This window comes from Perognathus longimembris, chromosome 14 (assembly GCF_023159225.1).
Source record: "Perognathus longimembris pacificus isolate PPM17 chromosome 14, ASM2315922v1, whole genome shotgun sequence".
Lineage (NCBI taxonomy): Eukaryota > Metazoa > Chordata > Mammalia > Rodentia > Heteromyidae > Perognathus > Perognathus longimembris.
Genome location: NC_063174.1, coordinates 33826418 through 33944046, shown reverse-complemented (window position 1 = coordinate 33944046; position 117629 = coordinate 33826418). Strand labels below are relative to the sequence as shown.

General features: G+C 42.7%; 2 protein-coding genes and 1 pseudogene across 6 annotated transcripts; 1 reads left to right on the top strand and 2 right to left on the bottom strand.

Moving 5' to 3' along the window:
* Positions 1-20006: 20006 nt before the first annotated feature.
* Positions 20007-49035, top strand: Max (MYC associated factor X). 4 transcript variants are annotated; one of them, XM_048362041.1, is made up of 5 exons: positions 20007-20280; positions 21016-21042; positions 29499-29606; positions 46079-46202; positions 47427-49035. In XM_048362041.1, the coding sequence occupies exons 1-5, from the start codon at positions 20245-20247 to the stop codon at positions 47612-47614; spliced, it is 483 nt and encodes a 160-aa protein (XP_048217998.1). In that variant the 5' UTR covers positions 20007-20244; the 3' UTR covers positions 47615-49035. The 4 variants fall into 4 exon arrangements, with proteins under 4 accessions (XP_048217998.1, XP_048217997.1, XP_048217999.1 ...); XM_048362040.1 differs by having other exon boundaries at positions 20016-20280; positions 46073-46202; XM_048362042.1 differs by lacking the exon at positions 21016-21042 and having other exon boundaries at positions 20018-20280; positions 46073-46202.
* Positions 49036-63088: 14053 nt separating this feature from the next.
* On the bottom strand, positions 63089-116641 carry Fntb (farnesyltransferase, CAAX box, beta). 2 transcript variants are annotated; one of them, XM_048362849.1, is made up of 12 exons: positions 116435-116641; positions 107575-107639; positions 94374-94446; positions 91568-91659; positions 82317-82463; positions 82135-82218; positions 78050-78136; positions 76385-76514; positions 73132-73264; positions 68716-68827; positions 68002-68116; positions 63089-64503 (listed from the first exon to the last, which is right to left on the bottom strand). In XM_048362849.1, exons 1-12 carry the CDS (start codon positions 116576-116578, stop codon positions 64372-64374), a joined length of 1314 nt encoding a protein of 437 aa, XP_048218806.1. In that variant the 5' UTR covers positions 116579-116641; the 3' UTR covers positions 63089-64371. The 2 variants fall into 2 exon arrangements, with proteins under 2 accessions (XP_048218806.1, XP_048218807.1); XM_048362850.1 differs by lacking the exons at positions 82135-82218; positions 82317-82463 and having other exon boundaries at positions 116435-116639.
* Positions 99142-101833, bottom strand: LOC125363574 (annotated as a pseudogene).
* Positions 116642-117629: the final 988 nt, after the last annotated feature.

Here is a 117629-nt window from a genome sequence, read left to right as displayed (position 1 = left end):
TCATCTTACATGTCTCCCATAAGAAGGAAAAAGCATTTTTTGGTAGTGTTAGAACATAACAGACCCCATAGACTTTCCTAAGGCTCTCTCCCATGACAGAAATCCCCAAATGTATGTCAGCTGTACAAAACAACCTAGAAGCCAGACCCTACCTGACTTGGGCCCTTACCTGAGAAAAATCTATCCAAAACTCACCCTTAAATAGGCCCATTCGAATTTGAATCACCTCCTGAAACTAGCATAAATACTAATTGTTTTAACCATATGACTTTAAATTACTTTACATTTTGAGGTGGGTTTTACAGGGAATGAAGTCAGATGCTACTATTTATTAATTAATTTCTTTATTTTTGCCAGTCCTGGGCTTTGGACTCAGGGCCTGAGCACTGTCCCTGCCTTCTCTTTGCTCAAGGTTAGCATTCTGCCACTTGAGCCACAGTGCCACTTCTGGCCATTTTCTATATATGTGGTGCTGGGGAATCAAACCCAGGGCTTTGTGTATTGGAGGCAAGCACTCTTGCCACTAGGCCATGTTCCCAGCCCCATCAGATGCAATTTAAAACTGTAATTTGTAGCCAAACATGGTGGCTCATGCCTTATCTACCTGGGAGTTAGACACTGAGAAGACTGCAGATCAAGGCCAGACCAAGCAAAAAGTTTTCAAGACCCCACCTCAACCAATAAAAACTGGGTGTGGTCAGGTACTGCTGGTGGCTCACAGCTATAATCCTAGCTAGTCTGTAGATCACAGTTCAAAGCCAGCCCAGGCAGACAAGTCCAAAATCTCTTATCTGCAATGCCCAGAGAGTCTTAGCCAGCAAAAAAAACTGGAAGTAGAGGTATGGCTCACAACAGCAACGATCAAAAAAGCTGACTGAGGGACTGAGAATGTGGCTTAGTGGTAGAGTGCTCACCTAGCATGCATAAAGCCCTAGGTTCAATTCCTTAGTACCACATAAACAGAAAAAGCCCGAAGTGGTGCTGTGGCTCGAGAGGTAGGGTGCTAGCCTTGAGCAAAAAGAAGCCAGGGACAGTGCTTAGGTCCTGAGTTCAAGCACCAGGACTGGCAAAAAAAATGCTGACTGACAGTTAGGGGCCCTGAGTTCAAGCCTCAATACCAGCACTGCCCTGCCCACCCTCCAGAAAGCTGGGTATGTTAGCATGTGCCTGTCATCCAGCTACACAAGAAGGAGACTTATGGTTCAAGCTGGTTCAAACATATACTAGAGACTATCTCAAGAATAATCAAAACTAAAAGTTCTAAGGGTGTGGTGGTTCAAGTGGTAGAGCCTCAGGAGCTGGGAATATGGCCTAGTGGTAAAGTGCTCGCCTCATATACCTGAAACCCTGGATTCAATTCCTCAGTACCACATATATAGAAAAAGCCAGAAGTGGCACTGTGACTCAAGTGGTAGAGTGCTAGCCTTGAGCAAAAAAGAAGCCAGGGAAAGTGCTCAGGCCCTGAGTTCAAGCCCCAGGACTGGCAAAAAAAAAAAAACAAGTGGTAGAGCCTCTATCCAGCAAGTACAAAGCCCTGAATTCAAGCCTTTGTACCACCAAAACAAACAACACAAATAAAATATTAAGGCAAAATGTACATCATTATTTTTAAACCACCTTGTCGAGAGAATAGCTTGAAAGAATTACCTCAAGCTTTTACTTACATATAAAGTTACTCCTGAGTCTACTTCACATATGCCCTCCAGGCAAGACTTTACTACCTCACTTGGTAAATAAGTATGACCTTCCTCATACCAAAAATGTACCAACTCATACTATCTGAATGATGTGTTTATTGTGTGGTTATTATGTGGTGAAATGGCAATGGGCAGATTTTTACAAGACCTGTGTATAGAGGGACCTGGTTTGGGTGAATCATCATCACAGGTTTCTGAAGGGAGTGGAAATGAAAGCCTAAGTGGGAAGGGCTTAAAGATATCTGGGATGTCTGTGTTGTCCAACAGCACACTCTGGATGAGGTGGGTCCTTATTCTAACTACTAGGAAATAGGTTCCAGAGGTTGAGTTTAATAGACTGGAGTTTGTCCTTATGTAGAACAAGATGTATTTGTTGAAAACAGCTTCCTTGAACTAGAAAATCACATGCCTAAGAGACATACTTGAGAACTTTGAAGATAAGAAATCAGACTAGTCAGGTGCCAGCGGCTCATGCCTATATGCTAGCTACTCAGGAGGCTGAAATTTGAAGGTCCAGGTTCAAAGACAGCCAGCACAGGCAGACAAATCTGAGAGACTTTTATTTCCAATTAGTCAACAAAAAGCTAGAAGTAGGGGTATAGCTCCAGTAGCAGAGATGCAGCCCTAAATATAAAAGCTAAGCAAGAAAGCAAGGCCCTGAATTCAAACCTCAGAACTGGAACACATACACAAACACAAACAGGAGCTCAGTAGTAGAATTTATGTCTGCCATGCACAAGGACCTGGGTTCAATCCACAAAGAAAAAATAATTAACCTAAAAGTTCAAGCAATCCCAAAATCCCAGCAGGCTTTTTTTTTTTAACTTGGCAAGCTGAGGACTGGGAACATGGCTTAAGGGCCAGAACCCTTAAGTGCTTAGCAAGTGTAAGACCCTGAGTTCAAATCTAATACCACCAAAAAAAAGAGACAAGGTAGACTGATGATGCAGTTGAGTGACTGTACACAGCCCTACGTTTGATCCCTAGCACCACAAGAAAACAAAATCTTCTCTAATTCAAAGCTAATACTTTGTATGATTACCAAGAAATCAATAATCATACCAATTTCTAGAAGATGATTTTACAATCCAAATGGAAATGGACGAGACCTACAAGAGTTATAAGCTATTTTGAAAAGGAACAAAGTTGGAGAATTCACATTACCACATTTCAAGTCTCATGAATTTATTAGCAAGACAGTGTGGTTTTGATATGTAGATGAACATATAGATCAGTAGACCAGAACACAGAGTTCAGAAGTAAACCCACACATAAATGTCAATTGATTATAGACAAAGATGTCAGTCTGAATAGTTCAATGAGGGAATAGTCTTTTCAACAAATGGTGGTTCTGGGACAACTGGACATACACATACCAAAAAATGAACTTTAACCCTTATCTTGTACTATTAACAGGCAAATCCATACAGACTGAAAATAGTATTTACTAGAGATGATAAGGTAGAATAAATTGCTAATAGATAGGACATTTATTTTTACTAGTTCATTTAGTTTTTGTGATACTGGAAGTTGAACTCAGGGCCACACACTTGCTAGACAAGTGGTTTAACATTTAAATTATAAATAGGGTCCTATGCTAACTTTGCCAGGACTGACAGTAAACCTCAGTCCATTGTCTCAGCTTCTCAAGTACCTGGGATTATTCACTTGTACCACTATGCTAAGCCCTGGGTATGAGCTTTCTTTCTGGGTTAACAAAAAAAATTGTTTTATGCTGGTTCTGGGCTTTAACTCAGGGTCTGGATGCTGTTCCTAAGCTTTTGTGATCCAGGCTAGCATCCTACCACTTGAGCCACAGCTCTACTTCTGGCTTTTGGATGGTTAACTGGAGATAATCATCTCATGGACTTTCCTGTCCAGGCTGGCTTTGAATGGCAATCCTCAGATCTCAACCTCCTGGGTAGATAGTATTATAGACATGGGCCACCCACACCCAGCAACAGATTTTTTTTTTGCCAGTCCTGGGGCTTGAACTCAGGGCCTGAGCATTGTCCCTGGCTTCTTTTTGCTCAAGGCTAGTATTCTATCACTCTAGCCACAGCACCACCTCTGGCTTTTTCTACATATGTGGTGCTGAGGAATCGAACCCAGGCCTTCATGCATATGGCCCCTGGGCCATATTCCCAGCCCAACAAAGACCTTTTAAAGTTAGATCATGATGATGACCACGTAACTGTAGAAATATTAAAAGTCATTGTACTATATACTTTAAATGAATTCAACTGTGGTGTGTCAATATATTTCAGATTGTTAAAAATTAATTCAAGATGAATCATAATCCTAAATGTAAGTATTAAAACTCGAGTTCTAAAAGAGAATAAAATCATTGTCACCTTCTCTCTCTCTCTTCTCCCATCTTGTCCCTCCCTCCCTCCCTCTCTCTCTCTTCCCTCCCTCCCTCCCTCTCTTCCCTCTCTCCCTCCCTCCCTCCCTTCTTATATATGTTTTTGTTGTAATTTTGAGAAAGGATCTTGCTATGTACCCAAGATTGTCTTGAATTCTGATCTTCTGGTACTCCTGAGTAATATGCATCACCAACCCTGGCAAGATTTCTTAAATAGGACAAAAATGACAGGCCAAGCTGGGTGCTGATGGCTCATGCTTGTAATCCTAGCTACTTAAGAAGATGAGATCTGAGAATCAATGTTCAGAACCAGCCTGGGCAGGAAAGTCAATGAGACTCTTATCTCCAATTAACTACCAGAAAAGCTGGAAGTGGAGCTGTGGCTCCAGTAGTAGAGTGCTAGCCTTGAGAACAAAAGTTCAAGGACAAAGCCCAGGCCCTGTGTTCAAGCCTCAGGACTGGCACACACACGTGCACATGTGAGCACACACACACACACACACACACACACACACACACAAATACAAGCCACTAAAAAAAGTTATACATCATCAAAATTTTAAACTCTTCACTGAGCACTGGTGGCTCACACCTATAATCATAGCTATTCAAGAAGCTGAGATCTGAGAATCACAGTTCAAAGCCAGCCCAGGCAGGAAAATCCTTGAGACTCTTATCTTCAATTAACCACCAGAAAACAATAAATAGTGCTATGGCTCAAAGTGGTAAGAGTGCTAACCTTGAGCAAAAAGAAACTCAGGCTCAGAGTTCAAGCCACACAACTGACAAGTTCATGTTCATAAGACTTTGTTGAGAAAATTAAGACACATTATAAACAAGGAAAAATATATTTGCAAAAACAAAGAAATAAAAACAACATATTAAAATCTTAGCATTTGATATTAAAAGATAACCTGTTTCTTTTTCTTTTAGCCAGTTCTCAGGGTCCTTTTCTAACTTTGCTTGGACTGGCCTTGGACAAGATCTTCCTACCTCTCGGTCTATCACATAGTTGAGATTATAGGGGTATGCCACCATGCCACATCCAAACATTTTAATGCACAAGATATTTGAAGATATGCCATGAAAAATGATATACAAATGGCCAATAAATGCATAAAAAGATGCTCAACACCATTGATCACTAGAGAAAAAAATGAGGAGATAGAAATGCTAACTGTTCTGATTTGATCATTATATATTATATATACATACTGAATTGTCATATTGCACCTCATAAATTTGTGCAATTATGACAAAATGATATTTAATAATTACTGAAAAGACTAGTTTTTAAAATTTTAAATAATATAGAAATGGCACAATAAAAATCTGCTCTGCCTTCTTCAATTCTAGTTCTCTCTCTCTCTCTCTCTCTCTCTCTCTCTCTCTCTCTCTCTCTGGTTACTGGGTATTGAACATGGTGTCTTGTGCTTGATAGGCAAACACTGTCACTTGAACCATGTCCTTAGTCTTCAATGCAATTATATTAATAGTTTGTAAATATTCTTCTGGATGTTTTATGTGTGTAGAAGTACACAAATATGATACCTTGGTAGATATTGTTTTGTATCTTGATTGGCTTGTATCACTGTTCATTCTAACATCATTCCTTCTTTCATCAGTGAATTCAAAGTCTCTCTTATCAGACGTCTCAAAAGAATGGCAAATAAACACATGAGGAAATGCTCAACATCCCTGGCTATAACGGAAATGCAAATCAAAACAACATTGAGATTCCATCTCACCCCAGTAAAATTGGCCAACACTGAGAATTCAAACAATAACAAATGCTGGTAGGTATGTGGGGAAGAGGAAACCCTATTGCACTGTTGGTGGAAACGTAAACTAGTACAAACACTCTGGATGGTGGTTTGTGGGCTCCTCAAAAAACTAAATATAGAAATGCAGCAGTGGTATTCACTAGACACTATGTTGAAAATTAACTGTATAACTTGTGGGTAGGGCTGGGAAGGAAAAACTGGGAGAGAATGAGGAAAGGGGTGACACTGTCTAAAATGTACTCTTTACCTGATTTATGTAACTGTAACCCCTCTATACATCACACTTATAATAACAATTCATTAAAAAAATAAACATAGAACTGTCCTATGACACAGCAATATCATACTTGATAATACCACTCAAAACACTGTAAGCCAGTGTAAAGACACTTACCCATCCATGTTCAGTGTCCCAGTATTCACAATATCCAAGTTATGGAAATAGCCCAAATACCCTATGATAGATGGGTGGATCAAAAAAAGGTGGTATATATACACAATGAAATTTAACTCATCTATTAGAAAGGATAAGATTATATATCATTTGCAAGGAGCAATATCATACTTGATAATACCACTCAAAACACTGTAAGCCAGTGTAAAGACACTTACCCATCCATGTTCAGTGTCCCACTATTCACAATATCCAAGTTATGGAAATAGCCCAAATACCCTATGATAGATGGGTAGATCAAAAAAAGGTGGTATATATACACAATGAAATTTAACTCATCTATTAGAAAGGATAAGATTATATATCATTTGCAAGGAAATAGATTGATGTAGAACAAAATCACATTAAGTTAGGTAAACCAAGCCCAGAGAGACAAATGGTACATGTTTTCTAAAATATGTGGAAGCTAGATCTAGACTACAACTGGACATGAGAACTTTTACAGGTCTCTATGCATTTGCATACAAATAAATAGACTAAAGGAGGATACAAGTTGGAAAGGAACCCAAAGGCATAACTCCTCAGAACATCTAAAGTACATTTATCAAAATGAATTTCAGGAAGTGGAAACATGGGTTTTTGATGTTGTTGTCATCTTTTGGGAGGGCAAAAGAGGACACAGGAATAGAAAGAGGAAGAGTGAACAAATGCAGTCACTGTATTCAATATATACTATGTAAAAATGAGTGTGCAACTTGTGGGCAGGGGCAGGAGGGGGAAACTGGGGGAAAGCGAAGGAAGGGGTTACATCATTCAAGCAGCATTGTACTAATTACCTAATTTATGGAATTGTAACCGCTTTATACAACTCCTTAATAATATCTTTTATTTCATCTCTCTCATCCTCCACCTCAGCTCACCTCACTGTGGAGGACAGAGAGGACTGTCCATAAATGTGGTCACCAGCTCTGCTAGCCCTGTGTCAATGGCCACCAACAGAAACAGACATTCCAACAGCTGAGTCCAAGGGACACTGTGTTCTTTGGACCTGTTACCAAACCAGCCAGGTCAGTTTCTCCTCCTATTTCAAAGCAAATTTCCTCTCCTTCTCTTGAGTTGCTGCAGCATTTGGCCTGTAATTTTGCCAAAGGGAGTGGGAATGGGGTTGACTAGAAGGGAATCTGTAACATATAGAGGCATTGTTCATGCATTATCGTTCCTATTTGCTTACTTATTTGCTTATCTGGACCAAGATGCTTAAAGAGTTCTACTAATAGCTCCTTGAGAGACTCTTTCAAGATCACATTCGCCAGTGGCAGTGATCAAAAAGGAAGAGGGTGAGATGGTTTTGTTGTCTTCAGCCAGCAGACAGGCTGTGCCAGGCATGGTGGGTCGTCCCTACCAAACACAGACTGGAATGTCACAAGCACTGGCAGATGGAAGTGACAGCTGTATTTTGGAAAGTTACATGACAGCTTCAGTGGCATTCGCCCAACTTGCCCCTTGAAAGAGAGCACCTGAGTGTTCTAAACGCCCAAGTGCCTGCTTCACAGATGCCACCCTTCATTACCCCAACACTGTTTGAACTTGTCATGGTGAAGTGCTCAGCTATTTCAGACTGCTGACCACATAAGGGTCTCAATCCACAAAAGGAATTCACAAGGCCATGTCCTTCAAATCACTACTCTGTAAACTGAAGAGGGCAAGTTTATGGAACTTGACAGAACTAACAGCAAGTATGCTATGTTTGATCAAAAGGAGTGGGGTGGGACCACGTGACTAGGTCATGTCTAAAGAGTTCTTCATATTCTAAAGTCCTCTATTATGTATCTGATCCAAGGCAGCAGTGCTGGGTTGAAGAGCATGCATTTCATGTGTCAGCATCAGAGAGACTGCAGGCTCTGCTACCATTTACTAGTTAAGTGATGTTAGGCAAGATACTTAGCCTTGCCCAACCTCAGTTTCTTCACATCTGTTGAGCTGTTGAGAGATTTTGTGGCATGATCCAGGGCCTACTGAAACACCTGGACCTAGTAAACACATAGTGCTATTATTATTAAGAAATTTATAGGAGAGAAGGTGCTAAGCAAGAAAGTGAGGCCATGAATATAAGCCCCAATACCACCACACAAAAAAAGAAAAAGAAAAAGAAGCTGGGTGCCAGTGACTCACACCTGTAATCCTAATACTCAGGAGGCTGAAATCTGAGGATCATTGTCCGAAACCAGCCCAGGCAGGAAAGTCCATAAGACTCTTATCTCCAGTAAACTACTCAGAAAGAGCCAGAAGTGGCTCTATGGCTCAAGTGATAGTGCTAACCTTGAGTATAAAGAGGCTCAAGGACAGTGCCCAAGCCCTAAGTTCAAGTCCCAGAACTAGTAAAAAAAAAAAAAAACAGAAGAAGAAGGAGGAGGAGGGGGAGGAAGAAGAAGGGAGGAAGGAAGGGAGGGTGAGAGGGGAGGGACTGAAAAGGAGAGAACTTTGTTGGCTACAGGGTGTATCTTCAGGGGTAAAGTGCTTTTCTAGCAAGTGTAAAGCCCTGGGTTCAACCCTCAGTACTATATACACTAAAAGAAATTCATCATTCTGGAGCCAGTAAATCTATACAGAGAGGATAGTTCAGTGGCTGCTTTCAGGGTCAAGGGTTTAGTCAGGAGGAATTAACTAGCAAGGGATACAGAAGAATTTTAGGAAGTGAAAGAAGTGTTCTGGATATTGATTGATTACAGTGCTCAGTTGTATACTTACACAGTTTTCAAGATTGGCAGAAATGTACCCTTGATTTTATTCCATGTGAATTAGACCTCAATTATCAGAAAACCAAAACAAAGTATCACTGCATGTGTGATCACATTACATTGGTCATCTCCATCGTCTATGGCAAGTTATCTTTCTGCCATACAGCGGTAAGGCATGTGGAGGGAAAGGCAACTTCAGTGGGGTAGGACCCAACCTGTGGTCCCTTACAGGAACTACAGTCATGTGTCCCTTAAGGGTGAAGACACCTCCTGAGAAAAACACTCTTGAGCAATTCTGTCATTGTGTGGACATCATAGAGTGCACTTGCACAAACCTAGATGGCAGAGGCCACTCTAAGTGGTCTTGGACACAATCAAGAGAACACAATTGTCAACAGTATACTTTTTAAAAAATCTAAGTAGAATTATACTCTAAATTGATGCTTAAAAGTATAGTAGAGCTGGGTGCTGGTGGTTCACATGTGTACTCCTAGCTACACAGGAGGCTGAGATTTAAGGATTGTGGCTCAAAGCCAGCCCAGGCAAGAAAGTTCATGAGACTCTCATCTCCAATTAAGTACCACAAAATTGGACGTGGGGCTGTGGCCCAAAGTAGTAGAATGCTAGCCTTGAGCATAAGTGCTCTGGGACAGAGCCCAGTCCATGAGTTCAAGCCCCATGACCACCATCAACAACAACAACAAAAATGTGTAATAGAGTAGGGCTGACTTCAGTGGTACATGCCTGTAATCTTAGCTACTTGGGAGACTCCATTTCAACCAATAGCTGGACAGAATGAGGCATGCTTGTTATCAAAGCTATGTGGGAAGCACAATGGCTGGGCAAAGTGCCACATGCCTGTCATCCCCAGCAAGATGAACAAGCACAAGTAGGAGGACTGCAGCCCAGGCTGGTCCAAGCATAAAGCCAGATCACCCCTTCTTGAAAATAACCAATGTAACATTGTCCAAAAACAACACAACAACAAAAGAAATGTACTCTTTACCTGACTTACATAGCTGGAATCCCCATGTACATCAACTTTATAATAACAATTATAAAATAAAAATTGAAAAAAGTGGACCAGATATTGATCAAGTGATAGAGTGCCCGCTTAACAAGACAGAGGCCCTGAGTTCAATCCTCAGTACTACCAAGAAAATACATACATATGTACATACGTATGTACATACATACACATATATACATATATATGTAATAAATATACATCAGTGAAATGGCCACTGTTTGCTGGAAGTGGCACTGTGGCTTAAGTGGTAGAGTGCTTTATTAAAGACAAATGTCATGTACTGTACTTAACTGCATGTGATGTATGTGTATGCGTGCATGCACACAGGTGCCAATGGAACTGGGGCTTGATTCACTCAAGGCTGGCACTTTACCATGTGAACCCCTGCGCCACACCTCCACTTGCAGCTTTTTTCTGATTAGAGATAAAGTCTCTCAGATTGTCTGCCCATGCTGGTTTCAAAGTATGATCTCCAGATTTGAGCTTTGTTTTGTTTGTTTTTTCTTTTCTTTTCTGGCCAGTCTTGGGGCTTGAATTTAAGGTCTGGGTACTGTCCCTGAGCTCCTATTGGCTCAAGGCTAGCACTCTACCACTTGAGCCACAGCATCATTTCCAGCTTTTTTGTGTATATGGTGGTACTGAGGAATCGAACCTGGGGCTTGATTCATGCTAGGCAAGCACTCTACCACTGAGTCACATTCCCAGCCCCAGATTTTAGCTTCTTGAGTACCTAGGATTATAGGCATGAGCTCTAAGTGCTGGGCTTCAGCTGCATTCTAATCTTATGGGCCAATATCCTATATGTAGTCCATTGTTAAATGTAAGGTTGTTATGGTACATGACTTTTCCACTCTAATTAAGACACTCAAAGGTCTTAGCCCTGAAGCCACTCTTTTCTCTCATCTTTTCTTTCGCATTTATGGCTAGTGTTTCAAGTCACTGATTTAAATAACATCAAGAATTGATAAATTAAGTTGCTAACTAAGGTTCAGTGGTAAGTGTCTGAGTTCCTCAGAGCTTTAGAGAACCATTTTTCTTCAAGCTTCCTTCATTTTGTCACAGAAAAGGGACAAAGAATATTTCCTTGGAACAAACAAGTGCCTCAGAGCATTTTCTTTCAAAATGAAAGGGAGCTTAGGAAGCTGGGGTGTAGCTCAGTAGCAGAGGGCATGCTTAGCATGTGGGGCCCTGGGTTCAACCCTTAGCACTAAGAAAGCAAAAAAAGAAAAAAAGGACTGAGAGAGTTCAAGGCCAGCCTAGCTACATTGTAAGACCTGTTTCAAAACAAAACCAACAACAGCAAAAAAGGAACTTGGGGTTTATAGGTAAAAACATCCTTTCCATGATAAGCAAAAACACCAGGGCAATGTTACAATTCTAAGAAGAGACTTTGAAATTTTCTCTTGAAATACATTTGACATTTTGAAGAGTACCAGTATGGAGACCCTATAGATTTATTATTTTAAATAAAAGTTGTTAACCATTTAGCCTGAACTATATCTGTTTAAGACCTATGGTACTTCTTGTTTGTTCTTTGGAAGTTGGGCTTTGACCATATGATGTAATGTTGTAATATATGCAATATTATGCTTTAAAAGGTCTCCTTTGTCTGATAAAATCTATTGTACATCACTAACAGTAGCCAAAGTGATCAATCTAACAACTTCTAAAAGCAGACTTCTAATGTATATTAGGAAACTAACACTGGTGCTAATAAACATTCTCTGTGGGCTGTTGCTTACCAAAGCTATTAACAAATGCCTTTGGTTTTCTGACAATGGAGTCAAATTAATTCAAGGACTTCAAGTAAGGCAGAAGCTAACTGCGGATTGGTTCTTGACATTAATCTCTTCCTCTTCACCATGACCCCTGAGTCCTCAGGATTATAGGAACACATGTCCAGAACCATTCAGAGCCTGCATTAGCAGAGGGTGCCCTGCCAAATACTATGTGAAGAGAGACCTAAACAAATAACCAGTTCATTGTCTTCTATCCCCAGGTATTTAAAGGGAGCGGGGCTCTTTGAAGCCTCCCTGCCAAAAGTGGAATGATCTTCATGATTTATTTCCAGATATTTCAAGAATGAATTAGCATTTGTACAGGCAGTCTACAAAAAAATTTGATAGAATAGAAATGACAAGTTGTAAGGTTCAATCTCACAGTATTTATTATGTCTCAGTATGTTCAGGCTGTTGTAACAAAACACCATAAACTGTAGTTTGCATCAATAAACATTTGTTTCTGAAAACCCTGGGAGCAGAGGAATCCAAGGTCAAAGCACTGGGAGATTCAACTGTAACTATCTCCTGGAAGGTGTCATCTTATCATGCCCCTTCCACCAAAGGGGAAAATTAGTATCTTGGGCTGCTTTCTAAAGGCACTAATTCTACTCCAAAACCTAATCACCTCCCCTTCTAATATGATTGACTGGGAATTCAGATTTTGATGGAACACAAACATTAAGATGGAAGCATGTGTCTACAAATTAGCCAGCTACCATGCTAAATGCCAGGCATATGACTAGGAACAAAATGACCAAGGTCCCTGGCCTCATAAAGTTGAAGGTCTAATGGGATGAGACAATAAATAAGCAAACGAACACCAATAAAAGTAAGTGACAAAAGCTAGGTGTGGTGGAACATGCCTGTAACACCAGTACTAGGAAAGTGGAAGCAAGATCTCAATTCAGAGGCCATTCTGGGCTGCAGAACAAGAGCCTGTCTCAAAACAACCACAGTGAAAAATAGAGGGTGATAATGGCTGTCTAGCTTAGATGATGAGCTCAGAATGGCTCTTAGAGAAGCTCAAAGCCAGGGGAAGAACACTCTAGCCAGGGGGAATTGCATACACAGCGTTGCTGGGGAGATGGGGAGATGAGAAGCCCTAGACGATGAGAAGACACTGGGAAGTCTGTCCTTCAGGAGCTTACAGTCAGTGTAGAGGTGGGTAAGAAGGGAGGCACATACGAACAGGAAACCAGCAAACAGAACAGTAAGTGTTAGGATAGGGATTCATTTTGTGCTCTGGAAATAATTGATTGGACATCTAATCCAGTCTTGGAGAACCAGGAGATCTTCCTAAAAGAAGTGACAGGGAAATCTTAAAGGAACAGCATCAAATGGAGCTGAGTGGGAGTTGTTTGAGAGGGCAAACTCAGGGCAAACTGTGGGGTCTAGTTTTGTCCTGGGACCATAGAGAGGACTGAGATGTTTGATCAAGGCAGTGAAAAGCCAGACCCTAGTAGTTCACACCTATAATCATAGCTACTCAGGAGGCTGAGAGCTGAGGATCATAGTTTGAAGCCAGTCTAGGCAGATAAGTCTGCGAGACCCTTATCTCCAATTAACCACCAAAAAAGCCAGAAGTAGAGCTATAGCTCAAGTGGTAGAGCTAGCCTTGAGCAAAAAAGCTAAGGGACAATGCTCAGGCCATGAATTCAAGCCCCAGGATAGGAACCAGAGAAGACACTTCATCCCTTTTTTTTTTTTTTTGGTTGATTGTAGGACTTGAACTTGGGGCCTGGGCACTGTGCCTGAGCGCTTTGCTCTCAAGGCTAGCACTCTATCACTTTGAGCCACAGTCCCACTTTGGTTTTCTGGTGGCTAATTGGAGATAAAAGTCACAGACTTTTCTGATCTTCAGATCTCAGCCTCCTGCGTAGCTAGGATAGCCACCAGCATCTGGCTTAATGCTTCATTCCTAATAGATTACCTAGCTGTGGAGTGGAAAAAGGAAGGTGGGCTGGAAGGCAAGGAGACTCACTAGGAGGCTATTGCCCAGGTCAGAGAAGATGCAGGCCAGAACTGACAGATGTATCAGGAGCTAAGAACATGAAAGGCCTGGAAAATACCATACTTGGATTGGAGGCATGGTTCAAGGGGTAGAGCACCTGGCCAGCAAGTTCAAGGCTCTGAGTTCAAATCCCAGTGCTGTCAAAATATATATAAACATATACATATAGGATTGCTGATGCGCTATATGAGAGCACTTGGTGGGGATGAAGGAAGGGTGGTGGTTCAAGTGGGCTGATAAATGCCATTCAGGCCTCCCACCATGAATCTGGATTCAATCTATTTATAGAGACGAATTGATGGAAACAAAATAGCATTATTGCCAGGCACTGGTGGCTCATGCCTATAATCCTAGCTACTCAGGAGGCAGAGATCTAAAGATCGAAGTTCAAAGCCCAGGCAGGAAAGTCCATGAGTCAGTTATCTCCAATAAAAATCCAGAAGCTCTGGCCCAGGCAAAAGAAAAAAAAAAGCTTTATTATTGATTGAAGAAGAATAAACTGAAGATGAAGCTTGACCTCTATGGCTTCCTGACATCCTTGATACAGCTACCAGGCAATTTGTCATATCAAAGCTAGGTGGCCACAGGCTCCTCTATGGGAGCAGACCCTGTACAGAAAGGGAGAAGAAAAGGCAGAGTTCAAAGCTCAGTCCTGGTACCAGTGCCTCTATTCTGGAAGCTGAGATCTGAGGAACACAGTTCAAAGCGAGCCCAGGCAAGAAAGTCCAAGAAACTCTTATCTCTAAATAACTATCAAGAATAAAGCTAGAAGTGGAGCTATGGCTCAAGAGGCAGAGCGCTAGCCTTGAGCAAAAAGAAGCTCAGAGACAGAGACCAGGCTTTTTAAAGCCAGGACTGGCACCAAACAAACAAACAGTACTCACAGCTCAGAAATGGCTGGGCCACAAGTGACCAGTTTCTCCTTTGAACTCTCCCAGGTGACAAAGGGGTTCAGTAAACACTATCCCACAATATACCACAAGGTTCTTTTGGTGATTGCAAACTGAGGGGCACTTGGAGAATGGCAAGTGTAGGGAGGAGCTCTCTCTGTACTCCCTTATCTAAGTAGACACAGATCCTCCAAAAGAAGTTCAAGAGTCAGCAATCTTTCCCAGAATGTCATCAGCCAGGGAGGATTAAATTCAATCCTAGAGTTACCACCACATGCAGAAAGGCTTTGCCTCAAGTTCTGCCTATTATCCTCAGGGCCCATCCATCTTTTCCAGTAGTCATTTACTCTCCTAAACTTCCTCGGAGCTCCTTTTTCCAGCACACAGCCTCAGAGTCATTCTGCCCCCTCTCCTCTATGGAAGTTTGAAAAAGAGTCCCAAGAGAAATGAGCAATCTCTTATAGTTCCTTTGTGCTTTGTCAACACACTATTAAACAACCTCTTTCATTTTAAGTCGTACTTCATTAGTTACTTTTTTGTAAGTCTGGTGATTGAATCCAGGCTGGATTCAATCCTCTACCAAATTCTCTACCACGAGGCTGGGAATATGGCCTAGTGGCAAGAGTGCTTGCCCCATAAATATGAAGCCCTGAGTTCAATTCCTCAGCACCACATATATAGAAAATGGCCAGAAGTGGCACTGTGGCTCAAGTGGTAGAGTGCTAGCCTTGAGCAAAAAGAAGCCAGAGACAGTGCTCAGGCCCTGACAAGTTCAAGGCCCAGGACTGGCCAAAAAAAAAAAAAGAACCAAATTCTCTACCACTGAGCTACATCCCCTGCAATCAACCTCTTTTTGAAAACCTCTTTGAATGGTCCTTAGTTGAGTGTGCCAGCTGGTTCCTGAGGGAACTTAGTGGTTACATTTCCCCAAATAAGGAGAGAGGAACAAATAAGGAGAGAGGAGTAGGGAAAGGAGGAAACTGTTGTCCTAGGAGTTCCTTGGGAAATTTGCTGCATAGGAAAGATAACCAAGTTGTTGAGATAATGGCTAGTCTTTAACAGACTTTGTTTTTTAAAGAATGATGCACACTTAAAAGAAAGGTGGTTGGGCTGGGGATATGGCCTAGTGGCAAGACTGCTTGCCTCGTATACATGAGGCCCTGGGTTCAATTCCCCAGCACCACATATACAGAAAATGGCCAGAAGTGGCGCTGTGGCTCAAGTGGCAGAGTGCTAGCCTTGAGCAAAAAGAAGCCAGGGACAGTGCTCAGGCCCTGAGTCCAAGCCCCAGGACTGGCCAAAAAAAAAATAGAAAAGTGGTTTATTGGTAGGCTGTTTGCCTACCAAAGTCGAGGCTCTCAGTTCAACCCTAACATTGCTGAGAAAGAGACAGACAGTGAGAGAGCGAGAGACAGAGAGACAGAGACAGAGACAGGCAGAAAGAGAGAAAATCATTTAAAGTATTTAGCAACATTTAGTTAAATGCCTTTCTACATATATACATATTATATATACTCATAAATATGCTCAATTTTATGTGAATAGCTCATAGTCCAAATGAATCAAAATCTGCTTTTCCTCATTCATCCATAAGCATTGAAGTTTTTTTTAACAATCTTAATATGAAAAGCCTTAAGACTTGTTTTCCTGGTTTTTGGTGTGGTTGTTTTTTTTTTTTTTTTTTTTGGCAGCACTGAGGTTTGAAATCAGAGCCTCGTGCCTCAATCTACCTATTTTAGACTTCTCATTATAGCTGAAATAACAAGTGTGTGTCACACCAGCTTCTTTCTATGGAAACTGGAGTCCCTAGGGTATTTCTGCATAGTCTGGCCTAGATCTTCTAAATCTCAGCTTCCCATGTAGCTACTGTACTTAGCTACTGGCTAATAAGGGGTACTACTGAGTATATGCCTGGGCTGGCCTCAAATCTCAATTCTCTGGGTCTCAGCATCTAAGTAGCTATGATTATAGGTATGATCCACTGGTGTCCTTGAGTTGTTTATTCAAAACAGATGTGTCCAGCCTGACACCAAACTTACCAACACACTAATATCAAGTACCAGTGGAATGCTCCTTTAATATTTCCTAGCTACTGAAAAGGCTGAGATCCAGAAGATCATGGTTTAAAGCCACCCTGAGCAGAAAAGTCTGTAAGACTCTAACTTCAATTAGCCAACAAAAAGCTATGCTAGAGGTGTGGCTCAAGCAGGAGAGGGCCAGCCTAGATTGCATGACCCTAAGTTCAAATCCCAGTACAGCCCAAACACACACACAGTGATTTTAGCCTGATGCAGTGGCTGCTCCAGAGGCTGAGGTTGAGGTTTGAAGTCAACCTGAGGCTCTTATTGCCAATTAGCCAGCAAAAAAAAAAAAAATCAAAACAAAACAAAAAACCCAGAATTGGAAGTATGGAAAGCAAGAAAATCTGCTTTCCTACCCCTCCTCCCACATCAGAGCATTTGAAGCTCTATTGTGTATACAAACAACTAGGTTATAATGCAGATCTGATTTAGAAGGTCTAGGTGCCAACTGAGACTTCCCACACCAAACAAATTTCCAGGTGATTTGTTTACCACTGACCCTGCTTGTAGTAGCAAGGGGCTAACAAGATTCCTGCTCACAAGCCTGATAAAGCTTTCTCAAGCTCTACCAAAGACAATTATGTAAAGGGATGAGAATATATTCTTAGATTGTTATTCATGTCAGCAAAGCACCAGGAAGGAAAATTAAAGGGAATTGCTTCCATTTGGGTCACTTAAAAGTATTTCTTAAATTTGCTAGTTAGCTTTTGTGTTATTAATTTTTCTTTAATTGCCTTTGGTCTAAGAACATTCTCACTAAAGACCACAGTCCTTTGAACTTACTGAGATCTGCATTATTGTTCAAAACATGGTCAGTTCTTGTATATGCCCTATGAAAATAACACATTCTATAGTTATTGGGTACAGTGTTTGTCAGATTTATTGACTAGGCTGGCTGGTGTTCTGAGTCTAACAATAACTAGCAAAAGATGTGTTAACATCTCTAGTCTCTCTACCTGGAAGGCCTTTTCTCTCACTCCGGCCTACTTGGCCAGACCTTCTTTCAACTAAGGATTCAAAGGGAACAAAATGTGGTCTGGGGTCTTCACAGATCCAGGCCTTGTTGGGGTCGAGCTGACAGTTCCAGATATTCCTGATTGAGCCCACCCCCACATGGACCTTGGCATTTTTTCCCACTCTTCTGACCTCTTAACAGCCCTTACAATGCATTTGTCACACTGTCTTCAGTACATTGCTTTCATAATTACTCTCCTGTCATTCCATATTTAGCAAAGATTATTTTTCTTTTGTAACAGCTTTATTGAGATATAACTATTGGCATATCATAACTCTATCAAAGAATACAATTCAGTGAAAGACTATCTTATTTATCTTGGCATTCTCTATAGCAGTTCAATCTTGAATCCACACTGGAATCACTTGGACAGCTTTGAAAACTATTGCTGTTTGGTCCTCACCGGGATTCTGATTTAATTGGTTTGGGGTGTTAACCAGTTATAGGAATTTTTTTTAAGCCTCCATTGAGTACACATAGCAGGTACCTAATGATTGTTGTAATCATCAATTAACCCAGAGCTATTATCTAGTTAACTCACTGAAGAGCTACCAGCCTGGTCTCCTTTACAGCTTATTATCTCTTATCACATAATGGTCTTCCCAACACTAAGAGGAATTTAGAAACAATAGATTAGCTAGCACCAATGGCTCATACCTGTCATCTTAGCTACTCAAGAGGCTGAGATCCAGGATTATGGTTCAAGGGCAGTTTGGACAGAAGAGTCTGTGAGAGTCCATCATCAACTCCACCAGGATAAGCAAGGCTGGAGAGATGGCTCAGGTGGTAGAGTGCAGCCAAGCAGAGACTGCCGGAGGCCCTGAGTTCAAACACTAGTACTGGAGGAGGAAAAATAAATTTATTTGCATCAAATACAGATTTTACTAGGACTGTACCACCGAGCAACAAAGACAACATATATGAAGGGGAAAATTTTTAAAAGTATATTACATTTACATTTGTAACTTTAGCAATACAAAGATGTGTCCATAAAAAGACATATGGCACAATGATTGTATGTGTTATAGCCCCAAATTCCCACATTCAAGAGTCTGGGGGGTAATAGAACAGTTTTCATGTAGGAACAGGCAACTCATGGAAAAACTCAAGATAACATTCACTTTGGAGGACAGATGTGAGAGAGTTGGTTAATTTGTCCGACAACAGAGGTGTCTTTTTGTTTTTCTTTCCTGTGGGACTTGGAACTCTTAAAAAATATTGGCAGGCACACTTCCACGGCTGGCTGTGAGCTCTGTGAAGGCAGGTCCAGTCTCATCTAGCACGGCATTTCCTTGCTGCCTGCCACATGTTGGGTGCTCAATAAATACCGGTGGGATGGAGGTAACTATGCCTCATGCCCGTTTCTAAATATGATTTTAACTGGATTGGAAGCCTGCACACGTTTCCCGTTTTAATCCTTTTCGTTTAAAAAAAAAATCTTAATTACAGCTCTCTGAACTGGGACACTCCCTAAAGTTCGGGAGAGCAGCAAACAAACAGGGGAGGGGCCTCCTCTTCCAGGAGCAACACGAGTGCTGCGAACGTGCGAGCCTTCAGAGCGGGAGGGCGATCACTCAGAGACAGACAGACACAAGACCCTAGCAGCTCGGAGCGCTCCCACGAGAGGTCGGCGCTCTACCGGTCCAGCAATGCTACCCAAGCCCAGCCATTGACAGCCACAAGGGCCCAAGGGCCCACGTCGCGCCGCGGCCCCCCGGTCCTCCTCAGGAGTTTCCCCCTCCGGCTCGGTGCGCCCCAAGACACAGCGAGGAGCGACTCAGGCTTTAAAGAAGGCAAAGTAAAGACAGTCGCACCAGGAGAGGCAGCGTTATTTAGGCAGTCGGCTTCTCCCCAAGAGCCTCCACCCAGATCCTTAGGCCCGGCGCCCGGAGCTCGGAGCCCAGACAGTGGCAGAATCCAGGGGCTCAGCTCCCTCCACGTGTCCTGTCTTCCCGGCAGCCTCTCCGCTGCCTCAGGAAGAAAACCTCCTGACAACTCGCGGTCTTTGGACTACATCTCCCGGCAGGCATCGCGCCGCTTCTCTCCGCCCCCCATTGGTGCGCAGGCGCTCTATGCTCCGTCAACAAGCTGAGCTAGGGGCCTCGGGGTGAGGTGCCTTATGGGATTTATAGTTTTCCTGGAGCACGTCGGGTCGCCCAGTATAGAATCGAGGACTACAAGTCTCGGCTGTCCCAGCGCGGCGAAGCCCGGTCACGTGGCAGGGTCCGATCGGGCGTGCGTGCCGCCGTTGATCCGGTGCTGCAGTGAGGAGGTGGTTCTCGCCCGTGTTGTGTGTGTGTGTGTGAGTGAGTGTGTGTGTGGTGTGAGTGAGGGAGCGTGTGCGTGAGTGAGTGAGTGTGTGTGGGGGCACTCGGCTTCTCGTTGTCGGTGACTTCCCCTCCCCTCGCCCTCCCCCTCCCCGCCGCCGCTGCAGTGGCCGCTCCCTGGGCCGTAGGAAATGAGCGATAACGATGACATCGAGGTGGAGAGCGACGTGAGTCCCGGGGCTTCTTCCTTCCCTTGAGGGTTGTCAGGCAGGGACAGCAGCCGGGGCTCTCTGGGGGGCGGCTGCGGGAGGGGGCCGAAGCCGCCGCCGCCTCCTTTCCCTTCCTCCCGGGACCGGGACCCGCTGCGTCGCGCTCTCGGCTCGCTCCCCTCCGGGCTCTCCGGGCCGGGGCGGCCTCCTGGGTCTGGAGGTGGGAGCGGACACGCGGCCTCTGGGACCCCCGCCCCCTCCTGTGGAGGAGGGTGTTGCGGCCTCTTGTACATCCCACCCGGCTCAGGTTCCGGGGATACGGGTGGGTTGCGCCAGGGATCCCATTGTCCGGGTGCTGAGGAAGGGGACGGCGCTCCGGACTGGCCCCTTGGGTCCGCGATCCCCACCCCCACACACTCCTCCCGTGACCCACGCGGATCCTGGGGGTGAGGGAGGGCAGAGAGGGGTTGGGAGTGCCCAGATGCCCGAGCAGAGCCAGAGGGGAGGGCACAGTGCTTCCGACTCCCTCTGGCCCGGATCGGATCCCGGAAAGAGGGACGGCGCCCGGGACCCCCCTAACCCGCTACCGGATCCCGCTGGGGGTGTGGGGTGGAGGGGGAGAGGGAGGAGGGGTGTCGGGCTGACTCCCCACCCACCGCTTCCTTCGCCGCCGGCATTTTCTTTCTTATTATTGAATGTGAAGTGTAAAAATAACTCCTATATTTTCTATTTTTTTTCTCTCTCTTATTCCAGGAAGAGCAACCGAGGTTTCAATCTGCGGTACGTCTCCTACTCTCCATTTCATTTTCATTTCCGTTCAGTTTTAATCCTTTTTGGGGTCAGAGAGAAAACTGTATCGTTCTATTACTTTTAATAATGTAGTAAACTCTCTTCTTGACTGCTAAAGTAAGGTGAGGGTCTTCTGGGGTTGGGGTGGGTTGTAAATTCCGTGGTTTTAGTTCCTCAGGTGGTAGATTGTAGTGAGTAGCCAGTAAGAAGAGCTGTATGTGAAGAAGTGAATCGTTCTGTAGTTCGTAAGTGAGGGATCCAGCTGCTGTTGTATGTGAAGTGAGAAAGAAGGTGTTCTGAAGTGATGGTGGTATTATTTCAGGGCAAAATGGCCAGAGGTTTATTTAGGAACAAGTAGGTTTTAAGCCATATCTGCATAGTTGTGGTGAAGCTGAAGCCACATGCAATAATCACCTCTAACCAAGTCATGGACTGCTTTAGAACCATAGACTCCAGCAGAGCAAAAGTTGGAAATATAGAAGAGCCAAAGGTTGAATCCTGAGAGTGTCACATACAGCTTCTTATGATCTATTTCTACAGAGATAGAAAGAGAACAAAAACAAAAAACTTGAATTGGAATTGTAGTCTCTGCTGAAAGGTGATGGATGTGTTCATATAGTGTCATAATAATTTCTTTTTTGTATGTGCTGGTATCAGAATTTAGAATTATTACTCAAGGCTGGAACTCTATCATAGCTCAAGTTAATTGGATATAAGAGTCTCATAGACTCTTCTGCCTGGGCTGGCTTTTGAACAGGGATCCTCAGATCTCAACCTCCTGAGTATCTGGGATTACAAGCCTGAGCCACTGGCACCTGTCTTTATAACTTCTTAAGGTTTGGACATTGTTTTCAGAGGATGATCTTGTGCATTTATTTAGAAACATGTGTATTTATTTAGAAACACACTGTAATCTCATGTTTTTGGAGTATGAGACAGTAAAAGTATGGATTAAAAGAAACAAACCCAGAGTAAGAGTGAGGGAGAGGAATGTATCTGATACTTGACAGTGAGGAACAGTAAGGTGTATATAGAGTGAGACTTAAAGGTTCATTTGTCTTTGAGATAGTGAACAATAAGGTAGAGGGAAGAGGTGAGGACTTGAACATATGCCACTTCTATAAAGGTGCTACTCTTCAATTCCAGTGGGCTATGTCGTGGGTGAGCTCAGTGTTAACAGATCGTTCTATTCCTGCTGTTTATTTATCTATTTATTTATTTTTGTGGTGGTGGGGAATCAAGGTCAGGGCCATAATTGTGCATGCTGGGCAAACCCTCTATCACTGAGCCACATCTCTTAGATCTTCCTATTTTAAAAGAAATAATACCTTTCTGGATTTTTCTGGGGGTGGGGGAGAAGCAGGGGAGAAGGAAAGTTGTCATATTGAACTTAGGGCATCACACTTGCTAAGCAGGCACTGTACTATTCCAACCATGCCCCTAGCCTAAATATTTTTTATTGTTATTTTTTTTTTGTGTGGTACTGGGGTCATCCAGGGCCATATGGCACCTAGGCAAATGCCGTACTACTGAGCTGCACCCTTAGTCCATTTTTCTGATTTTTTTTTTTAAATGGTGTGTGGAACACCTGTTTAAAAGCAGCATATGGGGACTTAAAAGAGTGCCTCTTTGATTCCTCTAGTGTAAGATTTTAGTAAGCACAATGCCAGGGCAAGCTCTCATAGTTGTACCTGCTCTTTACCGTGATCAGAGATTGTGCAGGTATCTAAGAAGACAGACAGTAAAATTTATATTTACTTGAGATCTGATGTTTCCATAAAACCCAGGGATGCAATTGTTCCCATAGTTTAAGATTGTCACTGGGTAATGGTTACTAAAAGTAATTTGCTTTAATTCTTTTGAAGTATTGTTCCAAAACTTATATTTGTAATGTATATTTGACAGTGTGTTAGTTTTGACTTTTTTTTAATGGTACTGGAGTTTAATTCAAAGCCTTAGCACTCTACCACTTGACTACACCCTGAGACCATTTTTTAAAAAATATATATTATCTGTTTACTTGATACAGTGTACTTGTTTGGAGTTTTTTGTTTGTGGCCCACCCTACTTAAAACACCATGTTTCCTCCCAAGTCTACGGTAACAAAATCTGCCACAGGTCAGGTCAAGGTTGGATGGTAAGATTGGTAAGGCTTCCTTTGCAGAATTATCCTTTGAGTTGGGATTATATTGCTTTCTGGTAAGAGAAGTTTTCCTTTGTGTTAAATTTTGACTCAGTCAATTCTTGAATGCTTTTTGCTTTTCAAAATATTCATCCACATTGGTGTTTATGTATATTGTTTACTAAATTTTTTAAATGTCTCCACTCTCCTAGGATGCTAATCTCCATGTTTTGTTTAGATGTTTACAGTTTGCTGTTAAGGTACTAGGATTTTTTTTCTTTTTGATTTGTGGGAAACAGACAGTGAAAGTAGGTTTGACCCTTTGTTTTTGTTTCTTGGTGCAGATTGAACTCTGGTCCTCCAAAGCCTTTGTTTTTAATTTGACACACCTACTTGTTGAAACTTAAATTTTTATCCGGTATAAGTGAACACACAACAGCAGAGAGAAAAAGCAGATGTGTATAGACAGATGTTACTGTATACAAAACAACTAATGTGGGTAGTGAGGGTAAAAATATTTCAGATTTTTCCCCCTTTATAAATACATCTCTTTACTTCCTGAAATTTAGTATAAAATAAATATACTTTAAAAATTTTTACAAGGAAATTTTTTTACGTTTTTGCTTTGGAAAAAACACTTAGAAAAAGATGTGGATTTTAAACCATAAAGTATTTAGGACTACAGAAGAACTTACAAAGTTATTGCAAAGTGTTCTGTGAGTTCTAATATTAATGTGTATGTTTTATAATGCCACTATACTATGTCAGCCTTACTATATGAAAAATGAAGATACTCAGCAAGAACAGAATTAAATTAGGAAGTAAGGCTGACTGTAACAGAAAGTGAAACTGATTTGACGATTGTGTTTCTGTGCCTCAATACAAATGGGAAAAAAAACTTTTCCAGTGGCTACTAAGTTGTTTTTTTAAAGAAGTAGCCCAAAATCTTATAAATCATAGAATCCCACTGATATTGTCTTAGTTTCATTACCTTTTTAAAGTGAAAAGTTGCATTTTAAAGATAACTTTTTGTAACAGATCTATTTTGTGCAATTAGTTCCTTTTGCTTTGCTTTAGTTTTTAAGTTTCTTAGGAAAAGAGTGAAAGTATGCCAGAAATATAGAATGTGAGCTGGTTAGGAAGCCAGAGACCTTTTCCAGTGTATTGTCCCGTGTCAGCTAAATGTGTGTTCCAGTTGTGTAGCTTACCTATTAGGAGTTTTAAATAGATTTGTACAAGTCTGCTTCTAGTGCTATTGTGGCATATTTTTAACTTTTCAGCTCTTTGTTTCTTAAGGATTTGCCGTGTATTCAGAAGGGTTGTCTCTCTTACCTGCAACAGAACTAGTTGCACAGCAGAAATGCTGCACATTGCTTCGTGCTGACAGTGATATGAGTTCTGAATGTGCCTGTGTTTAGAATAAAGGTGTGGGGCTTTTTCTGTTTGTTTTGTTTTGGTTGGTCATGGGGCTTGACTTCAGGGCCTAGGAACTGTCTCTTTTTGCTCAAGGCTAGCACTCTACCACTTTGAGCTTCAAGAGTCAAGATGCCAGAAATGGTGAAAGATTTATAAATCCAATTTGACTTTCAGTTGAGATATTCTGACCAAGGCATCCTTCCTCTTAAATGGCTGTAGCATGATGCTGTGTGTAGGTAATAATCTTCCCATTTTGCTTTAGACACCAAAAGGTGGGACGAGCCTAGAAAATAAGTACATTTATTATTAGATCACAGGAATGTATACCAGACAATGGGCTTCATGGAGAATAAATTTTGGGAAACAAATGATTGTTTTCCTGTTAGGAACTTAGATGAGTTTATCTCATTTCAAATAGCCATTATTTCAGGTCAGTTAAAATGAGAATTTTACATTGCTAAGAAATTCAGTTTTATTTGTTTCATCAATCAGAATATAGATATTTTTGAGTAAGAATTTGGAGGTTTTATATTTTTAGTGTTTTTAGTCTAATATTTTTTAATTTAATTTTATTGTCAAGGTGATGTACAGAAGGGTTACACTTACATTGTAAGATAGTGAATACATTTCTTGTCAAACTTGTTCCCCCTTCCCTTATTTTTCTCCCACCTCCTCCCCTAGCTTTAACTTTTTCTAACTTTTTTTTTCTTTTGGCCAATCCTGGGGCTTGAACTCTTGGCCTAGGTGCTGTCCCTGGGGAACTTTTGCTCAAGGCTAGCACTCTACCACTTGAGCTATAGCACCACTTCTGGCTTTTGCTGTGATTAATTGGAGATAAGAGACTTTCTTGCCTGGGCTGGCAAAACATGATGCTCAGATCTCATCCTTCTGAGTAGCTACTATTACAAGCGTAAGCCACTAGTGCCTGGCTTTTAAAATTTATGTATGTATGTGCCAGCATATTGGGGGTGAGGGGTTGATCTCAGGGCCTGTGTGCTGTCCTTTTGTGTGTGTGTAAGTGTGTGTAAGTGTGTGTGTGTTTCTCAAGACAGGCACACTACCATGGTCTCCCCACAGTTCTGCTTCTGGTTTTTGGTGTTTAATTGGGAATAAGCCTCTCATGGACTTACCTGCTGGGCTGGCTTTGAACCTGGATCCTCAGATTTCAGTCTCCTGAGTAGCTAGGATTGTAAGAATGAGCCACCAGCGTTTGTCTCAATCTTTTTTTTTTTTTTTTTACATTTGTTAAAGGCAATAAATATTTAGTAGATTACAAAGATTCTCTATATGCTAAGGGTTTTCTATGTTGGCATTATAAAGATTCCCTTTATTAGAGGAGTTAGATGTCAGTGACTTGAAACAAATTACATTATACTGGAAAATGTTCTGTAACCTTGAATAACAAAGCATTTTTTACTCCATATTATTTTCCTGAACATTGTAGGAAGTAAGAGTGCCGACTGGTATAATTTCTTGAACCAACATGCATTCTCTGCATTAAGTTGAAATCATTTAAAGAGATTTCCCTTAATTCAGAACAGGTTAACTTCAGTGACCTGCCAATGTAATAACTTATTGGCCAACGAAATGTTTTCTTACAACATTTAACAACACTTAAGGTGCATGTGCTTTGTTAATGTCAGAGGGGGACAAATTGTAGGTGAAGATTTTTATTCTGGCTGCCAGTATGGAAAGTTCAGTGGAAAAAAGACTGAAAGGCCAAGTAAAAAACCTTGGCATTCATAATCCACCAAAAGCTGGAAGCGATTTGGTGCTGTAGTTCTTCTGTTGAGCATCTGTGGGCCACTCTCTGGTAGCCCCTTATTTAGTATTTCTTTTGGGTCTAGGCTGTGCTAAAGGAAAGGCTTTGTGGCAGAAACTAAATCCAGTGTTGAAGAACTAGCAGAGTTAGCCACTACTCCTAGATCAGGTATTTGGGTGTCTACTGCACAGCAGCAGGTTATCACCTAGAACTGTGTCTGATCAGTTCTGTAAGGGTGAGTTTTCATTGTCAGAATACCTCAGTACATGGGAGAGAAATCTCCAACATCTGAGTTGAATTTCGTTTGTTCAATGCAATTGTTTGGCCCTTTATATTTAAAAAAAAAAAATCAGTTGTGAGTTTGTGGGAGGAACTCCAATACCTCACACTGAGTCTTCACCCAGTTTTTCTTCCTTAACTCTGAAATCTTTCCTTTTGGAACGGGGTTGCCAGCCAGAGAAGACAGCAAAGCACTGAGAATAAGTCTGCCAACTGGGGGGTATGTGGGGGTATGTGGGGGTAATAGGGTATCAGGCTGCATGGATTGCTGGTTTAGAAATATCAGAATTCCCAGTTTGTTATGTGTTCTTTCCAGTCATTAGTAATATTTAATTCAGTATAATTGGGCATATTCTATAATATGTTTTTAACTTGGCTCTTGCAAGTGGGCTTGAGAAAGAGGGAAAAAGTACTTCTTTGCCATTGTTGGAAAGCTTTAACATTGATTCTAGTTAGACATTACAGCTCACAGATAGACAAGGCTGGAGGGACTGTTCTAAGATTCCTCTCTTCTGCTGGTTAAACTGAGCCTGGAATCATCACAGGAATTCCATACATTAGTTAGAGAACAATAGTTCAGAGCTCAGGCTGTCTACCAAGCAGTGGGCTGCTACTTTTCCTTGTTGAGCCAACTCCTTAAACTTGGCTGCCTCCCCAAATGAGAAGCCAAGATTTTGGCTATAGTTCCCAGCCAAGTTCACTTACAATCCTTTAACCAAAAGACTTATGAGTCCTTTCAGTACTCAGTGAACAGGAGAGGGGTGGGTAGTTCATTGTGGGGATGATTTTGTTATTAGATTATACATAGCTCCATACCTCTGGCCCATGTGAAACCAAGTCCAACTTTATTGTAGCTGTTTGAGAGCTGCAAAGCTCTCCCAGAAAGAAAACAGAATTTGTATTTGTACCTACAGGATGGATTGTGGATAACTGGTATCTCTGCTTCTGTTCATAGCTCTTAAGTTGGGAGGAAGGCCAGGAAGCAGGGTGATTTAGTAGACTAGTGTGCCTTGGACTGTTTTGGGAGACCAAAGCTTGGCGGTTAATTTGCATGTAAATAGACCATCTTGGAAAGTATATAGCAAACACAGCAGAGGCAGATGTCAAATGTCAGCTTTCCTCCACCTTCTAAGCTCTTCAGGTGTAGTCTTAGCCTAGTTTACCTTTGTATTACATGGGTAGGGGGAACAATAAATTAGAAAAGCTCTAGACCTTAAATGTGTTTCATTCCTCCAAACTATTTTATACTCGTTTTAGAAGGCATCTACAGTTTTGGTTTTTTGCTCTAGTGTTGTATGATGTAGAGGACCTACCTCTAGCTTCAAGTTCTCTGATGCTCCAAATTTGATTGTCCCATTAGATTCCCTGTATGATTTGATCTCATGTATCACTGTAGTTGGTAAAATACTCATTTTACAGTGAACTCAGACTTCAGATGGGACAGCTTTAGACTGCTCTTACCTTCTCCATGATGGGAACCACATGTCCATTCAGCAAAGCTGTGGGCAAGATGACCACAGCTGTTTCTGACTCTCCTTTCCTCTGGAGTGACTCAGACATGTTTTTTTTCTTTGAGATAGGGTCTGACCATGTAGCTCAGGCTGTCCTCCTGCTTCAGCCTACAGGCATGCACTACATTCTAGGCTTAAATTTTTTAGATTAAATAGTATGAGAATTTCCTATCCTTTGGTTCTTAAAACTTTTCATAGGTTTTCTAGTACATGCATTTATTGGAGGTGGCATTATTCCTGTACTTAGCCAAATTATTTATTCTTGTTGCTTCATTTTTAAAATTCATGGCACTATGTGGGTAGTCTAAAGCTACCTTTCTTTCCAGAAATGGCTCAGTGCAATTTGATATAGTCAAGGTAAATTCCTAAAGAAGATTTTCTGTAATTCCTAGATTGTGGGTATGGTAAAGCTCTTGCTTTGAATAAAGTGCTTGGATTCCTTTAAGAGGCACTGATGTTATTATTAGGGGACTTGCTGAAGCTACCTATCAGTGCTTTCCATCACTGTCCCTGGCTACCTTTACCCTCTTGACCTATGGACAGTCTTTGTCTAGATCATTGTTCTTTGCCATTCCTGGCAGAACTAGTTACAGATTGGCTGGGTATTTTTTAAACTGCCAAATTAGCCTGACCTGGTGCAGGTGTTTACTCAATGTGTGTATAGAAAACTTACTGCCCTTCTGTCTCAGCTCTTGTGATGGAAGCCTTTAGCAGATAGCACCTTGGATTTGCTGTCAAAAAAAGTCAGAATGCAATTGACATCTCTGTCAGCTCTGTGAGAATTTCAGATTCTAGAGGGTTTTGTATTTTGGAGCTTTCTATTGTTTTTGTGTTTTCATCGATGAGATTATACTAGTGTCTTTAAGCAAGTGAGAAGCCATAGCGGAACCTCTGTGTTTCACTTGGAGAGAAGCACTGTACCAGTACCTCAGCTCTTCCCTGAGTATCTCCCCCAGACTTAGAGTGTGATGAGCACATCAGAAGGACCCACTGATACTTTCTGTAATCACTTCCCAAACATGGACCTGGTGGGTGTCTGTCATATAAATTGGGGGACACTGTTGGAGAAGAGTTGTACTTTGTCCCCATGAATAACAATGATTTTACTTATGCATGAGCTGGATGCATCGAGCTACTTTGGATGTTCCTGTCTGTCGCAAGCCTTGCTCACCCCTTTCTCCCCCTTTAGCAGCCTAATTCTGGAGACTCCTAACTGCCCACCTCGCTTGACAAATCTTCCTAGTCCACTCACCAGGGACAGCGCTGACACCATATACTTCCAGGCTGTACCCGCATCCATCTTATACCAAGTATAAAGAGTGACATTTCTAATGTGCTCTTTTTCCCATTCTTGTAGGCTGACAAACGAGCTCATCATAATGCACTGGAACGAAAACGTAGGGACCATATCAAAGACAGCTTTCACAGTTTGCGGGACTCCGTCCCATCACTCCAAGGAGAGAAGGTGAGTTTATTGAGAAAGCTGATTGGCCAACACTAGCTTGAAACTTGTAATAATAGCAAGACATTCCCTTTTTGGAAATAATTATAGTTAGGGATATTCAAGTGGCATGACTCCCTCATTTTTTGATTCTTTGAAAAATCATTATTTGCTCTTGTTTGTTCTTAGTGACAAATATATAAGTTATAATGGATATATAAGATATCAGTGAGTGGTCTTTCAGAATTGGAGATAATATATAATAAATTACTCATCCAAAAACTGTCATTATTATAAGTATAGTCTGTAATACAGAGCTTACCTCATAATTAGTTTAGAATCACACTAAAGATTCCCAAAGTCTGCCTGTTGCAATGGCTCATACCTATAATTCAAGCTACTCAGAAGGCTAAGAACCTGGAGGACTGTAGTGCAGATCCATCCAGAGCAGAAAAGTCTGTGAGATTCCATGTCCAGTTAACCAACAGAAGCCAAGCTGAAGGTGTGCCTCAAGTGGTAGAGCATCTGCTGAAATTAAGCCAAAGAGCCTTGAGGCCCTGAGTTCAAGCTCCAATACAAAAAATAGAAAAGAGAAAAAGGGCTGGGAATGTGGCTTAGCAGTAGAGTGCTTGCCTAACATGCACGAAGCCCTGGGTTCGATTCCTTAGCACCACATAAACAGAAAAAGCCAGAAGTGGAGCTGTGGCTCAAGAGGTGGAGTGCCAGCTTTGAGCAAAAAAAAAGAAGCCAGAGACAGTGCTCAGACCCTGAGTTCAAGCCACAGGACTGGCAAAAAAAGAAAAAAAAGGGGGGCGGGGAAGAGGGGCTTGGGAGCCTGGTAGAATACCTTCCTAATAAGCATGAGGACCTTAGTTCAAACCTTAGTATCACAAAGGAAAGAAAAGATTCACAGTATCAGTGTCTCCCTAGACCTCCATGGAAATTTCTTTCATGGGTTCAAGGGTAGTCACATAACTGCAAGTGTGCTTCCAGGCATGTCCACAAACCTGCGTGGGCACCAGTGATTTTTTTTTTTTCTAGCTGCTCTTTCCAAGATATGTAAAGAGCGCTAAGTTTTGGAACAAAAGACTTGAGTTTTTATAGAAGGAAAAATAGTTACTCCCTCACTCCAATCCCACACTGGGGGCCTTCAGAAGCTATTAATTTTCCCTGGAGGGGTAGCTACCAGCTGTTTCTACACTTGAAAAACAGAAGCTTTGAGCAAAAGCCTATGGGTTAGGGTCACTCCTTGAAATTTGGAAAAAAACATCTGTTTGCACAGTTAGTTTCATCTTGACACAATGTGTAGCTGGCTGCAGACCTTCTGTAGACTAAGTAGCAAACTGGAAAAAAAAAAAAAAGACCTCACTTTTTTTCTGGGTCAGTGATCCAGTGTTTAAGGAAATGGCTATTTGGGGCTATAGGTATATAAATCTCAGAAGTAAAATGGTTGCTTAGCATGTGCATGGCCCCGTGGGTGATCCCTAGCATCACAGAAAGGAAAAGAAGCATCTACTTGATTAAAAACAATCTTTGTTCTTAAGTGTACTTTTGACTGACTCTCCTGATTTAGGTCTGTGGTGGAGGTCCAGAGTTTGCTTATGTTATCAAAGATCAGATTTGGAACCGTTATGATTCTTTTTGTTTTGTATTATGACAAGTTGTGTGCTTTATACTTCATTGAAGATGGGGTAGATCTGACCTTTATGAAACACACAAAACAGGCCATGTAAATACCTAGTATTGCAAAACCAGAATCTGCCATAGGTTAAGCCTACTTAGTATAGACCTCTGTTAATGGTCTTAAACCAAGGTATTTACCTGGAATAACACTCCTGGGTACCACAGGAAATCTTCATGACAGAGAGACTCACCCTTTTGCCAACTGACATGTGCAAAGGATTATTTCCTGCATTTCTGCACTGTTGACAAGACGGTGCTTACCCCTACTATGATTTTAGTGAGGGTTATATCTAACCCTAGAGGCCCTAAGACAGTACTTCTCTCTTATGGGACAGGGTGGTGGGGCAGGCTGTGGACCACTCACATAAGAATCATTACCAAACTACTTTCTGGAGTCAGACTTGAGACTATATAACAAGCAGTCATGTGACTCAGACATTAAATTGTCGAGCACTGTGAAGGAGTCATATACCATAGATACTGTTTTACATTACCATAACCTTCTTAAGTCCCCATAATCTCCTTATTCTACATCCTGTTTCTTAAAGGAAATTGAAGTTTTGAATATGGAAGCCTTCCAAATGGAATAGTAGATCATTTGACTGTCTACTTACTCCATTCAACAATACTACTGGGGGTCTACAGATACTGTCTATGCCAGATACTGTCCTAGACACTAGGAACACAGCAGTAAACAAATCAAGCCATCCTGCTAATGATGAAATGGTAGAAAGTGAAGTAATCATTCAAATATAAATACTATGTCAGGTAAGTGCTATGGAGGAAGATTAAACTGGGAATACAAAGGTTTGTAATTAGGGAAGACAAATCTCACTGGCACAATGGCCTTTGAGCAGATCTGAAGTAAGTGACCAAAAGAACCATTGGTCCTGAGCATTCTAGGCAGAAGGAAGGCCTAGAATAGAAGCGCTAAGGCAGGACCTGAAACACTCCTGGGCCAGTAGAGAACAAAGTAGCCAACAAGTGAGATGATGGTAGCAGATGATACTGCTTTATAGGGGAACTAGACTTGATAAAGCCAATTAGAAGAACCCCCATTTGAGACTTTACTGGATGCCATTCAAGTTGCAGAGTTGTGTTTTGTGTGAATTAGTTTAGGTTGAACCTAGCCCCTTCCTGTAGAAAGACCATGACCTTTATTATTTTTTTTATCTGCCAGCCAATCCACAGGTGCACAGAGTCTTAACAGAACAGGACCCTTTGGTCTCAGACAAGATTTTCTCACTAAATGTCGCAATGTTTTAAAAACTGATATTTGAACCAAAGGAAATTGACTCATTCTTGATTTGGATTGCAGTACTTAAGGTTGAGAAATTATGTAAATGAAATGATTATTATTATTATGTGAGTTTTGGAAAGATTAGCTCAGATTCTTGAAAATCTTTGATCAGTCTTCTCATGATCCAGACTCCTGTGATTGGAGTATTTTTATTTTACCAGTGACTTTTCACTTTTGAATTATCTTTCATATATGTCCAAGCCTTTTATTATTTTAAAGAGAAAATACTATTGGTTGAATACATTCCTAACCAAGAATAGGGGTTACTTGTGTTGAGAAAGAGAGGGAGAGAGAGAGAATGAGAGAAAAAGGGTTTTTTTTGTTTGTTTGGCAAGACTGGGTCTCACTATGTAGCAGGTTAGCCTTGAACTCAGGATCCTCTTGTCTCAACTTCCCAAGTGCTGAGGTTAGAAATGTGCACTACTAAGCTGTACCTTGTTTCTTTTGTCTTTGTTTTTAGTCCATCTCACCAGTAGCTCAAGCTGGATTAGAACTCAGTCCTCCTTCCTCAGCCTCCTAGATTCTGGGATTATACTACTAGGTACCAGTAAGCCTGACAAGAAAAAAAAGTTTGAAATAAAAACTGTACTTTGTTTCCTGCATTTCCGCTATCAACAAATAGAAAAAAAAAAAGTGTGTGTGTCTGCGTAATGTAAACATTTAAAATTTTTTAAATTTATTCATTGTCAAAGTGATGTACAGAGGGGTTACAGTCTCATGTGTTGGGCAGTGAGCATTTTTTTTTTATCAAACTTGTTAACATTTTTTTTAAAGTAACTAACATCTGTAATGATATGTAAATTAAATCCATCTGAGGTTCTCTGAGATAATAGGCTATTGGTGGACATTGATACTGTTGCTGCTCCTGTCATCATCTTGAGATGAAGAAAGAGCTCAAGTTTTTTTGGTTTGGGGGTTTTGGTTTTTTTGCTTGGTTGTTTGTTTGGTTTTTGTTTTTTTTTTTGCCAGTCCTGGGCCTTGAACTCAGGGCTTGGGCACTGTCCCTGAGCTGCAAAAATTTTTGCCACTTGAGCCACAGCACCACTTCTGGCTTTTCTATTTATGTGGCACTGAGGAATCGAACCCAAGGCTTCATGCATGCTAAGTAAGCACTAAACACTAAGCCACATTCCCAGCCCTGAACTCAAGGTTTTAACCTTAATGTATAGAAGAACAGGGGCTAGAATGCAAGGTGCGTCAAATTCCAACCATAATGTAAGGTAAGCAATTTAAGGATGATTAAACCTTACTTGAATACCTGTTGTCATTATCTTGACACCTTCCCTCAGAGCCAATAATCTTGGCAGTGTGTCATGCCACAACTACTAGAACAATACTCTCTGAAGTGGCATACTCACTGAAGTGTTCAGTTGGGGGTTATGTTAAATCTGGATTCTTTGTGAGTCCACATAACTGCACTCAGCACCAGGAAATATATCACTACAATCAATTGATGGTCCATTTACATTTTCCTTTTGAGCTCTCTTTCTAGTCATTTGCCTCTTAGGGAAAGATGGGATAGAATTCGAAGCTATCAGCCAGCCAAATAGAGTAACAGAGTTAAGTAAGATGAACTATGGTCCCTATCTCTTTTTTTTTTTTTTTTTGTTTTTCTTGTTCCAGTATTATTTGGGCTTGAACTTATGCCTGTTACTCAATTCCCCCCCACCCCAACAACTGCTCCACCACTTGAATGATACCTCCAGTTCTGGTTTTCTTTTTTTTTTTTTTTTTGGCCAGTCCTGGGCCTTGGACTCAGGGCGTGAGCACTGTCCCTGGCTTCTTCCCGCTCAAGGCTAGCACTCTGCCACTTGAGCCACAGCGCCGCTTCTGGCCGTTTTCTGTATATGTGGTGCTGGGGAATCGAACCTAGGGCCTCGTGTATCCGAGGCAGGCACTCTTGCCACTAGGCTATATCCCCAGCCCACCAGTTCTGGTTTTCTTGCCTCAGAAGTTTGTCTTGGCTGGTTTCGAACTACAGCCCTTAGATCTCAGCCTTCTGAGGATTATTATATCACTCATGAGCCACTAATGTCTGGTTTGGTGGTTTTTTTGGTTTGTTTTTTAAATCAGAAGCTCACTATGTAGCTCAGGTTGGCTTCTAACTTACAGCCAGCCTCAGCCTCCTGAGTGCTGAGATCACAGGAATGGGCAACCATGCCTGTTTTGGTCTCATCTTTGAAAAATAGGGAAATGGTATTTTTCTTGAATGGAAGTTATTCTTTGTCTTAAGGGGTTGGCTCCTTTGGGTACTATGAAGCTCAGTAGTGGTACCATGTTTACAGAGGCGTTAATACCTCGTGGCCAGCCTGTCTTCTTTTACATAGAAGTGGAATACTGACTTCCATCCTATAAACTATTCCCAGTACAGAAGCCAGAATGATTCTACCCAATCTTGTTCCTTAATCATAGTTGACATTAGTAATTGAAAGTTATTCATGCCCTGTTCACCCCAACTGCTTTATTAACCCCCTTCAGCTTGTCATAATTGGCTTATCATTGAGGTCTCAGCTCAGATGGCACCTCTTTCCTTCCGTTACCAAACAAGTCCATGAACCGACTCTCCCATTTCGTCCAAGCTCTCTTTCCTTCAAAATATTAAGCACATTTAGGAATTACTTATGCATTATAAGTTTGTTGTATTTATTTATTTTGTATGTGCTAACACTAGGACTTGAACTCGAGTCCTTAGCTTTTTTGCTCAGGATTAGTGCTCCACCACTTTAGGGACAGCTCTACTTCTGGCTTGTGAATGTGTGTGTGTGTTTAATTGAAGATAAGACTTTCTAGCCTTCTGATATTTATGAATTTTTTATATTGTTGGGAGGCAGTCTAACAGTTAAAAGTGGACATAGACTTAAGTCCACTTATTTGTTCTTTATGTCCTTTCAGTGACTTTGCTCGGTTACTTAACAACTGTCCTGTGTTCCTAAACTTTAAAATAAGTTGGGCAGATGAAAGGAATAAAACAATTTTTAAAAAGTTATTTTCACTGTTGCCTTTAGCAGATATATGCCACAGTTTATAGTAATTTCTCATCTTTAAAGTCTCTTCCTAAATGCTTGTTTATTATTCTCTCCAGTTGAGCTCTGGATTTCCTTCTGGATAGAGCTATGTGGAAAAGAATATAACCTCAGGTGGAAATTGTAAAATGCAATTTTTAAATTTAAAATTTATGCAAATTTTATCTATGCATTTATTTTTGTTATAAATATTTAGTGTGTTAAGTTTAATTTAAAAATTCCATGCTGCATTTTCCTAGTCACTATTTGGTTCACAATTTCTTGATTTTGGTGTGCAAATATGAGGGCTTTGCCCCTATCAGCTTCCATTACAGACCTCCCAGCATGTGGCAGGTTCTCTGTGGTTGTGGAGGGAGAGAACTAAGGAAAAATGGCTCACTCGGCCCTTTAAAATAAACAATAGCAATCAACTTTCTATGCTCATGTATGTAATTGAGAGCCCTGTGAGTGATGTAGAGGTTTAAAGGCTTCATGAGTAGGTGTCTACTCTTGAAAGTCTTGCTCAGAAAGAGGATTAGGCCAACAATGGACAATAATATGCATCAACTAGGAGGTCTAAAATACTGAGCTAATCTCAGTCTTGTTTTCTTTGAAGTCTGATTCCCTTAACTGGTCAGGTAGATACTGAAACAAAATAGTTTCCTTGTGCCAGGCAATGTGATGATGCTTAAGGTCAAATATTCTCATAGTGCTTAACCTAGGGTAGTCCTATCCATGATTGTATAATTCTTTCTTGATGATACCCACATAGTACACAAGTAACATGAAGGCAAAGAGTCTGTCACCTATGGTCATTTTCTTCCTTCATTGCCTGACGCATAATAAGGGGGAAAATGGAGATTTATTAGATTGAAGGGAGAAGTGCCCTGGCTACAACATAGGTTCTGTGGATGTTCCTGTGGATGCTTTTAAGGCGGGCAGTTTATTTTGTTTTGTTTTTTGTTTGTTTGTTTGGTTTTTTTTTTGTTTTTGTTGCCAGTCCTGGGGCATGGACTCAGGGCCTGAGCACTGTCCCTGGCTTCTTTTTGCTCAAGGCTAGCATTCTACCTCTTGAGCCACAGCACCACTTCCGGCTTTTTTCTCTATATGTGGCGCTGAGGAATCGAACTGAGGGCTTCATGTATACGAAACGAGTACTTTACCACTAGGCCATATTCCCAGCCCCAAGGCAGGCAGTTTATTCTACCACATGTGCTGCCTACAACCTGACTAGCTTCTGCAAGGAAGTATACATATACACCATAACCCTATCCATTTTACCTAATTATTCATTAAACCAAACTCTAATTTGGGTGACTGTCTTCTTAAATTTCCTACATCTTAAATTGTTGCCCTATTCCTCCTTAAGTCCAGGATCAGCAACTGTAAATTTATTCTTGTTTGTTTTGGTTTTGTTTTTTGCTGGTATTAGGGCTTGAATTTAGGGCCTTGAGCTTGCTCAGCTTTCTTGTTCATAGCTGGCACTATGCCACTTAAGCCACACCACACCTCCAGTCCTATTAAATTCTTTATGAACTATGTTTTCAACCTCCAAGGGCATTTTATTGACCATCCAATAAAGGACTGACATTTGGTGTTCTCTAAGGTACCTAATTTGCTCACTTGGGCAGCCATCTCATGAATGTCATTTTTTACTTATTTGATATAGTTCTTCAAGGTCCAACTCCACGCCCTGATGATACTGAAAAGACTGCTGGGTGATTACCTGCTCTGGCCCTTATTTCCTGTTCCTCTGACCCTTCCCAAGGCCCACTTCAAATACTTCCTCTTCCTTAGAACTTTGAACAGAATCCATGATCTTTTGTGGGCCCTCTAGTGCCTTCCTCATTTTTGTGATTGACTGTTGAAAGTGATGGGCCTGGAGTGCAGAGAGCTGGTTAATCCTTCACTGGAGCTAAGGTGCATTTCTTATTCCCTGAGAAGGACTGTAGAGACAAGACACTGGTTTTGCTTCTCCAGATTTGAAACAGATGACTAGACCTTCCTTTCAGCATTATTCCCTTCCTTTCTTTTTCCTTTCCTTCTCTTCCTGCTTCCTTCCTGCCTCCCTTTTTCCTTTCCTTCTCTTCCTGCTTCCTTACCTGCCTTCCTTTAGCAAAATTGCAAAACTTGGGGGGGAAAAAAGTCTTACTATTTCTCTTATACAATGACAACTACAACTACTCTTTGTCCTAAGATCCTATGAAAAGCAGTGCCCAGTAGACATTTAATGTGATCCCCGGGTATGTTAAATAGTTAATTTAAATACACTAAACTTTCTAGACGATGCTATTAATAAAATTTAAAAGTAGCAGGTGAAGTTAATTTAAATTGTATTTTTAATTTAGTTGTGTTTTAATTGTATTTAAGCTAGTACTTGAAAATAAGTATGACTTGAGCATTTTAATTGCTAAACAGTTATTAATGAGATAGACAATTTTTGTTGCACTGTCTTAGTAATCCAGTTTGTATTGTATCACTGTGGTCCACCTCAGTTCAGAGTAGTCACATTTCAAGTGTTTATTAGCCACATAGCTTTTATGGAACATATTAGATATTACAGTTTCTAGGTACTCTCCCTCTCTCACCCTCTACTTTAACTGAAATTGGGCATCACATTAAACTGTCAGAAGAAGCTTGCCTCTCATTTTTCTTCAAAAAGCTTCATTTGTGGAATTAAGTGATGGCATAGTGATTCTGGCCATTTTCAGAGCTAGAATCCTTTCTCTGAAGTTAGATTTTCATTGCCAACGGTTTCTGTTGTGTCTTGTCAATATTTTTTTCCTAAGCATTTTTTAGAATTCGTATTATCTTTAAGTAGTTGTACACAGGAGTTGCCAATCAACAAAGCTGTTTATGCATCTTGATCAAGATCACCCTTTTCAGCATTCCCATCAATCTCTCCTCATCTACCTTTCCCCTCACATTTCTTAATTTTATAAGGTAAGCATTGAATTCTGATTACATTCTCCCGACCCTCTTCTCCCCTCTAACCTCTTTCCTCCAAATGCCCACTTCCTGGTGTTCATTTTGAACCATGATTTTGCCTTTCTAAGATTGTCAATATGCTTTTTAGGAGGATTGTTTCCATAGCGTCTTACTTTATTTTTGTTTATTTTTTAGTAGTACTAGAGATTGAACCTACGGACTTGAGCTGATGGATGCTCACAAAGCCCTTCAGCACTGTCAGCCCTTGCTGGGTTGGCTGTTTGCTGGCCTGGCCTGCCCTCCTTCTGTTTGTACATCCTTGCTGTTTCTGGGTTAACACTGTGCCCAACAATTGGTCAAGAAGGGATTCTCACAAAATTTTGTGCCCTGGTGGCCTCCAATCTCGATCCCGTTTACCTCCCAAGAGGAGGAGTACAGGCTTGAGCCACTGTGCCCATCTTCATTTCTTTTCCAGCAAATTCCAAAAAGTCTTTTGGTAATGTTTTGAGTTTGGTGGTACTAGCTTTTGAACTCAGAGCTGTACACTTGCTTAAATGGTATTCTCTTCCACTTGAGCCATGGCTTGTACATTTTAACAAGGTGGCTAATTTAGCAGGTGAAAGATAAGTATTTTTTGTTATTTGATTAGTTGTGAGAGCACATACTTGGTTATGTGTTTACTTATTAGTGCTTTTTCCTCTCTGGGAACTCTGTGCTCTCTGGCCCTTCATGAAGTTGTTTGGGGAAGTGCCACACCTTCCTCTCAGGCTTCCAACAGCAGGAGGGAAAAAAAAAATACAAGGTTTGAAAACGATTTGACCCTTAAATGTTAGCTCCTGCCTTTCAGCTCCTTGCAGAGCCTTTTCCTAGCCAAGCGAGCTAAGGGCCTAGAAGCAGAAGCAAAGGCCTTTAGAAACCTTACAGCCTTCCTGCAAACTCCCTTCCTAGTATTGGTGGAATTCCATTTTTGATTGAAGTATTTTAATATTGTTATGTATATGTCATTTTTTTGCTTTTAGAAGGTGGCTTTATTGAAATTTAAATGAATTCAGCTTTGCCCAGCTCTCCTTTTACCTTGATATATGTAAGTGCTTGTGTAGAAAATAATTTTCTGAGTTTCTAATTTAAAAAAACAAGTTTAAAATAGGTACCAGGTATGGGGGAACTCACCTGCAATCCTAGCACTTGTAGAGTGGACGCAAGAGGGCTAAAGATGTAGACTAGTACGAGAGTGCTTGCCCAGTACAGCACTCTGAACTGGACCCTCAGTTCTGCCCCGCCTCCTCCCCTCCCCCAGAAAAGCAAATAAAACACCATCGCAGTTAGTTTTCTTTTCATTAGAGGAACAAAACAATTGAAATAGCCCAGTATGATCTGGTTTTTGTTGTTGTTGTTGGTGGTGGTGGTGGTTTATTTTATTTTGTTATCATATAGGATCTTGTTTATGGTCCAGGCTAGCTTTAAGCTCATGAGCCTCCTGCCTGAACTCTGGAGTGCTGGCATTATAGTATAAGCCACCATGCCCAGCTAGGATCTGTTTTTGATAATGGAGGGGAAAAGTAATAAAAACAGCCAAGATCATTATTTTTCAGGTTATTAGGAAATCCTCAAAGGAGGGAGCTGTTCTCAGTGTCACCTCTCCTCACCCACTTTCTAAAAACAAATTTGCTTTTTATACAATTCTGAGTTATTTTAATAAAATCTATGAATCCAGATATGTGTAGAGCCTCTTGTATTATATGTTAAAACTTTTAAGAGCTACTGCTTTAGATAGGACTTGACTAAGACATGGTTGTAAACATCTGTGTTAAGGAACTTCAGGAATCCTTTTAGGTCCTAAAAGGTTCTGGTTAGTGCCTGGCACCAGTAGCTCACTCAGGAGACTGAGTTCTGAGGATCACAGTTTCAAGCCAGCTGGGCAGAAAAGTCTGAGAAGTTCATGAGACTGTTAAGTATCCACCAAAAAGCTGGAAGTGGAACTATGGCTCAAATTGTAGAGCACTAGCCTAGAACAAAAAAGCTACGTGAGAGCACCCAGGCCCTGAGTTTGAGCCCAAGACTAGCACCAAAAAACAAAGCAAAATGGTTCTGATTAGAATCACAGTCTTTGGGGACTGAGGCTTTTTTTTTTTTTTTAGTATGTAGATTTCTGCTGTGGTACTGGGGTGGCAAGTTGGACTCTTCTAGAAGCTGAGTTCTGAGAAAGCAGTTCCTCTGGAAGGTGAACCTGACCTGACCTTGCCTTCCTTCCTGGCCAGCAGTTGTAGTACAAACAGGAGAAGCAGGAACCCACTGCCACACCCCCAAATCTTCTCTGTTTTCTGTTGTATTTTTCCCCTTCTGGGCTGCCAAGAGACAGTAGAGCCAGCAGCACTATGGGAGTTGTCATTCCCTCCCCTCAGCTTGGTCAGCCAATCTTCTCAGGTGATCTTACATCTTTAGGCTTTCCCTCTCCATTCCTTTTTTCTCTGGAGCCTGTTTGCTTCTCACTGTTTTTATTTATTTTTTTTAAAATTGAGTTTGAACTCAAGGCCTGTTTGCTGTCCCTCAGATTCTTTTCTTTTTTCTTTTTTTTTTTTTTTCTCAAATTTTTATTATCAAACTGACGTACAGAGAGGTTACAGTATCATACGTTGGGCATTGGATACATTTCTTGTACTGTTTGTTGCCTTGTCCCTCATGCCCCCCTCCCTCCCCCCCTTTCCCTCCCCCCTCCCAGTTGTTCAGTTCTTTTCTTTTTTCTTTCTTTCTTTTTTTTTTTTTTTTTTTGGCCAGTCCTGGGCCTTGGACTCAGGGCCTGAGCACCATCCCTGGCTTCTTCCCGCTCAAGGCTAGCACTCTGCCACCTAAGCCACAGCGCCCCTTCTGGCCGTTTTCCATATATGTGGTGCTGGGGAATCGAACCAAGAGCTTCATGTGTAGGAGGCAAGCACTCTTGCCACTACCCTCAGATTCTTTTGCTCAAAGCTATTGTTGTACCACTTGAGCCAGCCACAGTTCCATTTCCAACTTTTTGTTGATGATTTGTTGGAGATAAGAGTCACTTGGATTTTCCTGCCCAGTCTGGTTTCGAACTGTAATCCTCAGATCTCAGCCTCCTGAATAACTAGGATTACCGGTATAAGCTCAGATGCCTGGCTTACTTGTCTTTAGAGGAAAACAGTCTTCCCTCAATGCTGCTATTAGTACAAGATACTGTTTTTCCCTTCTTCCTTTTCAGCCAGATTCTAAAGACTTGTCTTCATCATTACTTTACTTGTAGTTCACCCACACCTGAGTAGCAATAGCTCACTTCTGATAGCTCACTGCTGGACTTCTCTTCTAAGGAAGCCAGTTTTACTAGTTTTTATTGAAAGGCAATCAATGGCTCTTTTTAGGTCCTTTACTCTTCCATATGTGTTCGTTCCATGAGGACTATCCATGCAATTTTTTGTTTTGTGTACGTGTATGTGTATTGGGGGGCTATTGGAGCTTGAATTCAGGGCCCAAGCACTGACCCTTAGCTTTTTCACTCAAGGTTGGTACTCTACCACTTGAACCACAGCCCCACTTCTGGCTTTTTGCTAATTGAAGACTTTCCTGCCCAGGCTGACTTCTAATAATGATCCTCAAATCTTGGCTTCCTGAGTAAGATAAAAGGGGTGCGCCATGGGCAGTTGGCTCTGCAGATCTTTTTAAATTAGTTCTACAGTTGCCTCTTTCCAAGCTACAGGTGTCTCATAGGCTTGGGTTTAAATTCTGACTGTGCTTCCTTCAAATTCTGACTGGCTGGGTAAGTTACAGACCCCCGTGCCTCATTTATAAAACAGAAAAGAGAGCATATCAAAGGTTATGGTTAGGATGATGGTATTTAATGAGCCTTTAGTGTTAGCTGCTGCCATTATTATTATCTTCATCATTTCTCTTTTTTTAAAGTCCTAGGGTTTGAACTTAAACTCGGGGCGTCCAACATGCTAGGTTGACACTCAACCATTTGAACTATTCCTCCAGCTCAGTTTCTGCTGGTTATTTTGGAGATGGAGTCTTCGGGAGGTTTTTTGCCCAGGCTGGTCTCAGGCTTCCATGCTATAGATTTTAGCCTCCTGAGTATCTAGGATTACAGGTGTGAGCCACTGGCATCTAGCCTTCATCATTATTTCTGTTTGCAAACATGGATTCAGAACAAGATCTGGCTGCCCAGCATTCATTCTACTGTGTGGTTCCCCAAAGGTGTGAGAGAAGCCTGACTTACACTGTTTTATAGGAGGCCCAGCTCCTAGCTGCTTCTTCATTCATTGCCTCCAACCACTGTCCTATCCCCAGGGCTGTGTCCAAATTCTTTTAAAAGGAGAGCAGTTTCTGCTTAGAAAGGAATTAAAAACTATTAGGAAAAAATTAGCATTCAGGTCCTTTTCAGGAAATTCTTGATACATGGACAGGTGGCTTGTCAGCTCCTATTTGATCAGCACTCTCACCTGAATATTATTATTCAGCTGGCCAGGAGACCCTTTTCAGAAGATCCAAGCCAAAGGTCTGGGGTTAGTCCTCAATCCCTGTCCTAAACTCCATGCTTTCTTGAAAGTCTTTACTATACACATAAACTCATAAAGTCAAGGAAGGGCCTACCAACACTTATGTGGCTGTGGTCTTGTGCAATTTGGAAATATGTTGGAACAGGACACTGCAGATTAGTACTTTCTAGATTCAATCATTTTCTAGATTTTGCCCTAGATTAGATGTGGGTTTTATTTAGTTATTTTTTATTGGACTTTAGTTCTTGTGGAGTATCCTGGAAAGGATAAAATAAAGTTAACTCTGAACCATCTTTTTTTTTTTCTTTTCAGTGCTAAGATTTTAACTCAGGGCATGAGCTTGCTAGTCAGAAGTTCCACTACTTGATCCATGCTCCCTACCCTGAACCAGTCTTTGGAGTTGCTGAGGGGCCAGTGGACACTTCTAGCAGGAAGGACTTGTGCTTAGCATTTTGGAAGACCAGTCTTCTTGGTGACCTTGTTCTTCCCAAGCACTCTGTTTTGAGAACCTATGAATTCTGTCTACTTCCAAAAACTTCCCTGGAGTAGAAACTGCCACTCCTCCCAGAACCTTGTTTCCTTTGCTGGATTGTTTTGCTGTGCTCACTTTTCACTTCCTGATAATAATTTAATGGTTTCATGTATAAATTAGCCAGAGAAACTGGGAGCACATAGACAGCTGCTCAGCCTGTCATTTATTGCAAGCTGCCACTAAAACATTTGCAAGTGTTCTCTGGTTCCAGACTGTGCTTTTCTTTCCTCATTCCAGATGCATACAGGTAGTTAAGTTTAAGAGCTAATATTGTCTTCTGGAAACTATTAATTTAAAATGATAGTTTTAAAATAGCCAAATTCAGCAAGATTCTCAGTTGAAACCCTAAAACTGTCCCCCCAAAAAGAGACATTTAAAGAAAGATTGGCACACACGTATAGCTCCTGTGTTTAGAAGAATAAGGCAGGGAATCTTGAATTGGAGGTCAGCCTGGACTACCCAGTGAGACCCTGCTCAAAATAATAAGTGAAATAAGTCAAAATCAGTCAAAGTGGGCTAGGGACCAGCACCTACCTAACAAGCACAAGGCCTTGAGTTCAAACCCCACTATACATAGGCAGATAGATGGGATATAAAGATGAATATAGTTAGATCAGGTGGTCAAGAGGGTAAAGTCATGAGGGCTAGGTGGGGGTGTAGAGAATTTCTAGTCAGACAAAGAACAGCCGTGGGCAGGAAGTGACTTTAGGACTGAAGCCTACTAATGACCTTGCAGAACATGCCTCTCAGACCTATTGAACACCACTAACCAACTTTAATTGTATCTCTAGTGTCCAGAGAGGCAGCATGTTTTAATTAGTTCTTTGTAATTATGCACTCACACACCCATTTTATAACTTAATTATTAGACCTAATAAGGCCCTTTGCAGAAATGGGAAAAAGCATCTGAAGTATTCATTGCTAGGTCTCTTCAATACTTCCAACACAGACTACTAGTTAACGAAACACTCCAGCTTCTCCCTTGCCCTGTGGTCTTGACTCCGCTACTTTCCCTGGTTAGCATGACCTTTTCCCCATAATTCCTCATTGGTCTAATGCAGGGTTCATGTGTGTGTCCACACATGTGTCAGGTACAGGCCAGTGCCTGGCACATATGAGAGAATCAATCACTCATACCAGAGGCCATCTTTCCCATGGCCTTTGTAATCTGCACTAGTCTAGTCAAGTCACGCTTGTCAGCACTGCCTGTGATTTGTCTGTGTATAGATAACACTTATCTTCTTAACTAGATAGTAAGCTTCTGGGCAAAGATGCTAGGAATAATGTATTTTAATAGTTTCCCCACAGTGTCTGCCCAGTAAGTCACGCCAGATAAAAATGATTGCTTGAACATGGTTTCTGGTTGGAAAAAAATGCCTTCAGGGTGCTACAAGAGTAAGCCTGGAAATCCTAGTGCTTTCCAAGACTGCTAAACAAACTCAGTCCTTGGATATCTCTCTGACACTCAGCTCACGCCGAGATCTGTAACTTGAGATTGTTAGCACTTAGTACAAAAGTAAATTTACTTTTGCTAACCTTAGTGCGGGTATTCTTTTGTCTTTTCTCCTAGTGTTGTCACCTAGTTGTTTAGAACCACTTGGGTTACAGAATTGCCAAGAACTACCCTCTAGGGCACAGAACTTTTCTACTACTGCTCAGAAGCCTCTGTGGCCTACATGCCACATTTGAGCTACTGATTGTCCTACCTTGGGCTGCCTGGCCGAAAGTAACTGTGGGAAGTAGTCTCCCAGGTGAGCATGTCTTCCAGGGAGCATAGTAGCCTGCCATCCATTTTTATTGCCTTATTAACTTGTTGCTTAGGCAGGTTAGTGATAAGCTGCCTCTGGCCATTGTAGAGGTGTGGCTGCTTCCTGAAATGGCTCAATTTCATGCCCTTCCTGTGTTGACATCAAGCACTGACCACTTTCAGAAGAGAAGGCTGAAATGGATCATAGTATCAATGTTCATTTGGGCCTAGTTAACAGCAGTCTGAGGATCTGACTGAAGTGTGAAATCTCCATGAAAAGCACAGTATCCACTTCTGTCCAAGCCAGCATCAGCTGACATCATACTCTAATCATTTTGGACCAGTTGACTATAGTCAGGCCATAGCAGAGAAAGTGAGTAGTGAGAGCTTTCATTTAAGTAGTATTTTGATATTTTCAGACGTAGCCAAGATGAAGACTTTAAAGCAACCTAAAGAACCTGAGGGGATGGGAGGAGTCCAAGTTGAGGAGTCAGATGGACCAGGAGTCAGAGCCCAGGCTTTGCTACTGGTGGTTTTGAGTAAGCCAGTGAGCTTCTCTGAGCCCTGGGTTCCTGGTGTGGAATTCCTTCTGAGGCTGTGTGTCTCAGGTAAGCTTTGTGAAGCACTTGCATTTTGGCACAAAGAAGCCCATAACTAGCCATTATTCTTTGCTCTCTCCACTGTACCCTCCTGTTTGGGCCTCTCAAGCTGTCACCATGGAAAAGCATGATTCCTTTGCTCCCCGCACATGGTCTTTATTTTGTCCCCTGTGCTTTTTCTCATATTGCAACAGGCATCCCGGGCCCAAATCCTAGACAAAGCCACAGAGTATATCCAGTATATGAGAAGGAAAAACCACACGCACCAGCAAGATATTGATGACCTCAAACGGCAGAACGCTCTTCTGGAGCAGCAAGGTGAGCAGCTGAGCTCATAGGGTAACTGGCTCTGCTGTGCTCTGGCCAGGCCGGGGCCTTCACTTGAGCCTGCAGTCAGAGCCAGTCCCGTGCCTCAGAAACAATCTTGGATTTGCTTCTTGGGCCTGAGTAGTTGAGTGTTAAAGCCTTCCTGAGGAAGGATCTGAGCCACCAAATGAGATGGTGGAGGCTAGGGAGTTGGACATCCAGTGGTGTATCTTTTCTGGCCTGATTTCTCCCTTTCTCGGAGCTCTGGTGCTCTGCCTGCAATAGGGGTCACACCTCATATCAGGTGTCTGAAAAGAGCTTTGAAGTCCTTGGAGTGGAATGTGTTGCGTAAGTACGACAAACTCCAGGTGTTCAGGGACAGTGAGCCCTCCCCGTTGTCCTTGGTAGTCCATTCAGGGCAGCCTATGGGCCAGGCCCCTGCTGTTCTCCAATGCTCACACCCGCCTTTTCCTACAACCACAGGAGAAAGCGAGAGCTGATCAAGTTCTTTGTTCCTGGGGAATTCACTTCTCTTCCTCCCTCATGGAAGATGCAAGTAAAAGGAAATGCAAGTAATCACCTGGGTTAGAACATCTCAAATGAAATAAATAAAATGAATGGGTTGACCTAGGCTCAAGCTGAGCTAAACCAAGGGATGGGCCGCGGGTGGCATCAGTGGGTTGGTTAGTGGGCTGAGCAGCCTGCATGTAGGGGCTGTCAGTAGGTCCAGATATTTTGTGCGCATTGGTAACTGACTTCCAAGTGTCCAGCTTGTCATTCCAAGTGGATCTTGAACCAAAACTTCTCTTTGGTCAGTATATCTTACATCATCCTTTCTGGCTGTGTGAGGCCTTCATAACCTTGTGGAGCCTGGCATTGCTGGGCCGGCTTCTTCTTTGTCATTGCACTGCTGAATCCGACAGGGAACTCTGCACTACATTCTCTGTGCCGGGCTTCTGTGGCGGGATGGGAACATCACAAGCCTTCTCTCTTCAGGGTTGGGTAGGATGGCAGAGTGGCTGGTCATGTGTGCCAGCTGAGAAAGGAGAGAGAAGGGGGCATTGAAGTGAAGTGTGCGAGTGGAACAGCCACTAGAAGGGAGTGACTTGTGAGCCACCCTGAACCTTGGGGGCCAGCAAGCAAGCCCTTAGGAAGAACAGGCTGGACCCTGAGCAGAGTCTTATTTGTTCCTGAGTCTCCAGAAGGTGGTAACATGCTCCCTTGGTTGCCTTTTAGTCCGTGCACTGGAGAAGGCAAGGTCAAGTGCTCAACTGCAGACCAACTACTCCTCCTCAGACAACAGCCTCTACACCAACGCCAAGGGCAGCACCATCTCTGCCTTCGATGGGGGCTCCGACTCCAGCTCAGAGTCAGAGCCTGAAGAGCCCCAAAGCAGGAAGAAACTCCGGATGGAGGCCAGCTAAAGCCGCTGGGGCAGGCCAGCAATAAAAACTGTCTGTCTCCTCCATCGTCTCAGTTCTCCTCTCAGTTCATCGTTAGAACCCTCAACCATTTAAGAGACTCTTTCTTTCTTTTTTTTTTTTTAATTTTTATTTTTACATAGAAGCTCTTGGACAACAACTTGTTCTCCTTCCCCATTTTCACCTCTTCCCCTTCCCCACCAGTGTATTCCCTTCAGGGATTCCCTGTCTCTTCCAGGAATTTTAAAACCAAAACACCCCAACTTGGCAGCTTTTTCTGTGGAGGACAGACAGCCGGCCGGACCTGAACACATGGTGTCCTGTCCACCCTACCAGCTCCTCTAGCCCTGCTGGGCACTTGCCTGGAGGGATGCCTGCCCTGCTAGGCCTCCTCCCAGTCCTCTCCCCACCCTCCCACCTCTGTTTGATAGACTTTGTGAATCTGTGACTGGCTCGACTTTGAGAAGATGACCAGGTTGGAGTAATCACGATCACCCCCTCTCGTTCATAAGGATTGCTTTTTCTGGAAAGCTTTTCTCGCTCCAGTTGAAAGACCAGATCCTTAAGGAAGTTTGTGGTGGGACTGGGGCCTGGGTCAAGTGGTAGAGTGCTCTCCTAGCAAGTGCAAGGCCCTGAGTTCAAGCCCCAGAACCACAAAAACAAGTTTGTGGTGTAAAAGGAAAGTGGAGAAAGATTTGCAGATTCACTCCTGCTTCTCAGCCAGCTGTCTAAAGCTGCAGTGCCAGCCTTCCGGAGGGCCACGTGACACTTGTGGTGTGCACAGGAGACAGCAGCAGTGGAGCGGCAGCCACCAGAGAGTGGTAGGGGGTGGTTACTGGGGGTGGGACAGGGAGGGAGTTTGGGTGGGGTAAAAGTTTTTTATTGAGGGCCAGTGATGATGTTTTGATATTTATTTCCTGCTACTGAAATTTGAATTGAGTGAATTGTCCCTATTACTGATGATGTCGATACTGCAAAGCGACAGATTCATAAAGTAATTATCAAATCTTCATTTCTTTTTGTGTGTATTTCTAAGAAATAGAGCCAACTGATTTTGTATGTAAATACCAAGAGCAATTTACCTGGTACTAAACCCGCACCTGAGTGCGGTCCCACCTTCATCCCGAGTCCTTTTTTTCCTCTCCTGGAACCTGTCTCCACTGTGTGGTCCAGCCCTGGTTCTGGCTGCCATCAACAGATCCCAGTGAAGGGTTTTGTGTCTTTAGGCCTCATCTCTTTGTCTTTTTCCTACTCTGTTCCTGGCATTTGCTGATTTTCTAGTGTATACTCTGTAGTCTCAGTCCGTGTTTGATTCCATTCCATGGAAATAAAAAGTATGTTGTACATACTGCTGAAGAACTGTCTTGCAAGTTAAGGCTTTCCCCTTTACTATAAGACTATAAATAAAAACTTATTTTATCCTTCTTGGTGGTGGTGTCTTCTTGCCCCTGATAGGCCAAGGTAGTTGAAAGAAGAGTCTTCTGGAAGCTTTTGGGCCTGGGTAAAAGCCTAAAAGATCAAAAAAAGGTCTTTTACTGGGGCTTGCAGGACAAGGAACAGCTGTAGTGAGCTGCTCTGACTATGGCTGTTTGGAGGGCTCAGCTCAGTCTGAGTGTAGATAAATGAGAAATGGCAACCTATTCATTAGAGTGCTAGAGTTTCAATAGGAGTCATTTCTGACATTGTTGTTGGATCTTCTTCCTGCTGAATAAATGACCTTTAGAGGAACTGATAACCAAGAACTGTAGTTTGTGTTCTGGTAATGTGAGTGCCCAGTGTAGAGGGTCTAGTGTTCACCAGAATCTTTCTAGAGAGTTCGAAAGAAGATGCTGTAGAACTGCCAAGAAGGCCTAAGCATTGTTAACTCATCTGTGGACCCAACTCCAGACTGAACCAGGTTGACCTTGGAAAGAAAGTGGGTTTCTGGCTAGAACTGCTCAGCTTTGGTTTTCCTGTCTGGCTGACAGGAAATACTGCTTTCCTAGAGGGAGGGAATAAAGTCAGGTAACTTGCTTGATTTAGAATGGTAGAGGGAAACAGAGCTTCAGTCCATCTGATGTCAAATATAAAAGGTGTTACTTTTCTAGGCAGAGGAAAACCCACTGGAATAGGAAGTGGGAATGAGCAGTCTAACCATTTCACAATTCCTCCAGGTGAGAATGCTTGCTTAGTATGTCAACGTTTTCTTGGTTATCTCAGAATCTGGTTAGCCATCAGTACAATCTGTTAGACATGGTTTCTTCAGGATGGTGCTGGGGCTCAGCTGCTAGTAAAGCCCTGCTGTTGGTGAAAAGATACCAGGTGTAGGAATTGGAAGTTAGGCATTCAGGCAGGGATGGAGCAAACCAGAAGGCACAACCAACCTTGGGGGATAGGGGAGCTGTTTGTCCCTAGATCTAGTCCCCAGGTTCCAACGCATGATAGCAATCACCTGATTTGAGCTGACTGGCAGGTGCCTGCACAGGAAAGGGGCTGCAGTCTACTCAGCTGAAGGGGACAAATCAAAGTCACAGACAGGTCTCTTCTAGCCTGTAAGGTAAAAAGTATGCCCTCAAGTCAGCAGGGCTGGTCCCTTCACAGCAATGGTTATCTCTGCAATAGATTTGCTTTGTCACTGCTGCAGATGTCACTGACGGACTACTACCTTCTCTTTTGCTGTGGTGAACTTGGTGTGATCCCACCTTTGCCAAGAGTATTTAAAGTGGCCCTGTTTTAAAAATTCTTAATTATGCTAATACCTTTGTATAGCAGCTACTGCTTCAGTAAAGAATTAACTAGGCTCACAGAGCTGTCAGCTGGGGCAGTTTAAAAAAGAAAGCTGAAGTCAGGGACTGGTGGCTCACACCTATAATCTTAGCTACTCAAGAGGCTGAAATCTTGGGATCATGGTTCAAAGTTAGCCAAGGCAGGAAAGTTTGTAAGACTCTTACCTCCAGTAAACTAAAAGAACTGGAAGTGGAGAATAGCCTTGAGCAAAAAAGCGCAGGACTGCACCCAGGACTTGAGTTCAAGCCTCAAGATCAGCACAAAAACTACAACAACAACAACAAACCCACAGGGCTGAATAGATACAGGCCTGAACAAGGACAAAAGAAGGCAAACTTCTGTTTGCAGTAATACTGTGTGTCTTATTCCTGGGCTAGACTGCCTAGGTTCAAACTCTTGTCTGTCACTTGGTAGCTTCTCAGTCTCTTAACCCTCAACTATATAAAGAGGAAAATGATTTAAAAAAAAAAAAATAGGGGCTGGGAATATGGCCTAGTGGCAAGAGTGCTTGCCTCGTGTATATGAAGCCTTGGGTTCGATTCCTCCACACCACATATATAGGAAAGGCCAGAAGTGGCACTGTGGCTCAAGGTGGCAGAATGCTAGCCTTGAGCAAAAAAAGAAGCCAGGGACAGTGCTCAGGCCCTGAGCTCAAGCCCCAGGACTGGCTTTTAAAAAAAAAGACTCATTAGTTAAATGATTGAGAATGCTGATAATATGCTCAACCTCAGGAGTGAAGTAGGCACTGTGGTTTAGTATATGACCAAGGCTGACTCCAGGATGGAAAACTAGCTCTAGCTCCTGGGCACCTGCCTCAGAGTAAGGGTTGACTTTTTGGGCTTTCCACATGCTTCCCAATGCTGTCCTCTCCATAAACTGTAGTGCAAGTTCTGCAGGTACACCACACATGTTGCCACGCTGTAGCAGCTTCAGTGATGGTCTGGTTGCTGTTAGATGATCTGATCACTCTGGTTGCTATTAGAAAACCCAGACATAAGGACATTTTTTGTGTGTGTACTGAAAACTCAGGGCCTCATACTCATTTAGCTTTTTATCACACAGCTAGTGCTTTGCCAATTTCCCAGCTTTTTGCTGGTTAATTGGAGATAAGAGTTTGAAGGATTTGTCAGCCTAGGCTGGCTTCAAACCCTGATCTCTAGATTTCAGTCTCCTGCATAGCTAAGGATTATCGACTAGATCCATCAGCCCTCAGCTACAGGAAAACTTTAACCAGTCTAGGGGAGAGCTTGTTCCAAGAATTTCTGGGCTCCAGCCCCTCTGATACACAGCATTCTGGCCCAACAGTTGGAGTCAGTCTAACAAGTTCATGTCACTCAGGCTTGGCTCTCTGTAACCCAAGAAACTAAAGGAAGCTGTTGGGGACAGCAAAGTAAAGCTGAGTTGAATTGTAAGGTGGGACTGAGCCGTTTCCTTTAGGCTGCACTAGGAGGAAGCTCAGAAAGCTGCTGGGTATCCCTTCTCTGGGGCTTTAAGGCTTTACAGGACTATCTCCCTCCTCCCCTCTCACGCACACCAGAGAAGGCCCAAGCAGCACACCTGTTCTCATGCTACACTGCCTGCCTCCAGTTGCCGGGCAGGTTTGTAATCCAGGCATAGCAAGGGCATCTGAGGCCTGTTCTCACCAACTTCTGGAGACTCAGGGAGGGAAACTGTTTGCTACCCTCTATGTACCACAGATGGCGAATGGTCTGGTATCTTGTAAGGCATGAGCTAAGTAGCACACTGTCCCAGCCTTTTCCCTGTGAAGAGGATGAACTAAAGTATTTTTTAGCCTGGCACCAGTGGCTTGGGCCTGTAAACTCAGGAAGCTAAGATCTGAGGATTGTGATTAGAAGGCAACCCAGGCAGGAAAGTCTGTGAGACTCATTGCAATTAACCAGCAAAAGCCAGATGTGGAGCTGTTTCAAGTGGTAGAGTGTCACACTGAGTACTAAAGCTTAAAGAAGAATACCCAGGCCCTGAGTTCAAGTCCCAGTACTGACACAAAAAACAAAAGAACAGTTGTCCAAATATCCCATTCTCAGCAGTTTAGATAATCCAGACTCAACTGCAGGGTTAATTGGAATGACCACACTGGGTAGGCCCTGCTTGCACTTGTAGGGCACCTAGGCACACTGTCACCAGTAAGGGTTGAGTTGTTGCTACCCCAGACTTCCCAGCAGCCCAACTGAGGAAGGAGCCAGAGGAGCCGCAGAACCCATGCTAGTGCCCAGCCTGTCTGGATTGGCAGGTCAGTAACAGCCTTCACCTCTGAGGTGACTGCCCTAGTTGTTTGAGTCCCAACACAAGGGCAATCAATAATGGCACCAAGTGTCATTGTGAGGCTTAGAGGCATATATGAAAAGCCCTTGAACTGTGCCTGGCACTTAGTAAGTACTCAGTGAATGCTGGCAGTTCTTCGTCCAGCCTGGGTGTTGTTGAAATGTGCAGTGAATGAACATCCTGCTCATGTAATAAGGTTTAGTGCGTGATGATCCTTCAGGGAAAGTGAAAGGCAATGTGTATTAAGGGCCAAAGGGCTGTGACAAATGTGCTTTGCTTGCTTTCTGTAGGAACTTGAGCCACAACTGTTACCTTTGGAATAGGACCTGGGAAATTATATATATATATATACACATATACATATACTGGCCACCTGGGTCAGAGCCACTAACCCCTAACATATAGGCGCCTTCACCCAGCCCTTCGCTTGTTTCAGTTTGAGTTTCTGTCCTTTGCTCTGGTTTCAGTTTGTGTTTCCGCAGTGTCTGGTGCCTGACACACACTAGGCAAAGAATGTGAGCCATTCTGGGGTCTGCCTGGTGTTCTGTTCGGGACCTGTTGGGATCGTGGTTGCAGCCCATCTGGTAGAGGCACCTAGCCAGGCTTGTCCTAACAAGCCAATCTCTGAAACAGTGAGTTTTGCAAAAGAGAAAGTTTAATTCTCTAGGCAGCCAAGAATATGGGAGAATCCTAGGTTCAAATCCACTGCGTCGAACAATGGTGCTTAGAGGAATTTATGGGATGGGCCAGACCAGGTGGTGTGAGGTGTAGGGTGAAGTTGTTGATGTCTTTCACAGGTGCCAAACTTCATGGTTCATAGGACACCTGTTCACAAAAGAGCTGCCTTAGTATGATACTAGGGTGGAGTTTGGAATCTCTAATAGTCAAAAGGTATCCTTTGGGTACTTCTACAGGTGAAGGGTTTGGTGCCTTCAATAAGTTCGAACCAGACAGGGTTTTCTCCGAACCCCTACAAAAACAGCCTAAAATAGCCATGACCAAAGTGGCCATGCATTAGAGGTGATTCCTGGACTAAAGCTAGCAAAGATCCATTCAGGTTTCCTTTGAATGAGTTTCAAAATAAGGGATGTGCTCTGTGATGTCTACATTTCAATAAGCCCACGAGAATGGCTCGGCCCTCTTCCAAGAGAATATTAATTTCATTATGAGGATTCATGATTGTGAGTGAAGTGAGGACAGACAAGTCTGCTGACTGGACCCCAGACGCATGCGCATATACTGCATAATGGGCGTGTTTACAGGTGTGCCAAGCAGGTGGCCCTGCACAATTCACAACCAGCTGAGCAGGTCTCCTCCTGAGCCTTGTGCTAGATGCCAGCTGCCCAGCAGGCCTGCTGTGACTGCCAGGCCCCAGTCAGGATTGTTTTTCTGTGTTCATTTCAGGAATGGGCCCCTACCTACAGCCTTCTCTAGGCAAAATTCAATTGTCTGGCACAGATAATTAATAGTGAATGTTTTCCATCTTTTTCCCAGTAAATTAGAGATTGGGAGGAGGGAGCAGAATCAGAGGTCTTATATTAAGAAAACTATACCAGAAGTTTACACTCTAGTGCTGAACATAGGCAGGGATTCAGCTTTCTGCCAAGCAAAACAAACTTGATGGTGTGGGCCAGGGGAGAGAAGTGCTTTCTCCCCACAAGCTAGCCCCTGCACGGGCCCAAGGCCAGGAATGAACCGTGCAAAGTTTACCTCAAGAAATAATAATCAATGCGCCAGGTACCAGTGGCTCATGCCTATAATCCTATCGAATGTAGAGGCTGAGGTCTGAGGATTGTAGTTCAAGACCAGCCTGGGCAGGAAAGTCTGTGAGACTCTTTTATCTACTTAACCACCAGAAAGCTGAAAATGGAACTATAGCTCAAGTGGTAGAGTGCCAGCCTTGAGTGAAAAAGCTAAAGGACATCATCTAAGCCCTGAGTTGAAGCCCTAGGACCAGGAAAAAAGAAAGAACGAACCAAGCTGCCACCCACACTACCAGTCATCCCTAGCCCAGAAGGCTCAGCTAGCAGTGCATGCCAACACTTAAGAGAGTCATTGTTTCCTATCTCCTGGTGCCATCAACAGCTTGCGGGTGGCAAGGGCAGATCTAGGGCTAAAGGACAGTGGCCAATGGCTTTGGACCAAAAGGCCACAGTGAGGCCAGCCAGCTGAGAAAGGAATGTCACGTCCACAGAGAACGCCTACTCCAAGGTAGGAGAGACCCTGGTTCCAACAACTGAACCATGATTCCCATTCAGGAAATGAGTTCAGGCTCTGCACCCTCCCCTCAGTGTGAAGGCAGTGGGCCGGTCTTCCCCTGTGGGAGCTCCCATGTCCACCAGGGTGGTCTACACTTGCTGCTGCTGTTTCTCTCCACCCCACTCCCCTCTAGTCCAGTGCCTTGTTTGACACTGTGCTCTACAAAGATGTAGATAAAACCACTGTCCCTATAGTACTCTTCCTTCTTTCCTAACTTCTTTCTTTCCTTCTTTTTTCCTTTCTTTCCTTCTTTTTCTTTTCTTTTTGGTACTAGGCTTAGTCTCAAGCCCTTGTGCTCTCACTGACTGGGCTTTTGCACTCAAACTCAAGGCAGGCCTCTACCATTTGGGCCACACCTCCAGTCCAGCTCTTTGCTGGTTAATTGGAGGTAGAGCCTGGAGTACTTTTCTACCTAGGCTGGCTTCAAACTGTGGTCCTCAGATCTCAGCCTCTAGAATAGGTAGGATTGTGGCTTGAGCCACCAGCGCCTGGCCCTGCAGTGCTTTGTATCACTGCCCATTGGCAGTTCTGAGGTTGCCTCTGCAGGGGTTGAGCAGCAAGGCCCTGTTCTGTACCACCCACTGGAGAGATTTGCATAGTTTTTAAAGCCTAGCCCTGTCTCCTGAAAGCCTAGATAGAAGAGCAAAATAAATCCTTCCCCTAAAACATAACAACTGAACAAACACAGAGACTCACATGTGGCCCAGGCATCTGAATTCCAGAGTGCCTCAGTGGAGCCCTTGGTGAGGGAGTGGCTCTATAACAGTGATGGGGGAGACAGATCAATGCTTCTTAAACTCTTGGGTTCTCCTTTCTCTCTCCCAGAAAGAGTCCAGCCTCAGGGCCCCATACAAACACTCAGGCTGCCAGCGAGTGTTGGTGAAGGGAAGATGGGCCAGCGCCTCCCGCCCTACCCAGGCTGGATGGCCATGTCCCCACTGCATCCATGGACTCCCTTGGGATCCAGGCACACAGCAGCCACTGCTGGGGATAAAGAAGAGAGGGTCTCAAAGAGGGTTGCCTAGCGAGCAGCCCAGGGCAGAACTATCAGGACTTGGTCACCTTGGCAGTTCCATGGTGGAGGTTGCACTTGCAGGGCCCTCAGCTTTATCTTTCATGCCTGGCGCTAGTCAGCACGTGGTGTCTGATAGCTACAGGCCCCAGCATATCCTTTGTCCATCGGCCCAAGTCATCCTGGGTACAGGGGTGGCAACAGAATCACACCCAAGATAACCACCATGCAACACTGTGCACTTAACTACTGCAGAAGGAATTCAGTGTGATCAAAGGTTGAGAGAATAGTATAACGAAACTCGAACAGACCTATTAATACCATGGGTTATCAACAAGCATTGTTCTTGAAAGAAAAATGTATTATTCTTGTTTCTGAAAGTGAGAATTGTGGGTATGTGAAAAGGGTATGAGCCAGGCACTAGTGGCTCACTCCTGTAATTCTAGCTACTCACCAAGCTGAGATCTGGAGGATGAAGGTTCAAGGGTAGCTTAGGAGAGTTATTTCCAAAATAGCCAGCAAAAAGCTAGACTGGAGTTGTGGTTGTAGTAGTAAAATGCTGGCCAAGCAAGCCCTGATTTCAAACCCTAGTACTGGTGAGGAAAAACACAGGAGCTAACAGAAAGAGCTCCAAATGGCCAAAGCAGGAACAATCTGAACAACAGCGTAAACCATGTAAGGCTGAAACAAAATCCAGAGTAGCAAAAATAAATATTCCTGAGTCTATAATGACATAAATACAGTCATGGCTCAATACTGGGAGATTGCTTTCTGAGATCCTCCTGAAGGAAACCCAGATCTGTGGGTGCTTAATATAACATGGCCCAGGCACAAAACCTCACACAGCCTTTAGCCTCTGGGGGAGCTCAGTGATAGAGCACTTGATCAGCACGCATGAGACCCTGGGTCCCATCAACAACAAAAGATTAAATTACTTATAATACCTAAAACAATGCAAATTTTGTATAAACCATATATTGTATTATTTAGGGAATAATGACAAGCAAAAAAGTACATGTTTGATATAGGCATTTTCTTCTGAGTATTTTCAGTTTGCCGTTGGTTGAGTCTGTGGTGTTGGAATGTGCTGATACAGAGGGCAGACCAAGGCCCGAAGAAGTAAAGTGGAGAATAAACACATCTCCCATGTTGAAGTCTGTATTATATAGTTACTCCACATCCTTAAGTATGGGCTGGGCCTCCTCATTCTACAGGGTGTGGTATGGAAGGGAGGGAAGGAGTAACTTTTGGAGACATCTGACCACACCAGCTGGACCAGGTAATCATCAGAGCAGTAGTTTACCTCTGTGGCATTCCTTCCAGAAAGCCACAATCCCAGGGTAAGCATGAGAGAACACACAAGCCCCCAGTTGACATTCCACAAAGTAACAGTACCCTCAACATTGTCACGGTCATCAAACACAAGGGAAGTCTTAGAAACTGTCATAGCCAAGAGGACCTAAAGGAGCCATGACTAAATAGCATATATTGTGGAGGTGATCGGAGACTGTAAAGTGGCATTCCATAAAAACTAAGGGAATTTGAATAAGACATGCTAATCAATAACAAAGACAGATGGATTCATTCCTTGTGCCAAATACCCTATATTAACATAAAATGTTTAACAATTGGGAGAAACTGGCTGATAGGTAATGAGAACTCTGTGTGCTGTGTTTGTAATTTTTCCCTCAGTCTAAAACTAAACAAAGCTTTTTTTTTTTTTTTAATTTTTGGTTGGTTCTGGGTCTTGAACTCAGGGCCTGGGCACACTCCCTGAGCCTCTTTGTGCTCAACCCTTTGAGCTGCAGCATCACTTCTGGCTTTTTCTGAGTAGTTTACTGAAGATAAGAGTCTCACGGACTTCTGCTCAGGCTGGCTTTGAGCCATTATTCTCAGATCTCAGCCTCTTAAGTAGCTAGGATTACAAGTGTGAGGCACTGGCACCAGGCTTGAAAGATTATTGTTATTACTTGCCAGTCCTGGGGCTTGAACTTGGGGCCTGGGCACTGTCCCTGAGTTTCTTTTGCTCAAGGCTAGCAGTCTATCACTTGAGCCAGCACCACTTCCAGATTTTTCTGTTTATGTAGTGCTGAGGATTTGAACCCAGGGCTTCAAGCATGCTAGGCAGACACTCTACTGCTAAGCCACATTCCCAGCCCCGAAAGCTTATTTTTAAACATACATTACTCATAGCCATTTTATAAGAAATCTGTTTCTTTTGGAAAGACAAGAGTAAGGACAAGTTCCCAGTAAGCTTAGTGTGAGTCAAGGGCTATGTCTTACCCTGCTGTCTTCGTGGACATCATCGGGCCACCTGGTCCTTGGTCTCTGAACCTCCTGCACCAACCAATGAAAAGCCAGGGCAAAGCTGTCATTGTGGGCAACTGAGCTGTCCAGAAACTGGTTAGACATGCTGGGGCCTGTCTGGAAAAGGCTGGCTACCACCATGGCTATGGTCAGCTAGCAAAAAGATTGTCTCAGTATGGCCTTGCTGTGAGTCATGCAGTGCCATGACCCACTGAAGGACTCATTAGAAAATGGAAGCAGACCTGTCCCTGCTCTTGGCTGTCTCCATCCTGGTCCTGGTGGAAGGTGGAGGCAGATGTTCAGGACCTCAGTCATTCAGCCCTGGAGGGAATTGTGCATGTTTGGCCCCAGTCCTGACTTCTACGAGCCTTGTACGCCTTCCTTCAGAAGCCAGGAGAGGTGGGAACATGGATTTGGGGGTAGCAGATCTGGCTCAGGTAGACTTCCTCACTTTGCAACATGGAGACCTCAGGTGATTCACTCTGCCCCTGACCTGTTTCTCCAGTTGTAAAATGCAGGTCAGACACCAGCCTCGCCCACCTCTGAGGCTGAGTCAAGGACTGAATGAGGAGAGGCAGCAGATCAGGTAGGCTGACTTAGGGGGTATTGTTTGGCAAGTATGAACCGAGTGCTGGCTTTTCGGGCAGCAAGGAAAGGACAGTGGTGGGCTGGGAGCTTGTTGGAGACAGTTTTGTATGTATCATGATACTTTCAGTTAGTTGCAAGTATAATTGTGCCTTGATTTATGATAGGATCATATCCCATTAGAAACCCATTATAAGTTGAAAATACTGTTAATACAAAAATGCTTTTACGTAGTTCATGCCTGTAATCCTAGCATTTAGTAGGGAGAGGCAGGAGGACTGAGTCCAGGACAGCTTGGGATATTCAATGAGACCCTACTTTTTACATGTGTGGTTTTGTTTGCTTGTGTTCATCATTTAGTTTTAAACATTTTCCCTTGAATTTCCAAAGGGTTGTACAAGGGAGTTACAATTTACATGTCCATATAAGTGTCCAGTGCTACTTGATCATTCTTCTCCAGCCCATCTATTTCTTCCTCCTACTCATGTTTCCCATTTCTATAGTAAGACTCTGCTTTTAAAAATAAATGCATTTACTACTAGCGTCCTTCCAGGGGAAGGTACAAAAGCAATGTGAATTCAATAGAACCTGCCCTATTGTGTTTGGCCCATACAGCCAGCCTCACCCCTGGACTTTTCAGTTTCGGAGGTGACACATTTCTTCTTTGCTTTAAGCCAGTTAGGCCTGTTTTCTATCAATTTCATCCGGGTCTTAAATGCTACTCTTCTTTGTCCTCACCCAAGGTAGGGCATGCCACGGAGAAGTACATGTGGATGACTAGAATGTTTGGCCCAAGTTTTAGTGGCCAAGTACATTTGTCATTTGATTCCAGTATTGCCCAGAAAGCATCCCAACCATGAAAGAGATGGAAGAATGCTACATGAATATGGATGAGGAGATTTCATCCGGATCGGGGGGTAGGTAAACTGCAGCTTGTGGAAGAAATCTGGCACACCACTTGTTTTTGTAAATAAAGCTTAGCTGGAACACAGCCACACTCCTGTGGTTTTGTGTAATGGCCCAATGGCAGAGCTGAGTGGGAGCGACAGGGGTCATGTGACTCATAAAAACCTACCAGAAAAAGATGTGCTGCCCCCTGGTGTAGATGCTGGAAGAAGAAAATATTGGGAAAGTTCTTCCCTGGGTCCCCAAATCGCAGCAGCACTGAGAAGCCTTCATCTTGCCTATGTCTTATTATATCTGGTCCTATGCTCTTCAGGAAAGCAAATATCACTGAACAAAGCTTACCTCACAATGGCGTTAATGTGCCACTTACCATGTGACTTCCCCTCACAAGAAAGTAGGACCAGTGTAAATGTGCCGGGAGTAAAAATTAGACAAGTTCTTTAAGTTTCATAACCATATCTCAGCATGATCTGTATATCTGGCATCTAAAGCCAAGGTGTTCTGCCTCTAGCTACAATTATAGTGCATTAAAGCCCATCAAATGCCTTGGAATTTTTTATGTTGTAGTGCTAGGATTGAGCCCAGGGCATGCTAGGCAGGTGCTCTACCACAGGGGATGGGCTGCACCTCTGCTCCCAGACGGCTCCATGTTTAATTCCTGGCTGTAATACTCTTGCCTCAAGTCTATTATACACAGTTAAAGTTGGTAAAATATAGAAAGAAACGTGTAATCACTCATCTTCACAGGGGTTTCTAAAAAACTTTATCTCTGCTCACTTAAATCACCAGCAAGAAACAGCAAAATCTGAGGTAATCCTGTCATAAAACTCATTTAAGCATCTACGATGACTTTATATAAATCTTCCTCAGAAGTGGCTTCATAAAGGATAATGTTGCATTGCCCACAAAATAGCTTTGGCAGGATGATCCTCGGTGATTTGTTTTATGTCTATTCTAGGGCTTGATCTAAGGACCTGGACACTGTGCTTGAACTTTTTTGCTCAAAGCTAGCTTTCTGGCACTTGAGCCACAGATCTACTGACTTTTTTTGGTACTTAGTTGGAGATAAGAGTCCCTCAGACTTTTCTGTCCACAAACCATGATCCTCAGATCTCAGCCTCTTGAATAACTAGGATTACAGGGGTGAAGGCACCAGTGCCTTGTGGTCCTTGGGTTTTCAGTGTGTCATATGTCTACATGATGAATCGCTCAGACTTCCTCAAGGAAAAGGATGGTTCTCAGCTCACCTGTGACCTATTCTACTCCTTTGTCTTGACCGCAGGAAGCTCTGGTGAAATAAAGCTGAGCTCTAGAAGTTACCTTGTCTCCTTCCTTAGAGTTCCTGGATCACCATGGTTCCTTCTAGTTTCTGATCCCTATGGTCTAGTAGTAATGTGGGCTATTTGGGAACTGCCGAACCTACTACTTGTGCTGCTGCTGCAGGAAGATGCTGCTGTGTGCTTCAGAGGCACCCATGCAAGAACAGGCTCCACAGAGCTCCAATGTCCCCCATTCTGAGTTGAGCATCTCCAGCTGCCTGGGTTCGGCTAGCAAACAGATAGGATTTTGAAGTTAACATGGACATCATGTCTTAATAGAGGTTGGTACTTTTCTGGCTTGGCATAGCTGTTCTCCTTTCTGAAAGCAGCTTTGAAAACTTTGGTATGGCTCTGGTACTAAGGCTGGCATTAACCCCACAGGTTGTGAGCTTAGAGAAGTTTCTGGAACAGGTGAACTCTGGGATGAACTTGAGCCGTCAGGGGACCCAGCATCCATCTTCTAGTAGAGGAGACTCCAGTGATGGGGGAAACAGACTCCGTGGGTGAACGCCAGTCAGGAAAAAGTTCTTGACTATGAAGGACAGCACATCAAGGGGAGATGGATGCTTGTATCTCACTTGGGGTTTGTGTTGTCATCTCAGTTACTGGCCAGAATCTGACCTCTGACTCAGAAAAGATGTTTTAGTGAGGAAGAGTTTCGGTAGTGTTCTCCTAGTGTTCCTTCCACCTTATCCAGGAGGCTTCCATGCTGGTCCCAGGAGGGCCTGGCAGGACTCCCAACATCTAGGGCACTCAAGCTGGGCATGAGGGGAAGGCGGGGATGGGGTCCATGTGGAAACAGCTCTGTGGACGTTTTGCATTTATTGGTAGTTCGGGTCATGTTTGTTAGGATTAGATGTTCTGGAAGTAGCTTCCATACATGGGTCTACTCGGTAAGTCTGGGAAAGTATCTCTAAAACCTAGGCGTGTGTGTGTGTGTGTGCGCGCGCACGTGCGTGCATGCACGCACACTAGTACTGGAGCTTAAACTTGAGGCCTCTTGCTCTTGCATGGCTTCTTTTATTCAAGACTGGTACTATACCACTTGAGCCACACTTCCACTTCCAACTTTTTGCTGGTCAGTTGGTGATAAGTCTCTCAGTTTTGTCTGTCCAGGCTGGCTTTGAACTGAAATGTTCAGGTCTCAGCTTCCTGGGTAGCTAGGATTACAGGCATAAGTCAGTTGCACCTGGCTTCTAGGACCTATCTTGAATGCTGAGTTGGAAAGTCCACAAGAAAACGAATATCTGGAAATGTCAATGTAAACTCTTTTCTCTTCCTAGCCTGACTTTACTTACCCTCTGGGCCCAGCTCCTTGTTGTAATGCCAACTCAGATGGAAGCAGTCTTTTTCGTGTCACACCAGTTATTTTTGTGTTACACGTTATTACTGTGGTTAATCTCTCAATACCTGAGACTTAGGGTGCCCAGGGCCTTCTGTATTAGTGATGGGAAGGATGCACTTCAATGTTATTTTGCAGTCCTTCCTCCTTTCTTAACAGGGAAAAAATAACCAGGGAGAAAGATTACTTTTGGGACTGGACTTGGGTTGTGTGGGTGTGGGCATCCTCTGAGGACTCTCTCTCCTCTCCCCTGTTGGGGCAGAACACCCACCCTCTTGGCCTTGGAAGATGTTCTCTCCACAGAGGCGATGCAAAGCCAGATGACTGCAGGATTCCAGCCTGTCTCCATGCTAACCTGTGCCTCTGGCCAGGACTTCTATCCCCACCATGCATGCATAAAGACTACTTTGGGCTCTAGAACACGACCTCCACTCAGTCAGGGTGGAGACAGACATACTGAAATGCAGTGTGTGTAGTGCAGTGTTTGCCAAACAACCCCTCTCACTCCTCATGGGGCACATTGCTTCCTCAACTAGAGGCAAAGGTGTGTGAGGGAAACACTGATGACCTGTCTCACTGCAAAGGCCCGTGCCAATTGTCTGCAAACTTTTTACATGGGAGAAAAGTGATTCCACGAGCAACCTTCAAAACTTCCTAACACTAGACAGTTGGAAGGAATTGTCAGTACAGATCACAAATGACAGACATTGTAGAAAATTTTATTCCTTTATTATTTCAAGGAGGTAATACATAGCCCAGTACGCCAAAGCAATAGGGAATTAGAGGCAGCAAAAAGCCAGAGTTTCTGAGAAGAGCCTCGTGCTGCATCTCTGAGCTCTGGTCTGCCTACAGCCCAGGGCTGCTCACAAGAAGGCCAAGACAATGGCATGAGCTGGCTGTAATTGTAGCAGTGGACAGATAACCAGACTTGGCACTCCACTGACCACAAGAGGGCTCAATGCAGGGATCAGCAGAGGCACCACCAGGGCCCACGAGGAGGAGAGCACTCACCCTGCCCCCCCCCCAGTTCACGAGGCCTCTGCCTCCGCAGCAGCCAGCTCGTCTAGCACTTGACTGTATTCTGTGAGCTGAGAGTGGGCAAGCCGGAACTAAATCCTGAGTCATAATGAAGGTGAAAGACTTAGTAGTGTTAATGCTGAGAAAAAAGACAATACTGTCTCAGAGGACAGGCCGGGAGTCTGCGGGGGCAAGATGGAAACACGCAGAAGGGTCTCAGACCTCCGAAGGTTTTACGTGGTACGTGATGGGAGGGGCTGGGGCTGGGCACTGGGGATTGCTTCCTCTGCCTACAGTTGAGCTAGAGGCTTGTTTCCACTCATAATTGGTTACCTGGATCTAAGTCAGCACACCCGAGGTGAAGCTTGTTGCACCAGGCGTGGCCTTGGAGAGATGCATGGCTCAGTTCTGCCGCACCCCCAGCTTCTGTCCCTTGCAAACGACTGGGATAGGAGGCAAGAGGCAAGAGTACCTCTTACTGTGGCCCTAACATGGTCTTTTCCAGAGAGCTCATTTTGGTAGGAACCAAAGCCCCACAATGGCATGGAGTTGACCAGTCTTCACCCACAAGAGGGTGTCCTGTCTGGTGATTTAATGGTGGCATGCCGTTGGGAGTGGCAGCAGTGGCTGTGGATCCTGTAATATTCAGATGGCATGCGTTTCAGTGCAACCATCCAGACTGGAGGCTGGCAGGGAGGGGCTGCTTCCTCCTGGCATGCACTGCTCCCAACCTCACTGCATGGGGCTGGCAGAGTTTTGGTTTGACAGATGTGAAAAGAATTTAAAAAACCACGCCACTTTGTACTCCACACTCGGAGCGACTGGTTTTGTTTTGACAAGAAAGGACAAAGAACCACCCGGAGCTCCCTGGCAGCTAAGGCTGGTGTGGCGCAGATCCCACCAGGTACCAACACGCAGAAACTTCGTCTGACTGGGGAGCTGGGTGGCCCGGGGAGCAGGTCCTCTAGTCAGTGGCAGGCTCTGCTGTCGCCTCCTCCTCACACTCCTCAAAGCCTGGGACAGGCTTCTGTAGAAAGTACGTGGTGGCCTGGATCACCTTGTCTGGTCCAATATTGTACACAGGGTGGGTGGGCTGCTAGAGAGAGAACAGATGCCAACATCATCCTGTGCTCCCTGGAAACACACACATCCCTCCACTGCTGAAATGCACTTTTTTTTTTTTTTTGCCAGTCCTGAGGCTTGAACTCAGGACCTGGGTGCTGTCCCTGCACTTCCTTTGCTCAAAGCAAGCTCTCTACCACTTGAGCCACAGTGCCACTTCTGGCTTTTTTGAGTAGTTTATTGGTGATAGGAGTCTCACAGAGTTTCCTGCTCAGGCTGGTTTCAAACCATGATCCTCAGATCTCAGCTTTCTGAGTAGCTAGGATTACAGGTGTGAGTCATCAGCACCCAACTGAAATGTACTTTTAACAATGTAGTATAAGGTTCCTCAAAGGTACACACCAAGATCCAGTAGGTAAGAAATGGACACACTCCTGGGTCCTAGCACTTGGGAGGTAGAAGCCACAGAATCAGGAATTTAAGGCCAAATGGGGCTACACCGTGAGCCCAGCAATACAGCGAGCTCTGTGTGTGTGTGTGTGTGTGTGTGTGTGTGTGTGTGTGCCAGTAGTGGGACTTGAACTCAGGGCCTGGATACTATCTCCTAGTTTTTATGCTCAAGGCTGACACTTTACCACTAAGCTAAAGCTCCTTGTCCATTTTTTTTGTGACTAATTGGAGAGTCTCACAAACTTTCCTGCCTGAGTTGGTTTCAAACTGAGATACTCATATCTCAGCCTCCTGAGTAGCTAGGATTACAGGCATGAGCATCTGACTTTTTGTTTTAAAGTATACATTAGTTGTACAAAGGAGAGGTTTCACTGTGACATTTTCACACATGTAAACTGTATCCCAATCAACCTTACCTCTTTTATCAGTTTCTTCCACCCACTCCTCTCTTCTTAAAACAATCACAACAGGTTTTACTGTTCTATTTTCACACATGCAAATAAACTGCTTTGACTATATTCACCCTCTTCCTTTCCCATCTTCTTCCTGTTGATACCCTCCCTCAACGAAGCCTATTTACTTTCCTGGTGAAACTATCTTAAAAAACAACATTGCTAGGCACTGGTAGTTCATGCATGTACTACTAGCTACCCAGGAGGCTGAAATCTGAGGATGATAGTTTGAAGTCAGTTCTGGCTGATAAATCCAACAGACTCCATCTCTACTTAACCAGCAGAAATTAACAAACATAGAAACAAACCAACAAACATGAAAAGAAGCAAGGTCTCAGCTTAAGCTGGCCTCAAACTCCTGGTCTAAAGTAGTCTCCTTGCTTCAGCCTCTGGGACTACAGACCCACTGTTCTTGGCTTCATATGAAGTCTATACCACAGCCCCACAGTAAGTATGATACTTATTGGTGGAATTCTAGAAAACTTCCATTATAATTAAGAAAAGACAGGGACATCTTTTGTTTCTACCTCTAATCCACATACTATGTGGGGATCTTAGGCAACAATATAAGGCAAGAAAAATAACTAAGATTTTTAAAAGTCAGAAAGGAAGAAGCAAACTATTCTTATTTGAAGATAGCACCCTTTTCTAAATAGAAAACCCAAGAGATTCTGTAAAGTATTAAAGTTACTAAGATTTCAGAAAGATTGCTGGATACAAAATGAACATAAAAATCAACATCCATTTCATATACTAAGTAACAACCAGTTATAAAATATAATGGGGGAAGAAATGAAGGAGGAGGTAACAAGTTGGACAAGAAATGTACACACTGCTTTACATATGAAACTGTAACCCCTCTGTATATCACTTTAACAATAAAGAAATGAAAAAATATATATAATGGGGAAATAAGATTGTACTCAAAGTAACCACAAAAACCATGAACCACTTAGATATATATCTAACAAAAATGTACTGGCCTTCAAAGGAAAAAAAACATTTAAAAATCACTGAAAAATATGAAAGAAAACCTGAAATAATGCTTATAAAAGTAAAACCTTAATATTGAGGTCAGTTATATCTCATTAACCTAACAGTGCAATTCCAATAAAAATTTCAAATGCCAAAAAAAAATTTTTTGTAAGAATTTGATAAGCTGATCCTATAACTCATAAGGAAAGGCAATTGTGAAGAAAAAAAAAAAAAGGGGACTAGCCATTCAGATCTAGGTAGGGGGTGTAGTTCAAGTGGTTGGGTGGCTGCCTAGCAAATTTGAAGGCCTGAGTTCAAATCCTAATACCCTGCCCCCATCCAAACACTAAAAATAAAGCAAAAAAAGATAAGTCACAAATTGAAAGACATATACCATATACACATAACTGAGAAAGGGCTAGTATCATGACTACACAAAGAACTACAAATATGCAAGAAAAGGGAAAAACATCTGAAATTACAAACCAGTAAGCTAAGGAGCAAAGGGTATGAAGAATTCTGGCAAAAGGAAAAAAATCTGTCTATAGAATGCCTTATCTTATTGCAGCTGTAAGTATAAAATAGCACAAACCCTGCTGAAAAACATTTGGGAGCTATCTAGTAAAACACTGGACTGCATGTGCTGGGACATGTCTATAAATCCCATCATCTAAGAGGCTGAGGCAGGAGGATCACAGTTTGAGGCTAGCCTGAGCAACAAGTTCCAGACCAGAGATTAAGGGCTAGGGCTAGCTCAGTGGCAAAGCATTTGTCTAGGATGCATAAGGCTCTAGATATGATCCCAGGTATAAAGTTTAAAAAATGCAAAACTAACAGGCACACTAACATTTTTATAGTAGAAACAAAAATATTAAGAGTATAAAAAATGCATAGCCATAATAGAAGTCAAATTCAGGACAAGGTTAGCTCTAGGGAATGAGTGAAGAAACAGAACAGAAGAGGGTTGCATTGAAGGAAACAAAAAAATGCTACAACTTGGAAAGGCTGTAAAGCTGTTACTCATTTTTCTCTGGTTGAGGGTGAGCATCTGTTTACCCATCTACTGGACATTTGTGTTTCTTCTGTTTGAAATGCAACAAACAAGGAAGATTAAAAAGACAGATGAGAAAACAGGCTCAATACTTACAATTTTGGAAAAAGAACTTTGTATTGCTTCATAACACTAAATTGTGTTCACAAAAATCTGTGTGGGTCCTGTTACTGGACCTCTGTGGACAACCTCAGTTGACTCCAAGTCCTGGTCTTATATTTGGGCTAAGCATATCTCTAAAGAGATGTTAAGCCGAGATGCCAGGAGAGATGGGGTCAGCACACAGTGAGTGCCATGCCCTGTAGGTGCAGTGCTTTCTGCAGGAGGGAACTAAGGGGTAAGTGCTGGTCTGGATCCCTGACTGTGGAATAAACACACAAAACCTCTATTCCAGATCAGATTACCACTATTATAACCTAAGTGCCTTCATTCGCATTTCCTAAAGGTTGCATCCTCACTAATGGGGCTGCAAAGAGTAAGGGGAGTGTCCATTAAGAGCTTCCTAGCCTGTTCACACGGGGAACACATGCCATTGCTGTAGGCTTAAGTTTCCTGCTCAGAGAACACTGTGCAGAAGAGGTGTTGAGTCCCCATCCCACCTTACCAGAGCATTTTCTGGCACACCCAAGACCACATCGTGCAACATGGCTCCACTGCCAAAGTGCTGGGCGATGGATAAGCCACTCAGGCAGTAACAGGTGTGGTAGAAGTCACGTGACCTGTAAGGACAAGCTGCTCTGAGCGTGCACTCCTCTGCTCCCCACAAATCCCTCCAGTGAATCCAATCACATGGATCCAGGTGCCAGTGATATGATTGCCTGCCTCGCCCTCATGCTACACACATGGTTACCAGAAGTGTGACTTTTCCTAGCATTGTTTTGAAAAGCCCTATCTTCCCCCCCTGCCCAACAGTGAGACTGTAATTTTTATTTATTATTTTTTTTTGCAGTGATCAGGGCAATCCAGAGCCTCCTGAATGCTAAGCAAGTGTTCTACTGCTGAGCTCTACCTCTAGCCTTAGTCCTGTTCTGTTTAAATCAGTTTGGCTTAACAGAATAAAACAGACAACAGGAGAGGAAAGCTACTGACCCAGCCATTCTGTTCCCTCTCTGGGAGAAAGGAGCATGAGAGCTGGGAGACCAGATAAGCTGGGGATCCTACTGACTAGGGTGACTCCCCCATATGACACTAGCACTAAGCAGGCAGATTTAAAGGGACACCCAGCCTTTAATGGCCTGGTTCTGAGCTGGGCTGTAGAGTCCTGCCCTCCCCACCTGCCATCCCCTTCTCCCTTCCTCCCTCCTGACAAGACACTCACTTGCCAGGCTTGTCCAGAAGGCCGCCGGCGGGGCACTGGCAGCACATGAGGATGTACTCCTGCAGGGCCTGTTGATGGAACATCCAGTGGCTCATGCTGAGAGCTGGGTCACCTGAAAGACAAAGGGTCCAGGCAGGTATTAGCCATGGTTTGTATTTTATGAGCCTGTGAGAACAGTGGGGGCTTCCCTCCTCTTCCATACATTCTTGGTACACTTGCTATCTTCACATACCCCCCAGCTGAGCCATGTCCTATGTACAGCCATTCAAAGCAGCAGTTTCCTTTCCTACCTTGTCAGCTTTCCAAAGACTTACCCTACTACTGCTCCTGAACTGAGTTACTCTTTTGTTTTACCTTTCTTTCTTTTTTTTTTGAGACAGAGTCTCACTATGAGCCAGGCTGGCTTCAAACGAAGTCTCTGGTGTACTGAGATTACAGGTATGTACTACCATGTCCATAAGTCCATCATTCTGTATTCTAGCACCTTTCTGCACCTTGTTAGCTAAACTCTAAACAGCTAAGGGAATTCTCAACAAGCAATAATAAACTGTTTCCTCTCCTACTTTCTAAATCAGAATGAAAACTAAGGCTGGGAATATGGCCTACTGGCAAGAGTGCTTGCTTTGTATACATGAAGCCCTGGGTTCGATTCCCCAGCACCACATATGTAGAAAACGGCCAGAAGTGGCGCTGTGGCTCAAGTGGCAGAGTGCTAGCCTTGAGCAAAGAGAAGCCAGGGACAGTGCTCAGGCCCTGAGTCCAAGGCCCAGGACTGGCAAAAAAAAAAAAAAAAAAAAAAAAGCCTGCGGGGCTGGGGCTGGGGATATGGCCTAGTGGTAAAGTGCTCGCCTCGTATACATGAAGCCCTGGGTTCGATTCCCCAGCACCACATACATAGAAAATGGCCGGAAGTAGTGATGTGGCTCAAGTGGCAAAGTGTTAGCCTTGAGCAAAAAGAAGCCAGGGACAGTGCTCAGGCCCTGAGTCTAAGCCCCAGGACTGGGAAAAAATAAATAAACAAAAAAAATAAAAAATATAATTGGGGCTGGGGATATGGCCTAGAGGCAAGAGTGCTTGCCTCATACATGAAGCCCTGAGTTCAATTCCCAAGCACCACATATACAGAAAATGGCCAGAAGTGGCGCTGTGACTCAAGTGGCAGAATGCTAGCCTTGAGCAAAAAGAAGCCAGGGACAGTGCTCAGGCTGAGTCCAAGGCCCAGGACTGGCAAAAAAAAAAAAGAAAATGCAGAATGAAAACTAGCTCCAAAGGGAATTAATTCATCAGTGTATCTCTTGACTCAAAATATTTTCCAAGCTGAAAGAGGGGCTCAAGTTGAAGAGCCACCTACACAAGGACCTGAGATCAATCTCCAGTACAGGACAGTGGGTGGTAGGGAGGAGCATTTTTTTAAATTTTTTTTTAATGAGGGCATTGAAAATATTCTAAAATTGATTGTGATGATGGTTGTATAATTCTATGAATAGACACTGAACCTTAAGTCTTAACACTACAGAAAAGCTACATTAAGCTTTCTATACAAAATATACCTTTATGTCATTCCCTAAAACAAATGATTATTTCTGGAAGTTAAATAAAAACCTGTAGATAAAATCAGAATCTGGAAAGAAAATGCTGTAAATTATTAAAAGATTACAGAGTGGTTCAATTACTTCCTATATTATTGAAGTTTAAATCTCAAAGTTCATAAACTCCACAAGGAGCTTCCAGAGATCCCGAATTTGGACACAGTCAATCGAAGCAAGATATAGGGAGAAATGATAGGAGGATGATAACTTTGCATGGAAATCAGCTTTTTAAATTCCTCTACCTCTGTCTTCAATTACAGATCCCCATTATTCTGTCATTTTGCATTTCAAAGGTCCCTTTCATCTACCCAATCAAGAGTCACTTTCTAAACCATAACTGACAGGTGCAGCCACATGGAGCCCAATTTCACAGATGGACAAGAAAGACCCAAGGAATATCCCAAAGAAATTCACAGGCTTTCTTATTGCTCCAAAAAGCAAAGTAAGACAAATCATTGGAGATTTTAAATGACTACTAATAATTCATTATTCTATTCAAATACTGCCTTGGAAGGCAGTTGATGGCATGGAGATACTAACAGTCACTTGCTGAGTGAGAGAAGAGCCTACACCGCTGTGCTGTACTATGTTGGATCTTTTTCTAGAAAAAGACTGTGTGAGCAAGAAAGACAGACAGACAGAGAGACATTGCAAATGGCAACACTCAGGGCCTTAAGCATGCTAAGCAAGTGCTCTATACTTGAGCCAAGTTCCTAGCCTGTGTTGTTTTCTTTTTTCTCTATGCAAGTACAGGGGCATAAACTCAGGGCCTTGTGCCATGGTTAGCTTGCTTGCTCATCAACTGGCATTCTACTACTTGAGAGTCACAGTCATACTCGCCAGTCTGGCATTTTGCTGGTTAATTTAAAATGGACTCTCATAGAGACTTTTTTGCCCAGGCTGGCTTTGAATTTTAATTCTCTAGATTTCAGCCTCTTGTGTAGCCAAAATTAGAGGTGTGAGCCACCAGTGCCCAGCATGTTGTTTTTTTTCCCCTCTACACAAGAAACATCTCAACTGTAGAGAAAAACAGACAATGCAAACCAAAAGAAAATAAACATCCATACTTTCATATCCCAGTGTCTATTCTTTTTCTTCTCCCTGTCCTAGAGATTGAACTAGGGACTTGCATATGGTAGACAAGCACTCTACTACAAGACTATATTCTCAGCTGTTTCTATTAATTTGTAGCGCCAACTCTCACTGGAAATGAGATTGCTCTCTTTTGAAACTACTACAATCATAGTACAGGGTAAGTTGTACCTATAATGCATCTCCTTTCCATCCCAAGGTTGGCATTTTGCCTGCCACTTCAAACACACCCCTTTGCTAGATTCCAATCTGGTCCAAGTCCAAGAAACTTACTGTTTCTTTTCCTTTAAAAAAATTGCATTGGTACTGGAGCTTGAACCCAGAGTCTCATGTTCTCCGTTGGCTTTTCCACTAAAGGCTGGTGCTCAACTATAAGAGCCACACTTCCATTTCCAGCTTTTTGGTGGTTAATTGAAAACTGGAAATAAGAGTCTCCTGGTCTAGCCAGAAAGTATGCAGGCTCCAAAGTCAGGTTTGCACCTTAATACTCTGAGTCTACTCCCTGTAGCTCTGGGGCTGGGAAGACAGCCCAGCAACTCTGTTAGCCTTGATGCAGTATCAAAAGTGGCTACAGCTCAACAGTTCTAATGAAATTAAGAAGCTAAAGAATAAGGTTTAGAAAGTACAAACAAGATGGGGAGAAAAGAAAAGATGAGAAGGGCAAAATAAAAGAATCTCATTTTTTATCCTTGAGCAACTAATTACCTACCTGAGTCTAAAGAAAGGTTTCCTTCTGGGAGAGGGGTGGGTCTCCCTGAAGGATCAGATTAGTACCGGCAGGGCAGCATAGCTCCTCTGCCCAGCTGGTACTCAGTGACATCCTGTTCTCAGGAAAAGCAAACGAGCTAGCCAGAGCAGGCAGCAGACAGGCAGCTCAGGTTCCAAGAGAAAAAGGAGGGAATGTTTCCAGCACTTTTTGATTGCTGACTACTTTGCTTTTGCATCTCCACTAGAGACCCCACAGAAAGGAATGGGGAGTTCTGCAGTACCTGGTACAGGTATACCAAACTCACAGTTTGGATTGCTCAATGAAATGACTGTCTTTTTTTTTTTTTATACCTATCATGAAGCTTGAACTCAGGGCTTGAGCACTGTCCCTGAGCTTTTGTACTCAAGGCTAGCACTCTACCGCTTGAGCCACAGCTCTACTTCTAGCTTTTTTGGTAGTTAGATAAGAGTCTCCCCAAACTTTCTTCCTGGGGCTGGCTTCAAACTGTGATCCTCAGAGCTCAGCCTCCTGAGTAGCTAGGATTACAGGCATGAGCCACTGGCACCTGGGTTTCTAATGGTGATATCGATACGTCAGCATAGTAGACGTGGTAGCTGTTTTCTCTGAACATTCCACTTCTTTGTGCTTTTCCTGTTACCACTAAGCCCAGGTGCACAGTTTTGCACTTCTGACATGACCAAATGCAGGTCTGTGATGGAAGCTGTGGCTTCACACCCAGCTGAGATGACAGTCACAGCGGGATTAAGACAGGAGTGGCTGTTTCTGCCAGATAACAGGGGCCTCCTCACTGTGGTAGGAGGGAGCTCATCCTGCCACAGGTGACTCCTCAACCATTAGCCCCAAATCCTGTTGAACACATGAATCCCTCACCAAGGGGCTCCCCATGGAGCTCTCAAAATCCAGGATAGGCAGAGTTCCTTTCAACCCTCTAAACAGGCTTTTTGGCTCGTGGCCGCTTGGAAACCAACTACCATGCAGTCCCAGCTGAGGGCTTCCTGGGCTCACCTTGAGCATGCAGTGCTCGGTGTAGCAGGGGGAGGAGCCCTGCCTGCCAGAAGGAGTAGCAGCCATCCACCAGCTTGTTGCAGCGGCCCTGAAATCCACCCTCAAACCGCATCTGCCGGCATGTCACCCATTGCTGAGAAAAGAAAAATAACATCACAGGAGAGGCAGAAAGTTAACTAAACATTCACAAAATTCAGCAAGACATGGCCATTCTGTGGGAAGAAGGCTTCCTTACAGGAGTTCTCAGCCCTTGGGGGTAGGGGCTCTGGCTTTCTTCCCTCTGGTCTCCTCATTGTTTTGACCTTTTAATCTGACCCTTTTGAGGCTACCAGCACTTATTTCTGCTCAGTAGCTAACGTTTACTTGGTTCCAATTCAGTGCTGACACTGACAATAAAAAGGACATGTTGATTTGTAAGGAGACCTGCAAAAGTGTCTTAGTCAAAAGTGTCTTGCCCACAGCATGGGCAAGAAAGCCAACTAAGACCATCTATGGCTTTGTACTCATCATTCACTGCTCAGGGACATTTATTCAAAGCAGATAAATGGAATGCTCTGCTACATCTCATCACAGCACCTGCCCCACCTACCACCGAGGGACATTCACTCCAGGCCTCTCACCAAGTCCCCACAAGTCCCCACCAAGACTGCAGGCAGCAGCCATATGTTATTACTGCCTAGTCTAGCCTCCATCTTCCTGGCTAGCTGATACCAGAGTCTTTTTTTAAACATATATACATATACATGCATATTTATGATCTTTAGTTATACAAAGAGTTGCCACTCACCAAAGCAGTTTATGAACACAGTGCATCTTTTTTTAAAATTTTTATTTTATTGTAAGGGTGATGTACAAAGGGGTTACAGTTACATAAGTAAAGTAATGACTACATTTCTTGTAGAACATTGTTACCCCCTCCCTCGCCTTTTACTGTATACACTTGCACTTGATGTTACTCAATGGCGACTTGTGATACCACCATTCCCGCTTATCTCCAAGTTGTCTAAACATACTGTACTGCTAAAATCAAGATAGCCTTGGGGTTGGCTGAAGAAGTAGAACCAACTGGCTGAACAGATATGACATTCATTTCCCACCCCAGTCTTTGGAGTAACCACCAAACCTACACCACAGAGCAGTATCACTATAGTGAAAGGCAGAGAGCAGGCTATGTATGTCCCAGTACTCGGAGTCTTTTGGATTGAGTTCTTGGATATAAACACAATGGACTAATTAGAGAAAGCAGCCCTGACCTCTCTTAATAGTTGTAGAGTTTAGATTATGTTGTAGTCACAGCAACATTCACCGACAGTCACAAATTCTTAAAAGGACAAAAACCAGATGGGCACCAGTAGCTCACACCTGTAACCCTAGCTACTCAGGAGGCTGAGATCTGAGGATCTCGGTTCAGAGCCAGCTGGGGCAGAAAAGCCCATGAGACTCTTTATCTCCCATTAACTACCAAAAGCCAGAAATGGAGCTGTGGCTCAAGTGGTAGAGCAAAAAAGCTCAGGACAAGCCCTGGCCCTGAGTTCAAGCACTAAGACACACACAGACACACACACACACACACACACACACACACACACACAAAGACACGGATAAAAACCTGCATAGTTGGTTGAGATTGTAATACATCCCAGTTGGTCTTAAGTGACTTGTGCTTGGGGATAATGGCATTTGATGGCAGTAGACCAAGCATTACTCAGGAAGAGTGAAAGCAAGCACTACCTAGGTATCTATTCTTCATGTTTTCTTTCCTACTGCTTAAGTGGTTCCAAATGCAATTGATTTTTTCCCCCAACACCTAAGCCCATGGGTTCATTCTATTCCCTTGACTATAGCAAGTCATAAATTTCCTCAGGTATAAGTCCTAGCTCTTCCAAAGTGGAAGGGAACAAGGGAGGAAGGGAGGGAGGGGAAAGGGGCAGGGGAAAGGAAGGGAAAGGAAGGGAAGGGAAGGGAAGAGAAGGGAAAGGACGGAAAGGGAGAGAAGGGGAGGGGAGGGGAAGGGAGAGAGAGATAGATGGAGGGAGAGAAAGAAGGAACTTGGGTAATAGGGATATCAACATTTATGGAGCACCTACTATATAACCAGGGTGTTCATGTAAGTTCTCTCTTTTAACCTTCAAAGAATAAGGACTGTTCTTCCTACCTTTTAGAAGGGGAAAAAAAAAAACTAAAACAAATTAGACAATTTGCCCAAGGTCACTTGCTTAGGAAATAGCAGTGGCACATATATATATATATATATATATATATATATGTTTGCTATACAATATATTGATATATTACTACTATATACTTAGACAGACAATAATTACATTTCTTAGTTCCACCTGGTACATGGGACTTTTATGTATCATTCCTTCTTGGTGATCAGATCACCAAGTATCTGATAACTCTATGGTCCAGTGCACAAAGCTGGTCATTTTGAAAAACTTTCCAGAGTGTGATGTACAGGAGGCTTCCTGAACAAGAGGAAGCTCCTAATTATACCTGTAAACAAGAGCAGACACACTCCACAATGGGTCCACGATGGGAGCCTGGAACCTACACTCAGGTCATTTGTAGCTAATTTGCTTGGAATTCATAGTCTGCAGAGTTCAAGGTCTCCAAAAGACAAGGGAGAATAGCTTCTCCTTGGTGGCTATGTGTGTGTATGTTTGTGCCCAAGACTGACTGCTTTCTGAATTCATCCTGAATTTCAGCCAGAAGCTGGTGATCTAGATGTAAATGCTTGGTTCTCCTCACTGCATTTACCTGGCTTGTCTGGATGTAGGTGCTGAACATCCACATAGATAAGAAAGAAAAAAAAAAAAACACTTCACTTCAAAATGCTTCCAAGTTCTTACAACTTTTTCTCTTAGGAGACTTTAAGACATATGCTAATGACTAATCCTGAAACTGAAGCTACTTTTCTTGGACATATGAGAAAGATGCTCTGGATCACGTGTTTGCAGGAGTTAAGAGGACTTTGGAATTGGCTTAGCACCATGTGCAGAAAATTTGAAACAGGCAGAGAGAGCAGGGAAGAAGAAAGTCAAGATTGAGAATAATTCTCATCTCCTTCAACTGTCTCAGAACTGTGCAAAGAGCTCCAACATCTCAACTTCTCCCAGTATTTGAATGGTTCTAAGCTCAAGGCTGTGACTCTATGGGTCTTTCCACAGCCAAACCTCCCCAGAGTCTCAGACCAGCGTCATAACCCCAGGAGCTGGACACAAGAGGACATGGCTCAGCAGATACTTACTAACAAGCTCTTCAGGTTCAGGGAGCATTCCTTCTTGAGGATTACCAGTGCAGCCAGGCCACAGAACGTGTAGCCACCATGGGCTTCCATCCCTGGCACCCCGCCAATGCCACCTTCCCAGTTCTGACACCTAGAAGACATTGAGAAAGGCAGACTGAATGTGTACATGTCCCTTCCACACTGCAGATGGCAGTGAATGACTTTGCTCAGATTAAGGCAAAAGTCATCACCATCAAGAACAGGAAGATATTCCAGATCTTGGTTCAAAATATAGACTGAGCCAGGCACTGGTGGCTCACACATTTAATACTAGCTACTCAAGAGTCTGGGATCTGAGAATTACAGTTCAAAGTTAGCCAGGACAGGAAGGTCTGTGAGACTCTTATCTCCAATTAATCACCAGAAAATCAGAAGTGGTGCTGTGGCTCAAAGTGGTAGAGGGCCAGCTTAGAGCAAAAAGACCTCAGGGACAGCACCTAGGCCCCGAGTTCAAGCCCCATGACCACCACCACCAACAACAAAAGAACTAAACTCAGAATGTTGAAACTAAAAAATCCTAAGAAATGCTGGGTACTATGATTATCTGCTTTATTAGTATATTAGAAGTTAGAAGGTAATGGAATGGTGGTTACAAAATTCAGAAGGAATATATTCAATTAAAATAAGTAAACATAAAAAAAGAATGTCTTCAACAAAGCAGAGAAGTGAATTTCATGCCAAAAGGAAGCTTCTAGATGCCTGCTGTGCAACAAGCTGAGAGCAATCTGCCCAGACTTAAGCAAGAGGGCAGAGAGGTCCAGGAGGGATAATTCAGGACACACGTGCACACGCGCATGCACGCACACACACTCACACACGACTGCTTGCATGGTTGACTATGGGAATAATTTTATGGTTCTGACAGAGAATCTCTGGAATGAATTCCTGATGCATACATTTATGACATGTACATTAACTCCAGGAAAATCAAAGTAATGAAGAAAAGAACTAAGATCATAGTGTATTATCTGGTTTCACATTAAGTTATATTTAGATGTTTAAAAAAAAGTACTACTACTTTGGTGAGAAATATAAAATAATTATAGTATATATGTAACGTGTGTGTGCATGTGTGCACACACGCGCATACCTATCATGGGGCTTGAACTCAGGGCCTCGGCACTGTCCCTGGCTTCTTTTTGCTCAAGGCTAGCACTCTGCCACTTGAGCCACAGTGCCACTCTGGCTTTTGGGTAGTTAATTGGAGATAAGTCTCTTGGTTTTGTCTACCTAAACTGGCTGTGAACTATAATCTCAGCTCTTAGTTTCCTGAGTACCTAGGATTACACTCAAGAGCCACTGATGCCCAGCTCGCTCATCTCTTTCATAAGAGTTTCTGCAGGAGTGGAAATACTGTTTCATAAACAAGGGTACTTTGAGATATTGCTAAACTGCAATATAGACTGCCTAAATCAATTCAAACTCACATCTATATTTTTTGTCAAAGTTTTGGGCCTTTACCATCTAAACATTAATAAAAGAATGGAAAATATAACAATTTAAAGTATTTTTTAAATGCACCATCATGTAATCCTGAGACATCTCTTATAATTCTATATATTCCTTTCTGGTCTCCAGTGACGTCTTGGCCACCAGGTCTCCAAGAGGAAGCCCTGGCTTTCTCACCTTGCTATCCATTCAGCAGTGCCCTCAAAGAGGTCTGGAGTGATGATGTTGGTCAGAGAGGCCACTGAGGCAGCGCAGTATGCACTTCTGGAGAGACAAACAGAGGAAAACACAATATGCTTTATTTAAGAATGTGCCTAGTCTGGCTCAGTGAGCTCCTTGGGTGGATTGCTTGCCTTGCCAAGTAAGCAGAGATTACCTCCTGTCCTTACTCCTGGCACACAGTCAGTCCCCCCAAGTCCCCAACTGAGAGGTGTGGCATTCTATTTGGATAGAGTTGCTCACAGCATGGCTTCAGTGAGAGAACATGACATTCTATTCTCCCTACCTCCCCATGGCCAAAAAGACATCAGAGGAACTAATAGCTGTATCAGTTCCTGTCAAAAGTGGCTTTAGCTCTTCTACTCAAAGACCTACAGTGTTTCCTTCTATTCCATTCAGAATAGATTATATTCAAGAACTTCTAATGTGCTGCTCACTCATTCAGATGGCAGGATTGTATGGATGTCTGTAGTATTGGTGCCCAAGGAGTTAACTTTACATTTTCTGCAACAGGCACACTCCAGAGCAGACAAGTGAACCCTAATCACTGCTTAGGCAAAACATGAGGAACAGGAATAGACATCTACAGGAGGAAAGGAACTCTAGTTTCCAACTCTCACCAATACACACACAGAAACACCTTCTAATACAAATGAAGGAACATTCTTTTGTCATCATTGCTCTTTTTTTGCCATTGGTGCTGGGAATTGAACCCAGAACCTCATGCTAAGTAATATGTTCTACCACTAAGTTAGTTACACTTACAGCCTCTTTTTTTTTTTTAAAGCATTATCTCACTTGATTTGGGATAATTTTCACCATTCTTCCATCCCAGCCCTAATTCTTCTCAGTATACATTCAAGTTCAGCTTCTCTTATTTTGTTTACAGTATAAACAACATAAAGCCAAATTTACTGAGATGTTCCATAGAAATCTCTGCAGAAGCTGTAAGCAGGATAATCCTACTAGCACTGTTACCAGTCTGGCTCCTGCTAGCCAAAGCATGGCAAAGCTGAGCTGCAACAGCAGGCACTGGAAGCCTGCAAAGTCATGTGTACCAGCACCAAATGTTGTCATTTACCATAAGCTAACTTCAAAGGTCTGATCCAATTTCCCCGGTCCTCAGTCTCTGAAATAGCCTCAGACATATTTTCTGAGGCTCTGAAACCTAATGTAACCTGTGAAGCAGGGAGGTAGCTTGTAATAGAGTTTGCCTTGCATCAATACAGAAACTAAGCAGTGATGCCAAAGTCACCAATTCTAGATCTCACACTGAGTTGGGGAAGGAACAAGACACAAGTTCTTGGGTGTTTCTTCCTCCCTTCCTGTGTCCAGCCATCATAGTGCTCCAATTTGTCTGTTCCTCTCCATTACTCTAACCTCATTGCTATCACTCAAATCTGAATCAGTATCTTCCAACTGAATCAATCCCCTGTCCGGTCTCTTTCCTTCCAGCCCTGAAACTGAAGACTTTTGCAAAAACACTACAATCCATTCATTGCACCTGGACACCTGGAGAATTTGTAGCAAGATACAAATCAGATTGCATCACTTTCTACTTAATATCACCAGAATAAGCTCCAGACTCTGGAAGGAGTGTTTTGGACCTCCTTGGCCCATTTCTGGCCTCCAGGTTCGTGGCTCTCTCTGTGCATAGACTTCCTACATTTAAGTAACAGCTTCTCCTGTCTTGAAGACATCCTTCTCTGTCATATCAACCTTTTTTTTTTTTTTTGGCCAGTCCTAGGGCTTGAACTCAGAGCTTTGGTGCTGTCCCTGAGCTTCTTTGTGCTCAAGGATAGTGCTCTACCATGTGATCAATAGCACCACTTCCAGCCTTTTCTGAGTTATTTATTTGAATTAAGAGTCTCATGAGTGGCTGGGAATATGGCCTAGTGGCAAGAGTACTTGTCTCGAATACATGAAGCCCTGGGTTCAATTCCTCAGCACCACATATATATAGAAAACGGCCAGAAGTGGCGCTGTGGCTCAAGTGGTAGAGTGCTAGCCTTGAGCAAAAAGAAGCCAGGGACAGTGCTCAGGCCCTGAGTTCAAGGCCTAGGACTGGCCAAAAAAAAAAAAAGTCTCATGAACTTTTCTGCCTAAGGTGGTTTCAAACTGCAATCCTCAGATCTCAGCTTCCTGAGTAGCTAGGATTATAGGTGTGAGCCACTAGCACCCAGCTTCACATCAACTTTTACTAATGCTTATTCCTGCCTCTCCTTTATTCCTACAGGATATTCCAGACTATAGAATCTAGTTCATGAGATCAGAAATTAATAACAACTTCATGATTTGATTTTTTTTGAAGTACCTAGGAGCCATAGACACTTGAAGAATCATGTTGGAACTACTAAGAGTTGTGACAGACCTGAATGATCAAGAGACCACCGGTCTAAGTTTCTAGCTTAGCTCACCATTGGAGCTAATGGGACCAAACTGTCCCTAGTCATTGCTGCTTCTCACCAGGTCAGATCTATTCAAGTACTCCTGAACTCTGGCTGACGCCCAGACAAAGGCCTAGTAAAGAAAGACTGAGACAAGATGGAACTGGGATCCTAGAAACCAAGCAAGGCAAGGAAACTGGATGCAGACTACAAGCTTTTATCTAACATTCATATCTTCCTCCACTATGCAAATGAAAAGCATGGGCTCCATGATGCAGTATACCCAGAAGAGAGAAGTAGAGGAGAATATGGCTCAAGAAACAAGTCCATTTTATTGAAGTTGTCCTGCATTTGTCTATCGGGTATAAATAAGAACAGAGAAAAGGGCTGATGCTAGAATAAATGAGCTGAAGAATCATTCTGAAAAAGGTACAAGACAAAATAACAAAAGGGTCTTGCTATGGGTCATTTGCTTTTGCCTAATTTCACTCTATAGCACAGGCCGGCTTCAAACTAATGATCCTCTGGCCTCAGCCTCCATTGTCCTGGGATTATTGGGTAATGTGGTATTGCCACCACATCCAGCTCTTTCTCTATACCTCCAAACCAATGAGTAAGTCAGATACTGAAGCTAGAATATTAATCAATGTGCCTAGAGGAAAACCTAGACAATAATAATGGCAATAAGATAGCTCTGATATAGAAAACTCAAAAAGTGTCTTTTGCAGACTAATAAGAAAATGATGTAAAATATCAATAATCACTGCCTTCAGTGATTTCTCTACCTGCCTCCTAAGTAATATCCTGCCCAGTGAAGAAGCTATTTGCTGGGCATATTAGACACACTGTTTTGAAAAACAAGCACCAATCTGCTAGTGCAACATCACTGCATTGCACTCTACTGGTCCATAGACTATCTGTGCTTCCCAAAGGAATGATCACATACGTGGGGAGAAGCTCAGGTGTTCAGCAGTCTCAGTATTTCATCAAATTCAACAGAAAGTATTCACTGAGTCACTACTGGGACTTTTTTTCCTCTAAGAGAGATGAACTATATTACTGTATATGAATAAATATGTCAATAGAATAATTATTAATGTATATTGTATGTGTTATATAATACTATTACACTGTATAGTCATATCACATATCATTTTATACCACACATAAGGATTTTTTTTCTTTTTCTTTCTTTTTTTCTTTTTGTCAGGCTTGGGGCTTGAACTTAGGGCCTGAGCATTCGCCCTGAGCTTTTCTGCTAAAGGCTAGGGCTCTAATGCTTGAGCCACAGCTCTGCTTCCAGCTTTTTTGGTAGTTAGGAGATAATAGCCTCCTGGACTTTTCTGCCTGGGCTAGCTCCAAACTGCAATCCTCAGATCTCAGCTTCCTGAGTAGCTAAGATTACAGGTGTGTGCCACTGGCACCCAGCTGATATTACTTATATTTTGACATCTACATAAAGAAAAGGTAATGACCCTTAAGATATCTGTATCACTTCCACGATGACTGTGGCCTTGTGTCACTAACACATCATTCTGCACATTGCTCTGTGGGATAAAGCAGCAGCTCTGCTATGTTGCTTCTTTGGCCTGGCATCATTAACACAGTTGAGCTCTAGAAGCCACGATGCAACTACCTGAGAAAACCCCCACTCACCTTACATCCACCTCACCTCCAACATGCATGAGAAAAGAGCCGTCAGGTTGCTTCAGTGAGTACAGATACTGAAGAAGCTTCTCTCTGAGGCAGGCAGGAGGGAGAGAGGCAGAGGCAGTCATCAGTGAGGTGCAGCAGCTGGGCAGCCCTTCTGGGTCTGTTACTGCTGGCTGTGGCCATACCTGTTAATGACATCATAGGCCTCCTCGGTGCCAATGATGCATAGTGCGTTGACAGCTGCATAGGTAGGTGCAAGGTGTGGGTACTGCCCAGGGCCTCCTCCAAAGCCACCTTCTGGGCTTTGACACAGTTCCAGGAATTGACACACACTAGTTACATGGCCAAGGTGAAAAACAAAGTCAGAGAGCATTACTTTCAAAATACCAGTGCCACCAGATTGCATATCTTTCTGATAATCTTCCCCACCTCTAAAGGGGGAAAAATCCTTTACTTCTTATTTGTTAAATATAATATCCTCTCACCCAGAGGCTTTCTCCTTAGCTACCATCAGTTCAATAGGTCTTCCTATCTTTTCTTGTTGCTCTTGTTGTAGTACTGGGATTTGCATTCAGGGCCTTCTACCACTTTCAGCCACAACTCCAGCTACATGCACTATCAGTTTTGTATTTAAGCATTGCCTTGTCATAAAGACAATGAAGAAACAATCTTTCACACAAGGGTGAGAGTCTTGTTTGTCTTCATCAAACCTTTGCCATATTTTTTCATTCAGCTTGACATCTTGGATTTGAAATCTAGCCTCCTTCCTTGCCTTTGAAGAGTTCACAGCTTTTTAATTTTGCCCAGAACTTGGTAGTCAACTGCTTCTTTCCACACTAGTCACCCCATCTAGATCCTCTCCTTCACTGATGGCAAATACTAAGAGACCTCTCTCTCTCTCTCTCTCTCTCTCTCTCTCTCTCTGTCTCTCTCTCTCACTCTCTCTCCCCCTCTCTCCCTCTCCTTCTCTCTCTCAGTCTCTCTCTGTCTCTCTCTGTCTCTCTCTGCCATGTGTGCCCTGGAGGGCTGCTGTTCTGTTTCTTCGGTTGCTAGGAAGGAACAAGCTCTGGGTGGAGCCCGCCCCCATGGCCAGGAGGGTGAGAGAAGGCTTGATCGTGCTTTCTAACAGGAGTGAGCACAAGCAGAGCCCAGATGGCTCACATCACAAGAAGGACAGCATGGCAGTCTGTAAGTTCTTGGAGAATTTTCCACATGAATCCACAGAGGCTCAGTTCCTGCACTGAGAGCAACTTTATTGAGGGTTTGCCTCTGAGATGGCATCAGGGTGCCCAGAAGTTACATTTCTGCTTTAGGTGAGATAAGAAAGCCCTATCTGTCCAAGGTCCTCTGAAGTTCACCAGGAAGAAATGCACATCCCTTGTCACCAAGTTGCTTCCCCAGCCTATACTCCTCAGGTCACACAAGGCCTTCTGGTCAGGAAAACTGCCATTTAGGAGGACACAAGGAAAGTCTCTGTCTTTTAAGTGGTCAGGGACTTTCTTTTTTGTTTTTTTCACCTCATTGTTCTTATCCATTATTTACAGAGAGACTACTTAAGCTAACCTCCACGAAGATACAAGTTCGTGGTTGCTTTTCCATATCATGTTTGGCTGCTTTTGATTTCAGGCCCTCCATTACTTGGGCAGGGACAGCAACAGAAAAAGCTGTTAATTTGCCATTTGAGTCTTGAAATCTTAACAGGTTGAAATAATGCTCATTTACTTCTAAAAAAGTTGCTGTAGGAAACAAGACTTGAGATTAAAGTTGGTACACAGATTACTCTGCAACACATTTTTAATAAAAATGTTCATAAAGTGATACAGTGATTCTTAACATGTTTCCCAAATCATACTAAATTCTTAGGCCACCTCCCAGAAATAAAACACTAATAAGCTCAAATCCTAATGAAGGGTGGCCTGAAAGGCCTACCAAAACCTTTCTATGCTACCAAAACAAAAGGTTTTAGCTGATATAAAGTTAATAGTCTGGGGTTAGGAAAGTGATTCAGGAATATCCACATGAGTGAGGTTCAGGGTTTGATCCCCCATAGTGGGACACAGAAACAAAAAATAATTTAATAACATTTTTTTTTTCAGAGATAAGGTATCACTATGTAGCCCAAACTGGCCTCAAACTTAGAATCCTCCTGCCTCAACCTCAACTGAGATTACAGGTCTGAAACACCACACCCAGCTTAACTGTTCTTTATAAATAAAAACGAGAAGAGTCATCCATTCGCTTCCCCAGCTCCTCAGAACAAAATACTTCTGACCTAGTAGCCTAGAGTCTGGACTAAGTGGAGATCTGGATGTACTAGTCTCCATGCCAAGGCTCCGTCAGCTGACACACTGCATCTGTCTTACGGTTGTGCTAGAGAGGCAGGGCTTCTCTGGAGTTTCACACTTCTGTATTACAGAACATTCTGATCCTCAGGCTTCCAACTTGCACCTTAAGGAACTGGCAAATTGGCCAGGATGGAACCAGCTGTCAGTAACAGGCTTCTTAGCAATTCTGAGCACCAAAATGTTCATGACACTTCAGTCTAGCAAGGCTGGGGGTGGGGGGACTTATTCCAGACACCAAAAATTCACTAAGTAATAAAAACTGCAAGCAGGAAGCACTGTGAAAACATCAAGAAGGGCACACCTGGTGAAAAATAAGTTCATGAGTGTGACTTTTAAATGGATAGTTACATGGATGCCATGAACATATGCATAGTAGAGGTAGAGAAACATCAGTTATCAGCAAATCTTTTAGTGCTAGCTTATGTAATAATTACAACAAAGAGGAAAAGTCTCTTCTAGATGGAGTGATTTTTCAGACACAAAGTATAAGCATGAGAACCCATGGAGTAATAAAGAATACAGAAGTTCTGGCATACCAAAGCAGGAAAGAGTCTAGGCCTCCCAATGCTATCAAATTCCTAGCTGACTCAGATACCCACAAAATCTGAGCACTAGTTTTTGCTACACAATTAGAATCACTTGGAAGATGTAGGGAACGTTAATGTCCCAGCCATACATAATATAACATCAATTAAATCATAACCACAGAGGGTAAGCCCAGCTGGCAGAAATTTTTAAAACTTCCTATGTGATGCCAATGATCATCCAAGTACCGGTGTTTCTTAAACTTAAGCGTGCATAGAAATCACCTGGGGAATCTTGTTACACAGTAGGTCTAATTCAAGATGAGGCTGGTCTGAAGTGCTGTGTTTCTAACAAGTTTTCAGGTGATGGCAGTGCTGTTGGTCTGGGAAGCTCATTTTGGTAGCAATGAGATAGATCTACACTGTCCCCCAGGTGGCCACTAGCCGAAGAAGGCTATTTAAATTTTAACTTAATTTAAAAATTCAATTCCTTGGTCACAGATCACATTTCAAGTGTCTGTAGCCACAACAGGCTAGTGGCTACCATATTAGACCACATACTTTGTCAGTAACATGGCAGGCTCCATTGGACAGTAACCATTCAAGTGTTAAGAAGTATGTAAAACCTCTAAGATCTAGTTGAAAGCAAGAGCATCAATGACTATTTGTTTTCCAAGGAATTTACTTGGACTTTTAGGTGAGAGTTGAGAGTTAGAGTAGATGATTCTGGATAGAACTGTTACCATTTGGAATAAAGGGTTCAAAAGCATGTTCAGTAAATAATCTAATAATGCAAAATGAGCAGGTGCACAAATTAGAGACTACTGAGAATAAAAAAGTGAAACAGGCACAAGAAGCAAGTAATATACTTCGGAAAAGGATGGAGTAAGAAATCATCAAGATATAAGATGGGAAATGACTGGAAATATAGTATGAAAAAGACCAGAGAATTAGGATCCATGAGTTATGGACAATCATTAACAAAACATACTTATTAAAGGATCATTGTAAACACAGCATTGTCAGAAATGATTATCTACCTCTCACTTCCATTTTCCAACTCAAATGGAATTCATATTATACTTGCAAAAATATGAAAAATGATACTAAGAATGAGAAGGGAACAAAATATTAAAAGGAGGGACTGGGAATATGGTCTAGTGGTAAAGTGCTTGCCTCATACACATGAAGCCCTGGGTTCGATTCCTTAGCACCACATATATAGAAAAAGCCCGAAGTGGTGCTGTGGCTCAAGTGACAGAGTGCTAGCCTTGAGCAAAAAGAAGCCAGGGATAGTGCTCAGGTCCTGAGTTCAAGCCCCAGGACTGGCAAAAAACAACAACAACAAAAAATATTAAAAGGCTTAATATTATAGACAACCACAATGAGGATACTATCCAGCAAAACACTTCATATATGCAAATGGTAATTTAACAAACTTTCTAGCACTCAAAATTGAGGCTAACCTAAAGCAAGAATTTAGGCTAGATTTAAAAAAAAAACCAAACCTGAAGAAACTCCAGTACCATTAAACAAAAAACAAACAAAAAACCCAACAGGTTACCACAGACTCAAGATCTAAACTAAATAGATTATAAAGATAATGGAAGTTTTGGAAAGGCTGTCTATCATGGCTTAGAAGTAGAAGCAAATACAAGACACATGAGTGACATAAGGCTTCTTCTAGTACTACTTCTTCCAAAGGTTAGACTTCATTCAACATAGCACAGAGAGGCAATGTTCTCCCTAGGAAGAGCCCACCAATGGACCAGTAAAAGATGAGTGGCATTTATTGTTGGTCCTAGGAGGCTGGAATTATTCACAGAGCTTCCACCAAACACCAACAATTCTCTCCATGTCTGTTGTTTGGAAAGTGTGGCCAAGTGTAAGTTACTTTACCTTTGGCTCTATTGATGTTTGGGGTGGATCACTTCTTTCAGCGATTGTGGCGCAATCAGCAACAACCGTGATCTGTACCCACTAGATACCATCAAAAGTTGGCCCCCAAAGCACACTGCCTAGATATGGTGTCCTCAATGAATGACAAGAAAACATACCAATTATATTTTCATTTGAAAATTAGAAGGAAAAAAGAAGGGCACAGTGGCTCAAGCCTATAATTCTGACAATTTGGGATGCAGAGACCAGAGGGTTAGGCTCAAGGCTTGCCTAGCATACATGGGAAACTCTATCTCAACCAAAAGCTAGATGTGGTGTTAGACACCTGTCATTCCAAGTAACAAAGGCTGGGTGCAGTGGTGCACACTTGTTATCCCTGTACAAACAGGAGGATCCCAGGCCACACCAACCTAAGCATAAACTGAGTCCAATCTGGAAAATGAACAACACAATAAAGGGGATGGTAGAGTAGCTTGAATGGTAGAGTACCTGTCTTGCAAACACTGAGGCCCTGAGTTCAATCCACAGTACTACCAAAGTATATGCACGTGACAGGAAATTACATAAGGGGCTACCTTTTCCTTTTTTTAACAATTAGACTTTAGAATCAAAAATAATAAAACATGGAAATAGCAAATTTTGAATCTATCTCTGGAAAAGCTTTATAAGCTGAAAAGTTCTAAAATAGTATTTAAGTTAAACAATTTTAGCTTTTATAATAAAAAGCTAAAAACCTCGCTTCACAAGTGTCATGTCTCTCTGTGATTTTTATTTTGCTGTTTGTTTCATTAAGTTGCTTAATAGAAAAGAATGGGGAGCTCATTAAAATGCTTCCTTCAGTGCTAAAATCATTAAATAAAGCAAACATCTAGTTCCAAATTACTAACTTATTTTATGTAAACACACATGTAAATTTGCATGTGTAATCTCTTAGGAGGCAAGTTAAATTCCTACCTGTGAATAGACTTGTTGCTCTTGAAACACCTTGTTTTGGCAGTAATAAAAGCCTGGCCTTCCTAATTTGGTTCAGCTGACACAGTAGCTGACAAAGGTGATTTTGTCCACTAGAGGGAACCCAGCTTTGTCATACTGTTCATAAACAAACAGAAGCATAGGAGAGAACAAAATAGGAACACATGAGAAACCTTCATATCTGTGCACAAAGGTGTGTGTGTGTGTGCACACATGTATGTGTGCACGTGTTGAATGTCAAGTAGAGTAGGGAAGAGGGCAAGAGTACCATAAAATTCCCTAAAATGCCTTACTTCTGGGTCACCTTAATATTTACATGAAGGAAAAACACTGGTAGCATTGCAAAGCATTCCTTTTCCTTGTGCAACATAAATAAAAAGGAACTGTCATATTTTAGGTAGTATCTTAACTATTTTTAAATAAAATCTTTCAAAAATACTCTATTTACCTAATAGTCAACTACATATTCTAACATATTATTCTAACATATTATTTCTAACATATTACCTAGAATTAACTGTATGCTTAGCCTAAAACAAAAAGCAATACTATTATTGGAAAGCTATCATTCTTTTTCTTTCTGGAGGAAGTACTAGATTTGAGCTAAGAGTCTCAAACTTGGTAGGCAGATACTCTACCAATTAAGCTGTTTTACTTTTTTGGTTTGTTTTTTGCTTTAGGGATTTTTCAGATAAAGTCTTATACTATTTCCCTGGGCTGTCTTTAGACTGAGATCCTTCTACCTCCATCTCCCTAGTAGCTGGAGTTATAAGTATGAGCCACCATGCCTCCCCAAATCTATTATTCTTTTTTATTTCTTTTTTTGTCGAACATGGGGCTTGAACTCAGGACCTGGGCGCTATCTCTGAGCTCTTTTTGCTCAAGGTTAGCACTCTACCACTTTTAGCCAGAGAGTTATCTAGTGGTTAGTTGAAGATAAGAGTTTCAAGGACTTACTTTCCTGCCTGGACTGGCTTCGAACAGTGATTCTCAGATCTCAGTCTCCTAAGTAGCTAGAATTACAGGCATGAGCCACCAGTGCCTGGCTAAAAGATTTTATTTATTTATTTATTTATTTATAATGTAATTTATTAATTTATTTTTTGTCAGTCATGGGGCTTGAACTCAGGGCCTGGGTACTGTTCCTGAGCTCTTTTGCTCAAGGCTAGCACTCTACCACTTTGAGCCATAATGCCACTGAATCTCTCATTCTTTAGTAGTTCTTAAGATCATAACTAGACATAGTGCTACATGCTTATAATCCCAGCACTCAAGAAGGGAGGCAAGAAGATCGGGGAGAGTTTGAGCCCTTCCTGGTTGCATAGCTAGACCTGTCTCAAAATTTTTTTTAAAAAGTCACTAAAAAAAAATCAATGCTCAGAAGAATTATGGGTAAAGCTTTTAAGGCAGCTGTAAAACAGAAAATTCTTGAAATTGGGACAAATCATGTAGTTTGTTTTTGAGATAGGATCTTGCTATGTAACCCTAGCTGGCCTCAAATTCTCTTTCCTTCTGCCTCTACCTCCTAAGCGCTGGGATTACAGGCCTGCACTACCATGCTTAGCAGCTCTTTATTTTTAAAACATTATGCTAACTACAAAACAGTAAAGATGCATTATAGAAACATTAGAAAATGCAGTAACCTTCAAAAGGAAACCCTTTAAATCAGTTTAACCTCTATTCAGAATTGCAATGATGGGTATATTACATCCATCAGGTTTTTTATGTATGTAAATATTCACTTTATATCTCTTTGTAAGAGTATGTACATTCTTACATGAAAAGAAACACATTGGTGTATATATAAAATTGTAATGACTGTATAATATTCCACTGCATGTATTGTACTATTATTTACTTGAATATTCAGCAAGTTTTACAGCATGCCCCCATATCAGTATTCAGGTTGCTTCTGATCACTCACTGAGGTGAGCTCTTTAAAGGGTCCCCTCTTCCTAACACATGTTGCCACAGAAGCAGCTCTGACCCTTCCCCAAGCAAGCCTCAACAATAAACCACACAAGCTGGACAAAGCTCAAAGTCCATACTGAGCCCTCCCACTGCAGGAGTGCTCACTACAGACTGGCTTCCGTCCTCCTCTGGGGTGTCTATCCTCTGCATCACCATCACAGAATCCTTCTAATTCTTCTTGCTTGTCTGCAATGTTCAGCTATCCCATTCTCACATATATCTTGATTGTGTAGGTGGGGTAGGGGGAATGGACAAACTTCCCAAACAACCCTCAGCCTTCAACTGGTATTTCAAAAACACATGGGCCTTTATTTTGACCAAAAATAAAAAAAATTCCTGTTACTGCAGAAACTCTGTCCAACTCTACTTCCAGTGCTAGAAGCAAGCAGGCTTGCGGCAGCATCCTGATGATTAAAAAAAAAATGCATATCTTCCTTGTGACTCAGAAAGCATGGTACCCACCACAAGGGCTAGTAGCCTAATTCTTTATTATCTTCTCCATCCACATTCATCACAAGACACCCTACCCAGGAACGCAAGAATGAAAGATTATTGTTAAAAGAGAATGAATGAGACAATGTGAGTTCTGTTCTTCTGACCTGACAGTGTGACTAAGGCAGGGGCACTGTGACCCAGGAGGGCTCCAGTAAGCCTCCATGGCATGGCTACCACTTTGTGCTGAGGAAAAATGATCCTGGCTCAGGAGGCTCCCAGCCCAGGTCTCTCACCCTTAGTAGTATCAGAGAATAGCAATGAGAATAGCTCTCAGTGGACCTCAAAGATTCAATTTGTGGCTCTCCTTTCCCATCCCTGATATCCCAAAGATGTAAGGCGTGATCAGTTTTTTTCTTCCTTCAGATATAAATTGTGAAGTTCAGTGCCAGGGGCTTACTCCTGTAATCCGAAACTACTCAAGATCTGAGCATCTCGGTTCAAAGCCAGCCTGGGCAGAAAAGTTCATGAGACTCTTCTCTCCAATTAACAGGCAAAAGCCAGAGTAGAGATGTGCTCAAGTGGTAGAACACCAGCCTTGAGTGAAAAAGCTAAAGGACAGCACCTAGACCCTGAGTTCAAGCCCCAGTACTGGCATACATGTGCACGTGCACACACACACACACACACACACACACACACACACACAGATATAAATTGTGACATGCCTTAGGAAGTCCATCTGCATGAGCAACTTGGGAGGAATCTAAGCTGCTAAGATCTCTAGTTACCAATCAGAGAAAGAAATCCTTGAATCATAGCATGTAGTAACTATCCAATTCGGACAAGAACTATCCTGTCCTCAGGCACTCCACTCTTTTGGAGATGTTTATGAAAGTCAGAGGCATTCTTGTTCATTGAACTGGCATACACTTTCCCACAGCAGTTATGCAAACATAGCTTGTACTTTCTGGAAAAATCACGTCTCTTAGAGTTGATGATAAAGACTCTTCTCAAAGACCAGAAGGGAGAGCCAAAAGAAAAGGCCACAGAAGAAACCAGAATCCTTCTTAGGAGAGTTCAAAGTCTTTTTCTACCCACTAACTTACAACAGGCTTGTGGAGGAGTTTCAGGAAGTTGTTGGAGGTCAACAGAAGGGCAAAGATTTCTTGGTAGCACTGGTGTTTTTGTTTGATTTGTATTTTCCATTCACAACAAAAACAAAGCAAATAGAATCCCAAACTCAAGATGTAAATCCAGAGTGAACCCCAGATTGCCCAAAGCCAGACTCACTCTGTAGCAACTATCTGGGGGATGGGTTCATCTAGGAGTTCCAAGCTGTGCAGGATCCAGTAGCAGAGCCATGGGCGGCTGGCATCCAGACACTGTGAAAGGGACAGGGAGAAAACACGCCCTTTATTCAATCATTCCAAGACACTGCTGACAAGGCTTCATCTGTCTTACTCTCTGCAGCCCCGCAAGAGGAGGAGGGTACCCAGGCCTGGACAACAATCAGTGAATGAAGGATGCTCTGCTTTGTAGCCTTACTCAGAGCTAAAATAACCATCTGTGAGAACATGACAATGGCATTAAATTTTTTTAAGTTAAAACTTAAATCCAATGGGTCCTCCCTAGCAGGCACCCAAGGAAGGCAAAAGAGGGGACCTCTTACACACCAGGAAGTTAAGGGCTGCCTGTTTTCCCAGTACAGACCCCAAGAGAAACATAAACTCAGAAAAAAGTCAGTGCAGGCTGGGGATGTGGTTCAAGTGGAGGTATACCTGCTTAGCAAGCACAAAACCCTGAGTCAATAAATATTTGGTATGTATCTACTTGGGTCAAACACTGGAAAACACTGGGACATGATAATTAACAAAATTGGTTCCAAAATAGTTGTTGTGGCAGTCTCACAGTATGCAAGTGGACTGGCCTAGAACCCACTCTGTATGTGGCCCAGGCTGACCGCAAATTCATGATCCTCCTGAGTTCTGAGTTTATGGACATGTACTGTGTGGCTTCTTTAGATTCTTGAGATATTATTTTGGGATACAGAATATATGTATAGTTAGTTACATGAAGAGGGAAACAAAAAGCCACATGAGTGTAAGCAACTTCATGTCTACCTGGAACATAACACCAGTGTACATACTCCAAGATATATGCTGCCATGGGCATCAACATTCTTGAAGAGTTGAGGTCATGGCTCAAAAAGTAGAGTTGGCTAGCACGGGTAAGGCTCTAGGTGTGAGAGAGAGAGAGACAAACTAACAGGTTGACTCATTCTTTGTCTCAGGAACCATCAGAGGCATTCAAAGGTGACATATGGACAGACTTTGATCCTAATACAAACATACATGGCTGCAGAGCATGCAAGTCAAGGCGGGGCAGGTAGGAGCAGTGTCCACTTTCCACCTCTACAGATTAAAAGTATATAAGTGAGGTGCAGGGAGTTGAACTTTTTACAGATTTATAAAAACAGTACATGTCAGAGCTGAGATAGGAAGCTAGGTCTCTAGAGTCTCATTTCAGTGTGCTTTGCATTGGCGAAAGCTACTTTCTTCAAAATGTGCTGACAGTTTGAGCTGTGGCTAACCCACTACTAAAGGTCACTGAAGACACTGCTAAGTATTTGGCCTAAGTTTGAATCCCAGCTCTCCCTCTTACTAGCTATGTGCCTTTGAGCAAATCAATCTTGCTATGCCTCAAAGACTGACCTAGCTCATGCAGTAGACACAAAGGTGATATGAATGGGAGAAAGGGTGTACATATAATGCACACTGCATTACCTTCATCAGGGTTGATGGGATCCTAACCACTGAAGAGTTCAGTCAAGGATTGGAAACCAATAGCCCACAGCCAAATCTATCCTATGGATATATTTTGTCCTTTAATTTAACTGGAACTGGTTGCAACACTGAACCAGCTGATAGGAGAATCATAACGAAATCTGAATTTCTGCTTCATTTGGGAGGAAAATAAAGATCTGTCAACCTGGAGTCTGCATTCCCAGATAATGGCAGCATGCTGGGGTAAGGGTGGAGGGATTAAACATAGGAATCCTCTCTTTGCCTCAGGCCACATTCAGCTCAATTCATTTACTTTCACCACCTGATAAGGCCCCACAGCCATTAGAGTTGAAAAATCCCTGCCACAAATAGTCAAATACAGAAAACTCAAAACAAAACAGGTTAAAAGTGAAGCTAATCATTGTAAAGTGGGGCAGGAGCCTGGGGCCCTCCTCTATAAAGTCACTCAGCCCCACTCCCAGCCCAAGTTGCCTTTCAGCCCAACCATAGCACTCCTTTATGAACCCAGCCCTAGGGATCTGAGAAATAAGCTTTAAGATCCACTTGGTATTTGGATCCACAGTGTTAAACTGCAAGTAGTACTCTTGGGGATTCACATACTGTCCTCTGGTCAAAACAAAAATTAAATCAGCTTTTAGAAAAAAGACTTTGTCCTATAAGGAATGAGTAGGTCAAGGGAGTTAGGAGAACGCATGGGAACCACATGTTAGCTGTGATTAAATGAGGAGAGAAAGCCCCATCCCATCTGGGGTGCTCCTCTGGCTGTGGGAGCCAACAAGACAGTAAGAGACTTGGTTCTGTTCCTTTCAGAAGTGAGGTCCTAGATGTGGGACAGCAGCCTGTTCTTGTCACAGTCATGTGGTACAATATGTGAATCTGTAACAAGTCAGGATCCATAGCCTTTGGTGTTATAGTAGGAAAAAGCAGGGAAGATGGCCAAGCTCAGGACTCATGCCTATAATCCTAGCTACTCAGGAAGCTGAGATTTGAGGGTCATGTTTGAAGCTAGCCCAGCCCAGGCAGGAAAGTCTATGACACTCTTATCTCCAACTAATCAGCAAAAAACCAGAAGTGGATGAGTGGTTCAAGCAGTAGAGCCCTAGCTAGCCTTGAGAGAAAAAGCCAAGCAAAAGTCTGAAGCCCTAAGTTTAAGCCCCAGTACCAGCATACACGCATACACACACACACACACACACACACACACACACACACACGCACGCACGCACACACGCACAAAGAAGGAAGATATGGCTGAGAATCTGCCAGAAAGTGTTTCTGAACCACATGTTTACCTCATAAGCATCTGTCAGTTGTCGAAGTCCTCTTTTCAGATAATGGTAGTGCTTCTCTCTCTGCAAAATAAGCCTGGAAAGACAAAGAGCCTGTAAGCCTACTCTAGTAGTTCTTGTTTCCACATTCCCCCCACCCCCCATCCCCCCCACACCTGTACATCCAGGGCCTTCAAGACTTACCTTCCAGTGACTAAACGGATACCTAGCAACTTCTGTAGCCCAAAGGGCAACTATATAAGGGAAAGGAGGCCTGGCTCTACATACATCTGGAGTGCCAGATGCTGCACTGGCCCATGCTCTGAGTTGGATCATCTCTTAAAGGAGGTGCCTCTGGGCTGGTGGAAAAGCTACATGTAGCCAGATAGTGACAATCCATCCAGATGGTTCCTCCAGGATCTCAGAACAGGTTATCTTGTGATGCCCCATCCTGGGAACAATTTATATTAGAGTCTCACTGCTTCCCTGACTTGGCTAGCTGCTGCCATTTCAGCCATTTCTTCTGGGGTCACTTCTTTGAGGTCTATATTGTCCCCTGCCTGCCCCATGGTTATCCATCTATTATTCCTGCCCTGAAATTCCACCTCCCACGTGCTGGCCAGAAGATGGTGTTTGTATTCCACACTCAGTCATATCCTTGGTGCTGAGGTCAGCAACAGTGGCTTTAGGATGGAATGTGCTGCCCATGGCCACCTGCATAGGCAGAGACAGAGGCGGCACTTCTTGCTGGGTGCTGCAAAAGGGGCCTGTGTGATTATGGAAGGAACAAAAAGGAAGGAATGTCAAGGCAGCCACTGTGCCTGCTGACTACAGAAATAACAGGGAAAAGAACCAGTCCTCTTTCTAGGTAATCAATTCAACAATTGTTTTTAGAACTCCCGCTGTAACTGTGGTCAGAATAAGACCATTAATGAAGTTGCTACCTCCATAAGCCTTTCCAATTCAGTAATAGAAATGAGGTAAGTACATAAATGGCTGTAAAACCAGGGGGCAAATGAATAGATTTCATAAAGGAAAAACACAGACTACTACAGAGGTGAGGGAGAAAAGAGGAGGGGAACATCTCAAAGAAAAGAATAATATGCCTGCCAGGTACTGCCAATTATCAGTGGCTCTCTCCTAGTTACTTGAGAGGCTGAGGTTAGGAGGATTGAGGTTTGAGGCCATCCCATGCATAAAGTCTCCAATCTCAATAGAAACAAGTTCGTTTTCTCAAAAGAATTTTGAGAGCAAGGACCAAGACTAACAATGGCCAGGTCCTGATGGGTCATGCCTGTAATCCTAGCGTCTCAAGAGGCTGAGATCTGAGGGTCGAGGTTCTGCTAGCCTGAGCAGAAAAGTCTGTGAGACTCTCATCTTGAATTAACCACCAAAAAGCCAGGAGTGGAGGTATGACTCAGGGGGTAGAGTGAGTGTCAACCTAGAAGAAAGGAAAAAGCAAGCAAGAGTGCAAAGCCCTGAGTTCAAGCCCCAGTAACCAGCACACACAAGAAAGCAAGGGAAGGAGGGAAGGAGGGAGGGAGGGAGGGAGAGAGGGAAGGAGGAAAGAAAAGGAAGGAAGGAAGGAAGGAAGGAAGGAAGGAAGGAAGGAAGGAAGGAAGGAAGGAAGGAAGGAAGGAAGGAAGGAAGGAAGGAAAAAGGAAAGGAAAGAAAAAGGGAAGGAAGGAAAAAGGGAAAGAGAGGAGAGGAGATGAAAGGAAAGGATATTCAGGTGAGGATTGCTGGAATCACATGCCATGGGTTTTTTGCATGCAGGAGATAAGTGAAGCCACAGAAGCAGAGAGAACAGACAGTAAGACTTGAGCACAGAACAGTGGGGAGACCATTCTTGAAGGCTTTGAGAAGGAAAATGGAGCCAGTGAAGGAGGGAGGGGAAAGAGAGCAGGGGAAAGGAGAGAATCTTGTTAAGTATTTAGCAGATGCTGCAGCAAGACCAAAAAAAGGGCAAGCAACAACAGAGTAGCTGACCACTTTGGCAGTGCTTCAGACCCTTTCTGCTCTTTTTTTTTTTTTTCTTACAGTAGGTAACATTGGTTGCCTTGGGCTGGAAGAGATGAGGTGCTGGCTGAAGGGTAAAAGGTTATTTTTGGGGGTGATGAACAAATTCTAAAATAGGGGTAACAATCTGTGAATAAGCATATGCAACTAATTGTATACTTTAGCTGGGTGAATTATAAGACATACAAATTATATTGAAGATGTCATTTTTTTTTGTTTTGTTTTTTTGCCAGTCCTGGGGCTTGAACTCAGGACCTGAGCACTGTCTCTGGCTTCTTTTTGCTCAAGGCTAGCACTCTGCCACTTGAACCATAGCCCCATTTCCGGCTTTTTCTATATATGTGGTGCTGAGGAATTGAACCCAGGGCTTCATGTATACGAGGTGAACATTTGACCACTAGGCCATATTCCCAGCCCGAAGATGTCATTTTTTTTAAAGGCAAAGCCAGCCCTGGAAGTGTATGCCTTTAATCACAGCACTAGATATCTAAATCCTGAGTCAGATAGGCAGAGAAGGAGGGAGGGAGGGAAGAAGGAAGAGAGGGAAAAAGGAAGGAAGGAAGGAAGGAAGGAAGGAAGGAAGGAAGGAAGGAAGGAAGGAAGGAAGGAAGGAAGGAAGGAAAGAAGGAAGGAAGGAAGGAAGGAAGGAAGGAAGGAAGGAAGGAAGGAAGGAAGGAAGGAAGGAAGGAAGGAAGGAAAAAATTGTAGAATCACAAGTATTTTAGGAAGCAGGAGATATGAGGTTCTACATATTTAGACAGAGATGATGGTGGGAGTATAGAGCCAGCCAAAGCTAAGACTCTGAAGTGGGAAGGAAAGAGGAGGCAGGAAACTCATGTGGGATAGGCTCCAACTTCTCAGGAATGAGGAGCCAAAATCTCAGGAGAGCTGTGGTTTGGTGTTGGTGGTGGAAGGTATTTGGAAACCAACATATGAGATGAATAAAAGGATTATAAGGCAGTTAATGAAGGCCTACTAGAAGTCAAGGAGCATAAAATTTTAGTGAAGCCAGTTAGTAGTTCTGTTAAGTGACATCTCTCCTTGGTAATCTTTTTTTTTTTTTTTTTAGACAGCATCTATGTAGCCCAGGCTGGCCCTCCCTCAGCTTCCCAAGTCTTGCTAGGACTCTTTTAGAAGTCACAATGAGAAGCTATGGGAAGAGCAAGTTACACAGAGAAGAGACAACATGAAAAGAGTTGTTTATCATATGTCTGGCTGAGCAGGTTGGAAGCCAAGGCCAGGATGGGTCTAATGAGCAAGAAAAACTATGAAAGTCTATAAGACCATCAATGAGGGCAGGACAGCAAGGAATTTGGAGCCAGAATTCCTGATCCCTTTCTCTCACAAAATCTCCCTCTTTTCTCGTTCTCTCTCCCTTTCATTACCTTTCCTCTCTGTTTAGTGATACTGGGATTTGAATGCAGGGCCAGGCACTTGCTAGGCAGGTGTTCTACCACTTGAATCTGCTCCAGAACCTCCTGACTTCTTTTAATGGACCCGTTCATAGTGTTTGCTATAGATTAGTTAGTTCTTTTCTATCTGCAAAACAATCTAAAGAATCGGACTATGCCAAATACTTTCAGATGCTAAGGCCCAAGGAATAATCACCAGAATATATCAAACGAGAACTTAGCTGCCTTGTTTACAATGTCAAGCAAGATAGCACTCTGTTTTTCATAACAAAAATCTGAGATCCTAAGTAGATTACTGGGTAAAGGAACCAGGAATTTAATAAGGTCAGTTTCTGACTGGCCACAAGGGACTGCTTTCTTTTCATCTTTGTCTCTTCAATTTATTTATTTTTTAATAGAAAACCTAGATTTATTTGTTAAGATATTGCAAAGACAAAACAATTATCATGGGAAGGACTTTGAGGACTTTATCGCAGTTCATTTGATCTGTTATAGAACCGAAGAGAGTGGAAATTCAAGGCTATAACCTGACAGACCAGAGCAGAGCAGATGGTAAAACAGGGCAGAAGCTAGCCATTGCATCAGTGGTGGGATTTGGTTGGGGTTTTCCAGAGATGCCAGCAAGGCTCAAATTCATTCATCTGGGCTTGGAATTAGTAAGACTCACATCCATGTGGAACACAACAGAGGCTAATTCCTCTGTAATCTTGGCCTTGTCTCTTAAGGGTCAAGATAGCCTTACATCCCAGAGAGGCTTTTCAGCTTCAGACTCTCTCTTGCAAACCCCACCCTTGTCAACTCACACCCCAAGCTTCAGTGTGTCTCACCAGAGTCCTGCCAGTGGTCAGAGAAGTACAGCAAAGGCAGGAAGCAGTGGCCTACTCAGATAAGACCAGACACAGAAAGTTTGGGGTAAGTGATAAATTACAAAGCCCTTGTTTAAGTAATTCACCTTTTTTTTTTTTTTTTTTGGCCAGTCCTGGGGCTTGGACTCAGGGCCTGAGCACTGTCCCTGGCTTCTTCTTGCTCAAGGCTAGCACTCTGCCACTTGAGCCACAGCGCCACTTCTGGCCATTTTCTGTATATGTGGTGCTGGGGAATCGAACCTAGGGCCTCATGTATACGAGGCAAGCACTCTTGCCACTAGGCCATATCCCCAGCCCAGTAATTCACCTTTGTTAATAAAGATCATAATGTCTTCTTCTGGTAACAACCTGCTGCCTGCCTCAGTATTGCTATCTTGAGAAAGAAGTGGTTCAAGTGAGTTTTGAAGGAAAAAAAGCTTTTAATCAGCCTCACTCCACAGTGAAAGAGGTACCAAGTTCCCTCCTACAGTTCCAAGCTGAATCTTAAAGCAGATTTCAGTGATCAACATCTGCATCCTTAAACTGTCCAGTAACTGTTGGTGTGGTATCTACTTCCATGCCATCTTCATAATCTCTTATTGAATCTTCTGTCCGGACTCCAGCCATGTTATACTGACTGCTCAGAGAGCATTCCTTCTAATTTCTTCAGTGTGGCTTGCCCTTCCGCTGTTAAATGGAATAATCCTTCTTCATAGATATACAATATAGGGATATGCCCCTGTCCTTGTTCATGTGCTTCTACATCATATTCTTCTCCATCTTAATCATCCGAGTCTTCATCCTCAGGATCTGGATTCACTGCCTGGCATTCACACATCACAGTGAACACTGCCTCCAATGCTGATTTATCATTAGGCACAAATCTAAATTTAGTAATAGGTTCCACATCATCATCACTGTCTTCTTCATCAGAAAGAGATTCTCTTGATTCTTCTTCAAATTTGGCATTCACCATAACATACAGATGTTCTTGAGGATAGGCATTTAGATCCCTGGAGACTGCATGTAAGCTAATGGTGGGGTATTCCAGTGAGAATCCTAATCCAGGACCATCTAATCAAGACAGGCGGCTCTCAGCGATGTAGAGGGTGCTGGTGCCCAGGTCCTTCCCGTTCAGCACAGCCTCAATGTTGGCTGCTGCTGCCAGAAAAATATACACACAAACACCTGGGGAGCCACGTGCCGGAAGCTGTCTCTTCAATTTAAAAGAATAATATTGCCGGGCTGGGAATATGGCCTAGTGCCAAGAGTGCTTGCCTCCTATACATGAAGCCCTGGGTTTGATTCCCCAGCACCACATATACAACAAATGGCCAGAAGTGGTACTGTGGCTCAAGTGGCAGAGTGCTAGCCTTGAGCAAAAAGAAGCCAGCGACAGCACTCAGGCCCTGAGTCCAAGGCCCAGGACTGGCAAAAAAAAAGAATGATATTGCCTCCAAAGAGAAGTTGAAATTTAATCACAATCCTAGTGTTCTCAAGCACCACACAGCAAAAGGTCCAGCCAGTCAGCAAACCAGGCACAGGTGGGTCACGCCTGTAATCCTAGCTACTCAGGAGACTGAGATCTTTAGGAATAAAGTTCAAAGCCAGCCCAGGTAGAAAAGTCCAGCAAAAAGCTCCAGCAAAAAGGCAAGGCTCAAGTGGTACAGCACTAGCTGTGAGCAAGCAGGCCAAATGAGCACAAGATCCAGAGTTCAGCCTTGGTATTAGCAACAACCACAACCACAACAAACACACACAAGAAGCTGTCTTCTTGCCTTCTTAGCATGTTTCTTGAAAGGAGCTTTGTTGTCCTTAAGAAATCCAAAATCTCAGAGACAAATGCTTTGCCTCAAGAGGGTAAAAGATTTAACTTTACTAAAATGACAAGAATAGCTGAAGCCCCACCTGCTCAGGAACATCACCTGTCACCTTTGGGTTTGCCCTGGTCCCTGGGGACAGAAGCTGATTCAGCCCAAAGATGAGCCCTTCAATAGTTCTCCTCTAACCTCGAACCTCACAGCAGACAGGCAGGTCCCAGGAGTCCTGCTAAGCGTCTTCAGCTGATTCAACTAAAGACAGAATTCAGCCCGAAATCAAGGGAAAAGAAATTCCTTCCAGCAACCATGTCCACAAACACTTCTTTCACTCTCATCCATTTAATCATAAACACATACACATACATGCTAAGGTTTACTCTTTTCAATCAAAGAGACATGTGCCCACTTTCTTGAGGTCAATTAAATATACTGAGTCTTAATATTATGGGTTGCATTGTTTCCCCCAAATTCATGCTAACATCCTAATCTCCCACGTGACTGTTTAGAAAGAGGGTCCCTTAAAGAGGCCCTTAGATTAATGTGGTCATATGGATGAGGCCCTAATCCCAAAAGACTTACAAGAACAAAACACCAAAGTAGTGAAAGCACAGAGAAAAAGCCATCTGCAATCCCTGATGACAGGCCTCAGGAGAAATCAATCCTGCCAGCATCTTGAAAATTCCCAGCCTCCACAACTGTGAGGAATAAGTTTCTGTGTTTCAGAATACCCAGCCTGTGGTATTTGGTAATGTCAGTCCGGGCTGACTAACACTCTTACCATTCTTTTATCCTCAGTTCACCTCTAGCTAAACAATCTTTTCTGTGTAGAAAGTTAAAGCTACGACTCTTCTCTTGTCTCTCGGAATAATACAGCCCCAAAGGCAATTAAGTAGAGAAGAAGAAAGACTTGCTGTCCACAAGGGCATCAGGCCAGATATGACTATGCAGAAGGGGACAGGAAACTAGCCACTTAAGAGGAAGACCAAAAAGGCAAATACCTTGAGGCTACTGGAAGTAACTTAGAAATACTGTGTCCTTGGTAACCTTGGAAACTGTATTTCAGGCTGGGGTGATGAGACCTGCTGACCTTTCCCATGTATCTCCCCACTTCCTTCAACCTCATAAGCCTTCATTGCATCCCATCCTCACTACCCTCTTTGAGCTTGGTTCTCTTTAGAAGACTCAGGGCTTTTGTAAATGTTATTCTGTCGAAACACTTCCATTATCCCCTAATTTTGCTACCCTACTCACCCCACAGGTCTCAGCTTAAATGTCACTTTCTCTGAGAGGCTGCCCCTGACTCCCCAATATAAGTTAGATCTCCCTATGACTGTCTTTGAACCATCCCATTGGTAAAGTCTATTTGCACTCACCTGCTTAAGGTCCATCTCCCCAAAACCAGGAGCCCAGTAGGGGCAGAACCCAATCAGCCTTCACCAGCCTGCTACACATGCAGAGTGGCTAGCCCTTTGGAAGCCCTCCAGTTACTGAGTGAAAAAGTGGAAAGACTTCAGGTGAACACAGCAGAGAGGAATGTGTTCATCGTTCAGTGGCATGTGGTTGGTTGTGACAGATAAGAGGACAGGGATGAAGTCCATTGCTGGCTACTAGGAACTTCCTAAACCACTAAAGGCTGGGGTTTCTCTAGTCAAAAAGCACATAATACATCACCAGAGAGAAGGTGAATGTACGAAAGCACCTGGGAAAGAAACAACATAAAGAATCCTTGGAATTTTAAGACTTCTAAATAGCATTTGGGTATGGGAGTGGCAGAAGACAGTGGAGGCCAAGCCTTGCCAGACAGTGGAGCAGTGTGGTGAGAGCTTTAACTCAGGCACTCTGGCTTCAGAGCCATTGCAACACAAACCTCCAGGGCTCTTTCAACTCAGGAAATGGCCAGTATTTCTCACTTCTGAGAAGCACTGGGTCACTTTTGCCCTAGAGAAATCAATTTCAGAATTATATGTGAATGTTTGCCTGTGTGTCTGCACATGCATGTGTATTTTAGATTTCTCATGGAAGTTAATGAAATAATTTTTTTAAAGAATAAATTCTTAAGAGTGTGGAGCAAGCATACACAGTAGGAAAAATTAACTTTTATAGGAAAGCAGGATACCGACAAAGCCATTAAAACTATAGTCAAGTAGGGCACAAGTAGCTCATACCTGTAATCCTGGCTACTCACTCAGAAGACTGAGATCTGAGGATAACAATTTGAAGCCTGCCCACGCAGGCATGTCCATAAGACTCTTATCTCCAGTTAATCACCAAAAAGCAGGAAGTGTAGCTGTGGTTCAAATGGCAGAGTGCTAACTACTCTTTAGCAAAAAAGCTCAGAGACAGTGTGCCTAGGCCCTAAGTTAAAGCCCCCAGGACCAAAAATAAAAACAAACACTATGGTTGAAAAGTTTCTTGGTCACAGGAGGAATCACAATACCAGACTTCAAGCTCTATTATAGAGCCATCATAACAAAAACAGCCTGGTATTGGTTTAAAAACAGACCTGAAGACCAATGGAATAGAATAGAAGACCCAGAAATAAAGCCGCATTCTTACAGTTAGCTGATATTCGACAAAGGAGCTAAAGACATACAATGGAAAAAACATAGCCTCTTCAACTACTGGTGCTGGGAAAACTGGGCAGCCACATGTAAAAAACTCAAAGTAGACCCTAGCTTATCACTATGCACCAAGATAAACTCAAAATGGATTAAGGACCTCAACATCAGACCTGAATCCTTGAATCTACTGAAGGACAGAGTAGGAGAGACGCTAGAACTTATAGGCACAGGAAGAAACTTCCTGAATATAGTCCCAGGGGCACAACAGATAGGGGAGAGACTGGACAAATGGGACTACTACAAATTAAAAAGTTTCTGCACAGCTAAATACATAGCCACCAAACTAGAAAGACAGCCAACCATATGGGAAAGGATCTTCACCAGCACAGCAACAGACAATGGCCTAATATCCGTCATCTACAGAGAACACAAAAAACTAACCCCCTCCAAACCCAGTAAACCAATTATTAAATGAGCAAAGGAGCTAAAGAGAGACTTCACAAGAGAAGAGATAAAAATGGTAAAGAAACATAGGAGGAAATGTTCAACATCCCTGGCAGTAAAGGAAATGCAAATGAAAACAACCCTGAGATACCACCTCACTCCAGTTAGAATGGCCTATACTCTGTACTCAGGCAACAACAAATGCTGGAGAGGATGCGGGGAAAGAGGAACCCTTCTCCACTGTTGGTGGGAGTGCAAATTAGTGCAACCACTTTGGAGAACAGTATGGAGGTTCCTCAAAAAGCTCAGCATAGACATACCCTATGACCCAGCCATACCACTCCTAGGCATCTGTCCTGAACAACAGGTCTCAGGATATCAAAAAGACATCTGCACATCCATGTTTATCGCTGCACAATTCACAATAGCCAAAATATGGAAACAACCCAGATGCCTCACTACAGATGAATGGATCCAAAAAATGTGGTACCTTATACACAATGGAATACTACATAGCGATTAGAAATGATAAAATATTGGTATTCTCAGAGAAATGGCCAGAACTTGAACAAATAATGTTGAGCGAGACAAACCTAGAACACAGAGAACAAAGGAGCATGGTCTCCTTGATATATGACTGTTTGGGGGGGGGGGGGCGGAGGACAGTAGAGACCAGGTCTGCAAAATAACAAGCTACTTTTCAAATGGTATTTCCACATGTTTGGGTCAGCAACTTTACATTATGTATCTAAAACCAACCAACTATTAAACAAACATAAAAAGGTCTAGAATAGACCTATCAGTAGATCACAATAGTTCAACAACTGTGTATACATGATTATATAAGATGAGGATAAGCAAAAGCAACTCCAAGAGAAGGACACAGGAGGATTCTATTGTTGACGTTACGTTTAATGTTCTAAATGAATTTCCTTTGGCATACCCTATGTGGTTACTGTATATGATTTTGGTACACAGGATATTGTACATATGCCTAGCTGATCTAGGGAAGGGAAAGAAAAACGAGGGTGTAAGATATCACAAGGAATGTACTCACTCTCTTATTATGTAACTGTACCCCTTTTGCACAATACCTTGTCAACAAAATTTAATTAATAAAAATTAAAAAAAATTTTAAGTTTCTTGGTGGCTGAGAGTATATCCCAGTGGTAAGCACTTCCCAAGCAGGGGCAAGAACATGAGTTTGATCCCCAATGCAGATTAAAAAAAAAAATTATTAGGACTGACTACCTCACTGATTCCAGGAACAGATGTAAATCTCACCGCCATAAAGAAAAAAATCATGAAATCACTTCTGGTATCTTGAGAGGACTCATTATAAAATGCATCCACATTCATCTCCAGCCTTGAACTTCAGTGGAATCTAATTGGGCTTTGGCTCTGGAAGGCTGAAAAGGAAAATGTCATTGAAGCATCACTGCAGGTACCCTGGGCCCGTATTGGTCAGAGTTCTTGGCAGTGTACAATTCTGTCACATCTGATCAGCAGCATGACCTCAGAAACACAAACAAACCCAGACACCCAGATTTACTGCTAAAGTCTAAAGATGCACTTTAGTTAAAGTGAAGTTTTGCTCCTGCAAAATTTTGACTGCTAAACTGTAAAATATAGAAATTATGCTAATAATTTAAAATTCTGATTCATTTTCAGATTTTTGTTTTGTTTTGTTGCAGTGGTAGGGATCAAACCCATAGGAAGCTCTCCCCTGAGCTACCTTCCCAGCCTCCAGATTTATTCTGCTATCCCAGAAGTTTATTCTATGATGATGTTTTGCTCCAGCCTAATATACATATGTATGTATGTATGTATGTTCAGCCAACATGTGTAATAGCTCTAGTATTAATTAGCAGGCTAATTAGCATCCTTTAAAACACCAAGTTTATAGGCAATGATGATAAAAATCAAAGCTGTCATATTCCTGAAAAAAGCCCAGAGTCCAGATCTATTCTATTTCACCAGGCCCAAAGCTCCAGAGGAGTACTTGTTTTCCACCCACATCTGAAGTATGCCACAATCGGGAAAGGGGGAGGGGGGGTGTTCTCCTTTGTTGGATGTTGGGTGTTGTCCTCTATCAGAACTTCTAAACAACTTCTTCCAGACTGTCTTCCAGACAGTAGCCTCAGGCTCACTTACCTCTCAGCACAAAGGAAGGAGTACAGGGGTCTACTCTGTTGGCAAATGAAAAAGGAATCGCTATTAATCATAGGTCCCTTGTGTGGGAACACAGAGGCCATGTGTCCACAGAGCTCCAGGCAGGAAACAGTGACTCACAACCCAAGCAGGTGAGTCATCTGGGCCAAAGTGCCCCTAAATCACTCATGCCCCTTACCATCAACAAGTCTCGCCACCACTGAGAAAACTGAGGGGTACAGGCTTGTGCGTGGAGGCAGAGGAAGCACCACGGATGCCATTATATCCAGACAGCTCATTCTCCCACACTGTTGACATAAATGGTATCATTTGCTAACTCCAGCTGTGCTCCTGACAAGAGAAATAGAATAATCATCTTGATGAGGCCTGAGCTTTGGGATAATATAATGTAAAGTTCTGGTCTATAAGTCTGGGAAAGACTCCTCATTGACTCTTTTCTGATAAGTACTTGCCTGTTTGTTTGTTTGTTTGTTTTGATGGTCATGGGGCTTGAACTCTGGGCCTGGAGTCTGTCCCTGAGCAATTTTGCTCAAGGCTAGCATTCTACCACTTTTAGCCCAAAGTGCCACTTCTGATTTTCTGGTCGTTAATTGGAGATAAGTCTCACAGACTTTCCTGCCTGGGCTGGCTTTGAATTGCAATCCTCAGATGTAAGCCTCCTGAGCAAGGATTACAATGCCAGCACCTGGCATTGTCTGGCACTTTTACTCGTTTTCTACAGTGGATAATTGGAAGGGATGGTGATAGTCAAGGAAATGGTGATAAAATAGAATGACAGGAAAAAAAGATACAAAGATAGCAAAGTTGGAATCAGGTATAATGTTCAAGTACAGAGAAGCACCCAGAGACTCAGTCAGTTAAAGGCTCTAGAAGTCAAGAGACTTCTTGAAGGAGATGAGGCTGGACAGCATCCTAACCAGACTCTTCTCTATGCTGTATCTGGAACTTATCAAAAAAGAAGTAATCTAAGAGAAAATGATGACCACAAAGGGTTTTGGACTATGGATTCATTCTGATGACTGGGAATACAACATTGGATGATTCTGGAAGAGCAATTTGTGACAGGAAGAGAGATAATAATAAAGGAATGAAGTGACCTTATGAAATTCCAGTGTGAGACTTTCAGAGTACTGTGAGAAAGAGAAAATAAAGGTTCAAATTTTCTTCTAATTTCTTTTTTGGATTTTCTGACTTATAAGACTTCAACTTGCTAAGTCCCTACCCCCCAGCCAAAAAAGTAATGTATTTCTCATTGAGAAATTCATCCTTGGAGATGTAGCTCATTGGCAAAGCACATATCTAGCACAGAATGGATTCCAGACTCAGCATTAAATCAGCATCATCTATCCTGTGCCCCTCCTGGCCTCTACATGTTCCTCAAGTTTGAGTGAAGGCTCTCCTCCAAACACCAAAGCAACAGGACAAAACTAATCCAAAACCTGACTCTCTAAAAAAAGACAAACAACTACAAAAGCAATAGTTGCAAAACTGTTTGGCGTAAGTGAACTGAACACCTGGGGGGGGGAGGGGAGGGGGGAAGGGAAAGGGGGAGGAGGGAGGGGGTATGAGGGACAAGGTAACAAACAGTACAAGAAATGTATCCAATGCCTAACGTATGAAACTGTAACCTCTCTGTATATCAGTTTGATAATAAAATTTTGGAAAAAAAACAAAAAACCTGACTCTCTTTCCTACTCTCAGACTTCAGAGGTCAGGACTCAAGAGGCACCCCTTGGTGGCTCAGGCCAAGTGGAGCATCACCTTACACACTATTCCAGTTGAGGCTAAGTTTGGGGGTCACAAGCATGCCCAGGTAGCCACAAGTCATCAAGCACCACTCTGGCAACAGACACAGGGAGCACCTGTGGTTAGACAGGCACAAGGGGGAAAAATAATAGGCTCTCATCCAGGTGGTGATCTCCCAGGCCCCTCCATCTCCTACTACAGCTTACCTTGGCACGAGATGGTTGAACTTGTAAGAACTGAAGACCTCTTGAATCTTTTCTTCTACTTTGGCCTGGTAAGGATGCAGGATATGAAAGAGAGAAAGAACAATATAAATGACAATTTTTCCTTCTCATTGCCACAAATGCCCACTGCATAAAGTTGTTCAGTGTGGTTTCTGATTACATATATTTAAGACTAGATACAGAGATTTAGAACAAGGGGCAGGCAGAAGTAAGTGGTCCCCTATACGATGTTGTCATCACACTAATTTCTCCAGTACCCTAACAGTGGCTACCTTTTTCAAGTTGCCCTTGCATTTCTCTTTTCTTTGTCCAGCATTCTAAATTCTAAAGAAAAGCTGAATCTTAAGCTGAGTACTGATGGCTCACACCTCTAATTCTAGCTACTCAAGAATCAGATTTGAGGACTGCAGTTCAAGGCTAGCCCATGCAGGAAAAATCCGGGAGACTCTTATTTCTAAGTAAACACAACAGAAGTTGGAACTGGAGCTATGGTTCAAGTGGCAGAGCACCAGCCTTGAGCAAAAAAAGTTATGAGACAGCACACAGGATCTGAGTTTAAAATCCAGTACCTGCACAAAAATAAATAAATAGTTGAATCTAAGCAACAATGACAAGGCTCTGTCTGACCAATCCTGATATAATGAGCAACCTAACCACATCTGCAACCAGGACTGTTTACTAACCATGCATATATACATCCCTTCTTCTATATTTAAACCTAAAGCTTAAGTTTGTACCTGGAAGACAGGCTTACTTTGCCTCTTCCCAAAATATGCCTGTGCAGCATGGCATATTGATCCTATAGCCTAGAATTCCTCAATACAGTCCTCTTCTGGGAATCTCCCATGTATATATGACAAATATATGTTAATAAGCTTCTATTTTCCATTTGATAATCTAGTTTTTGTTATGGGTTATCAGCCAAGAATGTCAAACAGATAATTATTTTTTTCCTTCTCTACATTTGAAAGAAATGTCCCTTTGTTTTGGTGGTGCTAAGGATCAAACTCAGGGCCTGGCATGTGGTAGGCAAGCCCTACCACTGAGCTACATCCCCAGCCCTGAAAGATTGTTCTTGTCTGCTCTGTGAAGTTGGTTGGTCCCATAAAACAAAGGACCTCAGAAAGTCACAAAAGAAGTGAGATCTGTGTGTTAGCCACATCACAATGTTATCTCATAATAGTTTGGGCAAGGATAAGGGGATGGTAAAGAGGTAGGGAACAGGTTAGCAAGTTACAGGGCTGTGACTTCCTTTGTAGGGAGCCAAGTTTCCTTAGAGCAGAGGTGGGGAACCTTTGGCTTGTGGGCTATATCATGCTCTCAAATCACTGAGTACATGATGAGACAAATACTTAATGCTTCTTGTATGGTTCTTGTCAGCTGCTGGCAGCCATCTGCCTTTATTGGCAATTCCATATAGCCTGAAATGATGTTATATTTAAATGGCCCATAGCACTCCTCTCCAAGATATACATTGATCTCCTTCCTTGAAAATATTTTTTCTCCCCACTCCCACCCTGCCCTCAGGCTGGAGAAGGATGTCAAGCAAGCTAGGTAAGTGGTCTAATGCTAAGCTAAGCCCAGCCTTCCCCTCCATTCCACCCAGAAAACTTAAAAAAGAAAAAGAAAAAAAGAAGGATTATTTCAAAACACCTACAGTTAGAGCTTCTAGTCTGGTTGACAAATGGGCAAATTTATTTGTGATGAAGAGAAGAGCAGGGATATTAATCAAGTAAAGTAGCAGCCAATCTAAAATTCATTTATATTTGGTTTCAGAATATGCCCTGGTATTTGTGTTGGAACCTAAGTTTGAACGATGTTCTGGTTAAGAATTTATAATATTCCAAGAAACAGACTGAAGCTACAATGACAACATGATCTAGAGGAATAGAACGTTGTCCCAGATCCCTCTTAATTCTTTTTCCATTCCAGATACTCATACGGAACTAATATAAAGCACCAGCCAAATCAGAATACAGATGGTAGTTTTCCATCAGGCATTCCTTAGCTGTGAACTGAACAGGACAGGGAATTATGCATAAAGCATATGTCAGCAAGGACATTAAATCAGGATTTGCCAATGATACGGTTTTATATAAGTTGACAAATTCTGAATAAAACAAAACCAACTGCAAGCAAAACACTTCCATTACCAAAGACAAACCTATCCAAATCCAAATTACTTAAAAATATTCAAAGGATAGTGGAGGGCAGGGCAAGATGGTCACTTGCTTTTTAGCTCTGATTTTCCTTCCCTTTTATCTGCAGTTGTCATATCTGACCTACAATGTTTGTCTTTCAGTATTCAATTTTAAATCATATTTCCTTCCCTTTCCTATTGTTCTTCCCTATTTATACTTCTATCTACAGTTAGAGTTGCTTTCACACTCACATTTATTCTTCTCATTCCTAATCCTTCCTTGTTACCTGTACTCTTAGCTGCTAACCAGATTGGCCAAACAGCCTTGGTTTTTGTTTGTTTGTTATTTTGTGTTTTACTTTTAGTTTGGGTGTATATGTAATTAATCTGTTCAATTTTCTTCATTTCTTCTTTCCCTTCTTTTCCTCAACACAAATTTATCTAGATATTTTCTCCTTATCTCACTCACTTTTTCATTTACCCTTCCTTCCTTCCTTTCTTTCTTTTCTTTTCTTTTTTTTTTTTTTTTTTGGTGCCAATCCTGAGACTTGAACTCAGAGCCTGAGTGCTGTCCCTGAGCTTTTTTGTCAAGGCTAGTTAGTGCTCTACCACTTGACCCACAGCTCTACTTCTGGGTTTGGGTGGTTAACTGGGGCCTCATGGATTTTCCTGCCCAAAATGGCTTTCAACTGCGATCCTCAGATCTTAGCCTCCTGAGTAGCTAGGATTACAGATATGAGCTGCCACTACTCAAAAACCCTTCCTTTTAAGCTTAACTGCCATCCCTTCCCTGTTAACTACCTACCAAGTATTATTCATTAGTGTTATCTTCCCTATTTCTTTCCATTACTACCCTGGTTAACTGAAATCCTCCTAGATCATGAAAAAATATCTTTGCTTCCATTTCCCCTATACTGGATAGTAACTGGTTTTCATTAGGGATTGCCACAACACAAGGTTATGGTTTATCAGCTGCAATAGCTTTTGAAGCAAAGCTTCCTCACCCTGAGTAGAAAACAAGAGATTAAAATGTGTCCAGATACATAAATCACAGCACATAAGTGAATAAACAAAGGAACATGCCTCCCTCAAAAGCCAACTCACAATAAAGGACTTAAGTGACAGTGAAGAGAAAGAATTTTCAAACAATTGGTTTAATAAACCAGTAACAAGCATGATCAATGAAATTAAGGAAGTGATGTATAAGTAGCTGAACAAATTCAAAGGAGACAACTGAGGTCAAAGAAAACTTAAAACCTTGAATAAAATTAAGAAGACAATGCTGAATGTGAAAGAATAAAGACATATGAAGATATAGAAATTTTGAAAAAAAATCAAATTGAAATGTTGGAAATGAAGCACTCAATAGTCCAAATAAGAAGTTAAATCAAAGCCAGGCACCAGTGGCTCATGCCTGTAATCCTAGCTACTCAGAAGGCTGAGAACTGAGAATCACAGCCCAAAGCCAGCAAGAAAGTCTCCCATTTCCAAAGAGCCAGAAATGTCTCTTACTCAAATGATAGAGCAGTAGAATAAAAGCCTTGAACAAAAAAGCTCAGAGACAGCACTTGGGCCCTGAGTTCAAGTCCCAGGACCAGCACAAACAACAACAAAAAAGTCCAACGAAAAGCCTAGCTACATGACAAGTTAAAAACAGGGATTTAAACTACAAAAAAAAAAAAAAAAGGCTATCCTGCTTTTGCAACCAGATCTTCAAGCTCCAGGGCTGGCAAAAAAAAATTTTAATTAATTAAAATAACTTTAAAAGAATTATCAGTCAGACATTGAGAGAACACTACAAAAATATATAAGCAATTTGTAAAACTTCTGGGACACCATCAAAAAAACAAACCTATGAATCATAGATATAGAAAGGGAATAGATACAAATTAGAGACACAGATCATCTATTCAATAATTATAGCAGAAAACTTCCTCAACCTTGACAAAGAGAGTTATCTGGGAGCATGAGGCTTACAGAACATCAAAAATAAGTAAATGAGTAATCTTCTCCTTAGCATTCTAACACTTAGACATCTAGGGTCAGAACCTTCAGGTCACGAACCTGTTAATGACAAGTCCCAGATATAGCTCCCACCTGGGCAACATAGTCAGCCAAGCACTGCTAAGGAAAATGGAAGTTTATTTGTAAACTAAGATACCTGACAGAAACCATAACCCTAAACACAATACATTTAGTACTCTGAGTCTTTTAGTGAATAATCGCAGCCTAGGGGTGGCCTCAGAGATTTCCAACACTTCACTACAATGAGAAATTAAGAGTTCTTAGTCTAAACTAACATCTTAGTCTAACATCTGGTGAAATATCTAGAATTAAATTCCTTTTAAAATTTTTACTAAATTCTTCACTTTAATTACAAGAGAGAACTGGACCAGGAATGTGGCTCTGTGTTTGCCTCATATTGTGAGGCCTTGGATTCAATCCACAGAACCACAACAAATATAAAAATAAATTTAAAAAATAGCGGGAAGAGAGGCTAAGTATTTTTTTTTTACACAACTGAGATTTACCAATACATAAATAACAAAACAATCACGAAGTTTTTCCACAGCTGTGCATTTTACACTGTTAAGAGCAATGTGTGGTGTGTTGTCTGTCATTCTGCTGTTAGGTGTGTTCTGGGCCTGGAACTTGAACTTAGGGCATGGGTGCTGTCCCAGAGCTTTTCTGCTCAAGGCTAATGCTTTACTTACTATTTGCGCCACAGCTCCACTTTTGGCTTTTTGGTGGTTAACTGGCAATAATGGTCCCATGGACTTTGCAATCCTCAGATCTTAGCCCCCTTAGTAGCTAGGATTACAGGTATGAGTCACTGGCTCCTTTTTGTTGTTGCTGCTAAATGGAATTAAATGCCTACCTATATCTACCAAGTTTTTAGTCAAAAGAAATGAAATACATACTCAAAGATTTCTAAATGTATTTTTCTAGCAGCATTGTTCATAACAGACAAAATCTGGAGACTATGAGAAGAGACCAAAAACCTCTATTATTTAAAAAAAAAAACACAAAACACTCAGCAATTAAAAAGATAGCTGCTAATGTACACAACATTACTAAAATAGCATGCTGTGTGAAAGATGTGTGTGTGTGTGTGTGTGTGTGTGTGTGTGTGTCTGCACTAGCCTTCACCCCCTACCCAAGACTGGTACTCTATCATTTGAGGCTTACTTCAACTTCTAGCTTTTTGCTGGTAAAATGGAATAAGCGTTTCATGACGCATTTTGGTTTAGAATCATTGAGATCCTCAGATCATAGGCCTGAGCAATCAGACTAAAAGAACCAGTGGCCCAGTACCAGGCTAAGGTGTAGATCAGGTTGCATGGGACTTCTGGAGCTGGGGCTTTCCACCTAAACAATCAGGTTTTACTTCCTCTCAAGTAACAAAAGAGAGAGAGCACAAAATTCTTTCAAGTGTAACAGATGAAACACTTCTCTCTCTGAGCAAGTAATTTCGTGTTTTGGGGATGCAGGAGGCTAGAATATGCCATAGCAAAATAAGACTGTAGGAGATCAGAATACATCACTCCAAAATAAGCCTCTTTGGCATACGGATTATTTTTAGCTGATTATTTTGAGAAACAGCAGACACAGAAAAAGTTCTGGAAACTGCTCTAAAGGAAATCTCCATCTCTTTCTTCCTCCTTCCCCTTCTACTTCCCTACCCCACAAAGAAAACTCTGGACTCCTTGCTCCACAACGAAGAAGCTCTATGTAAATCCACAAAGCCACCCCTGTTTTTCATCTTCCTGGCCTACACAACTTGATATTTGAGGCTACCTTATTGTTGAACAATATAGTATATGCTGAATTTCAATGAAGTAAAAATGACTCACATAGCCTCCTACTGAGCATCTAACCAGAGTTCTGATTCCTCTACGCAAAAACCTATATTATTTAAAAAAAAAAAACACGTAGCAATTAAAAAGATAGCTGCTAATTTACACATTACTGAAATAGCATGTAAAAGATGTGTGTGTGTGTGTGTGTGTGTGTGTGTGTGTGTGTGTCTGCACTAGCCTTTACCCCCTACCCCAAGACTGGTACTCTATCACTTGAGGCCTACTTTAACTTCCAGCTTTTTGCTGGAACAGAATAAGCATTTCAGGATGCTTTTTAGAAAGGCAAGTAAAAAATAGGGACATTATCCACTACAATAAAAAATTGGGACGTTTGATCATACTGAACAACTTGTTTTAGCTGCATTCATTAATCTTTAGAGACTATATCATGAATCAAGAGGCTCAGATTCTTTCCTGGATCCCTACTGGCCCCTCCCTTGGGCTCAGAAGTCCATGGATGGCCCATTACCCATACTTAAGCACAGCATATCATTAACCTACCAACCCAGTACTTCTCTATACCTCAGTTTTCTCATGTGTCAAGTGTGTAAATCATACAGGATATGAGGTGCATTTAGCACCATGCTAGAACCAAGATAAATGGTCACTATGCTAAGTAAATCCCTAAGGAAGCCAAATTATCTTTTTTTCTTTTGTATATGTGTGTTTGAAGTTTCTTAAGATAGCGTCTTGCTAGGTAGCCCAGGCTGGCCTCGAATTGTGATCCTCCTGCTTCAGCCTCTCTAGTGCTGTAACTTCAAGTGTGGTCCACCACACCTAGCTCATTATCTTCTTATCAACTACAACTGTTCACCTTAGACTTTTAAAATATGAACCTGAATAGTGACATGGAAAAGAAATGTATCACCATTGGGCCTGTATCACAAAGATGCTCTGTAATAACATCTTAGGACCTAGTACTTTCTCAGCCCTGGACCTGGCCTTGGCTCTACCCTTTTCCAGATGAGAACTTGTCTCCTTTTTTGTATTACTCATTTTGCGTACTTTAGAATATAAGAGTTGGTAAGAACTTTGGCATTCTGGGGTGAAAAAAAGAAATTATACCAAAAAAAAAGGTCTATCAGAAACGCTCTGGATAATGTCCCTATTTTTTACTCGCCTTTCTAAGCATGGAAGTCTAGGTACTGAATTTTAATTACCAAACCAACTACTTATATATCCCTTTCTTCCACAGTACCCTTATCTGCTAGGGAAATTCAGTTAACTACATAAAAAATTGCCCCAGGGCTGAGGAAAGGGAAGTGAGAGTAAGCTAACTCCCCAGTCCAAAGTCTGGTCAAAAGAAAAAAGACTTGACTTGAATCAACTCAATAATCCATTACTCTGGAACTCTGTAAATATCCTACAAGTTTTTCACTGATGGAAGATTTTGGGAAAAGACTTCTATAGGACAAGATGATTAGCTAACTCACCTGGGAAACTAGAGTCACTAGTTAAGGCTTTTCATGGGTTTTCGTTGTTGTTTTGGGGTGGTTTTTTTTTTCTTTGAGGGGGTGCCATTACTGAGGCACAGTTCCTGAGCTCTTTCACTCAAGACTAGCACTTGAGCTAAGGCTCCACTTTGGGTATAAAGGATCTGATTTATGCACACACTTCCCTTCCACCCCAACGACAACTCCTGGGGTCTCACAGACTTTCCCACCTGGGCTACTTTGAAACTTCTATCTTCAGAGCTCAGCCTAATGAGCGTGGATTACAGGTGTGGGCCACCATTACCCCCTCCCCATGATGTAAAGGTTCCCTTTCCTACCCATGAACATAAATCTTCAGTTAAAATATCCCCTCCACTATTATGTGTATAACCATGTATTCGTGCTATTTTATTGTAAGTATATATTGAGTTGTACTTGTAAAATAGAATTATTACTATTAATTTTGCCTCAACAGAGGCTTGCAGGTTCAGGTGTCAATGAGAAAGCAGATCCCTCCTTGAGTCTAGGTACTCATCTTACTGAGAGATCTTATTTTAGTCAACAGTTGGAGGCTTGTTAGTGCTGAAAGAATCATCCTGACCATTTCTAGTAACAGATGGGCAAACAGCCCTACAACTCATTCGGGAACGATTCCAATTGGGTAATGAGGAAGAAAAGGCAAACTATGTAGTTCACTATTCAATCCTCACAAACACTTTTCAAAATGCTCTGTTCAATTTCACCTCGAGGCCTTAGTGCATGACAAGCAGTCCGTACTACCAGCACTTTCCAAGCCCCGTACCTGCTTTCCTGCCTGTCCCCTCCCCTCCCCCACACTCTATATACACACACACGCACACACGCACGCACGCACGCACACGCACGAGGCTGTTTCACTTGTGTTTCTTAATACTGTGTCCAATACATACTGTGTCCAATACCTAGCCGGTGCCAATATGAAAATCCCCAATCTGAAAATGCATGTAGGATATTACACCGACTGTGGAACCGTACGAGAGCAATCCCGCCATTCTGTCCCCTAAAGGTGCCGAGATTGTGAGCAGGTGGGGGAAAGTGCACGAACGGTCCCAGAACCTGGGCGCAGAATGCCGAGGGTTGGTCTGCCCGGGAGGCAGCGGGCTCGGGCCCAGAACGCCTTTCTTCCCGCTCGGAGGCACCGAGGTACGGAACTCTGCGCTCCCCTGTGGGCCCAACGACCCCTCCCCAAGGCTGCCCCACAAAGGCGCCACTCGGAAGCCCCGGGCGCTCGCCGAAGGGGAGGGGGACGCTGAGGTGCATTGTGGGAGTCGTAGTTCTCCGATGTGTTATGTGGCCGAGCAGCCCGGCGGTCGGGACTCCCACTCCCATAAGCCCCCGCGCAGGCGCCTCGCCCAGTCCTGCCACCTCACCTGTTCAATGGACGTGACTGTTTCCACCGAGTCGTCCTGCAACCGCTCCCGCGCGTGCTCCGGTCTCAGACTGTGCAGCGGTTCTGACCAGACGGGGGATGAAGATGGAGGGCAATAGTAGGTGAAGGAACTCGGAGAAGCCATGATCAGGAGAGCAGCGGGCGGTGTATAAGACTCAGCTTCGTCCAGCAACAACGCGCATTGAAACTCGAGCGGGCTAAGGCGCTACGGAGAGTGGGTAGAGTCAAGATTTTGAACGCGAAGCTCTCCTCCCACCTACACGTCTTCAAGGAGGGAGTGACTGGGATGCTGCCGCCCCCCTTTGGACAGATGAGTTGCTGCAGGAGCTCAACTTCCTGGCGGGCTAGAAAGAACGTGAGCCTCTGAATTCACTTTCCAGGGGTGGCTGGAGATGCCTGCGGTTGTTATGCAAATCTTAAAAAAAAAATAAAAGGGGCTGGGAGTATGGCCTAGTGGTAAAGTGCTCGCCTCGTATACATGAAGCCCTGGGTTCGATTCCTTAGCACCACATATATAGAAAAAGCCAGAAGTGGTGCTGTGGCTCAAGTGGTAGAATGGTAGCCTTGAGCAAAAAGAAGCCAGGGACAGTGCTCAGGCCCTGAGTTCAAGCCCCAAGACTGGCAAAAAGCAAACAAACAAAAACAGAAACAAAGAAGAACCTTTCAACATTCGGCTAATTCTCACCTAATAATAATGAGATAGCTTGCAGTTTGGGATACAACTTTAAAAGCGGGATTCTTACAGCTCTCCTGGTTGCCTCAGTGTTGCTATTACTAAGAACTATAGTGTGGCCCCCTTGGGTCTTGGATAGCCTCTCAGGAGAAGCCAGAAGCTTCTCAACAAATGAGCAAAATTAGTCTCCCAGTATGCAGTGATGGAGGGACGGGGCATTGTGACTTTTCCCCCTCCTCAGGGGATTACAGTGCAGTAGCAGGAATTAAAATGTGCAGGAATTAAAATGTGAGATAAATCATGAGTATATGTGAGACACCCCTCACCCAAGAAGCAGTATATCTATGGAACAAGTGTACTACTGCCTTGTGCTAAACCCCAGGAATATCAAAGTTTCCCTGGGAAACCTTACATTTTAAAGGAATACATAGATTGAAATGAATGAACAGAAATATATGTTAATTTAGAATAATGACATAGTAACAAGATCTGTGAAAGAGAC

Excerpts from the sequence above, each read along its gene's own strand:
- Max (XM_048362040.1), top strand. The coding sequence starts at position 20,245 with ATGAGCGATAACGATGACATCGAGGTGGAGAGCGAC. Across the intron at positions 29,607-46,072 it reads CATCACTCCAAGGAGAGAAG|CAACAGGCATCCCGGGCCCA; the intron begins GTGAGTTTATTG and ends TTTCTCATATTG. Across the intron at positions 46,203-47,426 it reads CGCTCTTCTGGAGCAGCAAG|TCCGTGCACTGGAGAAGGCA; the intron begins GTGAGCAGCTGA and ends GTTGCCTTTTAG.
- Fntb (XM_048362849.1), bottom strand. The coding sequence starts at position 116,578 with ATGGCTTCTCCGAGTTCCTTCACCTACTATTGCCCTCCATCTTCATCC. Across the intron at positions 82,219-82,316 it reads GCCTATGATGTCATTAACAG|AGAGAAGCTTCTTCAGTATC; the intron begins GTATGGCCACAG and ends TGCCTGCCTCAG. Across the intron at positions 64,504-68,001 it reads GTGTGCCAGAAAATGCTCTG|CAGCCCACCCACCCTGTGTA; the intron begins GTAAGGTGGGAT and ends TTCTCTCTCTAG.